At 65.9% G+C, this 130,902-nt stretch overlaps 7 protein-coding genes and 1 long non-coding RNA gene across 26 annotated transcripts; 2 read left to right on the forward strand and 6 right to left on the reverse strand.

The window, feature by feature from the left end:
* Nucleotides 1-5,852: 5,852 nt before the first annotated feature.
* Nucleotides 5,853-21,644, reverse strand: SLC17A9 (solute carrier family 17 member 9). Of its 9 annotated transcripts, none has more exons than XR_011379716.1 (15): nucleotides 21,498-21,644; nucleotides 17,741-17,938; nucleotides 17,314-17,453; nucleotides 16,033-16,132; nucleotides 14,817-14,947; nucleotides 14,512-14,593; nucleotides 14,246-14,342; nucleotides 13,637-13,724; nucleotides 13,323-13,357; nucleotides 12,931-13,046; nucleotides 12,427-12,482; nucleotides 12,280-12,309; nucleotides 7,990-8,073; nucleotides 7,330-7,528; nucleotides 5,853-6,415 (listed from the first exon to the last, which is right to left on the reverse strand). XR_011379716.1 is itself a non-coding variant. In XM_051829436.2 (14 exons), the coding sequence occupies exons 1-14, from the start codon at nucleotides 21,551-21,553 to the stop codon at nucleotides 6,348-6,350; spliced, it is 1,281 nt and encodes a 426-aa protein (XP_051685396.2). In that variant the 5' UTR covers nucleotides 21,554-21,644; the 3' UTR covers nucleotides 5,856-6,347. The 9 variants fall into 9 exon arrangements, 4 of the variants coding, with proteins under 4 accessions (XP_051685396.2, XP_008251662.2, XP_069907452.1 ...); XR_001792898.3 differs by lacking the exon at nucleotides 7,330-7,528 and adding an exon at nucleotides 9,716-10,056 and having other exon boundaries at nucleotides 6,365-6,415; XR_011379717.1 differs by lacking the exon at nucleotides 5,853-6,415 and adding an exon at nucleotides 9,716-10,056 and having other exon boundaries at nucleotides 7,474-7,528.
* Nucleotides 21,645-28,668: 7,024 nt separating this feature from the next.
* GID8 (GID complex subunit 8 homolog) lies at nucleotides 28,669-34,513 on the reverse strand. Of its 2 annotated transcripts, none has more exons than XM_051829433.2 (5): nucleotides 34,380-34,513; nucleotides 32,709-32,836; nucleotides 31,012-31,208; nucleotides 30,159-30,356; nucleotides 28,669-29,342 (listed from the first exon to the last, which is right to left on the reverse strand). In XM_051829433.2, the coding sequence occupies exons 2-5, from the start codon at nucleotides 32,824-32,826 to the stop codon at nucleotides 29,169-29,171; spliced, it is 687 nt and encodes a 228-aa protein (XP_051685393.1). In that variant the 5' UTR covers nucleotides 32,827-32,836; nucleotides 34,380-34,513; the 3' UTR covers nucleotides 28,669-29,168. The 2 variants fall into 2 exon arrangements, with proteins under 2 accessions (XP_051685393.1, XP_069907728.1); XM_070051627.1 differs by lacking the exon at nucleotides 34,380-34,513 and adding an exon at nucleotides 33,563-33,587.
* A 166-nt stretch (nucleotides 34,514-34,679) lies between these two features.
* DIDO1 (death inducer-obliterator 1) lies at nucleotides 34,680-77,085 on the forward strand. 6 transcript variants are annotated; one of them, XM_051829427.2, is made up of 17 exons: nucleotides 34,680-34,818; nucleotides 48,469-48,601; nucleotides 49,203-49,306; nucleotides 49,937-50,783; nucleotides 51,266-51,587; nucleotides 52,785-52,979; nucleotides 53,475-53,685; nucleotides 61,544-62,006; nucleotides 62,090-62,249; nucleotides 62,708-62,824; nucleotides 62,913-63,017; nucleotides 63,346-63,481; nucleotides 63,669-64,200; nucleotides 65,177-65,330; nucleotides 65,811-65,900; nucleotides 66,507-66,702; nucleotides 72,683-77,085. In XM_051829427.2, the coding sequence occupies exons 4-17, from the start codon at nucleotides 49,939-49,941 to the stop codon at nucleotides 75,841-75,843; spliced, it is 6,687 nt and encodes a 2,228-aa protein (XP_051685387.2). In that variant the 5' UTR covers nucleotides 34,680-34,818; nucleotides 48,469-48,601; nucleotides 49,203-49,306; nucleotides 49,937-49,938; the 3' UTR covers nucleotides 75,844-77,085. The 6 variants fall into 6 exon arrangements, with proteins under 6 accessions (XP_051685387.2, XP_051685385.2, XP_069907722.1 ...); XM_051829425.2 differs by having other exon boundaries at nucleotides 34,706-34,844; XM_070051621.1 differs by having other exon boundaries at nucleotides 34,706-34,844; nucleotides 63,669-64,167.
* On the reverse strand, nucleotides 76,734-79,579 carry LOC138844263 (uncharacterized). The gene is made up of 2 exons (XR_011379812.1): nucleotides 79,373-79,579; nucleotides 76,734-76,862 (listed from the first exon to the last, which is right to left on the reverse strand). It is a non-coding gene; the product is annotated as an uncharacterized lncRNA (long non-coding RNA).
* On the forward strand, nucleotides 79,095-91,553 carry TCFL5 (transcription factor like 5). Of its 2 annotated transcripts, none has more exons than XM_008253334.3 (6): nucleotides 79,095-79,878; nucleotides 79,959-80,139; nucleotides 80,228-80,390; nucleotides 81,378-81,621; nucleotides 83,584-83,725; nucleotides 90,572-91,553. In XM_008253334.3, the coding sequence occupies exons 1-6, from the start codon at nucleotides 79,244-79,246 to the stop codon at nucleotides 90,692-90,694; spliced, it is 1,488 nt and encodes a 495-aa protein (XP_008251556.2). In that variant the 5' UTR covers nucleotides 79,095-79,243; the 3' UTR covers nucleotides 90,695-91,553. The 2 variants fall into 2 exon arrangements, with proteins under 2 accessions (XP_008251556.2, XP_051685392.1); XM_051829432.2 differs by having other exon boundaries at nucleotides 79,098-79,878; nucleotides 81,381-81,621.
* Nucleotide 91,554: 1 nt separating this feature from the next.
* COL9A3 (collagen type IX alpha 3 chain) lies at nucleotides 91,555-108,186 on the reverse strand. Its single transcript, XM_051829429.2, has 32 exons — nucleotides 108,035-108,186; nucleotides 107,596-107,664; nucleotides 106,985-107,020; nucleotides 106,614-106,685; nucleotides 106,023-106,076; nucleotides 105,144-105,179; nucleotides 103,316-103,339; nucleotides 103,106-103,159; nucleotides 102,796-102,849; nucleotides 102,528-102,569; nucleotides 101,385-101,441; nucleotides 101,072-101,125; nucleotides 100,711-100,764; nucleotides 100,461-100,514; nucleotides 100,214-100,267; nucleotides 99,963-100,016; nucleotides 99,600-99,653; nucleotides 99,145-99,198; nucleotides 99,000-99,053; nucleotides 98,745-98,789; nucleotides 98,600-98,653; nucleotides 98,432-98,485; nucleotides 97,986-98,039; nucleotides 97,843-97,914; nucleotides 97,035-97,070; nucleotides 96,589-96,633; nucleotides 96,046-96,078; nucleotides 95,693-95,839; nucleotides 95,493-95,547; nucleotides 95,086-95,268; nucleotides 93,110-93,187; nucleotides 91,555-92,197 (listed from the first exon to the last, which is right to left on the reverse strand). The coding sequence occupies exons 1-32, from the start codon at nucleotides 108,098-108,100 to the stop codon at nucleotides 92,007-92,009; spliced, it is 2,043 nt and encodes a 680-aa protein (XP_051685389.1). The 5' UTR covers nucleotides 108,101-108,186; the 3' UTR covers nucleotides 91,555-92,006.
* A 1,529-nt stretch (nucleotides 108,187-109,715) lies between these two features.
* OGFR (opioid growth factor receptor) lies at nucleotides 109,716-114,961 on the reverse strand. Of its 2 annotated transcripts, none has more exons than XM_051829431.2 (7): nucleotides 114,744-114,961; nucleotides 113,611-113,679; nucleotides 113,218-113,296; nucleotides 112,152-112,230; nucleotides 111,792-111,858; nucleotides 111,303-111,451; nucleotides 109,716-110,951 (listed from the first exon to the last, which is right to left on the reverse strand). In XM_051829431.2, exons 1-7 carry the CDS (start codon nucleotides 114,882-114,884, stop codon nucleotides 109,958-109,960), a joined length of 1,578 nt encoding a protein of 525 aa, XP_051685391.1. In that variant the 5' UTR covers nucleotides 114,885-114,961; the 3' UTR covers nucleotides 109,716-109,957. The 2 variants fall into 2 exon arrangements, with proteins under 2 accessions (XP_051685391.1, XP_069907727.1); XM_070051626.1 differs by lacking the exon at nucleotides 114,744-114,961 and adding an exon at nucleotides 113,949-114,667.
* A 2,548-nt stretch (nucleotides 114,962-117,509) lies between these two features.
* MRGBP (MRG domain binding protein) lies at nucleotides 117,510-120,403 on the reverse strand. 3 transcript variants are annotated; one of them, XM_070051623.1, is made up of 5 exons: nucleotides 120,171-120,403; nucleotides 119,773-119,894; nucleotides 118,767-118,924; nucleotides 118,612-118,686; nucleotides 117,510-118,239 (listed from the first exon to the last, which is right to left on the reverse strand). In XM_070051623.1, the coding sequence occupies exons 1-5, from the start codon at nucleotides 120,316-120,318 to the stop codon at nucleotides 117,774-117,776; spliced, it is 969 nt and encodes a 322-aa protein (XP_069907724.1). In that variant the 5' UTR covers nucleotides 120,319-120,403; the 3' UTR covers nucleotides 117,510-117,773. The 3 variants fall into 3 exon arrangements, with proteins under 3 accessions (XP_069907724.1, XP_069907725.1, XP_051685390.1); XM_070051624.1 differs by having other exon boundaries at nucleotides 118,767-118,903; nucleotides 120,171-120,402; XM_051829430.2 differs by having other exon boundaries at nucleotides 118,767-118,848; nucleotides 120,171-120,394.
* Between the last annotated feature and the right edge of the window lie 10,499 nt (nucleotides 120,404-130,902).

Raw genomic sequence — 130,902 nt, forward strand, 5'->3', positions numbered from 1 at the left:
GTGGCTGCACGCGCTGTGGATGTGCCCTGGCTGCCGAGTACGTGCGGTGTCGTTGTCCTGCAGATGCCTGGACCCCGACTCAGCGGCTCACCGTGCGCTGGGCTCGCTGGCCCCAGCGCCCCGCAGCCCGCTGCCTTGCCGTGGGCACCACAGGAACCAGTTGACTCAGCCTGGGAAGAGAGCTCCCTGGAGGAGGCGGCTTGCTGGGTGGAGATCAGAGGAGGTGGACGGCCCCGCCTGGCAGGCGCAGAGGTCAGATGTCGAGAACTGGCAGCCGGGCGGGGCTCTGGGCTTTGGCCCAGCCTCTCCAGGCTTGGAAAGCCACTCTGTGAGCAGGTGCCAGGCCCCAGGCACCCCCACTGGGAGGGCCCACACGGGTGCCGTGGCAGGAGTCACCTCGGGGTCACCTCAGAGCCCCCGGCCCTGTTCAGGAAAACCCAGGGATGCAGCCTGCATGTGCCATTAAGTTGGGGTCGCTCAGAGCGGCTCGGGCACCAGCCTCCTGCTGGGCCCCCTCTGACCCTTGGAGCCTCTGGAAGCCAATTCCAGAATGCAGGGGCCACATACGCGTGAGTTATCCGAAGCTGGGAGCCAGGTGCTTCTTCCGGGTCTCCCACGTGGGTGCAGGGGCCCAAGCACGTGGGCCATCCTCCACTGCCTTCCCGGGCCACAGCAGAGAGCTGGACTGGAAGAGGAGCAGCCAGGACTAGAACCCGGGGCCATATGGGATGCCAGGCTGCAGGTGGAGGGTTAACCAAGTGAGCCACAGCGCCGGCCCCGTGATGACTGCTGCCCTGCAGCCTGGGAGGACCGGAGATAGCGCAGGAGGCGGAGCTTGGGGGGGGCTGGGGCCGGAGCTGGGGGCAGGGCCGTGGGGGGGGGTGGAGGTACTTCGGGAGGCGGTGCTGGGGGCAGGGTGGGCAAGGGAGGGCTTCATTTCTGTTCGGCCTGAACACTCTGTGTCCCCCAGACTCCAGGTCCACAGGGAGGACTTGGCCCTCGACAGAGGACACGGGAGGACACGGGACACCGCTCACCTGAACTCTGGGTCTGCAGGCTCCGGCCTCTGCCTCCAACAGCTCACAAGCCCCTGAGCCCTCGGGAAGCTGCCCTCCGCATCCACCTGCCCAGGCTGGCGGCATGGAGAGCTCCCCTCTCTCCGGGCCAGGCTACCAGGAAGGCCTCAGGGACACGGCCATGGTGCATTAGCTGGGCCTGGAGGGACAGGCTCTGACCTGGGGAGACATGAGTCCTCTGGCCTAGGGCTGGCAGCCATGGCCACACGCAGGACACTGCTGGGCGGAAGTAGAGAGGGGGGCCGAGGACTTGGGCCACAGCCTGTGTTCGTGTCCCACCCCAGAGAGGATGGCCTGTGTCCCTGTCCCACCCCAGAGGACGGCCTGTGTCCGTGTCCCACCCCAGAGGACGGCCTGTGTCCGTGTCCCACCCCAGAGAGGACGGCCTGTGTCCTTGTCCCACCCCAGAGGACAGCCTGTGTCCTTGTCCCACCCCAGAGGACGGCCTGTGTCCGTGTCCCACCCCAGAGAGGACGGCCTGTGTCCGTGTCCCACCCCAGAGGACAGCCTGTGTCCCTGTCCCACCCCAGAGGACGGCCTGTGTCCGTGTCCCACCCCAGAGAGGACAGCCTGTGTCCCTGTCCCACCCCAGAGGATGGCCTGTGTCCTTGTCCCACCCCAGAGGACGGCCTGTGTCCCTGTCCCACCCCAGAGGATGGCCTGTGTCCCTGTCCCACCCCAGAGGACGGCCTGTGTCCCTGTCCCACCCCAGAGGACGGCCTGTGTCCGTGTCCCACCCCAGAGAGGACGGCCTGACACAAGAACCATCATGCTGTTGCTGGGGGCCACGAGCAGTGTCCCCGCACTCAGCCCCTCCAAGCCTCCCATAGGCCCAGCCCCCTGGCCCCCAGGGCCTGCTCCGTGTCCCAGTGGAGTTCGGGCCCAGGCCCTGCCCGCTCTAGGCCTGCCCACCCACCTCCTGGTGGCTGCCTGCACCCACTTTCCGCAGGTTCTGGGAGACAGCTCCACGCCACCCCGCGGACCCTCTCAGCCCTCGTGCCACGACGTGAGAAGGCTCCAGAGGCTTCCGGGAGCTGCCTCGTCTGGCCTCACGCCAGGAGCTGGCTGGTGCCCGGACACTGGGCCTTGGCACAGGAGCCTGGGTGCCCTCCCCCTCCCCGCCCTGACCGCCCCAGAACCCCGGCCTCAGCCCGCACGGCTGGTTCCTGCAGCTTCCCGAGCTGGGCGGACGCCTGGACCTCCAGCACCTCGGCCTGGAGCCACCGGGAGCCCAGACGGGGCTTCCACACTCCCTGTCCTGGCCCACAGAGGGGATGGGTGCCCGTGGGTGTGCACGGGGTAGAGGTGGCGGGCAGGGCCGCTCCAGGAGGGCCTCACCCCAGGGGAGGGGCCAGGCGGAGGGCGGGCCCCCTCGACCCGGACACCGTCTCCTCCCACGAGAGTCTTCAAAGCGGGGTCTCGTCTCTTCTCAAGGAGACAGCAGCTGCTCCCCCCGCTCCTCCTCAGCCGGCACGCGCAGAGGCGTCGGGATATGAAACGCCGCCGCCCGGAGCTGCCCCCGCCTCGGCAGCCGCCGGTCCCCAGGGCCCCCAGCAGGCCCGGCCCGTGGTCCCCGGCCCCTCGCTGGCCGCTTGGATTCTGTTGTTGCCTCCCTTCAGAAGCTCAGCAGCATGAATATTCCGATTTTTTATTTAAACTAATTTGGAGCTCTCGCTCTCCAAGGGGCTTCTAATCAGCAGAAGTGCCCACGGCAAGAGCTGATTGACAGGCCAACGTGGCCACTTCTGAGGGACGAGCCGGCCGGCGGCGGCGCCACGCACAAAGAGGACGCTGGGCGCTTGTTATTTATGAGCTGTTGGGGAAATGCTGTTAGCATCTGCTTCCCACATGGGCACAAACACCTGCCAGATATCAGGAAGGAAAACAGGCTCCCACACTTGCTACTTTGTTTAAAAAGTCGGCAAAATGGAATGTCAGCAAAAGCTTAGGAGACCACTGATTCTTCAAACCCCTTTGAGTCCTGCGGAGAGAGCCAGAACACCCCGGACGGCCGCACCCACACGGCGGGGGGGCTGTGGGCGGGATCGCAGCCTTCCCTCCTCTCTCCCTTTTATCTGCCGGTCACCTGAGCTCTCCAGCCTGCTCCGGAGGGTGGCCCGTCCTGTCTGGCCCCACGGCCCCGCACCATGTCCTGGGCCCTTGCTGGTGCAGGTAGAGCCTCCCCCTGCCAATTAGGGCCAGTTCAGGAGAGAGCCCGTGACGGGGGCCCACAGACCTGGGCTGGGGTCACTGGCAGCCGGGGGTGGCAATCAGAGCCAGAACAGAGCGAGTGGTCGGAGGGGGTCTCCACTGCCCCCCGCCCGTACCCCTGCTGTCCCAACGCCAGGCCGCTGCTGCCCACGGTCTACTCAGTGTGGACCGGGCGTGGAGGAGGAGGGGGTGGACAGAGCCACGTCCCTGGCTGTCGCCGGACGGAGGCAACAGTCACACCGAGGATCAAACTCGGGCACCTTGAGCTCCCCCAGGGGCCTGTGGACCAGCTGTCCCGCGCCCGAAAACGTTGTCACGACCGGACGTTCCTGGGGGACCCGGCCTCCCTGGCGGAGTGTGGGACAACACTGTGCGACCAGCACCTCCACCTCGCCGGCAACGTTCCCATGGTCCCCACAGCAGCCCCACAGCAGCCCAGTGTGCGCTCAGCATCCGCCTGCCCCGCCGCTGCCATGGGCTTTGCCTGGGTGCTGAACTTGCTGCCACAGGGTTCCCGCAGCAGGTGGGGCCCGTCTGGCGTGTTGCACGGGGCTCCGTGTTTCCAGGGCTCTTCCATGTAGTGCATCACAGGGTGGCTCTGTTTAACCTCCGTGGAAGCCGACAGTTCCTGCGGTGGCCACAGCACCTTGCTTTCCCGCCAGCCACGCACGAGGACCCCAGAGTCTCCCGTTTGTAACTGCACCGTCCTAGCAGGAGGTCAGCAGCCCCTCAGAAGGCTCTGAACTTCCTCCCCCTGCTGGCGCCGTGTGAGCGTCTCTGTGGCCGGCTGTGCCTGAGGGGCTCTGCGTCCCAGAGCCAGGCGCTGCCTGAGCACACCCCCAGAGTGGCGGCGAGCAGTCCGTCTTCCCTGCGGCTCCCGACCCCCGTCTGGCAGCCACAGAAGAGCCCCTCCAGGCCCAGCTTTTAGGCTGCGCTCTAGCAGGGAGTCCCTGGTACCACCTGGAGGGGTGGGGCAGGGCAGGGGCAGGCTGGGGTGCAGTGCACCATGGCCTTCAGGGTTGGGACTGAGGCCAAGTCCCTAGGGGTCAGGGACGGGAAGCCGCGCTGTGCCGGGCTGATGCATGTCCCCCATGTGTGTCCACCGTGACCCCCTAACCAGGTGTCCTGCCTGACCTATGTCCTCAGACACAGAAGGGGAATTTGGAGACAGACAGGCACACAGACGGAGACCACGTGAGGACGCAGGGAGAGGAGGGCACCCACAGGCCACCAGCCCTGCCCGTGCCTCGGAGCTGGCCGTCCAGCCCCCCGACTGAAGAGCCTCGACGTCCGTCGCTGAGGCCCCCGCGTGCAGCGCCCGGTCACAGTCATGGCAGCCTTGGCTGACTCCCCGCGCTCCGCCCGTGCTGCACGTGCTGGGCGCGTGCGCGGGGAGTTCCCGCTTCTGTCTGTAGAAAACACGTACCTGGGCAGATCTGAGAGCAGGTGTGAAATGCCGGCACCCAGGTAAAGATGCCGCCTGCGACGCCACATCCCATATGGTGTCAGTTGGAGTCCCGGCTGCTCCACTTCTGATCCAGCTCCCTGCTAAGGTGCCTGGGAAAGCAGTGGAGGACGGCCCAAGTGCTTGGACCCTGCCACCTGCATGTGAGACCTGGATGAAGCTCCTGACCCCTGGTTTTGGCCTGGCCAGCCCCTGGCTGTTGCAGACATTTGGGGAGTGAACCAGCGGATGGAGAGGAGGAGGGGAGGGGAGAGTTTGTCCTGGACAGGGCCAGTGGTGGCTGAGCTGCTCCTGACCATGCTGTCTGCTGACCATGTCTTTCTGTGCCAACTCAGGTCTGGCCACCATCACCCCCCCCCACACACACACAGGGGATCTGTCCTGGGTGGGGGACAGGAAGTCCACACGGTCAACCTCTCTGCAACCATTGTGAGCAAGTCCAGACATGGGGCTCTTTGAGGGTGGCCGAGGACCAGAGCTGGGTGCCCCAGGCCGTATCCCCTGCCACCGGGGCCCTGAGGCTGCTCCCTCTAGCAGAGCAGCCTCCCCTCCCCCACCCCACCGGGAAACCATTCGGACTCCTTGGCTGGCGCCTGCTCCCACTCAGATCCCGGCGCCTGCTGTCTAGCTCAGCCCCACTCCTGTCTGCTCCTCTGTCATCACTGTGTCTCTCCGACACTCTCTGTGGGGCAGCCTGGACTTGGGGCGGTGAGGGCTGGGCAGGCCCCCAGGTGCTCTGGCAGCTCACTGTTGTCCCCACAGCATGGCAGACAGAGAGCAGGTGGACGCTGCAGAAGTCGCTTTCCAGCCTCCCCAGACAAGGGGGAGGGGGAGGGGCCGGGGCGCAGACTTCTCTCAAGGAAAAGACAGTGGGGCCCGGGTTTCCTTGTCCTGCTCAGTGAGGGGCAGGCAGAAAGAGGGGGCCGAGTGCTCCTAGTGCTACCTGACCCCACCCAGTGGGGAGCCCTCTCCTGCCCTGGCAAAGCCACCCGCCAGGTGCTGAGGTGGGCACACATGTCACAGACCTGCCCTGCCCAGGATGGGAAACACGTGGGCGTGCACGTGACTGTCCACCACACGGTGTGTCCATGGGGTTTTTAAAAGATTTATTTATTTATTTATTTGAAAGGAACAGTTAGAGAGAGAGAGAGAGAGAGAGAGAGAGAGAGAGATATCTTCCATCTGCTGGCTCACTCACCGAATGGCAGCAATGGCCGGAGCTGGGTCGGTCCAAATCCAGGAGCCGGGAGCTTCTTTCACATCTCCTGTGTGGGTGCAGGGGCCCAAGGTCTTGGACCATGTCTTTTTTTTTTTTTTTAAAGATTTACTTTATTTATTTTAGAGATAGAGTTACAGAGAGAGGTGGGGGGGGGGTCTTCCATCTGCTGGTTCACTCCCCAGATGGCCGGAGCAGCGCTGATCCGAAGCCAAGAGCCAGGAGCTTCCTGCAGGTCTCCCACATGGGTGCAGGGGCACAAGCACTTGGGCCATCTTCCACTGCTTTTCCAGGCCACAGCAGAGAGTTGGATCGGAAGAGGAGCAGCCAGGACTGGAACCGGTGCCCATATGGGATGCCAGCACTTCAGGCCAGGGCTTTAACCCGCTACGCCACAGTGCCAGCCCTTGACCATCTTCTGTTGCTTTCCCAGAGCATAGCAGAGAGCTGGATTGGAAGTGGAGCAGCAGTGCCCATAAAGGATGCCGGCGCTGTAGGCGGTGGCTTTATCTGCTACGTCACAGCGCCAGCCCTAATGTTTGCGTGTTACAGGTGTGCAAGTACGTGATTTGTACACAGTGCATGTAAGTTGCTGACATGCACAGTGTGTTACATGTGCTTGTGTATGGGTGCATGTTAGTTTGTTAAATGCATGCATGCATGTATGTTGCATGAGTGCATGTATGAGACTGGGCACCTGTGCAAATGTGTTACGTGTGTATAATCAACTAGGCACTGCACTGCTGGTGTTGCAAGTGTGTGTGTGACTGGACATGTGTGCCCAGTGTGTTGCGTGTGTGTGTATGCTACATGTGTGCCTGCATGTGACTGGACATGTGTGCAGCGTGTTGTGTTGGGGGTGTCTGCTGGGCTTCACTCTCACTTTCGGGCGAAGCCCCCACAGGTGTGAGGAGCCAGCACCTTCCTGCTCAGTGCCAGGTGCTGGTCTGGATGAGCGGGGGGGGGGGGGCAGGCTGTGCTGGCCTGTGACCCACGTGGCTGCCAGGGCTTCCACCAGACCCCGAGGAGGTCGCCCGGCAGCCCCGTCCCCTGCACCAGGCTCCCTCCAGTGTCCTTAAAAGCTAGAAGTGTCTTTTGTATTCCAGAGGCCAAAGGGCCAAGCTTGCCTTTAATTAAAATGCAGGTCTTTTAATCAGAGGCCCGTAACACATGAAGGGCGTCCACTGAAATACAACGAGTGACACAGTCGTTACCCTGCTGTTAATTACTAATTAATGAAGCTATTTCAATTAATAGCATCCCCACCACCGCTCCCCCTCGGACAGCCCCGTGCTGGGGCGCATCCGAGTCACAGCCGCCTGGCTCAGAGCCAGCAGCCGCCGCTGAATATTCATGGGTACCTCAGCGCTTCTCAGTTCAACACAATGAAGCAAGTGCTGGGGCCGGCTCCAGAGAGGCCCCAGCCCAGGTGGGAAGTCCTGGTCCCCAGGTGTGGTCAGCACGCAGCTGCAGGACGGTGGCTTGGAAACACCACTGACCCAGAAGCAGAGGGCACTAACGCGGGAGTCACTGATCTTACACAACCACTGAAGACCCCACCTTGAAGGAATGACGGAGAACTGTCATCGATGGAGACCAGGAGGGGACAGCGTGGGCATAGGCAGGAAATGGGGTGGGGGCTCCAAGGGAGGCCAGCCATGGGCCTATGGGGTCTGGGGACAGGACCTGGGAGCAAAGAGCCTGGACAGGGATGGGAGGGGCAGCAGGACTGGGGGAGTGGGGGACGGGGAGGAAGGGAGGGGACTGGGGGACTGGGGAGGGCGTGCCCAGATGCTGGGGGGCCTTAGGGCCTGCCGGGGGAGGTAGGCAGAGCAGTGGGTTCCGTATTCGCCCTTTAACCTCCTCCACGGATGTTGATGTCGTAACAGCAACGGCTTTAAATGAAATCCTCACAAAAACAAGGCCAGCACCGAGCCGCCCAGCTTCCCCCAGGAACCTCAGCACCCTGTCTACACCGCAGCCCCAGCCCCGCCCCTGATGCTGAGCCCCTGGGGTCTCACCTTCAAGGCCCGAGCTGGGATGAGCAGGGTCGCTGTGGCAGCGCAGTGTGGCTGTGGGCTTCTTCACGTTCTCCTCGGGGGGACCTGTGTGGTGACCCCAGACGGGGGACACATTGGAGGAAGAACAGCTCCTGTCGTTTGCTCATCAGCCCCTGAGAGACCCCCACACCCGGGGGGCCCTGGGCACCCTAAGTGCACACACCAGCCTCCCACGTCCTGCCCCTCGGCCTCACCAACCCCACTCCCACTGTGAAGCAGACACGAGCTCCCCAGCCGCAGTCCACACTGCTCCCTCCCCCGACACCCTTCCTACAGTGCTACCTGACCGGCCCCAGCAGGAAGGAGACCCGCTGGGGCCATCATGGAGCAGGGAGGACAGACACCGCCCTGTCAGATGGCGCCCTCTGTCGTCAAGAAGGGGAATGACAACAGCCATGTTCTGAGGTTGTGGGCCGGGAAAGTGCAAATGTGAGCACACACATGTGAACACACAGCCACACACACACAGAGGCCCACAGCCCACACACTCAGACACAGGCACACACGGTGCACACACACATGTGCACACACAGCCACACACACACAGAGGCCCACAGCCCACACAAGTGGTGAAGTCTCTCCCGGACACGGAGCTCTGCCCGCCTGTATGGTCCCAGGGCCCCGAGAGGAGAAGGGGCTCGTGGCCAAGGCCAACCCACGCTGGCCCAGGAGGGAGCCGGGCTGCTTCTCCCCAAGGCCCTGCCCCTCTTCCGGCCCCTCCCCAAACGCACCCTGACTGCGGAGCCCCCAGGGCCTGGATGCTCCTCGCAGACCTGGCACAGCCCCCCTGCAGCCAGCCTGTCCCATTCCAGGGGGCCTGGACTGACCTGGGTAGCAGAGCCCGGGGGAGGGAGGGAGCTGGCCTCTGCGCAGTGCGGGCTCCACCCCTCCCCACAGACGGATCCAGACCCAGGCGCTGGGGCGGGGACGGTGTCTGGGCCTGTCCGCCCCAGATAGCAGCCAGGCAGAGGGCCGCCTTGCTCCACCCTGCTGGGACCTCCTCCCCCAGACCTGCTCCTGCACCCACAAACAGGCAGGGCTTGGCACTTCCGTGTGTGCCCCCAAATCGTGCTCAACAGCCTCCTGTAGCCGCCACCGCGGGGGTCCAGGGCCTGCCCACACTGCGGCCCACAGCTCAGGCTGACGGGCAAGCATGGCCCCTCCAAGAGGGCCGGCCCCTGGCGCCTCCCGCACCTGGCACCGCTTCGGGGCCCCAGATGAGTTGGGGTTCCTGTGGGAAGGGCTCCTTCTCTCTCACGCTCTCCGAGATTTCACTCTGGCTGTGGACTCCAAACAAGGTACTCAGTGCGCCCCGTGTCCATAGCGGCTGAGGGGGCGGCAGCAAGAGCCGGGGCAGGTAAGCAGACGCACGCACACGCGGGAATATTACTCCGCCTTGAACAGGAAGGAGACCCAAAACCCGAAACCCGAAACCCGGGGCAGCCTGGGCGAGGCGGAGTAAGAGGGATGAGTCCATCATGGAGGGCCGGGCCCTCGGGGGTCCCACTGCCACGAGGCCCCAGGGGCCACACTCACAGAGACGAGAGCGGGCAGGGCCGGGGCCAGGGGTGACCCTGGGTGTGAGAGGCTCCGTCTTGCTAGAGGCGCTGTGGAGGTGGGCGGCGGCGAGGGCTGCACAGCAGTGTGAACACCTTAAAGCCCCTGCACCACACGCAGCAAAGCGTACCTTCCGTGTCCGTGAGTACGCGGGGAGGCCGGCGGACGGTGCCCCGACTCCTGCAGCGGGCAGTTTCCTGGGCCGGGAGTCCCAGCCTCAGGACAGCAAACCACAGAGGCTCCCAGAAGTACAGCCCCAGGCTCCCTGGGAGCCAATGTCACAGTCCCAGGGACACTGTTTAAATAAGGCCTTGGTGCGGTCACCGCCCCTGGCTGCCCTGCGGAAGCAGCCAGGCCGCTTCCACCAAGCAATCCAGACTGCGGGGCAGCGGGGGACACCTGCGTCCAAGTCGGAGTTCCTGGTTCACGTCCCGGCTCCTCCGCTTCCAATCCAGCTTCCTGAGAATGCACCTGGGTGGCACAGGTGACGGCTCAGGGAGCTGAACCCCCACCGTGTGGGAGACCCAAATGGGCTCCTGGCTCCTGGCTTCCACGGGGCCCAGCCCTGGCCGTTGTGAGTGTTTGCAGAGCGAACCAGAGACGGTAGCGCTCTCTCTCACACTCTGTTGCTCTGCCTTTCAAGTAAAATAAAATAAACAGTGAACTTTTCTCCTTCTAAGAATCTTTCTTTGAGCTTCTTTTTGATCTAAGCCGACTGCGGAGACATTTGTGTTTCAGTGGGAGATTGAAGGTTGTCTTTTCCTAGCACACCGGGGCTGTCTGGCGCTGCAGGAACCGCCCAGCTCCCCCGCTCTGCAAAGTTCTGTAGACAGCAGATAGCAGCCTGGGGGCGCTAGAGAAAGCCCCAGGGGCAGGCGGCTCTGCGGCCCCACCTCCTCGCCCTGACCCTGGCCAGCCCCTGTTCTGGGGGCTCTCAGGCGGCCAGGTCCTGACATTTCAACCGTTTCCTCCTGAATACGTTACATAAAATCTTTAACACACTTTCATGTTTAAAAACATTGTTTATTTTTTCATTTTATTTGCAAGGTGGGGAGACAGAGAGAGATCTCTCCTCCAGTTCACTCCCCAAATGCACACATAACAGCAGGGCCTGGGCCAGGCAGAAGCCAGAAGCTTGGAACTCCCACATGGGTGGCAGGGACCCCAGCACTTGGCCATCAGTGCCTCCTAGGGTGTGCATGAACAAGGAAGATGGATCGCAAGTGGAGGAGCCGGGACTCGAACCCAGGCAGTGCCTCGAGGGGTCCAAGGGTCCCAAGCAGAATCTTAACCCCCCAGCAAACCAAACACCTGCCCTATGTGCATTCTTTGAAAACAAAAGTGTTACAAAAATATCAATCTTCTGTTTAAATAGCACAATAGTTACATTTAAATAACACTTTGTTACAACTCTCCATTTTTCTCTACATCTTGCAATTTCTACTATTCATTCATGAACCACCAGCTCCTCGGGCACAAAAAGAGGTAGAAAGACTGTCTGAACAAGGGACTTGCCTTGTTCTGGGGTGCACAGCCAAGTCGCCCCCCCAGAGGTGCTGGAAGCTGCCTCAGACCAGAGGGGTGCCCAGGCAGCTGTCTGCTTAGGGTGCACCTGCTGGGGGATCCACAGGATAGGGGCCAAATCAGGGGTCCCCAGAGACCAGCGAGGGCCTGGCTGCTAGGAGAGTCGGGAACTCCGAGATGGCAGCCCGGCGGCCCAGCAGTGACAGTGCCCACAGGGTGACCACAGAGGGATGCCAGCGTCCCCACGGAACAGACCGCGTGAGTGACGAAGCCGTTGCTGTCAAGGGTGCCACTCACAGCTGACGGTCATGCCAGCCTTGTAAGGGGGTCGGGATCATCGCCCTGGGGACGGGGAGGCGGAGGCGCAGAGAGAGGCCACGCCTGGCCCTGACCCAGGCTGCTCTGGGCCCCGGCACCTGCCCCATCCCCGCCTGCCAGCGCCCTGTATTCTGCATCCTCCTCGGCTCTCACGTCTGAGACCGGAGCCACCCTGGCGCTTTTCCTGGGGACCTCAGCTCCCGAGGCTGCGGCGCCAGCTCCGGGAGGGAGGGAGGCTCTGGTGAGTCACGGACTAAAGGGCCTCGTGGGTGGGGCTCAGGTCCACCCTCTGGGCCTGTCCGAACACCAGGAAGCTGCACAGCCCCAGGTTGCTGATGGCAGCCACCAGGTGGAACAGGCTGGTCCAGGAGCCTGTGGTCTCTATCAGGTAGCCGCTCAGGTACACGCCTACGACACCTGGACCCAAAAGAGGCCTGGACTGAGTGCCCTGGACAGTCCAGGCCCCATTCCCAGTGGACAGAAGCCTCTGTGCTCTCTGAGGCCGAGTCCAGGTGTCGGGGCAACAGGGCCAAGGTCGGGGCCAGGATCCCACCGGGGGGTCTTGGAGGACAGAGACCTCACGGCCATCCATGACATGGCCCCCGCGGACCCCACCCCAGCTCATGTCCCTCCCAGGGGCCTGGGCCAGAGAATGAGCCCGGGGGGTCTTGCGAGTCTGGACTCCTGGATTCGACTCACACTGCCCACTGCAAGCTTCAGTGGGCACCCTAGAAGGCTGCTCTGTTCTCCCCGGGCCAGTTCTGGGCCCTTCTGAGGGGCCCCCACCCAACCCTGCAGGACCAGCCCCAGTCCCCGCTTGTCACCCGGAGGACACAGGGACCCGTTCCTCACCTGCCAAGGCGCCGGCTGTGTTGGCCACACCTGTGAACAGGCCAGATGGAGAACAGGAGGGTCAGAGAGCAGAGCTGAGCTCCTGGGGTCTGGGTGGGGTGGGGTGGGGGGAGGGGAGGACGAGGCTGGGGGGAGCAGCGACCTCACCAAAGAGGAAGCCGGCACAGGATGGGGCCAGGTCCTGGATGTTCACGGAGATGCCGCTGTGGGAAACCGGAAAGGAGGCTGAGTGGCCGGGGGGCCCGGTTGCCACCTCTGGAGCCACGGGGCAGGAAGCGAGGAGGCAGTAGGGCCCCACGTGCCCCTGAGCTGTGTCCCGACCCCCATCCTCACGGCAGGCATGGTGCAGGGAGCTGCTCCTGAGCCGAACTCAGGATGGAAAAGTGCAGGGCAGCCGGCATGGATGCCATGACCGCCCAGGGTGACACTGACGCTGACCGCCAGGACAGCTGTCCACGACGCCCACTGGGAGGGACGCAAAGCTAGGGGGAGGAGGCGCTCACTCCCGGCTCTTCAGGTAGCAGAGCCACTATCCGGTGATAAGTGCCACCCGCATCGTGCATGACCCGGTTCCACGGCAGCCGGCTGCCCAGAGCCGTCTCCACCCTCAAGCCAGGACGAGCCTGGGGCACCCGGGCAGCCGGCCCTCACCTGTGGTTGAAGGTCTGGAGGCCGATGGAGGCTGAGGCAAAGACCACAGACTTGAGAAAGCTGGAGCTGTGCCCCACACACAGGGCGAAAATGCTCGACAGGCCGAGGCCCATCACCTGGGGAGGGGACCGGGACAGGCCAGCACTCAGAGCCGGGTGTGCCACCCAAAACCCCTCCTGAGCCGGGACGCCCAGCAGTCAGCGAGGCCCCACGGGAGGCGCCTGGGCCCAGGAAGGGTCTCTGGTCAGCCCAAGCAGCGTCCAGCACAGCCTGGGCATCCCCGGCCGCACCTCAGCCAGGCGGCTTCCAGTCCAGGGCTGGGTGCTGGGCCCAGCGTTCCCAGGAGTCAGGACGGGGACAAAACCTCTGGTTATGTCCAGAGAGAACCCTACCTGCATGAACTTGCGCACAGTGATGGTTCTGTAACCTGGGAGAGGAGGGAGACGGAGAATTGGGTGCTCCCAGCCTAGAGCCAGGAGCCACCAGCACAGCTGCAGAGGGGACACGGGGACCAGGGACAGGGTGGCCCAGGCACAGGAGACTGCGGCCTCTCACTGCTCCCAGCCCCCACCCTCTAGTGGGAAGCAGGCCTGGCTCGGGGCAGCCCCAGCGTGGCCCACCCTGCGCTGGTCCTGAAGGGTGGGGGCAGGGCAGTCCTGGGGCTCTGGCTGCACCCAGAAGAGGAGGTGCCCAGCCCGGGGCTCACCTTGGCTGATGAGGTGATCAGCCAGAAAACCGCTGAACAGACTGGTGGGAGCCGCCACCAGCCAGGGCACCACATTGAAGACCCAGCCCTGCGAGGGGGAGCGAGAGCTCAGAGGGGGCAGCGGAAGCACAGACTGGGTGGATGCCCCCACCCGGGAGGGCTCTTCCCACCCACAGGGTGGACCCTGAGGTCAAGGAGCCCTGGGAGGCGGTGTAGCCGCTAGCCTAGTGCCACCCTGGCCAAATGCTGGGCCCATGCGCAGTCACCCACACCGCCCCACGTGGGGCTTGCTCTGCCTGGGGTCACACAGCTCAGGGACCTGGTCACTGGGCAGAGGTGGACACAGGCCAAGGCAGGGGACCCCCTGGCTCCTGCTCACGGTAGCCAGCCAGGCCCTGCAGGTGAACCACGGCTGTGCAGGGAAACCTTCAGCCACAGCGAGGAGCAGGCGTTGGGCCTCAGAACCTGACATCTGCCTCCAACCGTGGACACTGACACCTCAGGGCCAGCAGCCTGAACTGGGACCCCGTCCACTGCACGCAGGACCCTCGGTGTCCAAGGGGATGGGTCTGGCTCAGCCCACGCGAGCCCTCGGCCAGGGTGACTCACCTTGGAGTGGGGGAAGGTCTCCTGGAAGAAGGTGGGCAGCCAGGAGAGGAGGATGAAGAAGGAGCAGGCCGAGGAGAGCTGGGAGAGGACCGCTGCCCTGCGGGTGCCGGGCGGGTGACAGTCGGCTGAGGCCCCACCTCCTCTCCCCAAGGGCCAAAGCCCCCGCCTGCTCGGGCCAGCCAGGGGCCAGCCAGGGGCCAGCCAGGTCTGTGTCCCGCGGTGGCCGTCCCTGCCCGTGCTCCGCCCGCCCAGCCCGCGAGGCTCACCACACTGAAGGCTTTCGGAAGAGCTGTCTCCAGGGCACTTGGGACGGCCTGGCTGCGGGAGGGGCGCCCAGGGCCCCGCAGTCTGAGGGACAAGTGGGTATCAGTGAATACAAAGCAGCGGGGCCCTGCTCCTGCCCCACCTCTGTGGCCGCCTTGGCTCCCGCGGGACTTGTGTCCTGCTCAGGCTCTGGTCTGAAGGGCTCCTCTGGGGCCTCTGGGACCCTGCAGGGCCTTGCCGCCCCCTGGACACTCGGCAGCTGCCGGGAGGGGGGAGGCCCCGGGCCCGCCCACCAGCCCGCGGTTACCTTTTCCACTCAGCAGGTACCTGTACACGTAACCCACCCAGAGCAAGGTGAGGCCTCCGGAGAAGTAGAAGACACTCTGCCAGCCGTACCAGTCCAGCAGCAGGGAGCCCACGGCCCCAGTTACCAGCGTCCTGGAGGGCAGGGAAGAGTGTGGCCGTGGCCGCGGCTGCACCCCACCGCTCAGGAGGTGGCCGAGAACGCCCACCCGGCGGCAGCATGGGCTCTGTCGAGGATGGCGAGGGCGGGGAGGTCGGCACGGGGCAGGTGGGTTTGCGAGGAGCCACGCACGGGGCGTGGCTCAGGGACCGACGCTGGGGCGCCCATGCGGCTCCTAACTTCCTGCTTCCAGGCCTTCAAGTTGGGGGGCAACCTGCCATCTCCTTTTTCTTCACTGATCCGAGAGGATAAACTTCCAGATAGAGCGCTAAGCGTTGCAACAGTGGTGCCAGAGCCAAAGCCCCAACCCCACGGTGTCCCATGACCCATCCCAGCATCCACGACCGCCCTCAGGGCCACCCCGCCCACATGCCCCGCCCGCTGCCCTGGCCCCAGCTCCCCCTGAGGGAGCCTCACTGCCGTGGTGCTGGGGCTCGCTGCTGCCTGGGGGCGGAGCCAGCACCTGGGCCGCGGGTGGTTCTCTCTGCTGCCCCCGGGCCTGTCCGTCAACAGATTCACTCATCTAAATCGGTGGGTCACCGGGCGCCTGTATTTTGCTTGCTGAACCAGGGTCACTGTGGCCCTGCGGGGGCTGCTCCCACACACCCCACTCCTGTCTGTTCCCCTGAGTTGGGCTCTCCCTGAACCTCAGCAACGCAACATAGCCATCCTGTGGCAGCCGGGGAGCCCTTCTCCCCCAGGTCCTGCGACACAGACCGTGGAAGGGCCCAGAGCTCCCTGGGGTGGGGGGGTGCAGAGGGTGAGGCTGCGGGGCACGGGGCTTTGGCATCCAGGGTGGGACGGAGAGAAGGCGCCCTCCAGGCTCAAGCTCAGGCTGCAGCCGCCTGGCCCCTGCCGCTGCCCCGACTCTCATGTGGAACAGCTGCAGAGGGAGGGGACAGCACCTGACTCCAGCAGTGAGGAGGGACGAGGCTGAAGCCCCAGTGCCCCAGGAGGGCAGAGGGAAACGCTTCACACAGGCCCAGGAAGCGGGGTGCAGCCAGTGCCCAGGCTGGCACAGCCCCAGGTGCCCCGAGGGCCCTCGGAGTCTGGGACTCACCCGAGCTGGGAGCCGGAGCCCACGGTGCTGTAGGTGAAGGCCCGCTCGCTCTCCCGCACCTTCTGGGCCAACAGGCTGGTCAGGGCGGGGAAGTAGACCCCTGGAACAGCAGAGGGCAGCACGGGGCTTGCGTCACCGCCCACCTGGAGGGCAGGCCCACGTGCACGCAGCCGTGCTGTGTCCCCCGGGGTGCTTGGTCATTCATTCATTCACTCAGTCACCCTGCCTCTCCTGGCGAGACAGACGTCCGTGTCCCAGTCCGTGCCCCAGCTGCCTCTCTGAGGACTGCCCGCAGGGCAGCCCCCCGGACAGACGGCTTCCTTCCTCTGGGCTGGGAGGAAGGGGCTAAGAGACACAGGCCTGAACCTGGTGAGTGAGGGTGAGCAGGAGAGGGAAGAAGCCTGGGCAGGCTCAGGACGTGGAGAAGTCCCCCTCCCCCGCCAACAGGCTGGCTCAGGAAGGAGGGCACGGCCGGCCGATGGGGGCGTGAGGATAGCTCAGGACCTGGGGGAGGTAGGCAGGACCCAGTGAGTGCCAGACAAGAGCTGCTTCCCCACGGGACCCCAGCCCAGCAGGGTCTGCCCCTTTCCTCCCTGTCACTCAGCAGCTTCAAGGTGCGGGTGTCAGAGGCACCACCCGCGTCAGCTCCTCAGGCAAGACCAGGTGGCCCTGTCAGCCAGGACGCGCACTGAGCTATGAAGCCAGGTCAGTCACCACAGGGGGCCCATCTGGTCATCTGTACAGGCAGCACATACCTACAGGAGCACACGCACCCGCACGCACACGCATGCATGCCCACAGCTCACCTACACACATGTGCACCAGCACAATACATGTGAGCGCATGTATGGGCACATGCATGTGCACAACCTGTGCACGTGTACCTGTGTGCACAGCCCACCTGCAGGCACGCCCAAGTGCACAGCTCAGCTGCAGGCACACACGTGGGCACACACACTCATACATGTGAGCACATATATGGGCACATGCATGTACACAACCTGTGCACGTGTACCTGTGTGCACACGTGGGCACATGCGTGCACACAGCCCACCTGCAGGCATGCCCAAGTGCACAGTGCAGCTGCAGGCACACACGTGGGCACACGCACTCATACACGTGAACGCATGTGTGGGCACATGCAGGTACACAACCTGTGCACGTGTGTGTATACCTTGCACACACGTGGGCACCTGCACACAGGCACAGGCACACGTCCTCTGCCGAGCAGACAGAATTAAACGCCGGTGCGTGCAGGAGCTGGCCCAAGGCTTCCCTTACCTTGCAGCAGGCCTGTGAGGACGCGCGAGGAGGTTATGAAGACCAGGTGGGCGCTGCCGAGACGGCTGAGCAGCGGGGTGGCGGCCGTGAGGCAGCCCCAGGCGGAGGCCGACAGCAAGATGACCTTCTCCCCGCCGATGCTGGAGGCGACACAAGGAGGAGCACCTGGGAGTGGCCGTGCAGGCTGGGCACCGCGTGACCCACGCTGCGGGCGTGCCAGGGCTGGCTGCCCGTCTACCCTGCAGGTCCTGGCCGGCGCTCACAGCTGCCTCTGGGGTGCCGAGGCCTCGTGCTGACTCAGGTCTGCCCGGGCTATGCCTCGCTTTCCCCGGCCAGGGGTTATTTCTCCCCAGGCTTGTTCCGCAGGCTCCGGCCCCTGCCTCCCGCGTGTGTGGGCTGAGAAGCCGGCATGGGGCGGGCGGCTTACCGGTCCCCGAGGTGGCCGCCTGCGACCTGCGTGAAGCAGTAGCCCCAGAAGAAGCTGCTGAGGACGATGCCGGCCTCCTTCTTGTTCCAGCCGAAGTCCTGGCTCATGGTGGCGGCGCAGATGGACAGGCTGGCGCGGGCGCAGTACAGCAGGCAGGTGCCCAGCAGCAGGGCCCCCGTCCAGGCCTGGCACTCGGGCCTGCAGGAGAGCACAGTGGAGTCAGCCCTGCAGGGGCCCTGGGGGCTGGGCGCTGGGGACGCACACACGTTGGAAGGACTGGGAATCGCAAGGCTTTTTGCAGGACAACTTGGCGAGTTGCAAACGTCTAAACAAACCTACCTACCCACTGACTCCTGGGAGGACATAGGCAGGTAGTAGGCACGTAAAATACACCAAGGAGCGCCCACGTGTGGCCAGTGTGAGGCCAGCAGTGTGGACCCTGGCAGAATGTGGTCTCCCTGCCAGAGGGAAACCCCCAGACAAGCCCCAGCAGTGGACACACCCGGGACACCTGCTCTGTCTTCCGAGAGGCTGCCACGGCCCAGGGAACCCCTGGACGTATGACCACAAGTGCTGCGTGGGGTCCCGGGGCAGAACGAGGACATTTGGGGAAGCTGAGGGACTCAGAAGAGCATGTGGGCCCAGCTCATGGCGACCCGTGAGCATCAGTCCATGGGCTGGGACAACCAGCGCAGTCCACGAATCCGCCGTGTGAGCGGGAGTGCACTGGGGACCACTCGGGGGCGCCCTTGCTGCCCTCACAAGATGCCGTAAACCCAGCACCGCTCTAAAACACAGGACTTGGCACTTTTTATGGGGCCAGTGTTGTGGCATAGTGGGTAGAGCTGTCACCTGCCGTGCCAGCATCCCCTATGGGTGCCAGTTCCAGTCCCAGCTGCTCCACTTCTGATCCAGCTCCCTGCTAATGTCCTGGGAAAGCAGTGGAAAATAGCCCACACACTTGTGTCCCTGCACCCATGTGGGAGACCTGGAAGAAGCTCCAGGCTCCTGGCTTCTGTCTGGCCCAGCCCCAGCCATTGTGGCCATCTGAAGGTGTGAACCACTGAATAGAAGTGCGCGCTCTCTCTCTCGCTCTCACTTTGCCTTTCAAATAAATAATTTTTTAAGAAGTTAATGGAGGGGCAGGTGCTGTGGCATAGCAATAAATTTGCCACCTGCAGCACCGGCACCCCATAAGGGCGCCAGTTTGAGTCCTGGCTGCTCCACTTCCAGTCCAGCTCCCTGCTAATGGCCTGGAAAAGCAGTGGAAGATGGCCCAAATACTTGGGGCCCTGCACCCACAGGAGACCCGGAAGAAGCTCCTGGCTCCTGGGTTTGGATCGGTCCAGCTCCAGCCATTGCGGCCATCTGGGGAGTGAACCAGCAGGTGGAAGATTCTCTCTCTCTCTCTCTGACTCTCTGTCTCTCAAATAAATAAATAAAATTCTTCCAAAAAAAAAAAAAAGAAAGAAAGAAAGAAAGAAAGAAAGAAAGAAAGAAAGAAAGAAAGAAAGAAAGAAGTTAGTGGAGTCACTCGGAAGCTGGGACAGTGACCGCACGGCAGGTGTCAGTGAGGCCACGCGCGCTGCAGGCCCCGTCTCTCGGGCTGAGGTCAGAACTCTGGTTTTCTGCCCAGGATTAGAAAACACTGCGGGCGTGGGGAGGGGAGGGGCTCTGTGAACCCTGGGCGCGGCAGTCACAGGGGAAGTTGCAAACCCGCTGGCCAACAGCGTGCTCGGCGGTTCTGTTCTCCGGGTGCCCCTCACGGCCTGTGGACCCCTGGGGGCCGCACTCTGGGCTGGGGTTGAGCTGTCCAAACTTGGGTACCCGTCTCGGTGGGGGGATCCATCCATGGGGCCCGACAAAGTGTTGGCTGGTGAGGGCCCCCCACGGGGCACCCCTACCACTGTGGAGGCTTGGGGGCACACCGTCCTCTGAGCAAACAGGGCGGCTGGGTTGCCAGAGCACGCCGCCCACCATGCTGCTTTGGCCCCGCCGGCCCGCGGGCGAGCCCCCCCGCCCCCCCATGCACAGGAGTTTGGTTTTCACTGACGAAGCAGGAGGGCTGTGGCAGGTGTGGGAGCGAGGTTCCGGCTCCTACTCAGGTCATGTGGTCCAGAGGTGCCTTTTAAAACTTTTATTCCTTTCTGTGCTCCAAGTGGCAAGGGGCCAGCTGTGCCCAGAGGGGATCTGGACCCACCCAGCATGCTGCCTGTCCCTCCCTCCCCTGGGGCAGACACAGTGGCTGGGCCTCTGCCCCCTGGGGAGAGGCGGGGTTGGTGGGGGCCGATGCCTGCGGGGACTGAGCGCAGGGACCCATCCACGGCCAGGAGACCTGTGTGCCCTCAGCGGAAGGCGCTGGCACAGGGCCGGGAGCTGTGTGCTTCCTCCTTGTCCTCACAGTTGGGGCGGCCTGAGCGTCCCTGAGCCGGGCAGGACAAGGAAGTCTGGGAAGGTGGCCCAAGGTGACCGCCTGCAGGCTAATTAGGATCCTCCACCCTGCTGGGAGGCACCAGGGAGCTGAGGGCAGGGTCCCTCGGGATATGCCGCCACGTGGCCCTCGGCTCCCCCCACCCCTGCCCAGCAGGATGCTTCCCGTGAACAGTCTAGAGGCCCCTTCTCTGCAGAGGGCCCTGTGCAGACCCATCCACGCCTGAGCAAGCGGGGTCACGTGGAGCCTGGGCTCAGAAGAGGGAAGTGTGCCCCAGGGGCCAGGGGCACGGGGCACTGGCCCCCGGATTCCGCCCACCGCCCACCGCCCGCCGCCGAGACCAGTGGAGCCGCGGCCGTGCAGGCAGAGGCACCTGCCCCTCTCTGCTCACATGAAGGCCCCCTTGCCCAGGGCCGCGAAGTGGCCGGGCTGCAGGTGGCGGGGACAGAAGCTCTCAATGTTGTCCAGGTCCTGGGACCCCCGCCCTCGGAGCCGCGGGGAGCAAGGCCGCCGGGCAGGCAGCCCGGACCCACGTGGTGGGGGGCAGTGGGGGCGGGCGGCAGCCTCCCCTCTAATTGGCGCCTGGTTGGAGCCAGGGCAGTGATTTGGGCTCTCACTGTGCTCTCTACCTCCCTCCCCTGCTTCCTCTAACCGCCAGCCCCTCCCCCTGCCCAGCCACACCAGCCTTTGGGGGGGCAGCTCGTCCCCTCAGTCAGGGCCGGCACTGGGGACCAGCCGTGGGGGGGGGGCTCACTCTGGGCGCCGCACACAGGCCCAAGGGGGCTGGGAGCTCACGGTGGTTGGGGACGCGCACTCGGACCCTGCGTAGCAACCGCCACCTCACCCTGGGTTCTGGGCCAGCCCCTCCCTGGGCAGTGGTGTGGAAAGAGCATGGACAGGTAGGTGACAGGCCCGGCATGACCCCTCCCCTCCCCCCGCTGGAGGGGGCGGCCCTCGTTACGCGGTCACTTGGGCCCTGTAACCGGCTCCGCACTGCCAGTCTGCCTGTGGTGACCCAGAGCTGCTACCATTGCCCCCAGCTGACCTCCTCCGGCACCCCCGCTCCCCCAGCCAGGCCTCAAGGACGCGGCCCTGTCCGCCAGACCCTCAGGACAGCGGCTGGGAGGAGGGTTCAGGGTTCTCTCAGAGCCACGTCCTGGGACGAAGGGTCCCACGGCTCCTGCTTCCTCCCAGGGCTGGGCCGCCCAGACAGGGGGGGTGGCTGCTGTGGAGGTGCCGAGCCCCCGTCAGCAGAGCCCTCGGGGGCCAGCGCTGCCCACCCAGCCAGCCCCAGCCGCTCCCTCCCCAAGTGCCCAGCCCTTCCACCTGGACCACCGGGCCTCCTCAGCCATGTCCCTGCGGGCCTCGTCCTGCGGCAGCATCGAGCTCACGGCAGGCACTGGGACAGCGTGGCCGGCCGTGTCCCAGTGCCCTCGGGCCCTCCTGCCTCCCGCCCACCCGGGCAGCACCGCCCAAGTCCACGTGTCAGTCCCAGCTGCGCTTCCGTCTTGCACTCCCAGGAGCGTGCCCCCAGACGGCCAGGAGGCGTGGTGCACTGCATGGGCCCCGCCCCCACCCCGCCCACGTCTGGAGCGCCGGCCAGAGCTTTCCCCGCTGCCCCACAGGGAGGACACCCATGGGCCCTGAGGGTCCAGTGCTCCCCCGGCAGCCGCAGCCCGGGCAGGTGGGCTGGGGGCTGGTGGGGCTGCCACCCCCCCACGGCAAACTGAGCGCAGCGATGCCCCCCAGGGCTAGGGCTGCTCAGATGCGAGAGGAGAAGGCTCACCCCAGGGTCGCTCGTTTTTATGGAGCTGGAGGGACAGAGCTCCACTCCCGGGAACCTGCCTGGCCTGGGAGAGGACGGCCCACGCAGCCGCTCCCTGCAGGTCTTCTGGACACTGACTGCCAAGCCCTGGGCTGGGGGCGGGGCTCCGTGTGCAGCTGGGCCGTCTCTCCACTGTGCTTGGCAGGTGCACAAGAAGGAGCAGGGACGGCCGGCGCCGCGGCTCACTAGGCTAATCCTCCGCCTGCGGTGCCAGCACCCCGGGTTCTAGTCCTGGTTGGGGCACCGGATTCTGTCCCGGTTGCCCCTCTTCAGGCCAGCTCTCTGCTGTGGCCCTGGAGTGCAGTGGAGGATGGCCCAAGTGCTTGGGCCCTGCACCCCATGGGAGACCAGGAGAAGCACCTGCCTCTTGGCTTCGGATCAGCACGGTGCACCCCTTTCTCTCTGTCTCTCTCACTGTCCACTCTGCCTGTCAAAAAAAAAAAAAAAAAAGGAGCAGGGAAAGGCTGGGGCTGCTTCTCCCAGCCACGCAGAACCTCCTGCCCCCGACCCTCACCCCAGCTGCCCTGCAGCCGCACAGCCGTCGGGGGTCGGGGGTTGGGGGTTGGGGGCCTGGTGGTCAGCTGACAACCTACAGGGGGCGTCTCGCTGCACTCACGCCACGGCCTCCTGTGTCCTCAGCTGCCCAGCCCTGCCAGGGCCTCTGCACCATGGCCCCCGTGGCTCCCCAGCGTCCACTGCCTGGCTGCACACGCGCTTGGCCAACAGAGTGACAGCAGTGCCCACAGCAGGGCTGCTCTTCCTCCCGCACCTGATGTGGCCAGCTGGGGCCAGCTGGTGGGTTGTCCCTACACTTCCCGCCACGACACAGGCTGCTGGCTTCTGTGGTTACAGCTTTGAGGGAAAGACCAGAGCTACACACTTGCAGCAAATTCATAATTTGACAAGGTCCCTTCCCTCCTGGGCAGGTGGACAAGAAACCAAAGGAGAATGAAGGTGGCGCTCCAGTCAGGCCCCAAGGCCTTTTTTTTTTTTTTTAAGATTTATTTATTTATTTAGGCTGAGTTACAGTCAGAGAGAGGAGAGAGGGATACTCTTCCCTCCGTTTGAAAGAGGCCACACCCACTGGGGCTGAGCCAGGCCAAAGCCAGGAGCTTCCTCTGAGTTTCCCGTGTGGGTGTAGGGGCCCGAGCACTTGGCCCATCTTCCGCTGCTTTCCTAGGCATGTTGGCAGGGAGCTGAATCAGAAGTGGAGCAGCTGGGACTTGAACCGGCGCCCACATGGGATGCAGGTCCTACACCACAGCGCCGGCCCCTCTCAAGGCCACTTTTTTTCTTTTTTTTGACAGGCAGAGTGGACAGTGAGAGAGAGAGAGACAGAGAGAAAGGTCTTCCTTTGCCGTTGGTTCACCCTCCAATGGCCATCGCAGCTGGCGCGCTGTGGCCGGTGCACTGGGCAGATCCGAAGCCAGGAGCCAGGTGCTTCTCCTGGTCTCCCATGGGGTGCAGGGCCCAAGCACTTGGGCCATCCTCCACTGCACTCCCTGGCCACAGCGGGGAGCTGGCCTGGAAGAGGGGCAACCGGGACAGAATCCAGCGCCCCTACTGGGACTAGAACCCGGTGTGCCGGCGCCGCAAGGCGGAGGAGTAGCCTATAGGTGCCGGCCTCAAGACCACTTTTGAGTGAGGCCTTGATGAAGAAGGCATAGTCAGGCCTCGCTGCGGAGGCCATCGAGCCAGCTCACTGCTCTCACCCAGCCCTGGGTGAGGGGGACCTGCCGGCAGGTGCTGAGCTGCGAGGCGTGTGACAGCCAAGCCAGGAGGCTGCAGGGTGCGCTGTGCACCTCCCCAGACCTCGCCCTCCCAAGGGGAAGCTGTGGCGTCACGGGCACTGGCCCTGGCCAGGGTGGGCACAGACCCCCAGCTTCTAGCTGATTCTGTGAGCTGCCCCCGGCCCCCGCGAACCACTTTTGCAGTTTAAGAGAACCAGGAAGGGAGGGGACGGCAGGAGACTTCAACACCCAGGCTCTCAAGGACAGAGCGACCCTGTGGCCTGCCCTGGGCTGCCCGGCTGCTGAGGCTCCGGCAGGGCGACCACGCTACCCGTGGGGCCTGCCTGACGGGCAGCCACTCTGTCCTGCACAGAATTTGCAGCTGGCTACAGCGGCAGCAGCATCCCTAGCTCATGCTGAAGGAACGGGGTCCGTGGTAGAGAGAAAGTGGCGAAGAGCTGTGTGAAATACCCGGGGCTGCACGCTGACCACGGGCTGTGCTCTGACCACGGCTCTGACCACGGGCTGTGCTCTGACCACGGGCTGTGCACTCACCATGGGCTGTGCTCTGACCACGGCCTGCGCTCTGACCACGGGCTGCGCACTGACCACGGGCTGTGCACTGACCACGGGCTGTGCACTGACCACGGGCTGTGCTCTGACCACGGGCTGTGCTCTGACCACGGCCTGCGCTCTGACCACGGGCTGTGCACTCACCATGGGCTGCGCTCTGACCATGGGCTGCGCTCTGACCACGGGCTGTGCACTCACCATGGGCTGCGCTCTGACCACGGGCTGTGCACTCACCATGGGCTGCGCTCTGACCACAGGCTGTGCACTGACCACGGGCTGCGCTCTGACCACGGGCTGCGCTCTGACCACGGGCTGTGCACTGACCACGGGCTGCGCTCTGACCACGGGCTGTGCACTGACCACGGGCTGTGCACTGACCACGGGCTGCGCTCTGACCACGGGCTGCGCTCTGACCACGGGCTGTGCTCTGACCATGGGCTGCACACTGCGCTCTGTGAGGACGATGCCGGCAGGTTCTGGAACGGGTGTCGGAGGGTTCAGTTTCTACCGCCGCAGTGCCCAGACTGGGGACTGGGCAGTCCCTCCGTGGCCACACAGAGACCCTGGGGCAGTGCGGCCTGGTCAACACCACCACCCCTGCCCTGGCTCCCTGTGGCCCTCGGTGCCTGAGAGGCCTGGGTGACAGGTCCACCTGACCCACGGGTGAGCACCTTGCAGGCGGGGACAACGCCTGGCGTGCCTGGGCCAGCCCGTCCCTGGGCCAGGGCTCAAGGCTCACAGGCACCACCCCGCGGTGGAGCAGCAGCTGTTCCTCCCTCCCAGGAGCCCAAGCGTCCGTCCCCACCACGCTCGCGTGCGCGCAGCAGAGCCGGGAGTGACCCGCAGGTCAAACGCACTGAACCAAGACAGGCGGAGGCCAGGCGCTCGCTCCAGGAGGTACTTCTGCCGGTCACGGCGGGGAGACCACGGGCAGGCTGGCCCCAGGCCGCTGTCTCCCTCAGCACAGTCCCCCCTCCGCCCCCGATTTCCAACTGGAGACACTGGTGGTGCCGAGCACGGAAGACAGTTCCCACGCCTGTCACCCACTGCACACGCACGCCTACCCCACACACGCTCATCACATGTTACACGTACACGCCCCACCCCACAGACGCCCGTCACCCACTGCACACGCACGCCTACCACACACACATCACATGTTACACGTACACGCCCCACCCCACAGACGCCACACCCTACACCCGCTCAGCACACATTACATGTACACGCCCCACCCCACAGATGCCTGTCACCCACTGCACACACAGCCACACCCCCACACCCCACACATGTCCATCTCACACACGCCCATCACACACAGGCCCCGCCTCACACACGCCCATCACACACAGGCCCCGCCTCACACACACAGGCCCCGCCTCACAGACTCACCTCCCCACACCAGCAGCACCATATCCAGTGCGTTCAAACCCTGTTCTGTTTTTAAAAAGATTTATTATTTATTTGGAAGGCAGGGCAACAAAGCAGAGAGGTCGTCCCTCCACCCACTGGTTCATTTCCCAAATGGCCTCAACAGCCAGGGCTGGGCCAGACTGCAGCCAGGAGCCAGGAGCTCCACCCGGGTTTCCCACGCGGGTGCAGGGCCCAGCACTTGGGCCGTCTTCCACTGCCTTCCCAGGTGCATTAGCAGGGAGCTGGACCGGAAGTGGAGCAGCTGGGACTGGAACTGGTGCTGACGGGCGATGCCGGCCCCCAAACCCCCATTTCACCATGCTGAGACTCTCAAGCAAGGATGGCATTCCAAAATCACGCAGCCACACGCACAGGGAACCGTGGTCCCCAACAGGCCTCTGACCCTGGAAACATGGGAGCGCCGAGGCTGGACCCCTGCATCGACCTCCAGCCCAGGCTCAGCAAGCGTGGCCGCTCACCTGAGCGCCAGCTCTGCTAGTGCACCTGGGAGAGCGGCCGAGGACGGCCCAGGCGGCTTGGGCTCCTCCCCCCGACCCGGGAGACCTGGCTAAAGCTCCTGGCCGCGGTGGCCATTTGGGGAGTGAGGCAGCAGATGGAAGATCTCTGTTTCTCCCTCTAGCTCTGCTTTCAGATAAATAAATCATTTTTAAAAGATTTATTTTTATTTGAAAGAGAGCTACAGGGAGAGGTAGGAAGACAGAGAGGTCTTCCATCCACTGGTTCATTTCCCAGATGGCCACAACGGCCGGAGCTGCGCTGATCCGAAGCCAGGAGCCAGGAGCTTCTTCCAGGTCTCCCACACAGGTGCAGGGACCCAAGCACCTGGGCCATCTTCCACTGCTCTCCCAGGCCACAGCAGAGAGCTGGATTGGAAGAGGAGCAGCCGGGACTCGAACCAGCGCCCATACGGGATGCCAGCGCTTCAGGCCAGGGTGTTTACCTGCTGCACCACAGCGCCAGCCTCATAAATCAATCTTAAAAAAAAGGGTGTTGGGTAGCTCAGGAAATAGACTAGCTTGTGAAGCTGCAGCGCACTGGCTGATCCCGTCGGAGGGACGGACAGAGCCGCAGCGTGGTCACACAGCTCCTGCTCCCATCTCCAGCAAAGGCCTGGCCAGGACGCTTCCATCAGCTCCGGACAGGCGGCAGCACCAACCGGTTCTGGGTCTCTAGACCCTGTGCGGGCACGCAGGGCCTGCAGAGCTCGTCCCGTCCGGAAGTACTACGGCTGTGTCTGCTTTCGCACACGACTCCAAATTATTAATGCTGAGGGCCCAACTTGCTGTGGACTTGAGAAAGCAACGCACGTTCCTGGGACGGACACACGTCGGCATAGAGCCGGCCCCGCAGCCAGGCCGCCTGCCGTCGGCACGGAGCGGGCCCCGCAGCCAGGCCGCCTGCCGTCGGCACAGAGCGGGCCCCGCAGCCAGGCCGCCTGCCGTCGGCACGGAGCCGGCCCCGCAGCCAGGCCGCCTGCCGTTGGCACGGAGCCGGCCCCGCAGCCAGGCCGCCTGCTGTTGGCACGGAGCCGGCCCCGCAGCCAGGCCGCCTGCCCGTCCGCCTGAGGCTCTGAACGTGGCCCTTCCAGGTCCTCGCTCGACTGCTGCTCCGTTACCCTGGAGATGTCGCCGTCTCAGACCGTCTGAACCCCGTCCGCTGCTCCCCACAAACACGGAGACCAGAGAGCCGGCTCCCGCCTGCTCCGTGACCGTCCCCGGGCCCGGGGTCCCAGCAGCAGCCCCGGCTGACACCTGCTTTTCCCGTAAATCAAGTGCAGAATCCATCAGTTCTCATTTACTCCGCGTCAGCCCCTCGGCTTTGGCGAGCTGCGCGCCCGGGCATCCCTGCCAGGCCCGCACGCTACCAGGAACGGAGCGCCGGCATCCTCACCGTGCTGGAGACATCTTCTCCGCAGGCGTCACTGCCTTCAGTGAACAGCGCGACCCAGATGGGACGAAACGGCCGGATGATTGCAAAGGCCCGAAGTGGCTTCTGGGCGGTGAGCCGGGCGCTCTGGGCAGAGCCACGGCCCGGCCGCCGATTGCAGGAGCCACGAAGCTGGCCCACGTCAGCTCGGAGGACCCTGCATAGGCTCAGACAGCACGACGCTGCACTGGTGACACGCCACTCCCAGCCCTGGCACCAGGGCCTCAGCCCCCACACGTCCCGGGGGCCTGCGGCCAGAGCACAGCCCCCACACGTCCTGGGGGTCCCCGGCCAGAGCACAGCCCCCTCATGTCCCAGGGGTCCTCAGCTGGCCAGGGCCCAACCCCCTTGCCACTCACGTCTTGTCCCGAGAACGTTAATTATGCAACGAACACTCGCGATGCCTACCTCCCACCTCTCTGTCCTGTTCCTGCGCACCCGGCGGGCCACTCACCCCCACTGGCGCCTTCAGACCCCAGGGGGATCCCCTCACCTGGTGCCGTGCGAAGATGGCAGCAGACACCTCACCACCAGTGCCCGAGGGATGCTGGCCCTCGCCAGTCAGGAGCGGCTTGGCTGCCGGCAGCACTTCTCTCCAGCACGCCAGGGCACGCAGGGGCAGCCAGCAGCAAGCACCCGAGGACGGTCCCGGTATGGCGCTGCCACCTCCGCCAGACACACGGTGCCTCGGCGGTTCTGGGCCCACCCACAACCGGCTTCCAGCACTGCTCCAGCGAGGTCCACTCCAGGGGTCCACAGGGCTGTGCTCTGGGCTGCACGAGCCCCACCTCGCGCCTGTGAGCAGGCACCAGTGGGTGCCCGGAGGGGGACACTTGCCCAGCTGGGGACAGCGAGGCGGGAGCTGAGAGGCCGGCACCGGTGCTGCAGTAGGGGGCACTTGGGCTGCTCCCGTCAGGGCCGGGGCCCCCCGCAGGTCCTGGGTGACACCACCGTCACCACCACAGTGTTCTGCACTCCCGTGAGGCCCCAAAGACAAAAGGCTGCGTGAGATGATTCAAACTTTTATTTCCAACAGAACTGCCTGGCAGAGACGGCTCGCCGGTCCACTAGGAACGCCTCTCACCACACACAGCACCAAAATATATATATTTAAAAAACTGAAACCACAGCCCAGCCCTCACACACACCCGGGCCGAACTCAAGACCCTCACGCGGAGTCACCTTAGAATTAGGATTTACAAATTTATATATTCTTTCCTATGAAAAAACAGAGAAACAAACAAAGGAAGGAAAACTTGCAGACGCGGGCCGGGTGAGGCAGGAGCCCCGAGGGCCGGGTGGCCTCCAGGCCCGCACACGGCCGCGCAGGGCCCAGCGCCGTCGGCTGAGGGTCCCCGGGAAGCGGCACAGGGCAGGCCGAGCCCGGCGCCTCTCCGCAGCCCTGCAGGTGGCGTCCTCCCGCCCCGAGGGCCGCGCTTCCCTTTAGAAAGACGCTGGGTCGGAGAACAGCACGGGGCCGAGGGGTGGCTCCCGCGGCGTGGCCGGGCCCTACTTGGGCTCCTCGATCACGCCCTTGCTGAGGTCTGTCATTTTGGGGTACTTCACTTTCTTCTGGTCCAACTCATTCTGAGCCCAGAGTAGCAGCTTCAGCAGCTTCGCCAGCTTGGGCGTCGACTCCCGATTCTCGTAGTCGAGCACCGCCTGGTTGACTTCACTCCACACCTGGAAGAGGAACACAGCCGTGTGGCCCGCACATGCGCGCAGGGGCTGTGCGCCGCCCACGACAAGCGTTTGCTCCCTGACCGTGAGCCACTTGTGGGACCGTGAGGGCACCAGCTGGGCGTCACGTCGCCCCTGCCATGACAGGTCCGTGCCAGGAGCTTCGGGAGGGGCAGCCGGGGCCGGCGCTGTGGTGCAGCAGGCTAAGCCTTTGCCTGCAGGGCCGGCCGGCATCCCACGTGGGTGCTGCTTCGAGGTCCGGCTGCTGCACTCCCAGTCCCGCCCCCTGCTGTGGCCTGGGAAAGCAGGAGACGGCCCGAGCGCTCGGGCCCTGCACCCACGTGGGAGACCAGGATGGCATTCTAGACTGCTGGCCTCAGCCGGGCCCAGCCCGGGCCGTTGTGGCCACTGTGGAGTGACCCGGTGCTCGGAAGACCTCCATCTTTCTCTGTCACTCTGCCTCTCAAATATTACAGAAGTCAGCCTCAGCGAAACACGTCAGGTGGACCGTCGGGGATGGGCGGTCATTCCAGGCCAGGACAGGGAGGACAGAGCCCAGGAAAGGAGCCGGGGCACCAGCGGGGACACGGAGTGGCCGGGAGGGACGTTCCAGAGACACCGACCTCTTTCTGGGAGGCCCCGACACGTGAAGAAGGCGTAGACGGACAAGCAGCAGCACAGGAGCCTGAACGGCGCCGGCCCGGCTGCAGCGGGAGGGCAGGTGCAGACACAGGCGGGCTCACCGCCGCAACGCGTCCCGGCCAGCGGCCCTGCCCGGCTCCTAGGGCGGCCCCTCCCCTCCGCGCCCCCCCGCCCTACCTTCTGCCTCTGCATCGTGTGCAGCAGGTCCCCGAAGGGCGACTCCTCGGGGCTGTCGAAGGCCAGCAGGGCCAGCGTGCGCTCCATCTCCGTGAGGCACTCCCTGCTCTCCTCGCCCTGCTCCGCCAGCTGCGTCTGCGCGAACTCCAGGGCGGCCTCCGTCTCGCGCTGGCGGATCAGCTCGATCAGGTGCTGTTGCTGCGTGATGGCAAGAGAGCCGGGCTCAGCAGCACCCCGCAGGGCTCGGCCCGGCTGTGGAACAGCGGGCGAAGACCAGGGCCCGCAGGGCTCGGTGCCCGTCAGGCGCCCGTCTCGGCCTGGCTGTGGAACAGCGGGTGAAGACCAGGGCTCAGCAGCACCCCGCGGGGCTCGGCGCCCGTCAGGCGCCCGTCTCGGCCCGGCTGCGGAACAGTGAACAGCGGGCGAAGCCGCCGCCAGCAGTGCCGAAGTCCCTTATGGGTGCTGACTTGGGTCCCGGCCACTCCACTTCCGATCCAGCTCCCTGCTCTGGCCTGGGGAGCAGTGGCAGATGCCCGACTGCTGGCCCTGCCCCGCGTGGGAGACTGCACAAGCCCCTGGCTCCCGGCTTCGGATCAGCCCAGCTCCGGCTGTTGTGGCCATTTGGGGAGTGAACCAGCGGATGGAAGACCTCTCTCTCTCTCTCTGCCTCTTTGTACTCAGCCTTTCAAATAAGCACGTGTATATAAAAAAAAAGATCCCATTTAAAAAAAACCCGTCTCAAAGGAAAGGCCTGTCCCCCACGCGAGTTTTCACATCAGCATTTCAACAGGAGACACAGCTTCCGGGGGGGACGGGGAGCAGGCACCCCCCGCCCGCCCGCGCGCCCGCTCACCTGCAGGTGGAAGTACAGGTACCGGTTGGTGTCCAGGAGCTCGGGGTGCAGGCTGTTGATGAGCGCGATGGCCTCCTGAATCTGCCCTTTCAGGATCATCTCCCGGATCTTGATCCGCTCGTCCAGGGTTTCCAGATCCACGCTCGGCTCGATTCCAGATTCCACGCGGAATTTCTCCGCTGCTTCCTTAAAGCCCTCTGGAAAGGAAAACCGTCCTCACTGCTGGCAAAGCCCACAGGGCGCCGGCGGGGGCTCTGCACGTGGGGCTCTGTGCACATGGGGCTCTGTGCACGTGGGGGCTGCACGTGGGGCTCTGTGCACGTGGGGCTGTGCACATGGGGGCTCTATGCACATGGGGGCTGTGCACGGGGGGCTCTGTGCACATGGGGGCTGTGCACATGGGGGCTCTGTGCACGTGGGGGTTCTGTGCACGTGGGCTCTGTGCACGTGGGGGCTCTGTGCACATGGGGGCTGTGCACGGGGGGCTCTGTGCACATGGGGGCTGTGCACATGGGGGCTCTGTGCATGTGGGGGCTGTGCACGTGGGGGCTCTGCACGTGGGGGCTCTGTGCACGTGGGGCTCTGCACGTGGGGGCTCTGTGCACGTGGGGCTCTGTGCACGTGGGGGCTGCACGTGGGGGCTCTGTGCATGTGGGGCTCTGTGCACGGGGGGCTCTGTGCACGTGGGGGCTCTGTGCACGTGGGGCTCTGTGCACGTGGGGCTCTGTGCACGTGGGGGCTGCACGTGGGGGCTCTGTGCATGTGGGGCTCTGTGCACGGGGGGCTCTGTGCACGGGGGGCTCTGTGCACGGGGGCTCTGTGCACGTGGGGGCTCTGTGCACGTGGGACTCTGTGCACGTGGGCTCTGTGCACGTGGGGGCTCTGTGCACGTGGGGGCTCTGTGCACGGGGGGCTCTGTGCACGGGGGCTCTGTGCACGGGGGTATATGCAGGGGCTGTACAGGGCTCTGTGCACGGGGGCTCTGTGCACGGGGGTATATGCAGGGGCTGTACAGGGCTCTGTACGCGGGGGCTGCACATGGGGAAGCCCGGTGGCCTCAGACGGCCGCTGCTGCGGTCCCCACTCTGCAAGGCACGTGGGACGGCCATGTCTGAGATGGACACGCTATGCCCTGTGCCTCAGTCCTCTCCACCCCGTGCAAACGCTCTGACCCACCACAGCGGTCAGAAGGGCTGGCAGCACAGTGCCCCTTCCTGGGGTCCGAGCGCAGCACAGAGCTGGCTCCTGGTGAGGGCGACGTGCTGGCCAGGTCCCCAGGCCGAGGGGCCCCAGGACCGGCTCCGCTCAGCGCCCTGCGCCCCTCCCTGCAGCCTGCACGTCCTTAGCGCCTGCGACGGGGAGTCCGTCCCGCCACGCGCAGCACGGCCCTGAGGACGGCCCCAGCCTGTGGACTGGCCGCTGTCGTTCAGCGCAGCACCAGGCGCAGTCGGTCGCGCGGGCTTTCGGGGCCTCAGGAGACGAGTCCCTGGTCACCGCCGTGACGCTGTCACGGACCGAGAGCCGGGCTCTGGTTCAGGCCTGAGCGGGGACAGTGGTGTCGCCTCCCCAGAAGGCGGCTCACGCCGAGGCACAAGCCTGCTTTCACAGGGGCTCGGCACAACAGCTTCCGCACCGCGCCCCCGGCCTCCCGCCCCAGCGCTCCGGAGCGCGCCCGGGAGGCCCCGCCGCCAGGTTACCCGTGACCAGGTAGTTCATGATGAGCCGGTTCATGTCCGCGCGCTGCACGTGCAGGTTGCTCAGCTTCTCCATCCACTCGTCCTTCGTGATCTCATCGGGTTTTTCCGCATAGCTCATTCTGATGTTTCTGCGGGAAAACAGAGCCAGAGACGCTCGGGCAGCCTGCGGCCGGCAGGCCAGGAGGGAGAGCCTGCACGCCGCTGTCACTGTGGGACACCCAGACACGGGCTCGGGGACGGCCACAGGTGTCACAGCCACAGCCGCACGGCCAGACGCAGGTGCAGAGGAGGCTGCAGTCCCACACCTCCAGCCTGACACGGCCGGGCCGGGGATGCAGACACGCGCGCCCCCCTGCTAATCCCCGGGACGGCGGCCCTGCACCCACGCGGGGGTACAGACAGGCACCCCCCTCCTAACCCCCGGGACGGCGGCCCTGCACCCACGCGGGGGTGCAGACACGCGCGCCCCCCTCCTAACCCCCGGGACGGCGGCCCTGCACCCACGCGGGGATGCAGACAGGCGCTCCCCTGCTAACCCCCGGGACGGCGGCCCTGCACCCACGCGGGGGTGCAGACACGCGCGCCCCCCTCCTAACCCCCGGGACGGCGGCCCTGCACCCACGCGGGGATGCAGACAGGCGCTCCCCTGCTAACCCCCGGGACGGCGGCCCTGCACCCACGCGGGGGTGCAGACACGCGCGCCCCCCTGCTAACCCCCGGGACGGCGGCCCTGCACCCACGCGGGGGTGCAGACAGGCGCCCCCCTCCTAACCCCTGGGACGGCGGCCCTGCACCCACGCGGGGGTGCAGACACGCGCGCCCCCCTGCTAACCCCCGGGACAGCGGCCCCTCACCATCCACACCCGCTCCGCAGGGGCTGAAGCCGAGCCGTTTCGGCCTCCAGGTAGCGTAGGCAAAGCGCTCGGTCCCGGAGCCGCGCACCTCGGCACTGCCGGGAGCTGCGGGCGCCCATCCCACGGCGGCACTCAGTGAGCGGTTCGCGCCGCTCCCGCCGCCGCGGGGCCCCCGCACACAGGCGCAGCTCGGCGGCGGACGCGGGCTCCCGGGCCGCCTGGGCGCCACGCGCGGCGCGGACGTCACGGTGCACGCAGCAAAGCCCGCGCCGAGCCGCGCCAACCCACGGAGACGCTGGCCCGCACGCACGGGGCCGAGCAGCAGGGCGAGTCTGGGTCAGGAGCCGGGGCTCACCCCGCAGACGCTACTGAGGGGCGGGGAGGCCCGCCTTCGACGCGCAGGCGGCCGGCGCCCGAGGCCCGGCCGGGCCGGCCAAGCCGGACAGTCCGCCCCCGCCGGCCCGCGGGCGCCCCCGCACGCTCCCACGCGGAGGCCGGGCTGCGTCCGGGGCCCTGCACCGTCCCCGCTCGCGGGACGACCACCAGCGCCCGGCGACCCCCATCCCGCACAAGCCCCCGCTCCTCCGCCACACGGGCGCGCGTTCCAGGCTCGGGCGGGGGCGTCCGTCCGGGCAGGCTCGACTCCAACCCAGGGGGCGCTGCCCCTACCCCGACTCCCGGCCCCGAGGCCCAGGCACCTGCGCCGACCTTTGACCCCGGGACCACCCCTCTCCCTCCCCCCGGCGCGGGGTCAACCCGGCCCAGCCCGGCCTCTGCCCCGGCCCCGGCCCGCCCGGGCCCGCCGCAGCCATCTTACCCTGCGGATCCCGCCTCCCGCGCGATCGGTCTGGCGAAGGCGGAGACTCCGCGGCCGCTCCCGGGCCGGGGCGGGGCGGCGGCGGCGGCGGGGGCGCCCGAGCGGGGCGGAGGCGGAGGCCGCGGCGCGGGCGGGGGCGGGGCGGGGAGCGGGGCAGCAGACGCACCGGCGGCCGCCCCTCAGCCACTTCTCGCGAGACCGCGCGCGCCGGCAGCCAATGGGGAGCGCTCCCGCGAGGGGCCGAGGCGGGCGGCCGCCGGAAGCGCAGGCCCCGGCTTCCGCTCCTGCGCAGAGCGTCCCCGCCGGTGCCCTCGCTCTACGGGTTGGCGCGAGAGTCAAAAGGCGTCGGCCGGCGGCGGGCAAGATGGCGGCTGCGGAGGCGTCCGAGCGCGGAGTCCTTGCGCCCTGACGGGACGTCTCGACCGAGTCGGCGGCGAAGGTCCCAGCTCCTCTCGCGTCGTTTGTGTGAGGCCCGTGGGGACGGGGCGGGCGGGCGGTCAGAGACCCTGAGGGAGCCCCCGGCTGGCGGCCTGCCAGGGCTGCGCCCCGGAGTTCCGGAGAGCGGCCGCCGCGCCGGGCTGTCGGCCGGGCGCCCTGGTTCGCGGTGGGGGCCGGTTCCTTGGGGGCTGCTGGACGGCGCCGGGGAGCGCGACGTCCGCTGCAGCCGGTGGGCCCGGGGCCGTCGGGGGCGCCCGGTTCTCCCCGGCTGGAACGCAGGCGCGGGGCTTCAGGGCCTCCCGTCGGTGGCGGGAGAGCGCGCCGGGCGGAGCAGGCGCTTGCGGGGCGTGCGCGGAGCTGGACTTGGCCCAGCAGGAGCGGGTCCCGCGCTGCGCGAGCCGGGTCTGCGGCCCGCAGCCTGGCGCCCGCGCGGCTGGGAAGCGTTAGGTCCCGGCGAGTGCGTGCGTGGTCCTGCGGCGAACCGTTCGGAGGCCGGCGTTCGAGGGTGCGGGGTGGGGCTGCACCCGCCAGGCCGCTCGGAGCGGCGCGGACGCGGCCTCTGCCCGGCCCCGGGCTGGCGTTTTGGCGCCTTGCACGCGGGGCTGGGGCGGGAGGTCGGCGAGGGCCCCTTGCGGGCGCAGTGAGGCCGCCTGCGGAGGGGTGTGACGGGAGCCCCGCCGGGACGCGGGCGCGCGGGGCGGCCCCGGCCTGCGCCCGGCCCGGAGGAGCTCGGGGCCGTGGGCCTTGGGGCCCGGGTGCCAGGGGAGCCGGCGGGAGCGGGCCGCGGGCCGCGGGGCGCCGGCTTCCCTCCCTGGCCTGCTCGGAGCCCGGGAGGCGGCCTGGACCCCGAGGAGCTGCCGGGCCGAGAGGGGGCCGCTCTGTGGTCACGCGGGCCGGCAGGACCGCGGTGTTGTGGGTGTTTCCTACCAAAATCCAAGCCCTGCCTGTGGCTCGGACCCCGGGCCCGCCCCGCGCTGGATTTTACGTCCGCGTCCACACGGCGCCGTGGGACAGCACTGCTCCCGTCGCAGCTTCTTTGGTTGGAGAAGGGCAAGGATAACAAATGTGTTTCAGAAAACTTGTTTATTTGAGAGGCAGAGTTAGAGAGAGAGAGAGGGCTTCCATCCGCTGGTTCACTCCCAACTGGCCGCAACCGGAACTGGACTGATGCACAGCCAGGAGCCGCCTCCGGGTCTCCCACGCGGGTGCAGGGCCCGAGGACCTGGCCCATCCTGCACTGCTGTCCCAGGCCACAGCAGAGAGCTGGATCGGAAGTGGAGCAGCCGGGACTCGAACCAGTGGCCATGTGGATGGGGGTCCAAGGCTGATATTTGTTTGTAAACATTGAACTCCAGACCCGCGGGAGCCCCCGGGGCGGTGTGGAGAGACCTCGCTGGCCTGGGCTCCACCTTTCCCTGTTGCAGCGCGGAGTTCGGCTGCGTGGAGCTGGGGCACCGCGGGCCTTCTGGCTGCCGGCGATGCTGACTCCGGGTTAGGGATCACGAGCGCCTTCGGGGGTGGAAACCAATGGCCAGGGCTCCCCGATAAACGAGCGAACCCCGCCTCGTCGCCCTCACCGCTCCGTTAGTTTTTCTGTTTGTTTATTCTTCGCTTATTTGCTGTTGGAAAGAAACTTGTGTGTGTCTGATTTTTTCATTTTTCTGCACAGCCCTAAAATGCAGCAAAATTCTTGGCTCCCCACTTGTGGGCAGATACACAGGTCTTATTTTTCCTTTGGACAGGTCAGCTTTTACACTTTATTTTATTATTATTGTTTTTTTTATTTGACAGGTAGAGTTAGAGAGAGACAGAAAGGTCTTCCTTCCGTTGGTTCACCCCCCAATGGCTGCTGCGGCCGGTGCACTGCACTGATCGGAAGCCAGGAGCCAGGTACTCATCCTGGTCTCCATGGGGTGCAGGGCCCACGCACCTGGGCCATCCTCCACTGCACTCCCGGCCACAGCAGAGAGCTGGCCTGGAAGAGGGGCAGCCGGGACTAGAACCTGGCGCCTGTATGGGATGCCGGCGCCGCAGGCAGAGGATTAACCAGGTGAGCCACGGCGCCGGGCCCAGCTTTTAAATCTTAGAAGCAGGTGGTTCGATTCTAGCACGGGACGGTGGTTTATGGATGTTGGTTTGCTGAAATTCGGAACAGAACCGAGTTCCCTTTTGCGCGTCCTTGGACACGCCTGGGGGCGCCAGTCGTTCTGGCCGTGTCTCCCGACCGCCTTCCTGATGTCCCCGTTCTGTTCTTGAGCTGGGCAGGAACGGGGATTCCTTTACACCGAATTCCTGTTCTGAACAAGCCCTAGTTCTGGAAGGGCAGATAATCTCTCTGACTTGAGTATTTTAATGTGTGGGGGGAAATCTTCAGGGGCAGGCGTGGTGTAGCTGGCTAAGCCTCTGCCTGTGGCGCCGGCACCCGTATGGGCGCCAGTTTGTGTCCTGGCCGCTCCACTTCCCTCCAAGTTGCTGTCCTGGGAAAAGCAGAAGATGGCCCAGGGGTTGTGTCTCTGCCACCCACGTGGGAGACCCAGACGAGGCTCCCAGCTCCTGGCTTCAGCCTGGGGAGTGAGCCAGCGGGTGGAAGGTCTCTCTGTCTCTGTGCATCTGGCTTTCAAATAAAATCTTTGTTTTAAATCTTCGGCTGTAGCCTTGCGTTGTCTCTGGCGGCCCCGGGCAGTGTGGTCACGGCGGGCACGGGGCGGCGTCCTGCCCACCCCCACTGTGTTGAGAACTTGCATTTTATTTCTAAGATTTATTTTGAAAGGCAGAGTTGGAGACACGGGGAGAACTTCCATTGGTTGATTCACTTCCCAAACGGCCTCAATGGCCAGGGCTGGGCCAGGCCACCCGGGTCTCCCACGCGGGCGCAGGGGCCCAAGCACTCGGGCCGCTCCTGCTGCTTTCCCAGGCCAGGGCAGGGAGCTGGATGGGAAGTCCACAGCCAGCACTGGAGCCGGCACTCACGGTGCCCCGACTCACCTCCTGGAAATGCTGCGTGCTGGTGCAGGCCAGACCTGTGAGCCGGGACCGCTCCCCGTGGGCGTCTGAGGGAGCGCTGTCTCCTCGGCTGCGTCTGGTGTCTTGCTCTGAAGACAGTCGGTGAATAGGATTCTTACGCCCGGTACTGACTCAGTTTCCCTGCCGTTGGTTTTATTGCGTCTCCCTGGACTTGAAGGGAAAGCTTGCAGGCCCTCACAGGTGCGGGGCCAGGAGCCTGCTCCGTGGGAGCGCGTCCAGATAACGAGTGGGGCTTACTGCTGCAGAGGATGTAAGAATCCCGGGAGATGGGGGAGACCTGCCCCTCACCGTGTCCTGTGAGAGCGCTCTCCGCCTCGGTGGCGCGGCTGGCGCAGTGTGGTGGATGCATTGTGTGCCTTTGCCCCCTCTCCTCCCCGTTCCTCCACGTTGATTCTTTGGCCTAAAAGGAAACGGCGGTGACGCTGCCTGGCTGCTGTGAGCCTGTGGCCGCCCCGGGCCGCAGTGTTTCTCTCTCTGTCTCCTGGCCTTACCCGTCCGCCAGTTCCCCTCAGCCTACCACGCGGCCTCCGCACCGCTCCACGGGGGAACGGCCTTCAGCCGCGCTTGGGGAGTGGGCAGTTTCCAGGGAGCCTCCTGCCCTGGGGGTGCCCACGTGGCGCTGACCCTGCCGGTGGACACAGCAGGTCTGAGAAGGGGCAGCCAGCTCGTGCCGGGCCTCAGCCCTGGTGAGCTGACGGCTGGCCCCTGCCTGGCCCCGTGTCTCAGAGCGAAGGCTGCGCCCCTCCCCCGGGATGGGTGATTTTGCCATTGCTTGTCCGTTCCTTGTCTCTTTGTATTTACTTGAAAAGCAGAGTTGGGAGAGGCAGGGCTCTCAGTCCTCGGGCTCACTCCAGATGGCCACACGGCCAGGGCTGGGCCAGGCTGAAGACGAGCCAGGAGCGCCGTCGGGATCTCCCAGGCTGCTTTTCCAGGTGCATTAGCAGGGAGCTGGATGGGAAGTGGAGCAGCCGGGACTTGAACCGGTGGCTTACCCTGCTCGGCCACAGTGCCGGGAGCACAACCCGAGTGCCGGGAGCACAACCCGAGTGCCGGCACCGGGCCCTGGCACACCATGCGAGCAGCCCCGAGGATGGACAGCTTGGCCGTGAGACAGGTCCAGTAGTTCCTGTCCTTGGCCAAACAGCGAAAGGCCGTCCACCACCCTGGGCTGGGGCAGCCTGAGGTCAGATGATGCCGCCTCCGTTCCAGGCTCCTGCAGGCTCTGCTGCTGGCTGAAGACAGGCTGGGCCCCATCGCACCCCTCCCTGCGCCCCTTCCTGCTTGGTGGGGCTGGGTCCCCCAGGTGGGGGCAGGGCCCCCAGGCCTGGGCGATGGCTGGGCGGCGCCTTCCCCTCGCAGGGTTGGGGTGAAGTCACAATAAAGCGACCTTCCTGCTGGAGCGGCCCCAGTGTTTTCCTTTGGGGTCCGGGTCCGAGTCCCGGGGAGGGGGGCCGCGGGAGGCCGGGGTCTGACCCCGCCCCCGTCTCCCCAGCCACAGCCTGCTGTCAATCAGCCGTCCTTTGCAGATCAGGGGCATTTAGGGGAGGAGTTTCTTCCCTAGATTTATTGTATTTGACAGGTAGAGGGAGTGGGACAGAGCTGTCTCCATCCGCTGGTTCCCTCCTCAAAAGGCCACACCGCCAGGGCTGGGCCAGGCTGGACCAGGCGCTCCATCCGGGTCTCCAGCATGGGCCCAGGCCCTTTGGGGGGACCTGGACCAGAAGTGGAGCAGCGACCACGTGGTCTTGGGGGCGTTCCCAGAGCCCGTGTTGTGCTGCAGGGGGCAGGCTGCTGACCCGTGCTGGTTCAGATCCCGGCTGCTCCACTTCCAATCCCGCTTCCTGCTGATTCGCCCGCAGTGACCGAGGGTGGAAGCTCGCTCGCTCTCTCCCTCTTTCTATTTAACTTAAATACATGAAGCGAATCTTAAAAGTGACTGGTTGGGGCCGGCGCCGCGGCTCACTAGGCTAATCCTCCGCCTTGCGGTGCCGGCACACCGGGTTCTAGTCCCGGTCGGGGCGCCGGGTTCTGTCCCGGTTGCCCTCTTCCAGGCCAGCTCTCTGCTGTGGCCAGGGAGGGCAGTGGAGGATGGCCCAAGTGCTTGGGCCCTGCACCCCATGGGAGACCAGGAGAAGCACCTGGCTCCTGGCTTCGGATCAGCGCGGTGCGCCGGCCGCAGTGCGCCGGCCGCGGCGGCCATTGGAGGGTGAACCAACGGCAAAGGAAGACCTTTCTCCCTGTCTCTCTCTCTCACTGTCCACTCTGCCTGTCCAAAAAAAAAAAAAAAAAAAAAAAGTGGTTGGGAGGATGTACTCAGCTGTGGGTTCCGCCAGTGCCCGCTGAGGGCTGACAGCGAGCGCAGGGCAGGGTGGCGAGCGGTGGCCGTGGCAGGCGGGGTCCCGCCCCGGGCCTCGGCCCCTCTGCCGGTCCTTCGCAGCCGCGTGCCCGGCGATGCCCAGCCTGCAGTCACGGCTCCGCTTAGAGCCCTTAGCCCGGCGGCCACGGGGAGGCTGGGGACTTCTGCACTGCCTGCTGCCCCGTATCTGAGGGCAGGACAGAAGCGTCCACTCCAGTGGGGCCCCCGCAGCCAGAACACGCAGGCTCTCCGCACGCCCCACCCCCGGCTTTGGCCGCGGTGCAGTCCGGACAGGGGGAGCGCGGCTAGTCTTCCTTGACGCCCCTGACGCCCACGCGGCGCGGGACGACGCGGCCCGCCTGCAGCTTTAACCCCAGGGCCCGGGGAGACAGCCCCGGAGGAAGCGAGTCCTCGCTAGGGCTGGTACCCTGCGGGGCCCGCACCGCGGGCGGGGCGGGGCCTGATTTCCGCCCGCCGCGCGGGGGCGCCGCTCTGGCCGCCGCGTCTCGGTGGCTGGCCTCCGCCCGCCGCGCGGGGGCGCCGCTCTGGCCGCCGCGTCTCGGTGGCCGGCTGCCTTCTCCGAGACGCTCGGAGGGCTTGGCCGGACCCTGGAGGCTTGCGGCTGCGGTGAGTGGCGACCCGGGCGCCGGGCTGAGGGAGGCAGCCGCCATGCGGGCTGCCGGGGACAGCAGGACGGGCCGCGTCGGGCCTGGAGCCGCGGGCCGCGCTGAGCCGCCCGCGGAGAAGATGGCGGCGCGGGGGCGGCGGGCCGGCCGGGGGCCGCGGGCCTCACGAACTGAGCCGTGTGAGCTGGGGGGCGGGCGGACAGAGGCCGGCCCGGTGCCCCTCCCTCCGGTGGGTCTCGCGGCCTCCGCGCAAGGCCGCGGCCTCCCTCGTGGTCCGACTCCGCCTGCCGACGGCGGGAGCGGCCCGGAGAGCCGCGCCTGGACCCCGCCCTGGCCCCTCCGCTCGGCGGAGGCTGGCGGGTCGACCCGGCCGGGGCCGCACGTTTGGCTGCCGAGACCCTGGGCGGAGAAGGCCGCGCCTGGACCCCGCCCTGGATCCGGGCGTTGCTCCTCCGGCCGGGGCCGGGGGTCCCCGGCGCAGACGCGGGCCGCGGGCGCAGTGTTGGCGCCAGGGCTGGCAGGGGCCGCGGGTCATTGTGTGCACGGCGGCCCCCGCCTTCCCGTGAGCACAGGGGCCCCTCGGAACTCGGGCTCCTGCCCCGCGCCGTGCTCGGTGCCTGTGGCTGCTTTGCTGTCTGAGGGTAGTGTGCCCTCGCTTCTCCTGGTCCCTCGGCTGACCCTGTTGGTTTTGCAGGTTGGGCCGCGTCGAGCGCGGCGGTTTGAGTCCTGGTGACGGCCAGTCCCGGCCCGGCCCCGGGCGGTGGGGAGGGGCGTCGGGTGGGCCTTTGATCTCGTTTTCTTGGCTTCGAGGTTTGTGGGTCCCGAGTCTCTGGGCTTGGGTCCGCGCTTAAGCGGTGCCAGGTGCTGTGCCTGCACCGGGGCAGCTGTGGCCCTGGAAGTCCGCTAAGGATGTGCTCCCTGTGTCGTCTCCTTTTCGCGTGTCGTAGTTTAGAATTTAGGAAGTTGGGTCCCTTCCGGTGTAGCTGGCGGCGCTCTCCCCACGGCCGGCGAGAGGGGCTGGCTCCATCGGCGGGTCTGAGTGCCGGGCGCTGGGCTGCGGCTGAGTCTGCTGCGCGCCGGGGGCTCTGGCTGGAACTAGGCGGGCCGCCGGGGCGGGGGCTCCCCTCGTGCGGACTTGGAGCGGTTGGCCGCCGGCGGGGCTCCCCTCGTGTGGACTCGGGGAGCGAATGCTCGTTCTGGTGTCGGGTTTAGAGCCCCGGGTTTGCTCTCCGTGCTGCTGGACGTCCGAGTGGTGTAGACACCTCGATAGAGCAGCGTTTTCCCCAGAGTGAGGTTGTTGAAGAAAGCGCTTGCTGGGGGGGAGGGGGTGGAACCGGGGGTGGGGGAAGCGCCTCTGAGGAGCCCAGAGCTGAGCTGGGTGAGCAGGGCTGGTGTGTCGCCTGTCACTCTGCTGCAGGCTCCTCCCACAGCAGTGACCGCAGGGACGCACTGCCGTCTGTGCTGATGGAAAAGGACTCCGCCTGCCGCTGGTGGCCCTCTCGCCCGAGTTAGCCCTCCCCCCTGGTGGGGCCGCGGGGTCGGAGTGAGCCTCTCCCCACGCCCACCCAGCTCCCCAGGCCCGCTGTCCTGCTGGTGGGGACTGGGCTGTGATGACCGGACTGTGGAGGTCGTCAAGGGAGCCGAGGTCCAGATGACAGGGAAGTGCAGCACAGGGTGGCCTTGGGCTGAGTCTGGCCGGGTAGACCCTGGCCAGGGACCCTGCGTTTTCCCTCCTTCCCACCTGTGCTGAGTGACGGGCGTTGCTGCTTTTGGCTGGACTCTGTCACACTCTTGCTTCCTGAGCAAACTGGACAAGGGCGGTTCCAGCTGGAATGCAGATATGAAAATTCTTCCCTTTGGATTTTCTGTGTCCTGAGGCTCGGGGGGAGGGGGGAGGAGCTGTGCCCTTCTCATCCCCCCAGCAGCCCTCTGGAGGCGGTGCCCTTACGGCTCCCCTGCAGCCTGGCGGGTGACCCCTGCCCTCTGCGGCCGCTCTGCTCCCCACCCGGGAGGCGTAGACATTACTCCTTAAACACCTTGTAGTAGTAAACCCGTGACACCGACGTGAACTCTGGCCTGCCTGAGCGGTCTGGTGGGAAAGGGGCCTGTTTCCTGCCTGGCGGCAGGTGCATTCACGTGGAGGCGCTGCTGTTGTAGAGAGCTCCGATGTCTGCCGGGGGGGGGGGGGGGGGGCAGGGAGAGCGCTGGGGAGCTAGTGTGCTGGCGGCACCTGGGGCCACGCCGAGCCAGCACCCTGGGAAGGGGGTTCCTTCTGGGAGGTTGGAGGTGTCTGAACTGTGACTCAGCGAAGTCTTTGCTGAGTCAGAGCTGGTGTCCCAGGCACACCGGCCCCTGAGATGCGAGGGCTGGGGGTGAGGAGCGCTCCCAGGTGCTGAAGGGGACAGCGCTTTAGCGCGTGACCAGCAGGTAGGGTGGCCGTGCAGAGCGGGCAACGCTCAGGATCAGGGTGGAGCCCCAGGACCCAGGGACCCCGGGCCTTTGTTCTTGAGCACCCCACCTCTGATGGGCCACGGGTTCCTTGTTTTTTCCTTCCTTCCTTCTTTCTTTCTTTCTTTTTTTTTTTTTTTAAGATTTATGTATGTATTTAAGAGTGGGGGGGGGCGGATTGTCCATCCCCTGGTTCACTCCCCAGATGGCTGCAGTGGTCTGGAGCCGGAGCCTCCTCCAGGTCTCCCACGCGGGTGCAAGGCCCAAGGACTTGGACCATCTTGTACTGCTTCCCCAGGCCACAGCAGGGAGCTGGATGGGTAGAGGAGTGGCGGGACTCCCATGGTGTCTTAAGGAGGGTGCGGCTGTCACTGGAGGGTGACTCCCGCTCTCGTAGGAAGCTGTTGCCAACTCCTCACGCTGTTGGTGGGAAGGTGATGATGGTACGGCCGTTACGGGGAGCACAGGTGTTCCTTAAGAGCTAAAAATGGAGCTGCCCTGTGATCCGGGAGCCCCACTCCTGGGTGCAGCACCGTTCACACAGCCAGGTCCACCGGGATGTGCGGGTGCAAGGGCCACAGCTGTCACGTGGGTGAGGCTGGAGCTGTCGGCTCAGCGGATTGAGCAGACACGGAGACAGTGGCTGTGTGCCCTCAGGTGGGAAAGCTCACCGCAGGAGGCCGTGTGTCCCGGTTTGCCTTCATCCAGTCCACATGGCCACACCTGTGCCCTGACACAGGGGACTTTTAGGTGTCGGTTACAAAAACTCTTCAGGTGGGAGAGCATCCATCACCCTGGGATGTAGGATTTGGGCCAGCATGTCTGTAAACTGTGTTTTCCTACTTGCCGAGAGGCGAGATTAGGGGTGGTGTCTAATCATTCAAGAACAGAGGGCGCCTCTCCTTTTTCCTCCTTCTCTTCATCTGTTCAGTGAAGTCCTTGCGAGCTTTGGGGAGGTGGCTTCCGGCCCGCGTCGCCCTCAGAGGTCACTGGTCCTGCCCCGGGCGAGGAGGGTTGCTGTTTGTGCACTTACCTTAGGTGGTTCAAGCACAGACGTTTCTCGGGAGAAACTTGGTGGGCTTGCTCCCAGGTGTCCATGGTGATGCTGCTGCCTCCTGAGGACGGAAGTGTGGTCCCGCAGTGCGGGCAGGGGTCGAGCACTGGGCACCTCGGCCCCCTGTGCGCCCAGCCCAGCATTTGCTGCTGCAGACCTGCGCGGTTCTGTTGGAAGGAGGCGGAGTCGGCTCTGGAAATGGTCCCGCCTTGGGGTGTCACGTGGAACTTCCAAGCATATTCCCAGGAGCGACTGTCAGTGAAGACTGCGTTACAAGCGTCTTGTATTGGCTCACTCTTTTTCTTTAATTTCTTGCAGTCTAAGACAGCTTTTTTAAACACTATGCTTTCACGCTTGTCTTTCCCCGCACGAGTGGTGTTAGCACGTCTGGAGTAACAAGGCCGCGGCGGCTAGACTGCGTCTGTGGCCTCTGCCCTCGCTCTGGTGAGGGAAGTCGAGAAAGCGGTCCAGGTGTGCTGGGTTCTGATGGCTTGTGGGGTGGGGACGTGGGGCCAGGTCGGCGGTAGCCTGCTCTGATGCGGCAGCACCACCGCACGTGTCCGGTGTGCTTCTCCACGGCGTTCTTGGGTGCAGACAGCTGCAGGAAACTGCCTCTTGTTGAGACTCGGGGGACACCGTGCATGGCGCAGTGGTCAGGCCAGCGCTTGCAACACCACCGTCCGGTATCAGTGCTGGCTGCAGGCTCAGCCCCGCTTCCAGTCCAGCTCCACTGAGAGTCCCTGGGCCCCTGCGCCACGTGGGAGACCTGGGCGGAGCTCATACTGGCCCAGACCTGGTTGTTGTGGCCATTTAGAGAGCGAACCAGTGCCTTGTTTCTCTCTCTTGCTCTTTCAAATAGAAAAAATGGAGTACTTGTCTTTCAGACAGTGGAGGGGGTAGGTTCACTGCAGATGCAGAGGGGAAATCCGGCCGTCTTGTGTTAAGCCAGAGATCTGCAGAATTATAAGGCAGTCTCCGGTTTTTGTAGATTAATTTATTTGAAAGGCAGAGAGAGACAGGTTTTCCTTCACTAGTTCACTCCCCAAATGGCCACAATGGCCGGAGCTGTGCCGATCTGAAGCCAGGAGCTTCTTTCGGGTCTCCCATTGGGTGCAGGGGCCCAAGCACTTGGGCCATCTTCTGCTGCTCTCCCAGGCCATAGCGGAGAGCTGGGACTCAAACTGGTGCCCATACGGGGTGCCGGCACTGCAGGTGGCAGCTTTATCTGCTACGCCACAGCACTGGCCCAGTCAGCCCCACTCTTAACACAATGTTTGTTACTGGTTTTAGAACTGACATTACTTTTATTTAAAAAAAGTATTAGTGTGTAATGGGTTTTTGTATTTTAAATTTAAATTTTTGGAAATATCAGTATATGTTCCTCATAAACTAAAGCTCTTTGGAGTCCTCAACTTTTATTTTTAATTCCTTCATTTGAGAGACAAGAGTGAGGAGGGGAAGGAGGGTCCCGTCTACTGGTCTGCTCCCCAAAGGCCACAAAGGCCAGGGCAGTGGAGAGCCGGGGACCCAGTCCAGGTCCATACGTGGGTGACAGGAACACGTCTGCCTGCAGCCCCCAACTTGAGACAGGACACAGGCGTTCAGTGAAGGGGCGCCCCCGGTGGCCCCAGGGTCTGCATCCTGTGACCTCACAGGCCCCAGGGTCAGAGCTGTCCAGGATGGGGGTGGTAATCACAAGTTGTCCGTACTTGAGTCAGCAGGAGCGGTTTTCAGCTGAGCAGAAACTGTGTGCTCAGAGGCAGAGCGAAGTCAAGTCAGGTCCCTACAGTGCTGCTGGCCTGGTTCCCGGTCCCTACACGCCCGCTGGCGTGGTTCCCAGTCCCTACACGGCTGCTGGTGTGGTTCCCAGTCCCTACACGGCTGCTGGTGTGGTTGCCGGTCCCTACACGGCTGCTGGTGTGGTTGCTGGTCCCTCCACGGCTGCTGGTGTGGTTGCCGGTCCCTACACGCCCACTGGCCTGGTTCCCGGTCCCTCCACGGCTGCTGGTGTGGTTGCCGGTCCCTCCACGGCTGCTGGTGTGGTTGCCGGTCCCTACACGCCCGCTGGCCTGGTTCCCGGTCCCTACACGCCCGCTGGCCTGGTTCCCGGTCCCTATACCACTGCTGGCCTGGTTCCCGGTCCCTATACCGCTGCCGGTGTGGTTCTCTAGACGCTGTCTCTCTCCATTTGCGTGATTGCAGTTTTGGTGACATTTCTGTGACATATGGAATTAATGTGTAAAATTAGAAATTTTACGTAATTTGTTTTACTTTTGCCTTATGTGTACTTTATTTTTCTTTTACTTTTGTCTTGATATCTGTGGTTATTTACAAGCTAACTAGAATTTTATAGTTTTGTGTTGAGAAAATTATAAAGACAATTTTGCAGATATGTAGCTATCCTGAAAATCCTTTTTCTCATCATAACAGAAATGATTACATTTGACAGTTTCAGTTGTTCCAGAACTCAGATGCAGAGTCCCTTAGTTTTCAGATTCACATATGAATCGCAGTTTTAAAAGGGGCACCTTTATTTCCGAGAACGCCTTCATCTGGTTGCTTTCATCTGCAAGCGCTCAGTGTGGTGTCGAGAGCACAGGTTTAGCTGTGTGAGAGAGAGGCCTGCATCCCATTTCCCAGCGCCGGCTGCTCTGTCCTTCTGATCCGGCCTCCTGTTGCCCCGCAGGCGCAGCAGGCGACGGCCCAGGTACTTAGGCTCCTGCCATTCGCGTGGGAGCCCAGACACAGCGCCTGGCTCCTGGCCCTGGCACAGCCCAGCCCAGGCTGTTGCTGGGGGAGTGAACCAGCGGGTGGGATGCAAGAGAGAGAGCTTTAAAACTTTATTTGAAAAGTAGAGTTAGAAGGGGAGCGAGCGAGAGAGAGAGAGAGAGAGAGAGAGAGGGGTCCTCCATGCACTGGTTTGACCATCACTTCCTCCCCACATGACTGCAGCCCTGACCAGAGCCAGGAGCTGCGTCGGGACGCCCGCCTGGGAGCTGGGGCCAAGCGCTTGGGCCGTGCCGTGTTAGCAGGGAGCTGGATTGGAGTGGAGCAGTCAGGACTCAGACCTGCGGCCCCGTGGGATGCTGGCGTTGCAGGTGGCGGTTAAGCCCACCGCACCACAATACCAGTCCCTGAAACCGTCTTTGAAAAACACTCGGGCCGGTGCTGTGGCGTAGTAGGTCAGACCTCCTGGCGGCTCCACTTCTCATCCAGCTCCCTGATAAGGATCCTCGCTAGGGAAGGCACCAGAGGATGCCCCCAAGTGCTTGGGCCCCTGCACCCGCCTGGGAGACCTGGGAGAAGCTCCTGGCTTTGGATCAGCCCAGCTCCGGCCGTTTGTGGCCATTTAGGGAGCAGGCCAGCAGATGGAAGACCTCTCTGTTTCTAATGCTGCCTCTCAAATAAATAAAGTCTTTTAAAAAATGTTCAGTGTTGTGAAATACAAAGTTTATATTCAGCCTCTTCTGAATAATTTGAGCCCTTGAAGCAGTCATTCAGACATCGGCGTCGTTTGGCTGATCAGTGAACTCTGAAGTCTAAATGGTTGCTGTCCCTTTAAAGTGAGCCGCGTCAGAATGTGGGATTGTCCTGCCGTCACCTGGGAGACCACAGTTAGAGGGGAGGCAGTTGGAGAAGAGCAGGCAGGGTCCGAGGCAGGCTCTGGCCTGCAGAGGGTCACAGCTATCAGGCCTGCGGACCTGGCGGGCGCACAGGCCCGGCGTGTGCGGGTGGCTGTGTGGAGCACGCTCACAGACCCCACGCCACGCTCGCGTGAGGTAATGATGGGGGTCGCTCCTCCTTGTTTTTTTCTTGGTTTTTAATTAAAGTGATGACATAGTTGCAGTATAGAGAATTTTTAAGAATTACGTTCGTGTATAACTTTATTGAGCTTTTTCGTTTTCTGACTGATTTCCCTGCTCAGTGTTGGGTTTTACATCTCAAAAGTAGGCCTGGCCCCTGCTGTCCTGGGGCGCCGTCCCTCGTCCCTCGTGGGGACTGGAGGCCGGCTGCACTCTTGTGACCCTGGCATTTTCACCGTCACCCCGCCGTGCAGAGGAGGAGGTGGGGCTCGTCCATCAGCCCTGTCGTGGGCTCTTGTGGTCACTGAAGAGCTATGAAACGTTTTTCATTTTCTTGTAGGAGCAGTTGTTGGAAATACGAATCCTGTTCCTTGTGCACAGGCTGGAGGCCTGGCCCTCTCTAAGAGACTCGCCGAGATTTTGCTGCATTCGGGACTTCTGGGAAAAGTGTCCAGGCGCTCAGCGTTGGGCAGGTAAAGTATTGCTGGTCTTACATGGTGGGATAAAGTTGTGTTTTCTGTGTCTGAAGTGACATCATTTGCACTGGGCACATGTGGCATTCGTGTTTATCTGAAGCGTTCTCAAGGTCAGTCGGAGGTGTTCAGGTGAGTGCAGGCGTCTGAGAGCCAGTGCCCGCGACTGCGCTGCCCCGGGGAGAACTGAGAACCCCCCCTCCCCCCATGCACGCTCCACTTGGCCGAGACTGAGACATCTTCAGTAGAAATTTAAAGTTGCTTGAAAATCAGGACTTGATCCTCTTCGAGACAGCTATAGCTGTCAAATTGCCACAGAAAGCTTCCTGGAAGTGAAATTTGTATTGGGAACGAGCAGTTGTGATCAAGGTGATGAATGAGCCCTCTGCCGTGTGTCTGGGTCTCACATGCAGACCCACAGCCCTCTCCCCCACAACCCCATCTGCTCCCACCCTGGCGGTGCTGCTCAGGGGCCTCTGGGTGCTCTGGGCAGCTGCGGGTGGCCTGAGAGTGGGGGTCAGACGCACAGCGTGGCCAAGGCGTGGTCAGGAAGAAGCGGAAGCTGCAGGTCGTTCTAAGTTCGTGTGTTTTCTGCTTTTAGGGTTCATTGTGTGCCTTGTCCTAGCATGGAACGCGGCGTGAAGCCGGGGTCACCCTCAGCAGTTACATGGGATTAAAGCCTGCACAGCTGGGAAAACTCTGAAGGTATATACTGCCTTTCTCAGCTCTTGTGGTTTTAAGCAAGAGTGCATGTTTTTGCAAACTCCTCTAGCAGTCTGAGGAAGAATGGGGGAAAGCTGTGCACGTGGAGACTGTGGGCTCGGGGGGTCGCCCCTGCCTGGCTCAGCCTGCAGCAGGGCTGTGCGGAGGGTCCCGGCTGGCTCCAGGGCACAGTGGGCCTGCCTCTCCACGCAGGCTCCAGCAGGCTGGGCAGCAGTGCTCCAGGGGCCAGGGTGGATGTGGCTAGGTCGGTTACAGGCAGGGCCAGCCTGACCCGGTGCTGGGGACCTGCGTGGCCTCAGGACTACCACATCGAGTGCCTTGCGTGATTGGTGCTGCCGCTCGCTGCCTGTCGGCCTATGTCCTCTCATACAGTTTTGCTGGCTTTGCTTTTTCTGCTAATGCTGGCGACAGAGCCAGGACAGAGCCGGAACGGCCGTCCTTGTGAGTTGCCTACAGTCACCTCCCCGCCACACTTCCTTGTCAGAGCTCTCAGGCTCGGCTGATGTGTGGAGCGGGGCTTCCTGTTAGCTGTGCACTTGATGGTAGGCGGTGCTGGCCGTGTGACCTTTGAACTTGTGTGCTGGTCGTGACCCGATTACATTTCATCATTAGGTATGGATGATTCGGGAGACCCGAGCAGTGAGGAGGCCCCCAAGGCCATCAAGCCCACAAGTAAGGAGTTCAGGAAGACGTGGGGCTTCCGGAGAACCACGATTGCCAAGCGTGAGGGCGCAGGCGACGCCGAGGTGGACGCTGCAGAGCCGGCCCCGCAGCCGCAGCCGCAGCCGCAGCATGGCCTGTCCTTGCGGCGCAGTGGCCGGCAGCCGAAGCGCACGGAGCGGGTGGAAGAATTCCTCACCACGGTGCGGCGCCGGGGCAGGCGGAGCGCCCCGGCCTCCCTGGAGGACGGCACGGAGCCAGCGTCCTGCCCCGTCACCGACGCCGAGACCGCCTCGGAAGGGAGCGTGGAGAGCGCCTCCGAGAGCAAGGGTGGCTCTGCGCCTGGGGCCGGGCCGGCGAAGGAGCGACTCGCGTCTCCTGAGAAAGCCAAAGCAGGTGACGAGGAGGACGACACCTCCGACAGCGACAGTGACGGCCTCACCCTGAAGGAGCTTCAGAACCGCCTGCGGAGGAAGCGGGAGCGGGAGCCGGCCGAGAGGCCCGCGCAAGGGGCCCCCAGTCGCCTGAGGAAGAAGCGGCGGGAGGAGGACCCCGCAGAGCCCCTGCACGCGCAGGCCGGCGCTGCTGCTGAGCAGGTGCTGCCCAGTGCCCAGGAGCCCGAGGCTGGCCGAGGGGCCGTGTCCCAGGTGGCGGACGAGGGCGCCGAGAGTGAGGCCGAGGGATGCGCGGCACAGGGAGTCGAGGAAGAGCCCAGGAACACGGGGAGACCTAAGCCTGAGTGCGAAATCTACGACCCCAGCACCCTGTACTGCATCTGCCGCCAGCCCCACAACAGCAGGTGGGTTGGGGAGTGGTCAGCTGCCCCGGCCTGCAGAGAAAAATGGCGCTAGAGGACGTTGCCTGTGTTTGGGTTTTACAGGAAGAGTCCTTGTCAGGACTGCGTGGAGGCACGCTGTCCACTCTGGGCCTGGACCTGGACAGCCCTTGGGGTGTACAGATTGCCTGGAGCCTCTGCAGGGTCCGGGGCTGGGTGGTGGTGGGGCGTGGCCCGGCTCCAGGGTAGGACGGGTGTGGGTGCTGTCGGGAGATGCACATGGAGACGTGGGGTCAGGACAAGAAGCAGATTTTAGTGGGGTGTTGGGATCCAGAGGAGGTCAGGTGGGATGATGGTGGTCCTGCTCCCTCCTGTGGATGTGACGGTGGGCCTGCTCTCTCTCCTGTTCTGTGCATTTCTGATTTTGCCCTGTTAGAATGCTAAGCCGAGTCTTGACTGTGCACTACAGTGGCTGTCCCCCTCACCTCCCGGTGTCGTGGTTTCAGGTTCATGATCTGCTGTGACCGATGTGAGGAATGGTTTCACGGTGACTGTGTGGGCATTTCTGAAAATCGGGGGAGGCTTTTGGAGCGGAATGGGGAAGACTACATCTGCCCAAACTGCACAATCCTGCAAGTGCAGGCCGAGCCCGACGCGGAAGCCGCCGACCAGCAGGACGCGGGAGTGACCCCCGGCAGCGCGGATGGCACAGCCCTGATGAGCATGGGAACCGTGGAGCAGCGGGCCAGCGAGGACCAGGGCATCAAGGGGCGGATCGAGAAGGCCGCGCACCCGAGTGGCAAGAAGAAGCTGAAGATATTCCAGCCGGTGAGTGGGGGGCTGCCCTGGTGAGCCGCGAGGGACTGCCTCGTGGTTCAGACTTGCTGCTGACAGCACAGCAGTGCAGACCTGGAAGCGGCTGTCACACCGTCCAGCCGTGCCGGTGCGCGAGCCTCACCTGAGTATCGTTGGTGTTGCCGGGCACTTTGTGTCGCGTTGCCGCGGTAAACGTGCACCCCGTGTCCCCTTCCAGCACCTGGAGCGGCTGCCACTCACACCAGGAGCCCAGGGCCGGCGGCACTGGCGTCAGCGTGGCCCTCCTGGTGCTGGTGATGGCGTTTCTTTGCTGGCCGCTGTTTACCCAAGTCTCCCGCTGGGGTGGACACCTGCTTTGGGCCGTGGGCCTTTGTCACGTGTCCCACGTGTGCTGCAGTCCAGTTCCATGGTGGGGGGATGGGACGGTTGTGGCTCCGCAGGTCTGCGCCGTGGCCGGCCTGCCATGTGGCCTGTGCAGTGTGCAGGTGGGCACGCTGCAGAGGTGGGCGTGTGGCCTTGCTGCCGTGGCCACGGCTGTCGTTGAGAATCAGCAAAAACAAGAAGTATCAGCAGGGACGTGAGCTGCGGGGAAGGCCCTTAGTTCCAGTCTTCACTCTCCATGTTGTTGACAGAAGCCCAACTTTTACTCTAAGTACAACCTTTGAGTGTTTGGAGGAAGAATAAGTATCTTGACTATTTAATTCGAGAAATGGCAGTTGGAGAACACGTTACTGTGTATCTGTTCTTTTCCATCAAAGCGTTCTCTCCGGGCCGTGAGCGGAGGCAGCCGGGCGGGCTGTCACGGTGCTTCCCAGCCTGCAGGCCAGGACGTGTGCTCTCAGGAGGTAGAAGTGTCCGGAAGCGTTGTCCAGCATTTAGTCTGTGGCATACACATACTAAAAGTTGTTGGTTGTCTGAACGTCAGGTTTAATTGGGTGTCCCCCCCTTCACAGGGCAGCTTAACTGCAAGGCCGGCGTGGGGTCCCCTCTGGAGAAGAGGCCCAGTGCCTCTGGCCAGCGATTTCTGCTGGCAGAGTCGGGGCCTGGATGGCACCTGTAGAATCCCACGAGTCTCCCTAGAGCAGAGCCCAAGGCTCGATCTTGGGGTGGGGTAGAATTGGAAGCAGCGTCCTCGGCACCTGGTGACTCACAGACGCTGACGGCCAGGGTGGCCGTGTGCGTCGCTCCAAGTGCCCGCTTCCTTCCCAGGTGGCGGAGGCTCCTGGGGCCGCCAGGTGCATCGGCCCTGGGTGCTGCAGCACGGCGCAGCCGGACTCCGTCTACTGCAGCAGCGGCTGCATCCTGAGGCACGCCGCCGCCACCATGGAGCTGCTGCGCTCAGGCCCCAAGGAGAAGGCGAAGCTGAAGGCAGCAAAGCTCCGTCCGCCCACCTGGAGCGTGCAGGTGAGTCGGCCCGGGGGCGGGGCAGCCGCGCAGACGGCGCTGGTCTTTCCAGGAGCTGCCCTGGGTGGGGGCGGGGCCCTGGGCTGCTGTGCGTCTCTGGGGCACCACTGGGAAGCAGCCAGGGGGGTTAGAAATCAGACTGTGCCAGCCCTGCCGCGATCACGTGTGTGACACACGTGACTCGTGCTGCTTGGAGAAGGTGGCTGGCTTCCTTTCAGGCTGTTGTTTAGCCTTTAGACGGCTGGATTTCAAGGCTGATATTTTTAGTGCCGGGATTGCAGAAGCCGTGGGTGCGGCACACTCAGGACGGTGGTGCTGGGGCGCCCGAGCTCCAGACTGAGCTGAGGAGACGGCACCCTCACGTGCACCCTGCTGCTGGGGGCTGGGGGCTGAGGGCTGTGCCGGTGCACGGGCTCAGGGTGCGTGAGGGGCCTTCAGCTGACCCCAAGAAGCAGTAGTGACACCTTAATGACCGGGGTTTTACTGGTTATCCAGGCAGGCATAAAAATCTCTTCTGTACACAAGAGACCTGCTCCAGAAAAGAAGGAAAACCCAACAAAGAAGGTGGTGCTGGCCCCTCCTAGGGGCGAAGCTGTGGGGAAGGAGGCGCCGAGCGAAAGCACGCCGTCCTGGGCGAGCGACCACAATTACAACGCAGTAAAGCCGGAGAAGAGTGCTGCGCTCTCGTCGGCACTGTTGTGTAAATGTATGTATGACCTGGGGCTGGCCTCCCGGGCCCTCCCGCTCACTCCGGAAGGCGCTTCCTGGCCTCTCCGGGACTGGGAGCTGCGCTGGTGTCCTGACGCTGGCCCTGAACACGGGCAGCGCTGTCAGAGCTGGAAGCACGTGCCGGTGTGCAGGATGCCCTTTGACCCCGTGTGTGTCCCTGGTGTGCGGGACGTCTGTCAGTCTTTCCTCAGCTGGCAGCCTCGTGCTGAGTGTCCCTGTTAGCGTCTCTAGTCCGTCCGCATTGCCAGGCTCTGGTAAGTATCCCTGTGCCGCACAGCGAAGTCGGAACAGACGCACCCTGGCCAGCGCTCGAAGCTCATCGTGTGAAGTGTGGTTCTTCCACGTTGCCCACCGTCATCACTGCTGTGGGGCCCTGCACTTTAGTGTTCTGACGCTCAGTGAGGCGGTGGCCCTCAAGAGTGACACTGGTTTTTAACTGGATACAGATTTTCTCTCCCCCCATTCACGTACCACACACCCACCTAACACACGCACGCGCAAAGGCTGCTGCAGAGCCGTGGTGAGTGACAGCAGAGCGCCCGTCCCGAGGGCCAGAGGGTCGTGGCTGGGGAGGGGTAACTTCGTGGCTCCTTGGGAATGTTTGGACTTGAAGTGCCCTGCCCCACTGCCGGATCAGTGAGGTGGACGTCAGCAGAGCTTTGGATGCCACGCCCACCGTGGCTCTGGTCTTCCCAGATCGTCAGATGCATAGGCACCGCTTGCAGCAGCAGGACTGTTGCCCGCTCAGTTCCTGGGTGTGCTCTCGTTCCTTGTGCCTTTTACAGGAGCACCAGAGGTGGAGTAGCCCTGAGCCCCGCGATCAGACAGGGCTGTGTCGTCTGACGAGCCCTGTGGGTGGTGCACTGTGCTCAGGCCCCTGAGCCCGAGAGCTAAGTGCACGGCCTCCACGAATTGCATTACAGTGATTTTGTTTTTCTTTTTTCTTTCTTTTTTTTTTTTAATTATTTATTTGAAAGGCAGAGTTGCAGAGAGAGGAGACACAGGTCTCCCATCCACTGGTTCACGCCCCAGATGGCCGCAATGGCCGGAGCGGAGCAGATCTGAAGCCAGGAGCTTCCTCCAGGTCTCCCATGTGGGTGCAGGGCCCAAGCACTGGGCCGTCTGCTGCTCTCCCAGGCACAGCAGGGGGCTGGACTGGAAGAGGGGCAGCCGGCACGAGAGCCGGTGCCCATGTGGGGTGCTGGGCCCGCAGGCGGAGGCTCAGGCCATCGTGCCAGGGCACCGGCCCCTGCAGTGACTCCTGAACACCTTCAGTTGTTGCAGCTGAGAATTCCAGGCAGCACGTGGCTATCTGCAGTGACACCCGTGTCCACGGCGTGACCTTTGTCACAGCTCTCAAGGGTGTGTCAGTAGGCCTGGCCTCTGTTGCTTACAGACACAGCAGTGAAGGGAGAGCACCCAGGCCCGCAACCCAGTGCAGCAAAGGGCCATCTAGTGCAGTGCAGTTGATTCCTGGCTGCCAGCCAGAACGGGGGAGTTTCAGGAGGCTCTGCCCACTGGGGGGAGGGGATGGGGTGGGGGTGGGGCACTAGGTCTGAACCGTGGTTTCCTGTCTCCTCCTGGGGGCTGGGTCCTGTGCATTCCTGCTCTGATGTCTCCCAGCCCCTCCCTTTCCTACTGTGAGCTCTCAGTGGAGCTGCTGTGCTGCGTGGCAGGAGGTCGGGACTGACGGGTGCCTGCGGGACCTTCCCAGTGCACCCACCTCTCGGCTGAACTGACGGCGCAGCACGCACGTGGAAACAGTCGCTTCTGATCTGTTACCCCAGAAACGCCATCTCCCCATGAGCTGATGGCAGGAGAGCAGGGTCTTTAGTGACTGAGCCCGACTTCAGCCGTGGGGAGCAGAGCGGGGCTGCACCCCTCCCTCTTCCATCTCTTCTCCCTGGGGCAGGACACACTATGGGCACTCACACACAGTCCACTGGGGCGCTGCGTCTGGGAGGACCTGTGTCCTGCCTCCCTGGCAGGCGCTGCTTGGGGTGAGAGCCCGCCTGAGGCCAGCGGGGGCTATGCTGCTGGCCCCTTGTGAGTTGGCTGACGCTCGGCTCACCGTGCACGAGGAGCCCACGTGGCACAGCTGAGCGCCACCGCTGCTGCAGAGGCGCACTGGGCAGCCCTGTCCTCCCCGTGGGCAGCTGGGACAGAGGTGTGGACACAGGCCCAGCTGCTGGATGTGCGGGCCAGGGACCGGTGCTGCCCGCGGGAGCCGCAGACCTTCACGCAGGTGATGCCGTGGGCGTGCAGCCAGCCCTCTGGTTTGTTGTTCAAATTGCTTCTTAGGACTTTGTGTAGTCTCTCTAGCTTACGGAACGATTGTCATCTTATTATTTCTCCACAAAATCACATTCCTTTTGTTTCTGTGTCCTTATTCCATTTTTCCCTCTTTATATTCCCACTGTTCATCTCCGTTATTGTCAGGATGTGGTGTGGCTGTAATCCTCCGAAATGTTCCTGATGCGCTAGGATTCGGAAATGGAGCCCTGGTCCTCGTAGCATAATTTCTAGTATTTGGGACTCCTTAAGCTACAGTAGAGGATCCAAACAGGCTTTGATAAACGGATTTCTAAACCTCATTTCCTTTTGCGGTGGGAGAGAGAGTGAAAATCTTTCTTAACAACTTTGTAGACCCAAACCCAGATGCCTCGCTGTGCACAGCCCGGGCGGCTTGCAGGGCAGCCTGCCCAGGGAACACGCAGAAGGACATTGCACCGAAGCCCTGAGAGGAACAGAGCCCCTGTCAAGTATCTGGGGTGTCGGTGGTTGTGCAGGCATGGGGGGGGGGGGCATCTTGCTGGTTTCATGAGCAGCTTTTGTCTCCCTCATCCAGAGTTGGTGATAATAAAACGAGGAACCTGACTTTGTCTCCCAATTAGAGGAAAAAGTCAAAGCTTACGCTAAAAGAGTTTAGCTGAACAGCTATCTTTGAATGTTTACACAGCTAGAATTCTGATTTGTCAATAATGCTATGTTAGAAGTTTAGCCTTAGAGTAGCCTACTAAGAAGTTCAGGTTAGGGAGAGGTTGCACATCTCCTTGGCCATGACCCTGCAAGGGGAAGCCCCCTCGCCCGTCTTCAGGTGCCTGTGCCAAGGCCACCCTGGGGGAGGTGGAAGCTTCTGGCGGGAGTGGGTGTTGGGCCCACGGGGTCCCCCCAGCCCACATGACCGTCCTGCGGCCTGGGCGCTGCGGGTCTGCTCACTCCGAAGTCTGTGCTCCAGGAAGGTCCCTGTCTAAGGGCACAGGTCTTCTCGGGACGCCTGCGGTGATGACCACGCCACGTGGGCTCCGGGTGTATGTGAAGTTCCGTAGTACGCTTCTCTTGCACATCAACACCTGCCTGCTCATATTCTTGGCTTTTAAAAGAAAATTTGCTGAAAGATTGATGTATTTGAAAGGCAGAGAGAGGAGGGAGGTCCTCCATCTGCTGGTTCACTGCCCAGACGGCTGCAACAACCAGAGCTGTGCCGATCTGGAGCCAGGAGCTTCTTCAGGGTCTCCCACGTGGGTGCAGTTGCCCGAGCACTTGGGCCATCTTCTGCTTCTTCCCAGGCCACAGCAGAGAGCTGGAGTGGAAGTGGAGCAGCCGGGACTTGAACCAGCACTGCAGGCAGTGGCTTTAGCCGCTATGCTACAATGCTGGTCCCTACTATGTTTAATTTTTTTGATTATATATTTGAAAGGCAGAGTTACAGAGAGGTGGAGAGGGGTCTTCCATCCACTGGTTCCCTCCCCAAGTGGCCACAGCAGCTGGAGCTGGGCCGATCCAAAGCCAGGAGCTTCTTCCAGGTCTATACTGGTGCAGGGCTCAAGGATTGGGCCATCTTCTGCTTTCCCATGCCAAAGAGAGCTGGGTTGGAAGTGGAGCAGTGGGACTCAAAACAGGTGCCCATATGGGATGCCGGCACTGCAGGCGGTGGCTTTACCTGGTTCACCACAGTGCCTGTCCCATTTTTTAATTTATTTGAAAGGCAGACAGTCTTCCATCGGCTGGCTGGCTCCCCAGATGGCTGCAATGGCCAGGGCTGGACCAGGCTGAAGCCAGGAGCATCTCCCAGGTCTCCCACACTCTGGCTGCTTTCCCATGTTCATTAGCAAAGAGCACCAGGACTGGAACTGGCACCAGGTGGTGGCTTTGTCTACACCACAGTGACGCCCCAGCTGTCATTTAAACGAAGGTTGGACACGCTGCAAACCTGAAGTTTCCAGCAGGAAGACTGTGAGCGGTAGCCAGCTGTGATCTGGGTGCCATCAGCCTTGAAGCTTACACTGAGTGTGACCCTGTGGGCCTTCAAGGGGAGGGTTGTGGCCTTGTCACGGGCTTCAAGTAGGGCACAGTGCAGGCGCGGACAAACCTCCACTAAGACATGCGCTTGCGGAAGCAGCCGGGTGGCTCAGGACAGCAGCGACTCCCCTCCCAGTGAGTGTTGGTCTGGAAGCTGGGCACAGCCGTGCGCAGCCAGCAGACAACTAAGTGACAGCGAGTGCTCCCCTGCCTGTGGCCCCTCCACGTCACATCCTGGTGGTCCACCCTGAAGTGTCATTTGATGAATTCTTTGTGTGTGACCAACCCAGCGCGAGTCGTAGCTGAGAGTGCTGTATGTGGAGCTCGTGCCACGAGGTCGTCTGCCCCGGGAGACCAGGGACTGCACAGCTGCGAGGGAGCGCGACCTGGCCGTGGGTGCTGCTCACACGGCTGCCGGCAGCTGCAGAAGCATCGCTCCGTGCAGTGTTGCTTCCTCCTCAAGGAGTCAGTCCGACAAGGCAGTAGCTCTCTACCTCTGAGACAGACAGAGAAGCTGTTTTCTCTGGGTGCTGTCACCTTGATCTTTCACACGGAGCAGCTAGCGCAGGGGGCAGAGTCCTGGGTTTTGGCCTGAGGCACTGTTTCCGATGGGAGAGCCCTGGCTGGAGGCTGCAGCTCCTTTGTCCCTGGGAAGCTGTCCAGCGAGGAGGGGAGGGGCGTCTGAAACCCTCTCGGTGCTGCAGTCCCCCTGGGCTGGTGCACGGGGTCTTGGTGGAGGCCCACTAGTGCCACCCAGTGACTGGTGCTGCTGCAGCGCCAGCCTTCCCAGGCCCGACTCCTGGTTTCCTGTTTCAGGAAAGCCGGCCAATTGGAGCCTGCTGGCTTATCCCGGCACACCAAGGCCAGGCGCAAACAGTTTCCCTCACAGACACGGCCACAGCAAGCTTGCTCCAAGTTCCATGGTGTTGCCTGCCTGGATACACTTCCTCCTGTGGCTGCTGAGGGCTGAGCTGCCTCGCCAGGCAGGCCTGGGAGGGAGGGAGGGCAGCAGCAGGGCTGGCCTGCACAACACACTGAAGAGCGAACTAGAGTCAAGAAGTTGCAGATTTGGGTTAACAGCATTTGAAAATCGTTGTCCTTTGAGCAGAGGCCAAGCCAGGCCCAGCCCTGGCCGTGCTGCCCCTGCTGTAGGAGGAAGAGCACTCAGCCCTGGCCCGAGCAGCTGGGCAGGACTTCCAGCGTGTCACACGCTCTTCAGACGTGTTTGCTGCGTGGCAGATACCAGCAGACCAGCTAGCTGGAGTCCACCAATCTGGGAGGCTGTTGCCAAGTTCATTTACCTAATCAGCTCAGTGGTGTATCGGGAGTGGCAGTAGGGGGCGACAGAGAGACGGTATAGGAGCGGCTGGTTTCACGGAGGGCGGTTGGGCTCCAGGACGGGTGACTCAGCCTTGTGTTGGGGAAGTCCTAAAGGTAACGTCTAGACTTGGATTTCCCCCAAGAGGGAGGACATACATCAGTGGAAGCTCTGGTCTCCGTGGATGGCTCATCTAGACCTGGGGTTGGGAGAAGCAGTGTTGACGTGTGGAATTAAGTTTCTGATACGAGAGTGTAATGCCCTGGAGGTTGGCCTTGGGTCGCGTGGCGCAGCATCCTGTGTGTGACGCTCGGGGTGTCCTGTTGAGGCCCTGGCTCTGCGCTCAGAGCAGCAGGGACTGGATGCGCTCTGGCCTCAGCTTTGAGCTGGCCAGTTCATTCCCGGGGCACAGCCCTGTCCTTGCTGCAGACATGCGCCCCTGCCCTCCGAGAGCAAGGCCTTCGGGGGTCCCTATAGCTGGAACTCGGGCATCCTCTCTGCTAGGTGCTGCTGCCTTGGAGCGAAATCTGCACGTCAGAAGTGAGTGGGCATACTGAGGTCCAGAGTCCCCCCGCCACCCTGAGAAATAGCTTGGGCACCCAGCTTTGAGGGGCCTGTGACCTGCTGAGCCCTGTGTGTGGGGGATGGGTGTCCCATTATTCTGCTTTGCCAGGCATTGTCATGGCTTTATAGTGCCCACCGTGTAAAAACCCAGCTCCAAAAAGGGGTGCTGCACTTGGAGAGACAGCAGTTGGGGGTGTGGGTTCACCCCCAGGCAATGGAAGTGGGAGAGGGCAAGGCAGCCCATGCACTGGCCCCTCACTGGTGTTGGGGGTGTGAGATGGGACTGTACCTGCTGGCAGCGGTGGGCTTGCCTTGGTGCATTGCCAGTGGGATGGTATTTAGGAAAAAGCACAAGACCTGGTGATGCCTGCCCCCACCTCCCGAGTAGTGCTAGTGCAGGTTTTGTTAAGGAACCTTGTGAAGTGCGGGAAATGTGTGGCTCGCAGGCCTGGTGCTGTGTGGTGACGGTGCTCAGGCTGCCAGGGAGGGGCTGACAGCCAGCCCCCTGCCCGCACAACCAGGCCGGTGGCAAGGCTGTGGCCTGCGGGGACCCCGGGAGCAGCTCTTCAGGAGGGCAGGTTTTCCACTCAGGCCCTCACAGACGGGGTCTCAGCTCTTTCCCAGGTTTCTGGGACTCTTTGGGGATGGTGAACACAAGCAATGGGAGAGGAGTGAGGGTTCATTTGTTCTTAACTCCTGGGTGAGAGGGCATCTCCGGGGCACGTGGGGTGCCAGAGGGAAGGCTGGTGCTGGTCCCTGAAGCCCAGGGACTCCCACCGCCCAGAGCTCGTGGCGCTGCTGCGTGGACTCCGGTGGTCTGGTCAGGTGGGGATGGCCTCTGTCAGGTGCGGACATGCAGAGACTGGCCTTTCTGCTGAGCTTTGGGCCACAGCCCTGTTGGCGCTGAGGACGAACGACACACGCCGCGTTGAGTCACAGTGCAGCGTTGTGACTGGGAGGGGATGCAGCGGCATCGTTGCGTTCTTGGCCCGGCACTTGGTGTGGCTTCCCCGTGTCGCACATTCCTGTCCCCTTTCCATGCCGGCGGCGGCCTCGTCTCCTGCTGGCTGAGCCAGTGCGAGGCCTCCTGGGTCCCTCAGAGGACGTGCGTTTGCCCTTCCTGGGAAGGCTTCCAAGTGCAAGTTTGCCGAGGATCTCACCTGCGCACTTAATGGTCAAAGTGCCATTCTCCGTGCAGCCTCTTGTGGCACTGGACTTTGTCCTTGAGCTTGATCGCTCAGCTCATGGTTAGGTGCAGCCTCTGCTGCTTGGCTGGTCAGCCGAGGTGAGAGCGTCAGTGCAGTGAAGGAAAGCATTTACGTTCGCGGTCCCAGATGCTCACAGCCTACAGGAGCCAGGGACTGAATCCAGGTCCCCAGGTGGGAGACAGAAACCTGCGGCTCGAGCCACCCCTGCTGCCTTCCAGGGTGCACACGAGCAGGGGGCTGCAGTGCAGGTGCCCCGGTCAGCGTCTGGGCCACTGCGCTAGACCGCCGCCCTGCGTGCTCTGCAGCAGTGTGGTCGCGTGACCACTCCTGGCAGCCCTGAACCATGCTCTCCTGTATTTTAAGTTTGTCCCATCGAGCGTGCCTCGTGTGCACTTGCTGGCCACGCCAGCGCCCTTTCTCACGTGCCTCCTGCTCTGTTCTAGCTGTGAAAGAAGACAGAAGAGTGGAGGAGAAAGTGACGACGGCAGCAGCCTCCAAGAAGACGGCCCTCCCAGGTTCCTCGGCGAGCAGACAGACAGCGCCCAGGAGTCTCCTCCCAAAGAAGTCTCCTCTTGGTGGCATGGTGGCCGCCAGGCCAGTCATTAAAAAGGCACCCTCTGGCTGCAAGGGCGCCATCCCCAAGAGACCGTGGCTCTCGGCCACTCCCTCGGGCGGCGCCTCAGCTGCCAAGCAGGCGGGACCCACAGCCGTCCCTGCGACGGCCGCCTCCAAGAAGGCACCGGGTGCTGCTCTGGCGGGAGCCGTCAGGAAGCCTGCGGCGACTTCCGCATCGGCAGCCTCTCCGGCCGCCGGACGCCTCGGAGCCGCGAGCCCTGCACCGTCCCAGCCAAATTCACAAATACGGCAGAACATAAGGCGCTCCTTGAAGGAGATTCTGTGGAAGAGGTGGGCTGCCGTCCTGTGCGGTGTGCTGGGTTCCAGGCGGCCCCGCGGCGCGAGAAGGTAACGCCTGTGCTCTCTCTGCTCAGGGTGAATGACAGCGACGACTTGATCATGACGGAGAGTGAGGTGGGCAAGGTCGCGCTGCACATCGAGAAGGAGATGTTTGGCTTGTTCCAGGTCACAGACAACCGCTACAAGAGCAAGTACCGCAGTATCATGTTCAATCTGAAGGACCCCAAGAACCAGGTGTGTGCTCGCCCGGCACGGACGCCGCAGGGCCTTCTGGGCCCGTCGGTGGCCTCACTGGCTCCCTCGGTCACTCGCTGCACCACGCTCAGACCCCAGGGCGCCGCGTCACTGCCTGCAAAGCAAAGCTGTGGCTGCGTCGCGGTCCTGAGCGGGCACTGCCTCCTGCAGCCGCGGGGCGAGCCTGGCTCAGGGCCTTTGTGGGGGAAGGACAAGCTGCCTGCCGGGCGGGGTCCAGTGCTGGGGTCTTGGGGTGAGCCCGGACGCCAGCTGTGGGTCCCCAGCATGGGTGGCATCCCCTGGGTGCTGGCTGCTGCCTGGCACGGTGCCGCCTTCTCTGGCTGCTTCGGGTCTTGGTCCTGTGACTGCTGTGCCCCGTTTTCCCGTGCCCTCTCCAAGCTCACAGACACAAACACAAACAGTTTGTGAACAAGCGAATGAAACACGTTCGTTTGTAGGGGCTCTTCCATCGTGTTCTGCGTGAAGAAATCTCCTTGGCAAAACTTGTGAGGATGAAGCCAGAAGAACTGGTATCCAAAGAGCTTTCCACGTGGAAGGAGAGACCGAGGAGACCCGTGAGTCCCCTGGGACAGCGGCGTGGGCGGGGCGGGGCGGGGCGGGCTGAGCGTCTGCCCGGGCCTCACCCTGTCCTTCGTGTCCTAGGCGGTGGAGCCCAGAGCCAGGCTGCATAATGGGGGCAAGCGGGTAGTTGCTGTCCAGGAGGCCGCCCCCGACATGGAGGATTCTCCCCCCGTGTCGGACTCGGAGGTGAGTGTCCGGGTCTGCTGGAGCTGCCGTTAAGTCGCTGGGCCAGGTGCTGAGCTTGTGGCAGGTATTTGAGGGTAAAAATCTGTGAAAAATGCGTGTTAAGAAGAAAGGAGTGGAGATTGCCCTTTTTTTGGCAGCAAACGAGATGTATCTTAATTCCACTTTTCCATGAACTTCAAGCAGCCACGTGTGCTTGGATTTGATGTTTTTTGCACCAAAACTTTTAATTCTGTTTTCTCCGACTTTGTGACTCGCCCTCGTGGAACTGTCTGTTCTGTGGGTTCTTCCTGGCCGTGAGCTTGGGAGAAACATGGCTGCTACTTCGCAGGAACAGCAAGAGGCCGTCCGAGCTGCCCCTGAGCGGAGCACAGCCCCCGCCCTGGACGTCTTCAGCAGCATGCTGAAGGACACGACGAGCCAGCACCGTGCGCACCTCTTTGACCTGAACTGTAAGATCTGCACAGGTGAGCGTAATCGGCGGAGAGGGCAGTCGGACACAGAGCGGTGCTGCGCCTCCTGCAGCCAGTTGTATTCAACCCCTGGCTTTGTCCCGTCGCCTCTGGATTCTTCCACAAAGCCCTGGCCCGCTGGGGCGCGCTCCCTGCCTTTGATCTGCCGGGTTTTCACGACGTCCCTTCTCCTGTTCCTCAGGTCAGGTCGCGTCATCGGAAGAACCCGCTCCAAAAAAGCAAAAATTGTCAGCCTCCGCTAAGAAGGACGACCTGAAGTCCAGGGACGGCAGCGCTCCCCCGGACCCCGCTGCCAGCCCGGCTGACGACGAGATCCCAGAAGCCCCGCCCGGAGAAGCTGCCGAGCCCGACCTGGAGGGCACCTCGCAGCCACACCTGGAGAGGAAGCCGCTCCCTGGGCCCCCGGGAGACGGCTGTCCCGAGCCGTCCCCACTCGAGGGCCTCTCCGCCTGCCCAGCCCCCGCTGGGGGTGGGGTGGTTACCACTGTCACAGTATCGGGCCGGGACCCCAGGACGGCTCCAAGTGGGTCAGGCACAGGCATGGCCTCTGCGGCAGCCCACCTGGACAGTCCGCACGCGATGGAGAGCAAATCAGATGTGCCGAAGCCTGCTGTGACTTCTGTGACGGTGCCCAAGTCCATACTGGCTAAGCCTTCCTCTTCCTTGTCTCCGGACCCACGGTACTTGTCGGTTCCACCGTCGCCAGGTGTCAGGTGTGTGGTTCTCACGGACAAGCTGAGAGCAGTTTGTTTTGATTAACAAAGCAAAGGGGAGGGGCCGGCACCGTGGCTCACTTGGTTAATCCTCTGCCTGCGGCGCCGGCATCCCATACAGGTGCCGGGTTCTAGTTCCGGTCGCTCCTCTTCCAGTCCAGCTCTCTGCTGTGGCCCGGGAGTGCAGTAGAGGATGGTCCAGGTGCTTGGGCCCTGCACCCGCATGGGAGACCAGGAGAAGCACCTGGCTCCTGGCTTCGGATCAGCGCAGCTCCGGCCGTGGTGGCCATTTTAGTGGGTGAACCAACAGAAGCAAGACCTTTCTCTCTGTCTCTCTCACTGTCTAACTCTGTCTGTCAAATAATAAAAAGGGGGGGGAGGGTACTCAGTAGCTGCGACTCCAAGATTTATCCAGAAACAGAAACACCACTGTATGCTTTCCAAGAGGCGGTTTTTAGGATGTGTAATTGTCTTTACAGGTGGGATTTTGTTGTTGGTTTCTAAAAGATTTATTTATTTATTTGAAAGGCAGAGCTAGATCTTCCACCCCTGGGTTCACTCCCCAAATGGTTGCAGTCGCCATGGCTAGGCCAGGCCAAAGCCAGGAGCCTCTTCCCAGCCTCCCACACGGGTGCAGGGACCCAAGCTCTTGGGCCACCTTCTGTGGCTTTCCCAGTGGAGCAGCCACGTGGGTTGCTGGTGCTACAGTGGCGTAGCCCGCTGTGCCACGGTGCTGGGTCTTGGAGGTGTGGGTTTTGAAAACTGAAATTTGAATCTGGTTGAGCACATTTGTAGTGTAATCAGCTTGTTTTTCTCTGACCAAAACGTCCACTTGTGTAGTTTCATTTGCATAGTTAATTAGCAAAAGTGAACTTGTCAGACCTGGCAGGAGCTCACTTCTGCTTTTCTGGACACGTGCGTGTCCGTGCCGGGAAGCTTCCTGTACAGAGGGGCTCACGCTCTGTTTTGTTTCCAGTGTCTCCGGCTCTCGGTCCCCCCCGGAAGGAGACACGAGCCTGTTCTTGTCTCGCCTCAGCGCCATCTGGAAGGGATTCATCAACATGCAGGGTGTGGCCAAGTTCGTCACTAAGGCGTACCCTGTGTCTGGGAGTTTGGATTATCTCAGTGAGGTTAGCACCGAGAGTGCGTGTGGGTGTGTGCGCGCCTGTGTCGCTCGTGGGAGTCCCGCACAAGATCTCACCGGAGAGCAGCGTGTGCCACTCCCACCGCTCTGGAAACGAACGGGCTGCTGGGAGGAGCCAGCGGCTGGGACGGAGCAGAAGCTGGACAAGAAGCTGGGGGCCCTGGTTCTCCGTTCAGGGGGGCGGTGACCGGCTGTGAGCACGGCCAGGCCCGTGGAGCCTGCTGAACGTGGGGTCTCCTGCTGCCAAGTGGGCAGAACGGGAGGAGCGAGGGTGCCGCGGCACCTGGACTGGGGCGGATGCGCGTGAGAGCGCGCGGTGCTGGGCGGGGTCTCCACGCACGGCCCCGTGTGGCAGGTCGCCTCATGCCACCTTGCCTTTGGTGGCGTGGGCCTGTCATTGGTTCGGTGGCTTCGTGCCTGGAAATGGCTGTACTTCCTTTGCTTACCCAGAGTGCTTTCTGTTTAGGACTTGCCCGACACCATCCACATTGGCGGGAGGATTGCGCCAAGGACAGTTTGGGATTATGTTGGCAAACTCAAGTCTTCCGTGTCCAAGGTACCTGCTCACAGCCGCGGCACTGCTTGCCCCGGCGCTCCCGTTGGGCTTCCGAGCCCACAGCCTGACCCAGCGATGCTGTGAGAGCGGCTGAGCCCTCGGCAGCGGGACTTCTGACGGCTCCAGCGTGTGCCGCACACGGCACTAGCAAGTGTGTGCGCTTCACTTTTCTCTAACGGCTGAAGGAGCAGACGGTGGGGTCGCGGCAGTGCTGCGGCTCAGGCGCTCGGTCGGGGCTGAGTTAGCACCGCGCGCACCTGCGCCGTGGCACGTGGAAAGGGCTGTGGTGGCTGTCCCGTTCCTGAGAGGAGTCTGGAACTGTCCTGGTCTCAGCGTGTGGTGAAAACTTCGTACCACGCGCTGCCGGGCTGCCCCCAGCTGGCACGCAAATCTGAGGTCGGGGTGTGGACAGAGCAGTTCCAAGTTTCCTGCAGAAAAACAGGTGTGAGCCCGGCACCGGAGCTTGAGTGTCCTCCGCCACGGGGCCGTGCCGCTCGGTGTGCTCGGCTCAGCCGCTGGAGGCGTGCGGGCTCGGTGCAGGCTGGACAGCGCGTGCTCTCCCGGGCAGCCAAGGTGAACGCTCGCCGTCCTCTGTTTGCGTTGCAGGAGCTCTGCCTGATCCGCTTCCACCCCGCCACGGAGGAGGAGGAGGTCGCCTATATTTCTCTCTACTCCTATTTTAGCAGCCGTGGCCGCTTCGGTGTGGTCGCCAACAACAACAGGCACGTCAAGGACCTCTACTTGATTCCGCTGAGTGCCAAGGACCCGGTTCCGTCCAAACTCCTGCCCTTTGAGGGACCAGGTAAGCGCCCACTTCCTTGGTGCTGAGGCGCGTGGGACCCACGCCTTCTTCTCACTGGTGGGCTCCTGAGCGGCTGCCGCAGGCGCAGAGGGCGGCGCTGCACGCTCCTGGGCAGTAGCAGACGTGGTCTCAAAGATGTTAGTGGAGAGGGATGAGCCGCAGGCTGAAGCCAGGACCAGGGAGAAGAGGGGAGGCCTGGCTCTCGGTCCTCCACCCTGGATGGGTGAGCCTGGGTCCCTCGGGCGGCAGCACCTCAGCCGGTACTTCTCACCGGGACACAGGACGCTTCTAGAGGGGTCGCTTCTAGGCCGCTGCTCGGCTGTTACCGGATCCTGCCAGCTTCGGCCCGCTACCTTGTGTTTGCTCATTTCTCAGGAAGTAGGATGTTGTCAGGACCACTTGTAACGTAATCTAGAAATACTTCAGGTTTGTACAGGACTGAGGGTGATTCCGAGGGAGCGTGCGTGGTCTCTGTGACCCCTCAGAGGCTGAAGTGGCGTTGGGCAGCCACTGCGCTCCTGAGACTGATGGGTGCAGCAGGACCTGCCCGCAGCACACTGCGGCCCCACCCCGGGCTCAGCAGGTGCTCAGAGCCCGCGCTGCCTCGCACACGCAGGCCAGTCGGGCGCGTGGAGAGGCCAGAGACCCGTCTCCCAGGCCCCGCCCTCGCCCAACTGAGCCGGGGCCCAGGCTGCGCTCCCTTTGGAGCTCGGTGTGCGTGAAGCCATCACTTGGTGTCAGTGATCCCAGGGTTAAGTAATCCCTGGCTGGGTAGCATTATATTATTTTAAAAAGAGATTTATATATTTATTTGAAAGTCAGAATTAGAGAAGGGGACAGAGAGAGATCTTCAATCCACTGGTTCACTCCCCACATGGCCACAACAGCTGGGGCTGGACGCGCCAAAGCAAGGAGCCAGGAGCTTCATCCGGGTCTCCCACGTGGGTGCAGGGCCCAAGCGTTTGGGCCATCCTCCACTGCCTTCCCAGGCCATTAGCAGGGAACTGGATTGGAACTGGAGCAGCCAGACACGAACCAGCCAGCGCCCATATGGGATGCCGGCACTGCAGGTGGCGGCTTTACCTGCTATGCCACAACAGCGGCCTTGTGTTATTTTATTTTAAAGCCAAATACTTGTTAGAAGCAAAATGCTTTAATCTGGGCTGTCAGACCGCTCGGGGTGAAGCTGAGCTGCCCGGCAGGCGGTTGTGTGGAGAGAGGACGTGCCTGGCTCTGCTGGGGCGAAGAACCTGGAGCTGACCTGTCGGACGCCTGGGAGGAGTGGCTGGCCGGCCCCGGGCACGAGCGCCCCTCGCCGTGATGAGATGCTGGCTGCTGTGCAGAGCCTCTTCTGTAGCGGGGGGAGCAGTGCACCTGGAGCCCCTCGTGACAACCTAGAGCAGGGTCTCCCTCCCTGCCGCAGGGTCGGGGCAGGGGCGTGGGGAAGTCGCCTGCGAGAGGACAGAGGTGCAGCACCTCCCCGTGAGGAGCGCTGGGGGAGAGGAGGCTTGCCTTACGCTAGCTGTGTGGGGCACTGACCACCCAGAGGCACACTGGGTGCCCGGCCGCGTGGCTGCACACTCACCCTCACAGCGCTCGCTTGAGGCCTTGATGCTGGCCGGAGGGGCAGGCAGAGCCCCGGGTTCCTGTCCACGGTGAAGAGCAAATATGTTTCAAAACAGGAAGGAGGATTTTAGGAAAGTAGCAGTCAGTGCGATTGTGCCCCCAAACACCCTCTGCAGCCCAGCAGCCTTGCCCTGGCCTGGCTCAGCCTGGCCCGCCCTGCCTGGGACACTACTTTGGCATTTTCAGGATACAGGTGTGTACATGTGTATCCTGGTTTCAAGGTGTGCAAGCGTGGCTGTGTGTGTGTGTGTGTGTGTGTGCGTGCGCGCACGCGTGTGGCTGGCTGGGGGAAGCTGGGGCCCATCCCCCTGGTTCCTGTCCTCACAGAGCCTAAATCTTTGCACGGAAGCCTTTGGCCAGCACAGGCTGTGCCGAGCGTGGCAGCCTGCTGTCCCACACGAACACATACCGCACAGCCGGCCCTGGCCCCAGCGGCCCACGGTGTCCCTTACCCGGGATCCCTTTGCTGCCCACGCCACCTGCGGCCTAAGTCACAGAGGTGGCAGGACTGTGGGGTCTGTGTGGGCCCCGCGTCCTGCGCTCAGGGTCACAGTGAGGCTGCTGCCCTTCAGTTCTCAGGTGGCGAACACAGAATAGCCCCGGGGTGGGCTGCCACGTCGGTCCTCAGCCAGCACCGGGCCCAGGTGCCCCTGCCAGCACGCATCCTCCGCGGGCCTGCTGCTCACACTTGCGGAGCAGTGAACACAGCCAGGGGGTGGTGCCCTGGCTCCTGGCCACTGCTGGGCTCCTGTCCAGCTGTGCTCGGCCACAGTGACTGGAGGGTGCTGTCCCCGGGTCCTCGACAGCCGTGCGCCTCAGAGCAGCGTCCGGAGCATCCCTGCGCCTGCCCGAGCTTTCCGGGAACGCCCGTGTCCTGGGCATCTGTAAGACTTGTCCATGCAAGTCCTGGTTTGTCTTGTGTCACACGGTGACGGTTTGGGTCACGTAGCACTGTTTCCAGGGCAGCCCAGTGCAGGTGGCCACCTTCTCCCAGCTTAGCCAACTCCAGCTCCACGGTGTGCTTAGCCAGAGACCTGGGACCTCAGAGTCCCAGTCCCAGCCTTGTTCCTGGACGACTGGTCAGCCAGGGGCCTCGTGCTGGGCTCCAACCGCGACCCCGACGGGACCAGGACTGCAGCCAGGACAGCCACACTGCTGCTGGCACCCCCAGCCCATGTCTGAGTCAGGAGGGCTTGGCTGGCTGCCTGATCCAGCCCCGCAGCTCCCCCGGATGAGGGGCGAGGGCACTGGCCCCTTGAGGGTCCTGTTCCCGGAGTGTTGCCACTTCTCGGAGAGACGTGCGCATCCAGAGTGCCTTTTGTTTGTTTGTTTCTTACTTGAAAGGCAGAGTTAGAGACCTCCCATCCACTGGTTCCCGCCCCAAATGGCCACAAGGGCCCGGGACTTCTCCGGGTCCCCCTGGTGGGTGCAGGGGCCCAAGCACTCGTGCTGTCCTCCCTGCTTTCCCAGGCCATCAGCAGGCCCCTGTGCCCAGCACAGACCACCATGGTGCCTTGTGTCTGCTCACTTTGAGCTGCTGCCTGAGTAGGTGGGGACCCTCGTCTGCCAGGTAAGCAGGGTGTCGTGTGTCTGTACCCACAGCTGTGCACTGAAACTGTGATGAGCGAGGTGCATGCACGTGCTGCTGTCTCCTTCTGAATCAATAAAGTATTTCCTGGAAACTGGTCACTGTTGTTTGGATCAGAACCGTTCGGTAGCTCCTGGCTGCCCTGCTTTTCCTAAGCCGGCACAGTGCACGGTGGCAGCACAGCCCCCCACCAGGGCTTTGTGCAGGCCTGGGCGGGTGGGTCTGAGCGTGTGCGTGTGGGGGTGGGGTGCAGGAAGTATTCTCTTTCCCCCCATATTTGCCAAGTCTCTATCAGTTATACTTAAGAACTATCGTTTATTGACTTCCACACAGCTTTGTGTTCCAGCAGGTTTGGAAATTTGACAGAAGAGGGTTCCCGATTCACTCAGCAGTGAGGGGGTCAGTTGATGGCTTTGGGTTTGGAGGGCCCCTGCTTGTGCCCACACTGCTGGGCGCACAGCCCGTCTCTGACCGGCACGCACCCTCCCAGATACACGTGTCCCTGGCTCCTTGATTGCTCATCCTGTGTCCTGGTCTCATCGCTGCGTCTGAAGCCAGCCCTTCCACCAGGAAGACTGGGGACACAGCCCCGCGGGGCTCACCAGGGCTGTTTGCACAGCGTGGGGAACGTTGGCCCTCTGGGGGCTTGGAGGGGAGTGGGCCTGGCCACCACTCTCTTCTGTGGTGGTGGAGGGTGGTCTGGTACCCACCCTCCCGCCTGGTGGCTCGTCTGCACCGCCCTGCGGCTGCAGCCGGGTCTGCCACGCCTGGCACTCTTGGGGTTCGTGCTCAGAGCAGACGCCTGGCCCTATGCCCGTCCCCCAGACCCGGGACGTGGTCGGGACGTGTGGCCTTTGATGCCAGGCTGCAGGCCCAGTGTAGAGCGCGCTCTGGGGCAGTGAAGTGGCCTCTGAGGCGCAGGACAGGTGGAGTCCCAGTGCCCATGCGGCCCTGCGCCAGGCCAGGGCTGCGTTATGCTAAGGACTGGCAGCACTTGCATCCTGCTCCAGCCCACCCTAGGGAGCTGTGTGGAGATGCCGAGTGATCAGAGCCACCTTGGCTTTGCCGAGTGGGGCAGCAAAGGCCGAGCCCAGAGCAGCTGTCAGGTCCAGCTAGGTAGGCCTAGCGCTGGCTCGCCTGGGACCTGTGGTTTATCCACCTACCTGACTTTGGTTTGTGCCAGAAGCCTGACAGCAGCCCTTGTCATGGGACCTGTTCCTGTGCGAGGTGGCTCAGCCCCTTGGGGCCCCATCGGCTTCCCCCCGCCGAGCCCTTGCTGCTGCTGTGCGAAGCTGTCTAGCGGCGACTGAAAATCGATCCCCCTCAGGCTGTGCTGTGAATAAGTCAGGTGTTCCGGAGTAGCAGCTGCTGCGCACACCCAGCGGGAGAAGTTCTGTTAGAACACCCGTAGTTCACGCTCACAGAGAAGGAAACTGCTTGATCGGTTGCCAAGCAGGGGCCTGTGGGTGTGACGTCCCTTGTGGCCTGTCTGGCTCCCCGGCTGCCCGCCCTGTGCAGCCCCTCCCCCCACCGGCCCACTGTTAACCAAGGAGGGCTGGCAGAGGGCGTTTTGGGAGGCATGTCCGTGAGGGAGGGACGTGGCAGGGTGCTGGCCCGCGTCGGAGCCTGGGCACCGTGCCTGCAAAGTGCACGTGGAGACCTCCCACCGTGGCGGTGGGGGAGGGGAGCGGCAAGCTTCTCCCCCCGTGGGGCGGGGCCCGCCTCCCCCACCTGCCCAGCCTCTCCACAGCCATGACAGCTGTGGTTAGAACTGCGTGATGGTGCCCCAAAGAGCTCTGAAGACTTGTGATCATCTTTGGAAGTCACAGAGAGAACAGGAAGGTCTTAGTCCCCGTCTTGGTTGCAGGAAGGAAGCCTCTGTGTGCAGTGATCCCAAGGCAGTCCAGCGTGCAGTTGGCTGACTGCATCGATGACTCGTGTGTGTGTGTGTCCCAAGTTGGATTTTTGTGACTTGGAGGTTTGGGTTCCCCTCTTGGCATTCTTGGTTTATCACGTGTAGGGCTGGGGTCCATACTGGGACCGCAACATGGCTGATCCACGTTAGCACAATTCTAAAGAAATAAGGGCTTTTGAGCACAGATCCCCAGGCCACATGGCGGTAAGCAGAGACTTGAGCGTTAAGTAGTTCTTGATCCAGGAACGCTTGAACGTAAAAGGCATTTATTTTAGCCATTTCAGTCCACGTCTTTTTTTTCTTTTTTTCCACACTGCAATTCTGATGCCAGAGACTAATGGGTTTGCCTAATGACTTATGCCTTATGGATGGTTATGCACTGTTGTTGGTCACGCATTGCTCGTTCACTGTTAGAATGTTTTAGTGGGGTAGAGACAGGAAGGGCAGCTGAAAGGACAAGTAGCCAGATTCCGTGTACAACACGCGGCTGCTCCGTGGCCTGAGCCCTCCAGGCCTAGCGGTGGACGTTTGCATGGAGCCCCGCCTCCCCGAGGCTCTTGGAGCAGAAGCCCCTCCCACAGGATCTGACCCTGGGGGAGTCTGTTCACGGCTTGCGTGGGCTTTGGTCTGTGGCTGCCGCTCAGAAGGCCACGGTCAGGACTGGGGAGGTGGCCTCGTGCCGTCACGGATCGGAATCCCCCGGGCTCTTGGAGTAAGCTGCTCAGGTGTTTGGGTTTGTCCCAGTCTCCCTCTGCCTTTTCAACATTCCCTTGGAGAGAGCCCTGAATAAAACTGACCTCGCCGAGGGCTGGGACCAGATTTAGAATCTTAATACCAGTTTTGTTTTTCAGGTCTTGAGTGTCCGCGTCCCAATATCATCCTCGGGCTTGTGATCTGTCAAAAAATAAAACGCCCTTCAAACACTGCCGAGCTGGACAAGGGGGAGGAGAGGCGGAGCCGACTCCAGGACGAAGCTGACATCTCAGCAGGCCCCAAGGTCCCCGCGGCTCCCCTGAGCGACAAGAGGCCCTCCAGGTACCCGCTCTGCTCTGCAGACCCAATGGTCAGCACCACGCCCCCTGCATCCCCTCCGCCTCCGCCCCCTCTTCCAGAGCCGCCCGTGTCCAAAGTGCTGCCACCCCTCAAGCCTGGCTGCGCTGGCACCGTCTCGGTTCCTGCTGCGCCACCCGCGGCCCCGGCGGCCGCACCCCCGGCCGCTGCGCCGGCGTCCAAGACGGCCTCGCCGCTGGAACACATCCTGCAGGCTCTCTTCGGGAAGAAGAAGTCCTTCGACGCCCAGGCCAAGGAGTCTGGGGGGGCGGCCCCGGCTCCCCACCAGGACCCCAAGGCCCCCCCGCTGGACAGTGGGGCCCCAGCAGCCCCTCTGTTGGACCCCATCGTGCAGCAGTTCGGCCAGTTCTCCAAAGAGAAGGCTCCGGTGGAGGAGGAGGACGACAGGCCCTATGACCCCGAGGAGGAGTACGGCCCCGAGAGAGCCTTCGGCGCGCAGCCCGCCGCCCGGCCGGGGGCTCGCCGCGACACGGAGTCGGCTCCCGATGCGACGGAGCGGGAGGAGGTGGCCTACGACCCCGAGGATGAGACGATTCTAGAGGAAGCCAAAGTGACGGTTGACGACCTGCCCAACAGGATGTGTGCAGGCGCTGGGGCAGAGCCCGCAGAGAGGGCGGCGGGCTGCGCCCCTGACGCCCCCACCCCCTCCTTGGTGGAGCAGCAGAAGATGCTGGAGGAGCTGAACAAGCAGATCGAGGAGCAGAAGCGGCAGCTGGAGGAGCAGGAGGAGGCCCTCCGGCAGCAGAGGGCGGCCGTGGGCGCGTCCATGGCCCACTTCTCCGTGTCGGACGCGCTCATGTCGCCGCCCCCGAAGGCGGCTCTGACTAAGGGCGAGCTGCTGGAGCCCGAGCAGCAGCAGGCTCCAGACAGGTCCGCCGCGCCCGCCGCCCCAAATCCCGCGGCCCCCGTGGCGCAGCAGAGTGCGGACGCGCGGCAGCGGCGGGACCCGCGGCAGGCCAGGCGGTTGGCCGCGGAGAGTGGCGAGGCTGGGCCCGTCAAACCCCCAGCAGGCAGCAGCCAGCCAGGCCCTGCAGCCAGGGGACCTCCCGCAGGGGCTCCCGGGGTCCAGGGGCCCGTGCAGGCCCTGGAGGAGGAAGAGGCGACACCTCCTCCGTGGGTTCCAGGTGAAAAACCTCCACTGATGCCCACCCAGGACAGCCAGAGGGGCGAGTACTCCGGAAACCCCGGCCAGCTGCCCATGGAGGGCGTCCATCCCGTGGCAGCCGGGGACGGCCTGGCCAGACCTGCCCGCAGGGTGCTGCTGCCCACGCCCCCGAGTACCGCCCTGCAGCCTGGCTTCGCTCTGCAGAGCGACGGGCAGAACTTCTGCTCCCCCGCAGGGCGGGACCCCTTCCCCGGCCCCGCGTTCACGGCTCAGGAACGGCCTCTCGGTGGGGCCCCCTACGAGAGCCCCAGACACAGCCAGTGTGCCGGCAAGGGCAACGGCCCCGCCGCCGGCGCTGAGATGGGCAGAGAGCCCCTGGCCCGGGCTGGGGAGGGCCCCGCCCAGTTCCCCCTGCCTGGGCAGAAAGGGGGGGCGCCCCCGCCCCCGTTTCAGGGCCAGCGTGAGCCGGCCCGCCCTTTTGGGGTGTCGGCGCTTCACGGCTCCAACTTCCCAGGCCCACGGGGGCCGGGCCCTTCATTTCCCGAGGAGAACGTCGTTCCGAGCGACGGGCCCAGGGGGCCTCCACCTGCCAGGTTCGGGGCCCAGAAGGGGCCCATCCCTTCCTTGTTTGCGGGTCAGCACGGGCCCCCTCCTTACGGGGACGCCAGAGGCCCTTCGCCCCCCTTCCTCGGCGGGCCACGAGGAGCAGCGCCGACCCAGTTTGAAGAACGCAAGGACCTCCACGGGGAGCAGCGGGACTTCCAGGACCCCCCGTACAGCGAGGCGCCCGGCCCGCCCGCCCAGTTTGAAGGACCAGAGCGAGCCCCTTGCGTGGGCAGCAGGGGCCCCGTGCCCTTCCAGTGTGGAGGCCAGAGACGGCCTCTGCTGTCTCAGCTCAAAGGACCCCGGGGAGGCCCCCCTCCATCCCAGTTTGGAGGCCAGAGAGGACCACCCCCTGGCCATTTTGTGGGTCCACGTGGGCCCCACCCTGGCCAGTTTGAAGGCCCCAGAGGCCAAGCGCCAGCCTTCATGCCGGGCCCCAGGGGGGTTCAGCCACAGCAGTTTGAAGAACAAAGAGTGAACTCGCCACCCAGGTTTGCAGGTCAGAGGGCACCCGCACCCCTGCCGTTTGCTGGGCCCAGGGGCTCTGCACCCTTTCCTGAGAAGAATGAGCAGACGCCGGCCCGCTTCCACTTCCAGGGCCAGTCCCCGCAGGTGCTGAAGCCGGGGCCCCGGCCGCTGCTCGAGCTCCCCAGCCACCCCCCGCAGCACAGGAAGGACCGCTGGGACGAGGCTGGCCCCGGCTCATCCGGACAGGGCCCCGAGGCCGAGGCGCAGTGGGTGTCTCCCGATTTCCGGGAGGCCAAAGGCCACGAGTACAGAGGCCAGGCTTTTGAGGGGAGGCCGAGAGAGCGCTTTGAAGCCGGACCCAAAGACAAACCAGTGGACGAGCCCGAAGCCCCAGTGCCCGAGAGTCGGCAGGGCCGGGGCTTCGAGGACAGGAGGCGGGAGCGAGAGCGCGGCAGGAACTGGAGCCGCGAGCGGGACTGGGAGAGGAGCCGCGAGTGGGACCGGCACAGGGACAAGGACTCCGGCCGGGACTGGGACCGGGGCCGGGAGCGGAGCGCCAACAGGGACAGGGAGCGGGGCCGCAGCCGCGACCGGAGCCGGAGCAGGAACCGCGACCGGGAGAGGGACAGAGACAGGAGACGGGACCGGGACCGCGAGAAGGCCAGGGACAGGGAGCGGGGCCGCGACCGGGACCGCAGGGACCAGGGCAAGAGCAAGGAGAGCGCGCGGGACCCCAAGGCCGAGGCCGCCTCTGCCCAGGCCTAGGGGCCCGGCCCACCCGGACCAGGGGGTCCTCCTGTGCGGACAGGCCCAGCCCCCACAGGTCCTTTCAAAAGCCAAGGTCATAAAATGCGTTGAACAAATAGTTTGAAATAGCTGTGAACGTAGACGCAGATAGCAGATTCTGGACTTCAGAAATGACTGTAATTTTGTGTATAATGGTTTCTTACAAAATTTCACCTCTTAAAATTCTGATACTTTTTTAAAAGTAAGAACTCTTTAATATTTCCATTTAAAATTACAGAAATGGGAACGTGTCCACAAAAGCATATTGCTTTTTGAGATTATAAAGTTATCTTTTCCAGTAACTTGACTGTTGTGAATTTTAAGGGAATCTCGGTGGGCCCTGGACCACACCACTGCTGGCTTCCCGCCTGTGGGGGCGTCGGTCAGCACAGGCCCTGGCCGCGCGCATGCCTGCGTGTGCCGAGCCGTGGCCGGGGTGGCCGGTGCCCGAGACGCGCGTCCGGAACGGTTAGGAACCCGAAACTTACAAATATATCTTTCTTTCGCTATAAAGAAATCTGAGTTACAAATTTCAATCCAGAAACCAAAAGATGAAGTTCGCAGTTTGGCTCAGTTTTTATTTGCCCCCTCAAAGGCGTTCTTTCAAAAACGTGACTTAAAGCCAGCATCCGTCCTAGTAGAGAAAGTCTTGCATTTGAAATAACAATTTGTTGAAAGATGTGAGAGCAAATCAACCCACAGGTGTACCTCGAGGGCGGGTGCACTGGGGTTTCACCGCCAGCAGCGCTTCCTGGGCCCCGGCTCCCAGCTCTGTTTCCCAGGTGACCAAATGGCACGGGCTCGCACAGTCAGCGCGGGGGCGGCCCCTGCGGCCCGGCTGATCCACCTGACTGCAGACAAGACTTCGGTAATTTTTTATGTTTTCATAAAACAGATGTAAGATGAGAGAGTTCGTGTCTTCCCTGCAGCCCCTTGCTCCATCGCGGTCGCCTCGCAGCGGGGGGCGGCGGTCAAGCCACGCGCCCGTCAACCGGCGTCTGGTAGGATGTGAAGGGTTCGGTTTTTGTTGTTTTTTTTTACATATAAAGCAAATTTTTCTAATTTAAATACACAAATGTAAAAATCAAGTGTGTTCCTTTAGGTTTACTTGATAGAAATTTCTGTAAATTGTATTTTATATTGCAGAGTATTATATCACTGTACATTAAACACGGGACTTGATAGGTTTTGTTACTTGAGCAGAATAAACATCCACAGAAAGTTCTCGTTTCCCGCCTCACTGAGCCTTCTAAGAGATGACAACTTGAAGTGCAGAGATGGGCCACCTGCTGGTTCACTCCCCAGACGGCCCAGTGGCCCAGGCCAAGCCGGGCCTCCCACAGCCCTCACCTGCTGCCCACAGGGCCTCCAGGACAGGGTGCCGTGGCCCCTGCAGGCGTCCACCCTGAGCCCGGGGAAGCTGCAGGCTGGGTGTGGGCGCCTTCTTGGGGCTCTGTCCTGACCTTGGACCAAGCCCCATCCATGACAGACGGGGCATGCAGGGAGGAGGGTTCCCCGCCTGGGCTCTGACCCGGGGTCCTTGGGTTTTCAGAGCAAGAACCACAAAGCCACAAGCCTCACGGGGAGCCACTGGCTACAGAGGTCAGGCACAGTGTGGCTATGGCCATGCCCCTTGGCCAGGGTCCCCCGCCCTGCCTGGCCCGTCCAGCTGCGCACCGCCCCCGCTGGGAGGGAGTGGGCAGGTGCCGACCTCGCCCTGGGACGTCGCCTGTCCCAAAGGCGGGCATCGCGAGTGTCGGTGTGGTGCTTTGGCCACGACTCAGCTTGTCAGCAAGTCCCTGTGTCCATGCCAGCTGTGAGCAGGTGCGCCCAGGGGACATCCTCATGAGCACACTGGCCAGCACAGGAGGTAGACAGGCGCCCGGGTCCGGAGGCCACAGTGTCCGGCAGGTGGAGCTCCCAGTCGACCACCTGCAGAGACGGGGACCGGGCACCCTGGGAGGACAGCTGCCCAGGATGGGAGAGAGGGGGACACACGGGCTCGAGGACGCACACCGCGGCCACTGCCCAGGCCCGGGACAGCCACGACGGGGCCGCAGTGGCTTCGGCTCCTCGACTTCTTCCTTCCTCTCCTCGCTTCAGTTGGGATTTCCACCTGCCACACGTGGGCAGCCCGAGGCATCCGGCGGACACACAGGTGTCACGGAATGCGCGCTCCCTGAAGATGGGTGGGGCGGGCCCCAGCGTCCACGGAGGAGCACGTGGGCAGTGACGGAGCTGCCCACGGGAAGGCAAGCCCGCACCCTGCCCAAAGGCCGAGGCAGGAGGCACAGGCCGCGGGAACGAGGGGCAGGGGCCCGGCGATGCCGCCCAGCGCCGGGCCCGCGGTCACCTGCGGCCCCCGGGCCCACCTCGTGCACACCCTGACCGCAGGCCGAGGCCGGCGTCCGGTTCCTCTGGGGAAAGCGGCTCCCTCAGTGCCCCGGAGACGGGCACCCGGCCCGGCCAGGGGCATCCGCGGGCACAGCGGGTGGGCGGCGCGGGAGCGGAGACGCCCCTTCTCCAGGAAGAGCAGCAGCGGGGGTTCTGGACACGCAGCCGGCAGAGCCTGGGCAGCTCCGGCCGCACCGGGGCCCAGGAAGGCGGGCGCCGCGGCGGTGGCGCCCCGGGACGAGCGCGGATCCCCCGCCGCCGTCTGCAGGCCGCGACCCCGCGAGTCCGCCCAGCCTCGGCGCCCTGCACCGCTCCCGCAAGCCCGCGGAGGTGCGCGCGCAGCCGCCGCTGAGGGCGTGGCCGGGCAGTGGGCGCTGCGCGCGCAGCCGCCGCTGAGGGCGTGGCCGGGCGCGGGCGTCGAGGGCCCGCGCGCGAGGCACGTGGCTCCCACCCGCGGAGGCGCGCGCAGCCGTCGCTGGGGGCGTGGCCCCGCCTAGGGGCGTCGAGGGCCCGCGCGCGTGAGGCACATGGCACCACCCCCCCGGAGGTGCTCGCGCAGCCGTCGCTGGGGGCGTGGCCAGGCACGGGCGTCGAGGGCCCGCGTGTGAGGCACGTGGTGCCCGCCCGCCCGTCGGCGCACGAGGCGCGTCCTGTCGGGCCGCAGAGGTGCGTGCGCAGCCGCCGCGGGGCGGCGGGGGCGGGGCGGCCAGGCGGTTGGGCCGGGGGCGGGGCGGCGGGTAACGGAGGGGCGTGGCCGGCGCAGGGGGTGGGGTTACCGTTGCGGGGCGGGGCGGCGCAGGCGCACTGCGCGGCGCTCACCGGTTTCCCGCCCCCCAACGGCGCGCCCGCGGTGGCCGGCGCTGCGTCCGGCGTCCTCTCGGGCCGGGTGGCCGGCTGCCCCGCCCGCGTCCCGCGTCCGCCGCCCCGTCCCGCGTCGCCGCCCGCGTCCCCGCGCCCCGCCGCCGTTGGGCCGCGCCGCGCCGCCATGTCGGGCCCCGGGCCGCGGGAGCCGCCGCCTGAGGCGGGCGCGGCGGGCGGCGACGCGGGCCCCGAGGGCGCGGGCGGCGGGGACGCGGCGCTCGGCGAGCCGGGGCTGAGCTTCACGACCACCGACCTGAGCCTGGTGGAGATGACGGAGATCGAGTACACGCAGCTGCAGCACATCCTCTACTCGCACATGGAGGCGGCCGACGGCGAGCTCGAGGCGCGCCTCAGCTCGGCGCTGCTGGCGGGCCCGGGCGCGGGCGCGGGCGCGGGCGTGGGCGCCGCGCCGCCCGTCTACCCGGTGCTGTGCCCGCCCGCGCTGGCGGCCGACGCGCCCTGCCTGGGCCACATCGACTTCCAGGAGCTGCGCATGATGCTGCTGAGCGAGGCGGGCGCGCCGGGCGCGGGCGCGGCCGAGAAGACCCCGGGCGGCGCGGACGCGGCCGGGGCGCGGGCCCGGCCCGACGGCGCCAAGGAGGGCGCCGCGGCCGCGGGCCCCGACGGCGCCCCCGAGGCCCGGGCCAAGTCGGCCGTGCGCGTCCGCCTGGAGGACCGCTTCAACAGCATGCCCGCCGAGCCGCCGCCCGCGCCGCGCGGCCCCGAGCCCCCGGAGCCGCCGGGCGTGGCGCTCAACAAGTGCGTGCGGCGCGGGGCGCGGGGCGGGGCCGCCGGGGTGCACCTGCCGCTCACGTGCCGGGTTGTCCTTTGCCTGGCAGTTTGGTGACTCTGATCCGACACCCGTCCGAGCTGATGAACGTGCCCCTGCAGCAGCAGAGCAAGTGCACGGCGCTGGTGAAGAACAAGAGCGCGGCCGCCACGGCGCTGCAGTTCAGCTACCCGCTCTTCACCACCGGCGCCTGCTCGGCGGGCGGGCCCTCGGGCCTGGCGCCCACGCAGGTGCGGCCGCACGGGCCGCTGGCGCGTCAGGGCCCCCGGCGGGCCGCGGCGCAGGCGGTGAGGCCGCTGTCGCTTCCTTTCCCCGCAGAGTTCGGGCGGCGCCTGCTCCATGCTGGAGGCCGCCAAGCACCAGGACGTGGGCCTGCCCCGCGCCTTCTCGTTCTGCTACCAGCAGGAGATCGAGTCCACCAAGCAGACGCTGGGGAGCAGAAACAAAGCGCTGCCCGAGCAGGTCTGGATCAAAGTGGGAGGTAAGATGGGGCCGCGCGGCCGGTGCTGGGCGCCCTCTGGGCCTCGGGCAGCGGGGGCGACAGCGGCTGCTCGTGGGAGCCCCGCCGGTGTGTGCGGCTCAGGGGCCCCCGTCGCGTCGGCATGTCCTGGATCCCAGCGTTGGAGCCGAGGACTGGGAGGGGCTCCACCCGCCGTGCCTTGGTGGACGCACGGGGTTCCCGGTTCATCAAGGTCCAGGAGCACCCGCGAGGCAGGGGTCTGGTGTCCACCAGCGCCGGGGGAGGGGGCCAAGGAGACACGGCCCTCAGTGGGCAGGGGGCCCTGGGGGCTTCAGAAAGTTCCGGAGTTCAAGAAACCGCCGAGGAAGGGGTGCCTCCCGCCTTGCGAGTTGACCCGGGCCCTTGGAGCTTAGTCCTGAGTCCTCCCAGCAAAACGACGGCTTAGGCCGTCCGAGCCTGGAGACGCTGGGCTGGGGGTGCGGCCCCGGCCGTCCTGTGGTTTCTCCCTGTCATGTGTCTGGGGCAGAAGTGAGCGTCGAGCAGCCCCTGGGCGGTGCCTGTGGGCAGGGGTCAAACACGGCCGAGCCCGCGCCGGCCAAACCAGCACTGGGGCCCAGGGCCTCAGGGTGCGGCAGGTGGCTGGTGAGCAGGGAGCCCGCGGCGGGGGCACTGTGTGCTGTGGGCCGACGCGGCTGAGGGAGCACCCCGCCCCCTCCTGGGTGTCAGAACGCGGCTGAGGGGGCACCCCCGCCCCCTCCTGGGGTCAGAACAGCGTTGTCCCATTAGGGTGACTGTATGTACAGAGGGTCTGGTCTGCTGGCGAGAGGGGGGCTTGTGACAGGTGAGCTGCCCCACAGCACGGGGAGGGGCTGGCGTGGGTGTGGCAGCTGGACCAGGGTCAGAGTCACTTCTGCGCGGCCCGCCCCGGGGTGTTGGAACGCGTGCGGCGTGGGCGGGCACAAGGCAGGGGTGAGAAACTGAAACAGCGCTCTCGTCTTCTTCCGCAAGAAGAAGCGCTATGTAAACAGGCCATCAACAAGCGGAATCGGAGTCGGATCCGGCAGCTGGACGCGAGCACGGAGCGCAGAGCCCTCGGGGAGATCCAGAACGTGGGCGAGGGCCCCGCGGCCGCGCAGGCCTGGCAGTCCTCGGAGTCCTCGCAGTGCCCCCTGGGGGAGCAGGCCCAGAGCGGGCCCCAGGGCGGGAGGTCCCAGCGCCGGGAGAGGCACAACCGGATGGAACGAGACAGAAGGTACCGCGTGTGATCATCGGGTCGGCGTGTGGCTGTCGGGTCGGCATGTGCCTATCGGGTCGGCGTGTGGCTGTTGGGCCGGCATGTGGCTGTCGGGTGGGCATGTGACCATCAGGCCGGGGTGTGGCTGTCGGGTCAGCGTGTGTGGCTGTTGGGCCCGTGTGTGATCATCGGGTCGGTGTGTGGCTGTTGGGCCGGCACATGGTTGTCAGGTCGGTGTATGGCTGTTGGGCCGGCGTGTGGCTGTCGGGTCAGCGTGTGACCATCGGGTTGGCGTGTGACTATTGGGTCGGCACATGGTTGTCGGGTCAGTGTGTGGCTGTCGGGCCGGCGTGTGACCATCGGGTCGGCATGTGGCTGTCAGGTCGGTGCATGGCTGTCGGGTCGGCGTGTGTGCCGCCGCCCTGGAGCTGGTGCTTGGCAGAGAGCGCCGTTAGCCACATGCTCGGGGGCGAGCAGCATCACCAGGGCGTGGCCTGGCGGGTCAGCGCCCCCAGGACCGCCCTGGCCTCAGTGAGGGCCCACAGAGGCGCATGGGGAGTGGGTGTGGGGGAGACCGGGCCCGCGCCCCCAGGCGGCCTCTCCCAGAGCCAGCAGCAGCAGGCTCGAGGGAGACCCAGGGCCCGGGGCTTGCTGGGGGCCATCGCGTAGGCGGCGTCTCCCTGGCACGCGGCTCGCAGCTCCCCAGCGGAAGGCAGGTGCTGAGCACCGACCCTGGGTGCCGGGGGCCACCCTGACTGACCCCGGAGCGCTGTGGTCCAGGAGCCGGTCCAGGGCCCGCCGGGCACACACGGACCACTTGGTTCTGCATTTTGATTTGCTCTTTGGAGAACGCTGGGGAAGGAGGAGTTCGGGGCACTGAGTTGGCTCGCGCGTGGGTTTACTTGTGCTGCTCTCTGTGAGCTGGGCTTTCCCGCGGCGTTCCCAGCGTTCCCTCCATGTGCAGGTAAAGGGCCGGACTGGTCGCTGTCTCCCGCTCGGGCAGTGACGCGGAGCCAAGTCCTCAGCTTTCTGCTGCGTGTGTGCGTGCGGCGTCCGTGCGACGTGCAGATTGGAGGACGCGGCGGGGCTGTGCGCACGCACTGCGGCTGAGGCCCTCCTGGGCTCACTGTGGGCTGCGCCGGGCGCTGTGTCTGCCGTGGACAGGGACCGAGCGCCTGCGGGAGAGAGGCCTTTGCCGCGTGTTCGCTGTGGGTTGTGACCACACTTGATTCCACGCCGTCTGCAAGTTCATTGCCTCTGCCCTGGGGTCTGCTGTCTGCACAAGGAGCAGAGCCGGCGTGCGGCTGCAGGGAGAGCGGCCGTCCCTCGTGCAGCGGCAGCTGCGCCCCCGCCGCAGTCCTCGGTCCGGCCTCCCACGTGTGAGGTCTGGAGGGGGTTCCGCCTGGCCCAGCCTGGCTGTCGTGGACATTTGGGGATGGGCCAGCAGATGGGAGGTCCCTGTGTGTCTCCCTTTCAAATAAAATGGAAATAAGTAAATTTCAAAAAAGGTTGTTTTAAAAAACGCTCTAGTCACACAGGAGTGAGGAGGACCCGTGCGGCCGCTGAGGGCGGTTTATTGGGGACTTTGTGACTTGCTGAGCGCAACACGGAATCGTGTAAACCGCAAACTAAGTCGCGAGCTGGGCTTTAAATGGCCTCCGAGAGCTGCGTCTCAGGACGGGGGGGGGGGGGGGGTCTGCCCGGGCCCTGGCGCCTGCAGAGCGGCGGCTCCTCCGAGTGGCAGGATGCCGTGCCGGGTGCACACGCGCGCTCAGCGCCGGGAGCCTCTGAGCCTGGCCCTCGGGAGGTCGGCAGGGGAGGCTGCAGGCCGTGTGCAGGGCCGGGGCCGCTCTGGGCAGCCTGGGCCAGCAGCAGCGGGACCCGAGAGCAGGCCTCAGGCACGTGCAGCCGCTGGCTGGGACGCTGGCTGCGTTTCTCCCGCCTCAGCCTCCGTGTGACGCCTTTGGATTTTGACTGCAGGCGCAGAATCCGCATTTGTTGCGACGAGTTGAATCTCTTGGTTCCGTTCTGCAACGCGGAGACGGACAAGGCGACGACGCTGCAGTGGACCACGGCGTTCCTGAAGTACATTCAGGAGCGGCACGGAGACGCCCTCAAGAAGGTCAGTGCTCAGCGGGCCGCGGGCCCTCGGTGGGGCACGACTGCCCGCGAAGCGGCCTTCCCACGCCTGTCGCTCCCGAAGACGGACGCCCGGTCCCGGCGGCAGCGCGAGCAGAGCCTCCCGGGGAGGCCGCCCGTCGCTCCCGAAGCAGTGACCCTGTCCGGCGACACTGAGCACCTGCTCTGTGCTGGGCCCCAGGGGCCTGGTGACCTGGGACGAGCCACCGCTCCCTGGGTCTCGTCTGCGTGGTTGTCAGCTGTGGGCCAGCCTGCTCTGCTCTCTGAACGCACAGGTGGTTCTGAGGGGCGAGGGGCGGCAGTCGTGGGCGCCTGCCTTGGGGGGACTTCAGGTCCAGGTTCCGGCGTCAGAAGTCCAGTCGCCGAGGCTGGTGGCTTTGTCGCTCCAGGAGTGACTGTCAGGCCTTAGGGATGTGACCTGTGGGGTCCTGTGTGCCTTGCCCAGTCCGTCGGCGGGCACTGCTGCTGGCCCAGCAGGAATCGGACTGGAGAAGGAGCTGGGGTGGCCGCCGGAAGCGTTCCTGGGAGTGCCCCAGTGGGCCGTGCGTGCGCAGGTTCTCACCCCCCCACCCCGCCGTGTCCGCGTGGCAGCCGCGTCCGGGTCTCCTTGTTTCCCGTTCTTTATTTTCCTTAGACCTCGAGTTGCGTTTTCCAGCCGCGCTGTGCTGTGCGGCGTCGTTCTTGGGTATTTCAGTGCAGTTACCCCCGCGTTACTCGTTAGAGGTCTGTCACTCGGAAGTAGAACCCCTGTCGTCACTGTATGCTTACGCTCAAAGATTAGATAAACTCGGTTACGTGGACACGGTGGCTTGTTCTGAGTCAGGTCGTTGGGCCCGTCAGGGGTCAGCTGACGAGAAGCCAGTCAGCGTTGTCAGGCCTGTCAGAGTGCACGCAGCCCGAGCACGTGTAGGCCGGCGCCCAGCGCGTGTACACGGCCCAAGCACGTGTAGGCCGGCGCCCAGCGCGTGTACACGGCCCGAGCACGTGCACGCACGCATTTCCATGGCAACTTGCCCCCCTTCGTGGGCACTGTTGTCTTTACAGATGTGATGCTGAGGTTTTGAGGCGATTTTTCTGGGTGGTTTCAGCGTGCATTTCACGCGACAAGTCTCTCTCCGTCCGAGGCGTCTGTTCAGGCATGGAGGGTCCTCTGTGGGCGGCTCTGTGGGACTGCACAGGGACTGGGTGTCTGGCTGAGGCTGGGGGTGAGTAGGAGCTGGGGTTCCACAGATGTTCAGACAGTGCCACGGCTGTGTTTGGGGGCCACCACAAGCAGCCACGTGGCCAGGGTCTGGGGCAGAGGCGGACTGGCCAGGCATGCTGGGCTGGAGGCTTCCTGAGGGTCAAGGCGCCCCGAGATCTGACAGCCTTTAGAGCCATCCCTGGCCGCCGTGGGGGGGGGGGAGACACGCCTTGGCCACAGGACGTGGCAGGAATGAGGCTTCCCTGCGTGTCGATGGTTAAGCGTAGCTGGGAGGGCGTGAGCTGACCGGCACAGCTGGGGGCTGGGGGTGCGGCCGGTGGGGAGTGGGGAGCGTGTTGCCGACCAGCCGGGGGCAGGCGTCCCCAGCAGACAGCCACTCGTGTGTGTTCGGATGCACATGATGTGCAGATACTGTGGACGCCCGTGTCCGTGCCCCGACCTCAGCAGCTGACGCTGACCGTGTGCACCTTGTGTGCGCACAGCTTCACGCTCAGAGCCCGGGTCTTCCTCTCGACTGTCTCACGCGTCTCAGGATGGCTCCTCCTGGTGCCGCGCCCGCGCCCGCACTGCCCGAGGATGATGGCATCCACCTCATGCCTGTCCCTGCACGTGGCGTTGGTGCGCTTCTGCCCTCACCCAGAGCACGCCGTGGCTGGCGCTGTGTGTGTCGTGGCCCGCGCCGACGGCCCGGGCGGAGACGGGGGCCGAGGCCGCTTGTCTGCAGGACGCACTTCCTGGGGCTCCGGCTGCTTACTGTGATTTCGGTTTCGGCATCATTTCAAGCCCAGACACATTCAGAGTTGCGCAGAGAGCTCCGTCCCTACCGCCGCCCACGCGTGGCTCTCGCGTGCCTGGACCTGGGTTTGGCCATCGCAGGAGGGGTTAGGTGCCCTGTTGATCCATTCAGGTGCTGCCTCTGTCCCGGTAACGTCTGCGTGCTTTTCCCTGGAGGAACTGGGCCAGCCACTGACCGGGCCCACTTGTGACGAGCCTCAGCACGGCCCCGCACGCTCCCTGTCCCTGTCGGCAGTGGCAGCCCACCTGCCCGGCTGCCCCCTCGTCACAGGGCTGGATCCTCCGGCCACACTGGAGTCAGGCCCTCACTGCTGCTCTGAGCCTGGCACCGACGACGTAGGGCCTGCCCCGCCCCTGCTCACTTTGCCTGTCGCTGTCCTGGGGGAGCGCTGGACAGGGATCCCTGCCAGCAGTAAGCCCTTGGCCCTCGTTAGCTGCCGAGTCAGGTGCCCCCTCCCCACCCTCTCCTAGACCCACATCCCCGTCAGCCTCTGGGTGCGGCCCCCCTCTGCCTCCTGTGTAGCCAGCCGCGGGATGAGAGGGGACCTCGTGGCTTTCTGAGTAGCACGGACACACGCCACAGCCTCCGGGATGAGCCCTCCCTGCCGGCAGCTGGTCTGTGCCCGGGTTCTCCACGTTGCGGAGCCCAGGCTGTGCGTGCCGTCCTGGAGCTGGGCAGCTGAGGGACCTGGAGAGCCCCCCCACATCTGTGTCCAGTGTCCTTGGCTCTCGTGGTCAGTAGGGTGCCTCCCCTGCCTGCACGCTTGGCCCCCCAAGTCTGCAACCAGCCTCGCCCTCCAAACAGGAACTCCCTCCCCCGTCTTTTGCCTCCAGGATAGGGAGGACAGTCCTCGCACAGGGCGAAGGCTGGTTCTGTTGAGCGCCCCGGTATCCGTATTCCCGGAGCCCGGAGCCGGACGGTCTTTGGGTGCCCGGCGGCTCTGCCTCCGCCAGCCCGCGTCGCCCCTCCCAGGCTCGTGTTTGTGAACCAGCCCTGCCCTGCGTGTCGTGTGAGTGGGGTGTGGACGGTCACCTGACCTTTGTGACGTGCCCGTGGCAGGCCATTCTGCACAGAGACCCAGCCCACAAGAGAAGTAGTCACCAGCAGGTGGGGCCCGCACAGGATATCCCGGCCTCTAGCAGGCTGTGAGCACCGCGACCTGCCCGGGGCGCGCTCTGAGGGCGTGGGCACTGACGCGGTGGGTGCTGCCCTGGACCTCCGAGGCCGTCTGTCGCGTTCAGTGCTGCGTGACTTCTCTGAGGAGGAGCAGGACGCCAGGGGCTCTGCCTGTCTCCGTGTGTGTGTGGGGGGGGGTGGTGTGACAGGTGCCTCAGCTGGCGTCAGCGGGAATTAAGGGGCCCCAGGGACGGCTGAACCCCATGTTCGCAGGGCTGGCCCCGGCGCAGCCTCGGGGCAGGCTGAGAGTCCCCGTGGAAGCTTTGAGGGCTGTTGGACGGGGACTTTTGTCTGCTTTGGGGACACGCTGTTGAATGAATGTAGCTTGCGTGTGGCTGCTGCAAAAGCTGTGTTGGGATCTGTTTTGAAAATCAAGTCTGCTGTCTGTGCCGATGAATCTACCCCGTGTTACCCTTGGGCCGTCCTGAGCTGCCGGGGCCCCCGTCACCCCTGCTGGGGGTGCATGTCTTTTCTGTTGAAATTTGCTTTTATCTTGATCATTCTTTAAAACCTTGGATCTGTGTTTTCCTTTCTCAAGTTTTAGTTTTTCCCAGTGTGCTGAGTTGAGTTTGCTTTGTTTGCTTAGTGCCCGGTGCATTGGGGTGCATTGGAAGCGGGTTTCTGTGTTGCCCTGGGGAAGCGCGCCCCAGGCTGGGCTGCGATCTCTGGTCGTCGCGCCGTCCTTCGTATCTTGCAGTTTTCATTTGTTTGCCTCTTCGAGCTGTGAGTTCTCTCGAAGTCCATTTTTAATTTTCCATCTGCGCAGGTTTTTTTTTTTTTTTTTGACAGAGTTAGAGAGAAAGGTCTTCCTTCCGTTGGTTCACCCCCCAAATGGCTGCTACGGCTGGAGCTGAGCCGATCTGAGGAGCCAGGAGCTTCTGGGTCTCCCACGTGGGTGCAGGGGCCCAGGCACCTGGACCATCTTCCACTGCCTTCCCAGGCCTTGGCAGAGAGCTGGACCGGAAGTGGAGCAGCCATACTGGATGCTGCACTGCAGGCGGCGGCCTCACCGGGACACCACAGCGCCGGCCCGCGGAGAGGATCCTGGGTCGTCATTCCAGTTGAGGAGGCCCAGTGAGGTCCGTCTGTCCACTGCGTCTTGGTCACCACACTCTGTCCCTGGAGGGACAGCTTCAGCCTGACGCATTCCCGCCGGCCTGCAGCAGAGGCCTTGCGCGGCCTCGTGGTTGTATGGAAATGGTTTGGAGAGTCTCAGGTGCCCTCTGACGTCTGAGAAGTGGTCATTTTCTCCCTTTCATGGAGTGATTCTAAAAGGCAAATTCTGCTCTGCCAGATTCAGGGAGCTACTTTGTGTCTGCTTTAGGTGTCAGGTGTAGGCAGTTAGCGAGATGTGCTTCATCTTAACTGCATCCTAAAGCCTCTGGAGGCCTGGGAGAGCCGGAGTCTGTTCACGTGCGGACACAGCTCCCGCGCGCACTGTGGTGTCGGCCGGCCTTGGTGTCGGTGTCGGTGTCGCCCGCAAGCCCCTTCCGCTTCTCATCTGGAATCAGATGTGAACTGAACGGAAGTCAGCAGCAAGGAAGGACGTGCAGGTGGACGTCTCTCCGAGGGAGACACGCCGGTAGGCAGGAAGCGCACAGGGAGGCGCCGCTCCACAGCCACCAGTGTGGCCGTCGGCGAGGACTGGAGCAGCCCGGACCCTGTGCGCTGCTGTGGGGATGGCAACGACGCAGCCCTGGACAGCTACGGCAGTTGCTCAAAAAACTGAGGCTAGAACCAGCGCCCGGTCGGCCAGTCCTGTCCCAGAGCCGGAATGATGCTGTCCGGGAATGCTCTTGGCGGCAGCAGCCCAGGCCGCCACCGGCAGTGAGCGCACGAGCCGGCGAGCCCCGCGCCTGCCTCGGCGTGACGACGCGAGCGTTCTGCCGAGTGAACTGAGCCAGCTCCAGGAGAAGCAGTGCCGTGTGATTGTAGTGCGTGGGGCCCCGAAGTCGTCGGAAATCGCAGGCAGAGGGAACACGCGCGCTCCGCCCAGAGGCTGCCGGGAAGTGAGCGGGGGGGGGGGGGGGGGGGGGTTAGGGTGTGGCCAACGCAGGCAGCCGAGGTTGATTTTATCAGTAGCAGGAGAGCCATCCCGTGCCCTAGAGCTGCCAAACCCGGGAATCGCAGAGGGAATTGAAGAGGACACGCACAGAAAGGGAAGGTGTCCCGTGTCCGTGAGCTGGAAGAATCGTTACTGATGCGGCCACACTGCCCAAGCGATTTACACACTGAGTGCAGCCCGTCAGAACTCCACGGCGTTGTTCGGAGAAGTGGAGAAACACTGCTAGGATTTGTGGAGCCACACAAGCCCCTGAGCGGCCGCGGTGAGCTGAGCAGAGACCCGCGGTGGACGCGTCTCGATCCCTGACCGCGGAGCAGCGGACGGGACGCACAGCCCGGCAGAGGACCGGGAATCCGTGGGCTCCGCCGACTGACTGACACGGTGGAAGGGGCAAGTCTGGAGCAGCTGGTGCCGGGGAAGTGGGGTGTCCACGTGCACAGGAAACACAGCACCTGACCCCGTCCCTCACCAAATTAAAAGACAAATTGGGGCCGGCGCTGCGGCTCACTGGGCTGATCCTCCCCCTGCGGCGCCAGATTCTAGACCCCGGGTTCTGTCCCGGTTGCTCCTCTTCCAGTCCGGCTCTCTGCTGTGGCCCGGGAGGGCAGTGGAGGATGGCCCAGGTGTTTGGGCCCTGCACCCCATGGGAGACCAGGGGGAGGCGCCTGGCTCCTGCCTTCAGATCGGCAGTAGCTCCAGCCGTTGCGGCCATTTGGGGGGTGAACCAACGGAAGGAAGACCTTTCTGTCTCTCACTAACGCTAGCTGTGGAAAAAAAAAAAAAAAAAGGCATATGGAAACCTGCAGGCACGAGCCCCCTGGCTTCCCTGTCCTTCATCCTCCCTGCTGTAAAGCTTCCATTCAGAACAGGGCTGTGTGAGGACGCGGCCAGGACGTCCTCGCCGCTCTGGTGGCCTCCCTGACCTGGTGGCCAGCGCTGTCCGCGCCCCCGTGGCCTCCCTGACCTGGTGGCCAGCCCTGTCCGCGCCCCCGTGGTCTTCCTGACCTGGTGGCCAGCCCTGTCCGCGCCCCCCGTGGCCTCTCTGAGTCGGGATCCAGACCTCGTGCTGGGTCGACGGCTGAGATGCGTCTCAGCCTGCGTCAGTTCCCGTCCTCAGGAGTGGGCGGTTTTCCCGCCCTGCACGTCGGCCGTGCTGTCTTTCCTCCCGTGGAGGGGTGGGTGCCCTGAAGTCTTGATGGGACCCGGCTCTGCGTGTGGTGTTCCTCAGGAGGCCCGGTTTGAGGCTGACGCAGCCATTGCAGTGCCGGCTTCTTAGAGCTGGCGCGCCAGGAGCTCGCCCCACGGGAGAGCCACAGCGCCGCTGCCCGCTGTCCGCGGTTGGCAGGGGTGACTGCCGAGCCGGCACTGGCGCCACTGGTGCTTTAAGTGGTGCGTTTTGTGTTGGTTTTGCCACAGTCTAAAAGTGGCTGCGTGGAGCTGCTGGAGAGAAGCCCGAGTCCCTGTCTGTCGCGGGCGCCCTCCCGAGGGGACAGGAATCGGGGTGACACGGCTCCGTCTCGCGACGCAGCCCCATCTTAGCAGCCGTGCTTGCGAAGAAAGTGCACTAACGATCCCGTCTTGGCCCTAGGAATTTGAGAGTGTGTTTTGCGGTAAGACCGGCAGAAGGCTGAAGCTGACCAGGCCGGACTCACTGATCACCTGTCCCGCACAGGGCAGCCTGCAGGGCAGCCCCTCGATGGAGATCAAGTGACGGACTGAACAGGAGTCCTCAGGCAGCGAGCGGCCGTCCCTCCGCGATCCAGAGGGTTCCCTGGTCCTGGAGCTGACCGTCTGGCTCGAGGGGGACCCGACTCAGGTTGATGGGCTCCAGCAGGGCCCCTGAGAGCACACTCTGTAGAACAGGCTCTCCTGGCACGCAACACGGCCCACGCACGGCCCACAGGCTCCCCGGGCTCCAACATGGCCCACGCACGGCCCACAGGCTCCCCGGGCTCCAACATGGCCCACACATGTTATGACAGCACACTCTGCCGTCTCCACACACACCAGCCCACACACGGGGCCGCTGTCTCCCCTGGCACACAACACCGGCCCACTCGTGGCCCGTGAGAGCGCGCTCTGCCTGTCTCACACAACACCGGGCCCCGTGGAAGCACACTCTGCCACAGTCCGCACGCAACACCAGCCCACTCGTGGCTGTGAGACCATTCGGGGTGATGACATCTTGACAATTAGTAATTTTCAGTGATCTGATTGCATCATGTTTCCTCAACATGATACCTGGAAGGGTTACATCCTGTGTAATTTCTTTCGTCCTAGAAGGTGCCTTGCTTTTTACTTATTTCATTTACATTTTAAACCTGCCCCTCCAGCAGCTGGAACAAGTTACATTGTTCTTAGGTAGTAGTTCGGAAATTTTATTTGCTTTGTTGTCGCTCCCCTTGGTGACGGCGCCGTGCTGCAAGGGGCGGTCCTAAATAAACTCCCCAGAGACCCCTGCAAAGCCACTCCGTCCGTAAGAGCGATATTGTCAGTAGAACGCTCAGTGTGCGCATTCCACACTGAGAGTCATTATTTTATGTGCAATAAACTGCAGTGTTTGGACCCGAGTTTTCCAATGAGTGGCTTTATTACAACAGACCAAGCCTTTAGTGCAGTCTGCACGCGGCTGTGGGTGGGGTCCGGTTCTCTGGCCGGGACGCCGTCCGGATTTCCTGTCAGACTGCGGCCAGCGCCCTGAGCGTTCGTACCGTTTTATTGGGGTCGCACCGTAGCCTGCACACGTGTCGTGTAAACACTGCCGAGTGACCCCATCGCACGGGAGTGTGCACAACTCGGCCCGACACCTCCCAGCCCTCGAGTGTCGGGTGGCAGTCACCACCCAGGCCTGCGTCTGAGGTAAGACGTCACGGGTGAACGGGGGGGGCCCGGCGTCCACTCGGCCAGCACTGAGGCCAGGCCAGCCCCCAGCGCTCCCGGCGACGGCGCGCTGCTCCCGGGGAGCCCTCTCCACGCTCTGCTGAAGCTGTGGTCGCCGCCGCCTCACTTGGTTCAGTTCTACTTCAGGAGCTTCTGGGACCTGATTTTTCCCCGCCCCCTCCTAACACGGCTCCTTGGCAGGCCGAGGTGTCGCAGATCCCTGGAGTCCCCTGCGCACCGACGGCCCCGGGCAGGCCGGGATCCCCGGGCAGGCCAGGCTCGCCGTGAGCGCCGTCTTGGCCGTCTTTGCTTGCGCCAGGCATGCCTTGGGGTCCTGCGACAGAGTGGGGAGGTGAGCAGCGCCAGGCACCCAGCCCCGGCTCCGACTCGAACTCTGGAGGCTGGGGAGGTGGCCGAGTCCAGGGCTGGAATCGCCTACAGCTGGGGCTGCCGTCCACCTGGAGGCCACACGGAGGCGACAGAAAGCCTCGCAGGTGGGGACATGGGGCCCTGGGTGGAGGCAGAGCTGGAGTGGACAGGCCTGTGGGTGCAGGTGAGGGTCCCGAGCCGGGCACTGGGGGAGGGGCTGGGCATTACAAAAACGGACCCTCCAGGGACTGGGGTGTGGCTGTTGAAGCCGCTGGTTGGGGGCCAGGCACGGTGGCGCAGCCGGTTACGCCGCTGCCTGGGATTCCACGTCCCACGCTCGAGGGCCGTTTTGAATGTCGGCTGCTCCGCTTCCTGGCCAGCTTCCGCTAACGTGCCCTGGGAGGTGGCGGGTGACGCGGAAGTGCCTGGACTCCTGCCACCCACGTGGGAGAGCGGGATGGAGCTCCTGGCTCCAGATGGTCCCGCCTTAGCTGCTGTGGACATTCAGGAAGTGAAGCAGCAGATGGAAGCTCTGTTAGTCTACCTACCTATGTATCCCACCCCCCTTCAAATAAGTCTTTAAAAAAAGACTGGCGAGGAAGCCCATGCCCGGGGGTCCTGACTCCAGCTTCCTGCACACACAGGGATGGCTCAGGTGGCTGGACCTGGCCGGAGCTCTTGGCCCTTTGCTTCATCCCGGGCGCTGGTGGGCGTCCGGGGCGTCAGTTAAGCAGATTTAACGGAACATTCTTGGCTAAGGGGACCCTTGAGGCAGCTCCTGACCTGGCCTCCGGGGAGGCAGGGAGGGCACGTCCTCCCTACGAAGAGGCACGCTCGCACCCCGGGCCGCCTACAGTGCGGCGCCGTGACCTCCTACCTTGCAGTCCCTGGTCTCCGTCAGGCCCGTCCAGCCCGGAGCCCGCCGCGCCTTTGTCTCCACGGTCCCCTGGGCTCCCTGTGGCGAGGACACAGGGTGCTGGGGTGTCTGCGGGGGGCTCGTCCGGCAGAGAAGCCGGCCGTGCAGGCCCGACAGTCCGCAGAGAGGCCCCAGCCTCCAGCCACGGGCAGCCCGGCTCTGCTGGAGGCACCGTGCCACCCAACAGCTGACCCAGGGTGCTGGGGCCCCCCACTACTCGGGTCGCACACCTCCCGGCCTGGGAGCCCCCGTGTGGTGAGAGCGCTGGGGAAACCCCGCCTTGTGACGTCAGAGGGGCCAGCCGACGCTCGCCGGCAGCACGCAGACTGTTCTAGAACCTTGCTCCTGGTAAGCGAACCTCGCGGTCAGCACGTGAGGGCGCTCACCCCAGCAGCCCCCCCCCCCCGGGCTCTGGGTTAACCCTCAGTGCTGCGGCCGTGTGCGCCGTCAGGCGTGGGTCACGCGGCGGCCACCACTCCCCCACCGTTACACCGGGAGGGAGGTCAGAGGTTGGCCTCCCAGGCGGGACAGTGGCCCCGTGCAGCGGGCGGGCGTGGGCGGGCCCAGGCACAGCGGCAGGGTCTCCTGTTGGACCTGCGGCCCGGCTGTGTGAAGTTAGTGGGACGTGTGGTATGGAAAACCTGCGCGTGGACTCGGAATTGTTTTGATATCAAACAATTCCACTCTGCACGACGTCCTCTTGAAGCCCGTGTGTGCGTGCACACGTGTGTCTGCGTCTGGCTCTCCACGGGCCGGCCGTGTGTCTGCCCTTGCTGTGTGATGGGTGTGAACCCAGGGAGGGTCAGTGCTCTGAACTGTTATCCCCAAGAGTCCAGCAGGCGTCCAGGTGCCCGTTGGAGCTGCTGGAGCGGGGCCTGAGCAGGCAGAACCTGGAGAGGCTTCCAGAACCCAGGAAGCCTCCGGATTTGGGCCAGACGGTGCCTGCGGGCAAGATGAACTCCACACGCTTGCCCTCTCAGGGCGTGAAACACCGCCACTGGCACCACTGGCACGGGCTCCCGCGCGTCCCTGCTGAGCTCAGCTGCACCTCGGCGCCGTCCGCCAGCCGCTCGGCACTGGAACCGCGAGCGTCACACCCGAGGCCGGGCCGAGGCTGGAGCCAAGCAGCGCGTCTCGTCTCGCAGCACACTGGGTCGCCAGTCGCTTTGTAACAGGTCAGTACCGACTCCTGCTCCCGCACACTCAGCCCGCTCAGTCCCGGGAGCCAGCACCCGCAGCCGCTCCACGCTGGGGGACCTGGCCACGCTGGGGGACCCTGCCCCGCTGGGGGATAGTCAGCCACACTGGGTGACCTGGCCACACTGGGGGACAGTCAGCCACGCTGGGCGACCTGGCCACGCTGGGGGATAGTCAGCCACACTGGGGGACCCTGCCCCGCTGGGCGACCTGGCCACGCTGGGGGGACCTGGCCACGCTGGGGGACCTGGTCATGCTGGGCGACCTGGCCACGCTGGGGGACCTGGCCACAATGGGGGACCTGGCCACAATGGATGACCTGGCCACGCTGGGGGACAGTCAGCCACATTGGGGGAATCAGCTAAGCTGGGGGACCCACAGGACTCCCGTAACACCTCACTTTTTATCAGCTCTTCCTACCAGATGCCATTCTGATGGTATTTAAGGAAAATACCGCACTTCAACAAAAGCCTAGTCCTGCAGGGTCGTGAGGAGTCACCGTGAGGTCCCAAAGGGGCACAGGGTCCCCGCCTCCCGGGAGTCCCTGGTGACACCTCCGTGCCCACACGCGTGAGCCAGCTGGCGGGGGGGCTCTGAGGCAACACAGCTCACGTGTCAGGCCACAGGCTGGTCACACCCAGGTGTGGGGTCGTCACGGGCCCGAGTTGTCCCTCCCCGTGCGTGGGGGTGTCTGGGGTCTGCCTGTGGCTGCAGCAGCTGTTTCTTGAGTCGACACTCACCTCTGGGTCCGGGGTCTCCCAGCTCTCCGGGGGGCCCACGATATCCGGGGGGCCCTCGGGCCCCTGGGTGACCGATGGAGCCTGGGGGGCCCGGTGGCCCGGGGGGACCCGCTGGGCCAGGCCGGCCGATGGAGCCCGGGGCTAACGGCTTCCTTAGGTGCGCAGCCAGCTGTGCGACTTGCTCTTGGGAGACAAGGGGCGGCAGGTCAGAGTGCCCGAGGCAGAGCCTTCCCGAAGGCCAGCTGCTGTGGGCGTGCGGGAAGCGGTAAAGAGGCGGCTCCAGGTCGTGAAGGCCGCCCGTGAGGCCACGGGCGGACGGTCACGGGGAGCGAGGGAGGCCCTGGCCGGAGGACAGGCGGGTGGGCAGGGCGGGGGCACAGCCCGCTTGCCGAGGCTGACCTACTCACCGCTCACCATCCCCCCGCACAGCTCTCGGATGCGCTGCTCGCTGGCCGCTTTGCCCTGGAATTTCAGCCCAGGGCCGTGAGCGGGGGGCCGCGCTGGCAGCCCCGGAGGCATTCTTACTGCCCCCACCCCCAGCCCCGTGCTCTGACTGCGGGTGAACCAGGTGCCAACGGCAGGGGCTCGCGGGGCAGAGCTGACGTACCGGGACTCCTGGTTTCCCGGTGATGCCAGGGACACCCTGCTCGCCCTGGGGGCCCAGGGGGCCGGGGGGGCCCGGGACGCCCTGGACGCCGCTGGTGCCGTTGGGGCCCTGGATACCTTTGGGGCCCAGCTCCCCTCGGCTGCCGGACTGCAGGGGACAGGACAAGGGGCTGGAGGTGGGCCCCGCCAGGAGCGGTGCTGCGCCCTGGGCCTGCGCCCCAGCCAGCACAGAGGCCTCCCTGGCGAGCTGCCGTGACCGCATCTGGCCAGTGCCGGGGCCTGGCTGCTGGCCCAGAGGCGGACGGGAGGCCACAGGCTCTGGATTTTGCCAGGGAGGACCTGCCAGGCACTCACCTCTCCTTTCGGTCCGACTGGGCCACTGGGACCCTGCGAGGAGAAAACGCAGAGTGAGCAGAGGGACAGACAGATCTTCATCCGCTGGTTCACTCCCCAGATGGCCGCAACAGCTGGGGCTGGGCCAGGCTGACGCCGGGCGCTCCGGCAGGGTCCCCCACGTGGCTGCAGGGCCCTAACACTTGGGCCATCTTCCGCTGCCTTCCCAGGTGCATTAGCAGGGGGCTGGGCTGGAAGTGGAGCAGCTGGGACTGGAACCAGCGCCCATACGGGAAGCCAGTGCCACAGCGCTGACCGCTGAATTACCCAGATGTCGCTGGCTGGGTGGGAAGTAGCCCCCAGGGAAGCGGTGAGACCACCACATACCCTCGCCCAACACTCCCCGAAGCGCTGACCCTCCAGCTGCCTGGAGGAGGCCCCTCCTCCCTGTGACGCCTGATGGGGAAGGCAGCCGGTGCAGGTACTGCTCCCAGGTGGGCGGGCGAGGGCCCTGTCTGGGCAGCTGCCCACCCGGAGCAAGCGCCCATCTTCCCCAACACTCACCGGCTCGCCTTTGTCCCCAGGAAGACCGTCGGAACCTGCAACTCCCTGAAAGAGACCCAAAGGTCAGAACCACCAGTAAGAGTCGTCACGCACTGTCCAGCCCCAGGGCAGAGCCCGGAGCTGGGCCCTGCCGCCCGCGGGCTGAGGCCCGGGTTAGCACAGGGAGGCTGTTCTGCCCAGAACCCCGCACGGCCTCGCCAGAGATGGCGGAAGCGTTTCTCAGTTTGCCGTGGCCCACGCGCAGCTTGGAGCCTGCACCCGGCTCACCCAAAGCTGTTCCCCGGGGGCCTGGGACTGCAGCCGTCTGCTTCGCCATCCCCGCCACGGCACCTGCCTGCTGTCACTGTGCAGAGCAGGCAGGGGGAAGAGGGAGCCGAGAGCCACACGGGCCGGCAGGACCTGGGAGAGCCGGGACCGGATCTGACCCGAACGCTGCGCCCACTCACCTGGTCTCCCTTGAGGCCTGCGGCGCCTCCTGGGCCCTAGGGCGGAGAGAAGGCCCTGGGTTAGTGCGGCACGGGAACGCTGCCCGCCTGGGCCTCAGAGGCCTGCGGTGGACCCTGCCTGGACGGCTGTGAATCTGTGCCGTCCTTGGCAGCCCCCGCCCCGGCCCGGGATCACTCCCTCCAGAGCTCCTGGCCCAGACTGAGGTGTGGGGCCTGCCCGCCCCCTGCGGGGACAGGGCAGAAAGCCACCGCCACGCCTTCCCTGTCTGGGGCCCCGGGGTTGCTGGCAGCGTCTGGCCCAGCTGGAATGTCCTGCCCGGGGGGCTAATAAAGGGCCCACTGTCTCAGCCGGGGCTTTGTCTGCAGGGGGTCCTGGCGCCTGCCCGGGCCACGTGCGTGTCCAGAGCTCTGTCCCTGCCCTGCAGCCAGGCAGGCACACGGGACCACCAGGGACCTGCCCTCCCCCCTGTGCCCTGATGGCACCGCTGCCACGAGACCAACAGGGACCAAGCTGAGGTGAGCTGGGACTCCCAGGACTTCAGACAGCAGTGGGACCCGTCCCCCAGCCAACCTCAGCTGACACCCAGGGGGTGGAGTCACCCCACACCCCGTCCTGATTATGGGGCAGCTACAGCTGTTTGCCTGGCTGGACCTCCACGGGGGCGGGGGGTAGACAGAGCCCCCAGGCCAGCCCCACGGGACTGCAGGGTCGCACCACCACGCCCCCACAAGGTGTGCAGCCGCAGGTAAGCCTCCTGCTGGCCTGAGTGGTCTCTGACCTCGGGGCCCAGCCCTTGGGGGCACTCACCCGATCACCCACGTCACCTCGGAGGCCCTGGGGGCCTGGAAGGCCAGGCTCTCCTGCGCTGCCCTTCTGGCCCTGTGGACGAGGCCCAGCGTCAGTGCCCACTGGGCCCAGGGGACCTGCCCCCCCCACCCCGACCTTCTTACCTGGAAGCCTCGGGTGCCAGGGGCCCCTTGGGGGCCTTGCGGGCCAAGGGCCCCCTGAAAGAGAAAGGCGTGAGTGAGTGCCCAGGGTGGCAGGGCCCCAGGGCCTCGGCTTTGCCTCCCTAGCTGGGCTAGGTGGACGCTGCAGTGGTGGTCGCGTCTGTTCCAGTGGCCAGGGACAGAGGTGGGGAGCCTCCCGCACAGGCTCAGAGCTCAGACCCTCGGGCCGGCCTCTGCGCCAGGCACTGATGTGCACTGCCTCCCCCAGGGCCCTGGCCGGCGGCGGCTACGGGTGGCCTCTCCACCTCCGCATGGGCCAGGGACCAAAAACACGAGGCCCCTGTCCCATGCGGGCATCCTTGGCGCTTGGCCCATCTGCGTGCCGAGTCCCCTCCCCGCCTACTCAAACTGGGGCACCGGGGGCGCTCGGGGCCGTGCCCCCCACTCACCGCAGAGCCCCTGTGGCCAGCCTCGCCGCGTTCCCCAGGCACGCCAGCGTCTCCCTGCAGGGGGCATGGGGACACTGGAGCAGGGTCCAGACGCGCCCACGGGGGCGGGGCAGGGCAGGGCAGGGCTGAGGCAGGCGCACACGTGGGGGGAGGGCTGTGGATACTCACAGGGACGCCCGGCTCTCCCGAGGGGCCGGCTTCGCCCAGCTCCCCAGCTCGGCCCTGAGGAAAACAGCTTCAGGTGCCGGCCCACCCCAGGGGCCAGGGCTGCGGAGCCGCCTGCCCCCCCCCCCCCCCGGGAGCAGCCACCTACCGGTTCTCCCTTCTCGCCCTTGGACCCCGCTCTTCCGGGGAGGCCCTGGGGGAGAGCGCGGGGTGAGTGGGGCCGTCTGCCCCCAGCCCTGCTGACCCCAGGGGCTTCCTGCACTTCCCCAGCCTTGGAGGCAGAGCCCTCTGTGAACCCCCACTGACGCCCCACACGGGGCTGGCCCTTCCGTGTCGAGGGACAGGTGTGTGCACACGAGGGGGCGGGGCCAGCTGGGCGGGCAGCCCCCTGCAGGGCACTCACCGGCAGCCCGTCGGGGCCTTTCTCTCCCGGGGCACCGCCGCGACCTGCCTCTCCCTGTGAGGACCGAGATGGAGGGGGAGGGGAACAGGTGCTGAGACGGGGCACCGGGTTCCTCTGCGGCCCCTCCCCCCCCCCAGCCACCTACCTTCTCGCCATCGAGGCCTGGCACGCCGTCCCGGCCAGCCTTGCCCGGCATTCCCTGGGGATGAGGACGTCAAGCTCTGGGTGGGGTGCAGCCCCCCCAGCCCCTAGAACTGTGCAGCCTCAGGCCCGGGGGTGGCAGGTTTGGTGGCCGCCCCCTGCGGACCCAGGACACAGGCCAGGCCCCCCCGGGGGCCTCGCTCCAATTTCTGGAGCTGGAGAGTGGCAGGAGGAGGGGTCTCCCCTGTAGGCCGCTCCAGCAGCTCCAGAGGGGAGGGGGGAGGGGCACGGATGGGGGAGGGGCCCCCAGGACATGGCGTGGCAGCTGCAGGCTGGCAACGGCAGAGCGGTCAACTGAGCGCGGCCCCTCCTGAGCAGGGCTGTGAGAACATGGGCCACGAGCCCACCAGGTGCAGGGCCAGGATGCGGGAGGGGTGCGCGGCGGCACTGTGCACTCACCGGCTCTCCGCCAGGCCCGGCCACTCCGGGGAGTCCTTTGGGACCAGGTCTGCCCTGGACGACACGTGGGGAAGGAAGGGCTGCAGTGGGGACCCCGGGGACCCTCCTGCCGGCGGCACCCACCCCCCATCCTGAGCTGCAGGGGCAGCCGCCCTGGTCCCAACAGCACCGGGAGGCTCTGCACCCCGTCCCGCCAGGGCGCCTGGTGGCATGGACGCTGGCGCCGGCGCCTGGAGCCCCGGCCAGGCCCCGCGGTTTGCAGGCACCCTCCAGTCAGGGCCGCAGATCCCGTCTCCCCCACCCAGGAAGCAGATGAGGGTTCTCCCCGGAAGGACCCAGAGAACCAAATTCTGTCTCACTTACGAGGTCGCCCTTGGGGCCGCGGAACCCCTCTGCGCCCCTCTCGCCTCTGTCACCCTGCGAAGGAAGGGGACAGGGACAGTTAAACAGCAGAAGGGCCAGGCCCAGGCCCAGCGTGGCTGAGGCCGCGTCGGACTCCTCGCGCACATCGGGGCCACGGACAGCCCAGCCTGGGACCGGGCCAGCAGCAGCGCAGCTGGGGGAGGTGTCCATGACGAGGGGGAGGCACGGGGACGCCCCCAGCACACACGTACCGCTTTTCCAGGTGCTCCTGGGATCCCAGGGGGACCTCGGAACCCGATAGGACCCTGCAGGAGAGAGGGGGCTCTGGGTCCTCACAGACGCGCGAGCGCCGGGGCCTGGCCCGGCCCGACGGCAGCCACCCCCGGCAGAGCCAGCGGCGCCTCGCTGGGGAGCAGCCCTCCCGGCCCACCTGGAGTCCAGGGGGGTGCAGGCCCCGGATCCTCACCACCCGGCCACCACCCGGCCAGCACGACTTACCCGGTCCCCGGGGGGTCCAAGTGGCCCTGGAAGTCCTTGTGCTCCCCGGGGGCCCTGCAGGGACAGAGAAGGACATGGAGGCAGCACTGCACCCACCCGGGCCCCTGGAAGCCCCTGACTCGGCTCAGGCCCCCAGAGGGAGGGGCCCAGCCTCGGTACCAGCAGCCTTTCCAGGACAGGACCCCCAACCACCCCCAGCCCGAGCCCCCCCCCACACACACACTGCCGGCTCCCCTCTGCCCAGGCTCACCTGCAGCCCCACAGTGCCTGGGAGGCCAGCGGGCCCTGGAGAGCCAGGGTTACCCTGCGTCAAGACAGAGCAGTGGTCAGCGGGTCCAGGCCTAAGCAGCAGGGTCACGCACCCACAGTGCCAGAGGCCGCGCCTGGTGTCTGCCTGAGCCTGCCCCCTCTCAGGCCCCTCTTGTGGCCAGGCACAACCCCAGCCACGCACGCGGTGGTCCCCCCTGGCCTCAGCACAGGCTCAAGGTGGGGGCGTCCCTGGGACACTTCAGGCTGCAACCCGAGTGTCCCCGCGGAGCCCCAGCACACGAGTGCGCGTCCGTGCGTGCAGCCCCGCCCCAGCCACCCAGATGAGCAGACCCCGCCCTCACCTTCTCGCCGTCCTTGCCCGCCTCTCCCTGCTCCCCCTTGTAGCCAGCCGGCCCCTGAAAGCAGACGGAGAGTCACTGCCCCTTGGCAGTGCTGCCGACGGAGCCCGCACGCCAGCCGGCCCAGCGTCCAGCCTGGGCACCCGGGGGGGTGTCTCTCCAGGTGCATGAGTCTCGGTGATGAGACGGGGACAGCCCTGGAGCCAGGGCCAGGCCTCCCATATCCTGATGTCTCACGGCCTGTGTCGGGGGCTGGGCGGGCTGCCCCTGCCAGGGGGGAGGTGGGCTCGGCCTGAGTCACCTTGTGGCCACTCACCTTGAACCCTGGCATTCCCGGTGGCCCAGGGGGGCCTGGTGGGCAGATGGCTGGGCACTGTTGGAAAGCAGAGTGGTCAGACCCCTCCCAGCCTGACGCAGCAGACCCCCAGCAGGGCTGCAGCCCCAGGGACACCTGAGACGCGCCATCCGGTACCATGGCGGCACCTTCACGTGTGCCGATCTGCCTGCTGTGTGGCTTCTGGGAGGGACGTGAGCCCGGGCCCTAGACCTGTGCCACAGCTCCCCTGTGCCGGAACCCATGGAAGGTATGGAGCTTTCTAGATCATTCCCCAGCTGACCCGGGAGACCAGGCAGGGGTGCAGGGCTGGCACCATCAACCTCTGCCTACCCAGGCTCTCCCTCCCAGGACACGACCCGGCTACCACGTGGGGCCCAGGGTGCGGCGAGCAGCTGGCAGGCCACCCTGCGGCTCGGTGAAGCCAGGGGGACACTTTCCCTTGCAGATACAAAGCCTGGGGCTGGTGCTGTGGCGTAGGGGGTGAAGCCGCCATCTGCAGCGCCGGCACCCACACGGGCACTGATTCAAGACCCGGCTGCTCCACTTCTGACCCAGCCCCCTGCTGTGGCCTGGGAACGCAGTGGACATGGCCCGCGTGCTTGGCCCTTGCATCCACGTGGGAGACCTGGAGGAAGCTCCTGGCTCGGCCCGGCCCAGCCCCGTGATGCGGCCGTTTGGGGACTGAACCAGCACACGGAAGATCTCTTTCTGCTCCCTTGCTGTAGCTCTTTCAAATCAATCAATCAATCAATCTTTAAAAACAAAACACAGAAGTCTCTGTGGCCAGGAGCCAGCAGACGGCACTGAGCGCTATGGCCGTGACCCTGGGGAGTGACCAGGCAGACGTCAGGACAGAAGCCAGTCCCAGACTCGCGTCGGGAACCTGGTGTGTGAGGGAGGCGCGCGGAGCTGCCCCGGCCTCCTGGGGCTGAACACGGGCGGGGCTGCGCTGGGGCCACAGGAAGCTCGGTGTGCAACTCAGGCTGCCCGTGTCCTCGGGGCCGGGGTGGGGGATGCTCCAGGCTGTGCCGCAGCCGCCCACACGGACCCCTCCCCCAGGCGGGAGCCCCACCCCCAAGGCAGATGCCCCCAACCCCCTGCACAAAGGCAGCAAGTGCCCACCTGAAGGTCAGTGGCGCCTTCGGGGAGGACCCCTGGCTGTCCCTGGAAAGAGAAAACACTGAGGTCCACCCACCCCCAGGGACCTAGGGGCCTTTCATTCCAGCCCCATGTGACCAGCGCCAGGTGCTGCTGGCCCGTCTGCACGACCAGAGTGACACAAGCCACCATCCTCAGACAGGGTGGCCGTGGGTGCCCAGGCCTTGACCAAGCCCTGGCTGCAGCCCTGGGCTCTGTCCCGACTTCCCGTGCGTGCCTGCCCAGTACTTACGGGAGGGCCAGGAGGGCCAGGAGGGCCGGGGAGGCCTGGGAGTCCAGAGGGTCCCTGTGGGGAGGCGGGGGTTAGAGCAGCGCCAGCCCCCACCCCCACCCGAGGTGACCCACCACTCCCAGAAGAGACGCACCCAGTTCCTGCTGCGTGCTGTGCCCACAGTCTGGAGGGGACAGGGCGGGAGGGGACGGGAGGGGAGGGGAGGGGAGGGGAGGGGAGGGGAGGGGAGGGAGCCCTCCCAGCCCTCCCAGCCCTCCCCCACCCCAGTGGAATCCGGGTGAGGGGCGAGGATGTGGGGGTCTCCACTCACCGGGGGGCCACGGAGGCCGATCCCTCCAGGCAGGCCGCTCGCTCCTGCCTCTCCCTGGGGAGAGCAAACCAGTGAGGCCCCGGGAGCTCCACGGCGAGAGGGCGCCCCCCTGGGCCAGCGCCCGTCTCTGCAGGGCCAGAGCAGCCCAAAAGCACCACCCCCCCCGCCCGCCCAGGCCGGCACTGGCGCGTGACGCTGGCCTGTACTCACCGGGGGTCCGGGGAGGCCTTTGCCCTGCAAAGCCAAGCGTGGGGGTCAGAGCACGGGACAGCCCCCCCTACAGTGCAGGGGGCCCTGGGGAAGGGGGCCCGGACATGGGGGTCAGAGCACAGGACAGCCCCCCCTACAGTGCAGGGGGCCCTGGGGAAGGGGGCCCGGACGTGGGGGGTCAGAGCATGGGACAGCCCCCCCCAACAGTGCAGGGGGCCCTGGGGAAGGGGGCCTGGACATGGGGGTCAGAGCACGGGACAGCCCCCCCTACAGTGCAGGGGGCCCTGGGGAAGGGGGCCCGGACATGGGGGTCAGAGCACAGGACAACCCCCCCTACAGTGCAGGGGGCCCTGGGGAAGGGGGCCCAGACATGGGGGTCAGAGCACGGGACAGCCCCCCCTACAGTGCAGGAGGCCCGGACATGGGGGTCAGAGCACGGGACAGCCCCCCTACAGTGCAGGGGGCCCTGGGGAAGGGGGCCCGGCCATGGGGGTCAGAGCACGGGACAGCCCCCCCCCCACAGTGCAGGGAGCCCTGGGGAAGGGGGCCCGGACATGGGGGTCAGAGCACGGGACAGCCCCCCCTACAGTGCAGGGGGCCCTGGGGAAGGGGGCCCGGCCATGGGGGTCAGAGCACGGGACAGCCCCCCCCCCACAGTGCAGGGAGCCCTGGGGAAGGGGGCCCGGACATGGGGGTCAGAGCACGGGACAACCCCCCCTACAGTGCAGGGGGCCCTGGGGAAGGGGGCCCGGCCATGGGGGTCAGAGCACGGGACAGCCCCCCCCCCACAGTGCAGGGAGCCCTGGGGAAGGGGGCCCGGACATGGGGGTCAGAGCACGGGACAGCCCCCCCTACAGTGCAGGGGGCCCTGGGGAAGGGGGCCCGGCCATGGGGGTCAGAGCACGGGACAGCCCCCCCCCACACAGTGCAGGGAGCCCTGGGGAAGGGGGCCCGGACATGGGGGTCAGAGCACGGGACAGCCCCCCCTACAGTGCAGGGGGCCCTGGGGAAGGGGGCCCGGACATGGGGGTCAGAGCACAGGACAGCCCCCCCCCACACAGTGCAGGGGGCCCTGGGGAAGGGGGCCCAGACATGGGGGTCAGAGCACAGGACAGCCCCCCCCACAGTGCAGGGGGCCCGGACATGGGGGTCAGAGCACAGGACAGCCCCCCCCACACAGTGCAGGGGGCCCTGGGGAAGGGGGCCCGGACATGGGGGTCAGAGCACGGGACAGACCCCCCTCACAGTGCAGGGGGCCCTGGGGAAGGGGGCCCGGACATGGGGGTCAGAGCACGGGACAGCCCCCCCCACAGTGCAGGGGGCCCGGACATGGGGGTCAGAGCACAGGACAGCCCGCCCCCCAACACACACACGGTGCAGGGGGCCTGGACATGGGGGTCAGAGCACAGGACAGCCCCCACACACAGTGCAGGGGGCCCTGGGGAAGGGGGCCCGGACATGGGGGTCAGAGCATGGGACAGCCCCCCCCAACAGTGCAGGGGGCCCTGGGGAAGGGGGCCTGGACATGGGGGTCAGAGCACGGGACAGACCCCCCACACAGTGCAGGGGGCCCTGGGGAAGGGGGCCCGGACATGGGGGTCAGAGCACGGGACAGCCCCCCCCACAGTGCAGGGGGCCCTGGGGAAGGGGGCCCGGCCATGGGGGTCAGAGCACAGGACAGCCCACCCCCCTACACACACACGGTGCAGGGGGCCTGGACACAGGCACCTGGTCTAGGAGACCCCAGGAGGGGCTGCAAAGAGGACAGCAGGGGGCGCCTGGTGGTCACCCCGCCCAGCCAGACCCCTGGACAGGCGACAGCACTTACCCCCAGCCCGGGCGGCCCTGGGGGTCCCAGACTGCCCTGTGGAAAGAAAGGGGCATCAGGGGACACGGAACCTGCCCCTCGTGCAACACTGTTGAGAAATCAACTGCGGGGGGGGGGGCAGGGAGGGAGCCTCGCTCTGCCGGGAGCTGAGGCCCAAGGGGCTCCTGACGCCCCAGCACTGCGCAGGCGCTCCCCCAACAGCCCCGCTGAGCAGCGCAGCAGCAAGGACCCCCGAGGGGAGGCAGCCAGACAGGCCGCCCCAGCAGGGACAAGGCCCAGCAGCCTGAGCCACCAGGAGCCGGCTCCTGGCCCGAGGAGGGGACACATGGCCATCCCTGCACCAGAGGCCGGCGCAGAGCGTGGCGCTCAGCTGCTGAGCTCCCAGGGGCCCGGGGGCGTCCCGTGCCCCCCGCCCAGCCTTCCCACTGGGTGCTGCCTGGCACCAGGCCCAGAAGCCCCACAGGGACGGTCACTTCTCCGAGGGCTGGGCACAGCCGTGAGCTCAGCGGCCACACAGAAGAAAGCCGGGCGGGGCTTCCGCGGTGACGGTGACAGTGACGGTGACTGTGCCGGTCAGACTCCGGGCGAGGGAGGCCGCGTGGCGGTGGCCCTCCTCGGGGCCCCAGGGACACCCAAGGGAGGAGGTGCATGGGGCTGCCCACCCACCTACACCCCCTGCATGGACCTACCCTGCCTGCTGCGGTCTGGGTGCCAGATGTGGACGGGGCACAGAGGGCTGCCACGCGGGACCACTAGGCAATACCACGTGGGCCCCCCTGCCCGCGCATCCTGCCAGTCCCAGGTGGACACAGACTGCTACTCACCCCAGCCAGGCCTCACCTCTGAACGGCAGCCCCTGGACACGGGGCCGGCACTTACCCGCTCTCCAGGAGCGCCCTTGGGTCCAGGGGGTCCATCCTGCCCAGTCAGACCCTGGGGAGGGAGGGAGGGAGAGGACTCCAGGAGCTACACGGGACACGCACAGCACACAGGCGCAAACACATGGACCTCACAGATGCCCCCGGGGTCAGGCGGTCTCGGCCTTAGGCCCGGCCCCGTCCACCCAGTGCACACCTAGGGTCTGGGGGAGGCGGGGGCAGTGAGTGGGGGGCCAGCAGTGGGGGCACCTGCTGGAGCCAGGCCCGGGGGACCAGGCAGCAGTCACTCCTCATGTCATCTAGCAAAACTACAGGGACCCTAGCGCCAGGCTCCAAGCCCACGGATGCCCGCCCAGGTGGGCCTGGGGCTCGGAGGGGCACGGGCAGTGGCAGGCAGAGCAGCCCGCCAATGGGAATTGGCTCCCAGACAAGCCAGCGCTGGGGGCTGGCGTGGCGACCACGAGACCCTCGCTGTGGGATTCTGGAGGTGGCCGTCAGTGCCGGGGGTCCTGCTGGGGTGGGCACAGCTGGAGGGGGTCCCGGGCCCCAGGGGACGTCCAGGGCCGGGGCGGGGGCGGGGCCAGGCACTCACATCCACTCCAGGCAGCCCCGGCAGTCCGGCCTCGCCCGGCGTCCCCGGCTTCCCTGGCAGCCCTTTGGGTCCCTGCGTGGGGACAAAGGGGACCGGTGTGAGGGAGCAGCCGGCCCCACGGCCCCAGCCCCGGGACAGTCGCCCCAGCTGAGGGCTGCCGGGGCCCTGTCTGGGGGACTGCGGGGCTGCTCCGCTCCCTTTGCCTGGCTGCCTGGGCACCGGCCCAAAGCAAGCTTCAAGCCAGACCCTGCCCAGAGACACGTCCCCTCCCCCTCCTGGCTCCAGCCCCTGCTCCCAGACCCAGGGCCGCTGTGCTCAATGACCCTCTGTTGTCTGGGCCCGCCCTCCCCGCCACGGCGGGGGACACTCACCGAGGGCCCAGGCAGACCGGGGGGACCAGCTTCTCCCTGCACAGGGAGAGATGCCCACTGTGACCCCAGAAAATCCCACCCCACGGGAACCCAGCCCAGGGGACAGGATGGGCAGACCTGCCCCGGCCCCTTAGCTGCACCCCTGTGTCCAGTCAGAGGAGGTGGGGCCTTGGCTCCTGCCAGGACCCACCGGTCACTGCACTGATGGGCCGGCAGCGTGGGGGCCAGCTCCTGGGACAGGACCCCAGGAGCTTCAGAGGCTGCCTGAGGGCAGCCTCCTCCAGGAAGACCCCCAGCCCCCGCCCCCGTGGCCAGCATCAGGCCTGAAATCCTTGCACCAACTTCACAGTCAGGGGGAGGCTGAGGCCCGGGGTCCTACACGGGGCCCTGGACACAGCCCAGTGGAGATGGGGGAGGCTGAGGCAGGGTCGGGCACTGCTCAGGTAAGGAGGCGGCGGCAGGGAACAGGTGCTCAGCTGCGCCCCACAGAGACCCTGAGAGCCGTCTACCCACAGCAGGGAGCCCTCGGGGCCCACAACCCAGCCACAGAGCGCTCCGGGAGGCGGGGGAGCAGCCGGCACCCAGGACCCCCGACCCAATCCCAAACTCACGTCGACGCCATCCTTTCCCGGCTTCCCAGGTGGCCCTTGGGGGCCGGGGGGCCCTCGCGGTCCGGTTTTCTGAAACGGAGAAGCGTCGCTGGAGAGCTCCCGCATTCGAGCAGCTCCGGGACCCGCGACCCCCGCCCGCCCCAGAGACCCCCGAGCCTTGGGTCGCGGCCGTCGCCACGCCCGGGCGGGGAGCAGCTGCGCCGGGCCCGCGGGGAGCCTCCGGAAACAAAGAGGACATTGTCCGCCGGCGGCTCCGGAGCGGCCGACCCTGGCCCGGACTCTTCCCCGCAGCATCCCGGCGTCCGGGGGCTCACGGGCCGCGCCGTCGGCGAGGCGGGCCGCGGGCAGCCAGGCTGCGCGGGCGTCCCGGGGTCAGGGGCGGCGGGCCCGGGCCCGGCCGCAGATCCGAGACCCTGGCCGGCCCGCAGCCCGCGCTCACCTGCGCCGCGGCGGCCGCCAGGAGCTGCCCGAGAAGCAGCAGGAGCAGGGCGGGCGCGCGGGCCATGGCTGCGCTCGCTCTGAGCGCCCGTGGCGCGGCCGCACGGGGTCGGCGGCGCGGGGGGCGGGGCCGGGGGTGGGGCCGCGGGCGGGGGCGGGGGCGGGCCGGGGCCGAGCGCACAAGCCCCCCATTCAGCCGGCCGCCCCTGGGCGGGCGGGGGGAGCGGGTGGCGGCGTCTTCGCGGCCAGCCGGGGAGTTAAAATTACGCACCTCGCGGCGGGGCAGACAGACACCTTTTCTCCGGACGTCGGCCGCACACAAGGCTCCTGTGAGCCGTGCGCCCCACCCCCAGCCCAGGGAGACCCCCAGGCCGCGCCCTGGCAAAGGCTCTGTGGCTGCTAGGCTGGGACCCCTTGGATCCCCTGCCCACGAAGCCCGGGCTGTACCACATGGCGTGGCCACGTCGGCGCCAGTGGCGAGGGCCACAGCCTTATGGAGGTCCTGGCCCCTGGAGGAGGAAGCCACGCCTTGCTCCGGCCCCAGGGATTTGTCAGGACCCCCACCCCCTTCTCACAAGCTCGGCCCCTTCCTGAGGGGGTACCAGGTCCCCAAGGCGAGGGACACCTCCTGGGCAGGCGGGGGGCACCCTGTAGGTCCCCTACAGCTCCCCAATGCACAGAATCCCAGGCCCCTCCCCCAAAGCTGAGTGTGATACAGTGGGGCGGGACAGGAGTGAGGACAGTGGCACTGACCTCCTGAGGTCGCCAACCAGGGAGTGGGCAGGAGCCTCGGTGGGCATCGCATCAGGAGGGGCGGGGACGAAGCTCCCAGCCCAGTCTCAGAAGACTGGTGGCGGGTGGGGAGGCAGCCAGCCCACCCCCACACCAGGCCTGGGACCAGACGAGGTGAGGCCAGTGCCCCTCAGCCCATCCGGCCTGGCCCTGTGCAGCCACGGCCAGCACAGGCCAGCGAGGGCTCCTGCTGGACTAACCGTGTGGCCAGCGCTCGGCGGGTGGACAGGCGCTTGAGACCTCACTCACCCTCCCCCGCCATCAGCCCCCACAAAACCCACCCATCAGGGTCCAGCCCCACTGGCACCAGCCTCTTAGCTGGAGGGCAGGGCAGGCGCTGAGGGGCTCTGTCCCCCCGGAGGCCCCTGATGGTCAGCCAGACAGCCCAACGGACCCTGCTGGAGGGACCAGTGCCCGGCTCACCTCAGCGCCCAGTCCCTGCCCGGGGGCAGAACCCCGGCACCGAGCCAGAGTGGAGGCACCGGGGTCTGGTGCACCCACAGGCTGAGGAGCCAGCGTTACGAGACCCCTGTCCCCAGCCAGCGCTGGGCCCCCCAGCCCAGGTGCGCCCCTGCCATGGCTCAGGAATGAGCGTCCCGGCCTCCCCCAGCCGTCTCTGTCTGTGTCCCGGCCTCCTCTGCTGCTCTGCCCGCAGGCCCACACAGGCCCCCGCCCAGTGATGCAGACACCCTGGTGGAGAATCTGGCATCCTGGCGGGGCATGGCCCCAGGGGCACCTGCCAGGGCGGATGGAGCCCAGCGCGGGGTGCACACTGAGGGGTGGGTGGCGTCTGGGCAAAGCAAGGCTGCACCTACCAGGGAGGGAGGAGTCCAGAGAGGGGCTCCCCGCTCCGAAGCCCCCCAAGCCGGGCCGCAGGCGACAGCAGAGGCTCCAAGTAAACTGTTTATTTGGAAAAGGCCTCCCTCGGCACCAGAGTAGGAAAACAGGAGCCACCCCACCCCGACCCCCGAGGGTCCACGCAAAAGATGGGGGTCGCAGAGAAGGGGGAAGCTGAGGTAAGAGGCGTCCCCAAGGCCGTGGCCTTCCCTGAGCGGCTCCGTCCTGGCCACCACCGGGCGCTTCCACTCCCGTGGCTGGGCCCAGCTTCCTCCTGTCCGGCCGGGTCCACTCCTCATGGCTCCGAGGGCTCCTCCGCCCCAGCCCTGTCCTGCTCGGCGTCTCTCGCCGTGCCCTGGCCAGAGCTCTCCGACAGGCAGCCCTGGGCTCCCTCCTCCGGCTCCTCCGGCTCCTCCGGCCCCTCCAGCTCCTCTGGCCCCTCCGGCTCCTCCGGCCCCTCTAGCTCCTCCGGCTCCTCCGGCCCCTCCGGCTCCTCCGGCCCCTCTAGCTCCTCCGGCTCCTCCGGCCCCTCCGCCTTGGCTCCGGCGCCAGGGCGCCCCTGCGGGGCGGAGGGTGCAGCCGGGGCAGGCGCCTGGGCGCCCCCGTCCACCTTCCTGCGCTTCCTGGTCTCGGCAGGCCTCGCGCCTGGGGGCCCGGGGCAGGGCTGCTCGGTGTCCCCCGGCTCCTGGCCGCCCTGGCTCAGCGCGCAGCCCTCCAGGTTCTGGGCGACCTTCTCCACGTCGGAGGCGCCCTGCGGGCCCGGCTCCTCCGGGGTCCGCTCCTGCCGGTTGGCTTCCAACTTCCTCTTCTTGGTCTCTTTGGGGCTGGGGGGCTCGGGCTGGTCCTCCCCGCGGTCCCCGGCCTCGGCTTCAGGTTCCCCCTCCAGGGTGCTGGCGCCCGGGGGACTCTCGGCCTCCCCGTCCCCCACCCCTGTCCGGTCCGGCCCGCAGGTCTGGCCCTGCTCGGGGCTCTGGCCGCCCTCTGCCTGCCCCGGGGCCGGCCGCGGCGCGAGAGGCCTGAACCTGCGCAGCTTGCCGTGCGGGCCCCAGACGAACTGGCAGCGCGGCCGGAAGTGCTCCCAGGCGAAGTGCAGGAGCTCGCGGCGCTGACGCCGGCAGCGCACGGCGAACACGAAGTAGTCCAGCGCGCTCTGGCGCACGGCCGGCAGCTCGCGGCGCACCAGCGTCTCCTCCAGGAAGAAGCGCGCCAGCGGCGCCTGGTACTGCTCCAGGCCCAGCTCGCCCAGCGACTTGAGCATGCGCGTGATGCGCAGGTTGTTGTGGCTGTGCCTGCGAGGGGGAGGGGGAGGGGTGGTGGGCGGGGCCTGCCAGGCCCCTTCCCTGGGGGGCGGGGGGGACCCTCACCCCACACCCCAGAGAGTGGGCGAGGGCCCTGGGCACAGGAGTGGGGCGTCACCCAGAAGGGGGCCAGCCCCGGCCCCCCACGGTGACTCCCGACTCCACCCCCCGCCCCTCACCGCCCCACCCCCGCGACTCCCGACTCCCCGCCCCCCCCGCCCCCTCCCCCCGCTGGGAGAGGCCAGAGGAGCTGTGGCCCCTCCGATGCCCCATGCCCCGGCTCTGGCTTCGCCCTGGGACAGGCCTCAAGTTGCCACCCCCAGGGGCGGGACCTCCCCTCACCAGTTCAGGTTCTGGAAGCGCTTCTGGTAGTTGTGCGCCCGGCACACGGCGCCCGTGTCCCGGTCCTGCAGCTGGATCCCGTAGAAGTCCAGCATGAGTTCGTAGGCGCGCACGAGCCGCTCCCTGACCTCTTTGGAGCTTTTAAATGCCTGGAAAACACCCGCCCAGGCTCAGGCCACTGGGGTGCCACGGGAGCCCCTTCCCCGGCGACCCTCGCGGCCCTGTGCAGCCACACCACAGAGACCGCCGCCCTCCCTCCTGCTGGGGAGCGGGCGGTCTCAGAAAGTCGGATTTCTCCATGCCTCGGGGGCGGCAGGGGGGACCACCTTGTACAGAAGACCGTTACCCCAGAGGCCTTCGCCAGGGGCCCCCAAACACCGGGCTAGGTGTGAGCCCGGCCCTGGGCAGGGGCAGCTACCCCAGGCCTCCCCAGCTGCCCCAGCCCTGTCCCCAGCCCAGGCCTCCCCAGCTGCCCCGGCCCGAGCTCACCTCCACCTCCCTGAGCGTGAGGGGCTTCGCGTGCCAGTTCACTCCTGCTTCCCGCAGAGGAAACAGCCTGCGGGCAGGGCGGCCCCGTAAATGACAGAAAGTGGCCCCCCCAGGCCTCCTGCAGCCAACACGGCCACGGCCCGTCAGGGAGGGGCCCGGCCTCCGCTTCCGGTTCTCTCCCCGTCTTCACGGCTGCAGTTATCCCCGATGCAGCCTGCGGGGAGGCTCCGAGGGGGCCTGGCAGGCCGCGCTCAGGGCAGGGCCAGCGTCTCCCAGGCGGCGAGCCCAGGGCGGACGCTGTGGAGCCCCGCCCTCCCCCACTGGCGGAGCACCGAGGCCGGGCAGAGCCCCCGCGCTCACCACTGGATGTAGGAGTGGTTGTCCTCCAGCAGGCTGTAGCGGCTCCTCCACTGCTGAAGAAACTCCTCGATCAGGCAGCCTAGAGCCCAGGCACGAGTCAGCCGGCGGCCCCGCCCCGCCCCGCCCCTCCCCTCCCCACTGGGGCGACGCAGAGGGGGCCTGGGGGCGTCCGGAGGACCTGGCCTCGCCACCTCCCCCTGCACAGCCTCTCGGCCACAGAGCTCAGCCTCACACAGACCCCAGCCCAGACCGCCACGCCTGGGAGGGGCAGCCGCCCGCGCCCAGGACTGAGCCGTGTGCAGGCCGCGGTCTCCGGCAGCCGCCCAGAGCTCACTAGTAACCCAGGCATTTTCATGGCACAGAGCATTCCACTCCGTAAAGTTCTCTCCAGCATCAGGGGCCGGCGCTGTGGCGCAGCAGGTAAAGCAGCCGCCTGCAGTGCCGGCATCCCCTATGGGCGCCGGTTTGAGTCCCGGCTGCTCCACTTCCAATGCAGCTCCCTGCTGTGGCCTGGAAAGCAGCGGAGGATGGCCCAGGTGCCTATGCCCCTGCACCCGCGTGGGTGGGAGACCTGGAGGAAGCTCCTGGCTCCGGATCAGCGCAGCTCCGGCCGTTTGGGGAGTGAACCAGCAGATGGAAGACCACCCCCTCGCCCGTAACTCTGCTTTTCAAATAAACAAAATCTTTTTAAAAATATTTATTTGAAAGGCAGAGTTAGAGAGAGAGGAGCAGCCAGGACTCAAACCGGCAACCATATGGGAGGCTTTACCTCCCACACCACTGCGCCGGCCACTCAAATAAATCTTAAAAAGAGAAAGAGAGAGCGCGCGCGTGCCTGGTTCCCAGCCAGGCTACACGCCCTGGGTCTCGGGGCAGCGCACAGCACCCAGCACCGCAGAGATCCCCCGGGGCCGGGGCCCGGCCTCTGACTTCACTAAGCCCCGACCCGGCCTTCCCTGGAGTCCCCCAGCCGCCTGCAGGGGGCACTGTGGAGCTACCTAAGAAGCCAGGGTCTGGGGGACAGCCCGGGAGGGGCAAGGGAGCCCCGCAGGAGGCGGGTGTGTACCGTTGGGCAGGAAGCAGATCTTGTTCTTGTAGAAGCTCAGGTTGGGCATGTCACCATTGCCGTCTCGCTCCACCAGACCCTAGAAAGCGGGAGGAGGAGAGGGTCAGGGACGGGCAGCAGCAGGTGTGCACTGGGGGCGGGGCTCCCGGCTGACCCCTGGCAGCCACCCTCACGGCCCCACCAGGCGGCGCAGGGAGGGAGACCCCCGTCTTACAGCCCCAAGGCAGCCTGGGGTTGAAAAGGGGGCCGCGGGGAGAGGCTGGGGTGCGGGCTGCTGGCACAGTGGGGCGTCCTCGTGGGACCCACGTCCCCCCATCTCCCTGGGACCTGACCGCTGACACGGGGCCCCGAGGCACTCTGAGGAGAGGTGCGGGGGGCCGGGGCGGTACCTACCGGGTAGTGGCGCCGGTACCTGCACATGTCCTGCATGGCTCGCCAGTTGCGGGGCCGGGGTGTCCTGGACTGAGGGGAGGAGAGAAGGGTGAGGCCCCCTGCAGAGGGCACAGAGGCTGTGGCTGCTGTGCCCCCACATGGATACTTTTTCGGGGAGGACGGCCCAGTGGGCAGAGCTGGGTCGAGAGGGTGCGTGGGATCCCTGCACAGAGGAGCTGCCAGAGCCAGGGCGAGGCTGCGCCCCCACCTCGGGACTCCTGGCCCAGGCTGACCACGCCCCTCAGCCTCCCGCTAGGAGAGCCAAACACCCGGGACAGGGGGGGCCAGTCCTGACCCACCTCCTTGGCCGGGGGCGGGGTGGGGGTGAGCCCCGCGGTGATCGCAGGGCAGCAAGGGGCCCAGGCAGGGCCGGGGCGGCCCTCCGCGGAAACGCTGGGGCCCCAGGCCCCGGAGGAACGTCTGGACGCCGGAACTCGTTCCTGGTTCCGCCGACACCAGGGCCAGCTGCTGAGAAACCGAAACTCGGCGGCCGGCCCCGCCCGCCGGCGGTCCCTACTCCCCTCTGTGTGCAGAGGGCGACAAGTGCCCCTGGCCAGGGTCCAGATCGGGGCAGACGAGGTCGGAGGTCCTCCGGCCGCTCTGCCTGACCACCGCGGGCCAGAGTGGAGCTGGAGGACCCATCCCGAGACCACGGGCGGGGAGCGGACGCTCTGGGCAACCGCGCGGGACCCGCCGCAGAGCCGAGCACCACCGGCGCGCGCTGACCGCCGCCGGGGACGCCACCCCCAGCCCAACCCCGGGAGCTCGCGGCGCTGCACCCGCAGAGGGGCGGCTGTGCCCAGCAGAGCGCACAGAGGCCACGGCGGCCGTGGTGACCACAGGCGGTCGGGCTGCGGGACCCGCTCACGGACCGCGGCCCCGCCTGGGGCTCTGAGGACAGCCACGTTCCGACCCCGACCCCTGACGTCACGCGCGCACGGCTCCGACGTCACGCACACACAGACCCGGTCCGGCCGCGGTCCCAGGGCTAGCCCCGCTTTCCGCAGCCTGTCCTAGGCCGGAGTCTCGGGGGCCCCCGGCGCGGCCGAGGGGGGCCTCTGCCCCCGGGGGCCCGGAGCCTCCCCGGGCCGCACCTGGTGCGCGCCGGGCCGGGCCGCCCGGAGCTCCCCCGCGTCCTCGTCCTCCGCGTCGTCGCGCCCCGCGTCCTCGTCCTCCTCGTCCCCCGCGTCCTCCTCGTCGTCTTCCCAGGTGGAGTCGCAGTCGGGGTCGTCCATGCTCGGCGGCGGCGGGGCCCGCTCGGGCGGAAGCGAAAGTGAAAGCGGAGGAAGCGCGGGGGCGGGGCGGGGGGCGGCCCCGGGCCCGGCCCCGCCCTCGGGGACGCCCCTCGGAGGCGCGGGAATCCTCCGCCCGCCGCGACCCCGCGTGCCAGGGTAGCCCCGAAGGCGCTGTGCGGGGGCTGGGGGGAGGCCGGACCTTGTGGGCTGCGCGCCGCGGGTGTCGGAGCCGCCGCACCGCGCCGCACGCCCCCGCCCGGCCGCGGGTGTCGGAGTCCCCGCACCGCATCGCGTGCCCCCGCCGGACAGTTCCCGAGTGCGCACTCCAGGGAGCGGGTCTCAGAGGCGGGAGCGCCGGGAAAGGTCCGCCCACGCCGTCTCAGGGCCTCCGCGTGGTCGCGGTTCTCGTCACACCTGCGGACAGGTCACTCAAGTCCCCAGCCACTGCGGCCCCGGGCTTAACCTCTGACCTTGACTTCTGCTGGGCAGGTGAAATGGGAGCCGGGCGCGCGGGGCGGGCGGCTGGCCAGGCAAGGTGCAACTCTGGGATCCCGCCTCCTGGGTTTTCCAAGTTCAGGCAAAACCCAGGCTGGGCCGTGAGGACTGCTGCGTCACTGGCTGGGACCCCTGGCCGCCTGGGGCTGTGGCTACTGCAGCCGAGGGCCCCTGCCCATGGCACCTGTCACCGCAGCTGACCTCCTGTGGGAGCCGCCGCTCCTCCAGGACTCCCCGTGTGGCCAGGGCAGCGGGCTGGCCCCGAGCCTCAGCGGCCTGTTGGACGCTTCCCAGCTGAGGCCCAGCTGCCAAGTCAGTGCACAGGGGCCTCTGGTGGGGCACAGGTGGGTGCTGGGGCAGTCCCATGGGTCGGAGCGCATGTGGCCGTCTCGCCGGGCTCGTGGTGCTGCGTTCCCACAGCGTTGCTGGTGAGACGCTCCCTGGCCGGTGTGGGCACAGCACCTGCCACCTGTGAGGTGGGGCCGGGGCTGGGGGAGGCAGCAAGCAGGTGGCACACCTGGAAACACCGGCCCAGCACCAAGGACTGGAGCTCCGGCGGCTCCGGTTCGAATCCCCTTGTTGTCCTTGGCAGCAGGCTACAGGCGTGTGGCCAGGGCCTCACCCAAGCGGCCAATGCCGGTCAGCAGTCACCACTACTTGGGCAGCACCGGGGCCCAGTCTCCCTCCCGGCTGCGGCCACGCCCACCCCTCTGGCCCCTCCTGAACCCCCATCTGTATCCACCAGGAGACGGCCAGGGCCGGGAGATGCCGCAGTCCACGAGCGCTGGTTCAAGTCCGGGCGGCTCCACTCCCAACCCAGCTCCCTGATGCACCTGGGAAAGCAACGGAGACCCGGACAAAGCTCCTGGCTCCAGCCTTGGCCCTTGTGGCCATTTGGGGAGTGAACCAGTGGACAGATCTGCCTCTAACTCTGGCTTTCAAATAACTTTTAGGGAAGCCTGCGTGGTACACGGGGTGCTCGCCAGGGGCCCCCACACAAAGCACACGGCAGCGCTGGCTCAGCTGAGGGTCAGCTGCCCCTGGGCCGCGTCTCCTGCCTCTACCTTCCAGTCCCGGCTGGCACCACCTGCACTGAGCCCAGGTATTCCTAAGCCCATCGCAGGCCGCACCCCGGCCAGGAGAGCGCGAGCACCTGTCCCAGGTGCATGTGAACCTGCCACAAGTCCCTGCACACAGCAGTGCCACGGGACCTGCCCGCAGGGGCCCAGGAGGGCTGCCCACCCGTCCAGCCAGGCCGGCCTCTTGGGGTGTGTGGGCAACCTCTGCTTGCAGAAACTGGATGCTGGGACCAGTGCTGTGGTCACCTGCAGGGCTGGCACCCACACGGGCACAGGTTCAAGTCCTGGCTGCTCCACTTGCAACCCAGCTCCCTGCTGTGACCTGGGACAGCAGTGGAAGACGGCCCGCGTGCCTCAGCCCCTGCAGGCAGCTCCAGGCTTCGGCCCAGCCAGCTGCACTGCCCTCTGGGGGGCGAAGCGGCGTGCGCCCGGCACCAGTCCATCCTTAGAAAACCCGCGCGAAGGGACCAGGGTTGAAACGTGATGGGGTGGGCACATTCGGAGAGCAGAGCAGGTGCTGGGTGGCGAGCACGCGCCCGGGCCGACTCCTGCAAGGCCCAGCTCGCTTAGATCACAGAGCTGGCCGCAGAGCTAGCCCAAGGCAGGTGGGGGAAGGGGGGGCTGGCTTTGTGCAGGGGACCCCTCCCCTCCCTCTGCAGTCCAGGGCCGGGTGGGCGTGGCCAGGGTAGGGCAGCCATGCATCTTGGGCCCTGGCTCTGGCTTGGGGGGGGTCAGGGGGCACAGGGTGCTGCGTGCGCGTTAGGGAAGCAGCTGCCAGCCCGACATCGCCCGGAAAGTGACCCGGAGCCGCCAGTCCCTCCCCACAGCAGGCCCGGCTCGGCCGCCTCGGTGGGTGCTGTGGGGTCAGTGCAGGAGAGGAACCCAGCGCCGCAGACCCGAGGCAGAGGTGGGGGGCGGTGCCGGAGCGGAACCCGGGAGGCCGCCCAGCCCCACGCTCCTCCCCTCTCCCTGCTGCAGACACAGTAACAGTGTAGCGAGCGCCCGCAGGAGGTCACCCACGCGAGTTCCTGCTGGAGGAAAGGCCACTGGCTGTGAACACGCCCCTCTCTGCTTTAATGTGCAGCAATCAAAGGAAAAGAAATTTCATCCCAGGGCGGGGGCGCCGGCCTGCCCTGCCCCGCCCCGCCCCGCCCCGCCCCCCGCTCCCCGCCGGGCGCTGTGCGAGGCTGCTGGCTCCCGCCGCCGTGTGCTTTCACGGAAAACCCTAGTAAAACAGGCTTATGAAATTTAAATAGTGAGACGCCCACCCGACCGCGCGCCACTGCGGGGCGGGGCGGGGGCAGAAGGCCTCGTCCTAGGCCCCAGGTGGCCAGGGCGGCCATCCGCGCAGGCCCCGGGGCGGGCTCGGGGCCTCAGACGGCAGCGGGGCGCGGAGCTGTCCTCCTGGCTCGCCAAGTCCAGGTCTGCCCCGGGCCCAGGCCGCTGCCACGGCCCACCCGTGCTGGACGCTGGACCGAGCTGCGTGTGTCCAGCCTGTGGACATGGCGGGCCCACCTGGGCTTCCCACTGCTGGCCGCCGGCACTCGGCCCTCGACGGCCGCGGCTCCTCACCGGCTCCGGCTGCCCCCGGGCTGGGGCCTATGTGCGGCGGCGCTTGGCGGCGCTGGGGCTGGAGGGGTTGCTGTTGGCGGTCAGGACCTTGTCGGTGACCCGGCTGCGCTTCCGCTTGTCCGCCCCCTCCTTGCAGCCCAGCTCCGAGTTCTTCTCTCTGTCTTTGCCGGGCTTTTCTGTGGCTTTGCCCAAGCTCCCTGATGAGAAAACTGAGAACAAAACCACTCAGCTGAGCACCCAGCCGGGAGCTCGGCCGGCCGCCCGTCAGCTGCAAAAGTCGGGTTCTGCGCACCTGACCCTCGGTGCCCTCTTGGGCTGGGAGCCCGGGCCGTGGGCTCCAGGGGTGTGTCCAGCCTGAAGGCCAGCGCAGCCAGCACCCTGCGCTCAGGGACGGCCAGGACCCATCCTGCGGCGCGGGGGACCAGCAGGGCCCTGTGCGCCGCAGCACCCCGCATCTCGCCGCCGGCCCCGCCCCCGCGCGCAGTCCCCCCCCTCCGCCGGCCCCGCCCCGGCCCCGCCCCCGCGCGCAGTCCCCCCCCTCCGCCGGCCCCCCCCCTCCGCCGGCCCCGCCCCGCGCTCACCATCGTCGGCCCCGCCGTGGGGGTCCAGGTCCTCCTTCATCTCCTCCTTGGTTTCCTCTTCCATGATCACTTTGCCTGCGGAGGAGGCGGCACCGTGGGACACCCGCTGTGCCGGCCACGCGGGCCTCGGCTGCCCAGCCCTGCCCGACTCTCACCTTCCCGGACCTCCTGAATGATCTCCTCCGGGAGCACGAAGTTCCTCTCGGGATTCGGGAACGGAAGGATCTCCGACTCGTGCTGACGTCAGGCACGGCAAAGGAACACGGGGTTTCAGCAAGTCCTGGAAGGCGAACTGGAGCCGCGGGCGCTGCTCCTGGGCCAGCACCTGGGCCGTGAGCGCGCCCTGGCCCCGGCCTCCCAGGCTCCTCTGGCCGCTGCAGCCACGAGGGGAACCCCCAGGCACGACGCAGGTGCCGCAGGGCGGCTGCGCGCTCCCTCGGGCGCCGGGCGGCAGGCGCCTTCCTCACCCACAGCCGCGGGAGCCCCGAGTCCGGCTGGGAGGCACAGGTGCTGCCCCCCCCCCCGCCCCGCACAGCCGCGGGAGCCCCAAGTCCGGCTGGGAGGCACAGGTGCGGCCCCCCCCACCCCGCACAGCCGCGGGAGCCCCAAGTCCGGCTGGGAGGCACAGGTGCGGCCCCCCCCCGCTCCGCACAGCCGCGGGAGCCCCGAGTCCGGCTGGGAGGCACAGGTGCGGCCCCCCCCCCGCCCCGCACAGCCGCGGGAGCCCCGAGTCCGGCTGGGAGGTACAGGTGCTGCCCCCCCCACCCCGCACAGCCGCGGGAGCCCCAAGTCCGGCTGGGAGGCACAGGTGCGGCCCCCCCCGCTCCGCACAGCCGCGGGAGCCCCAAGTCCGCCTGGGAGGCACAGGTGCTGCCCCCCCCGCCCCGCACAGCCGCGGGAGCCCCGAGTCCGCCTGGGAGGCACAGGTGCGGCCCCTTCTCCCCCCCAGCCACCTGCTTCCCGGTGCAGTCAGCGCCTCTGAACTCCCAGACCCGACGCCCGCAGCCCTGCCCGGGGGGAGCCTGCCCCCCGCAGCAACACAGGTGAGGCCCGGGACCCCCAGGAGGTGGCCAGCAAGGCAGGCGTCCGCACGCCCCCTCCACCTCCTGGGGTCCCACGGGCCTGCCCCATCTGCGTGGCCCCGCGCAGCGGTCAGCTCACCAGGGCCTGCATGTCGTACATGGTGCTCAGGTGGTCCCAGATGACCTTGGAGGGCACCTGCCGTCCGATGTTCTGGCTGAACTTGTCCCGGATGCAGATCATGTGGAAGTGCCGGTTCACACCTGCGGGGGCGGCGGGCCGGGTGAGGGGGCTGGGGCTGGGCGGGGGCCCGGGGGGTGGGGGTGAAGAAGTCGCGGCCCCCCTCGGCGCTGAGGGCGTGGGAGAGCGCGGGGAGGGCGCAGAGGAGTGGGGGGCGGGGTGGGGAGCTGCGGGGTGCCGGCGTGGGAGCTGCGGGTCTCCGGGGACGGGGTGAGGGGTGCGGGGTCGCGGGGGTCCCAGGCCCCGCCCCCGCCCTGACGGTTGCCCGCCCCGCCCCCACGCGCCAGGCCCGCGCTCACCGACGGGCTTGTGGCCCAGCATGGCGTGGAAGAGGCACACTTCCACCTCGGGGCTCCACACCACCGTCTCCTCCGCCGGGCTCGTGGCCGCCTCGCCGGGGCCCTTGTCACCCGGGGCGCCCCCGCCGCCCACCTCGGCCTCCCCCATGGCCGCCCGGCGACAAGCCCCCCGGAGGGCGCGGGCACGGCCCGGGCTCCGCGCAGGCGCAGTCACGGGCCGCTCGGGCGCGCGCGCCGGCGACGGCGCAGGCGCAGCTGCGGTCGGGGGGGGGCGCGCTGTGGCGGCCCCTGGCGGCGGCCCCTGGCGGCGCGGGCCCGAACGGAACCTGCCCGCAGAGGCAGCCCGCGGCTCGGACCCGGGGCCGAGGCCCGGGGGTGGGTGGGGCCCGAGTCCGCGCAAAGGCGGGAGGCGGGCGCGGCTGCTATGGGTGGGGGTCTCCCAGGTCTCTGTCCGACTCCGTGGCCCCAGCAGCGCCGCCCGGACACATCCCCCCGACTCGCGTCGGACCCAAGTTAGCAGCTCGGCGGCGCCGCTCGACCCCCGCCGGCGCCCCCGGGCCCAGGGCGGGGCCTGCAGCGGGACCACCAGGGTGGTGTCAGCCCCGGCTCTGCCGCCGCGGGTCCCGCGGGGCTGCCTGGGGGTCTCAGCCCACTCCCCGGCGGGCCGGGGCGGAGTGGGTCGTGGGAGGGGCCCGGGGGCGGAGTCAACGGGGGCGGGGCGGACCCATAGTGGGCGGAGTCTGCGCGAGGCGGGAATCCCGCGTGCCCTCCGGCGCAGTCGGTCGTGGGCGGAGCCAGGGAGGGGCGGAGTTGGCGGGGCCTGGGCGGAGCGAGGCCGCCGACTGGACCGCGTCCGGGGACCGGCTCCCAGAGGCGCCCGAAGGAGTCCGCACGGATCGTGGCTCCGCCCCCACCCCGCCTTCTCCCCGCGCGCCACGCCCACGCGGCGCACACGTGCGTCTGTGCACGGCGCTGCAGGCCGGGGAGCGTTTCGGGCTCTGCGGCGTCTCGGCTGAGACCCCCGGCGAGGCCCCGCGCGCGTCCGGTCTCGGCGTCGTCCCCGTGCGGTGGGGCGAAGGGCAGCCCGCCCTAGGGGGTTAGGAGGGGCTCGCGCCCTCGGGACGGCGGCTCTGGGCTCGGGCTCAGCGCCCATCCCAGCTGCCCGGACCACCAGTCGTCACAGGAGCCCGAGGCGGGTGCTCCTCGGCCGGGTCCCCGTGGGGGTCTGAGCGCCCGCGGGCGGCGGCCTCACCGTCTTGGCCCCCCATCCCTGCCCGCTCCCCCGGGCTGCCCCTGGCCCTGAGGTCATCTCCACGCTGGTGCGCCTGCCCGGTGAGCCCTGCCCCGACCCGCGCTCCACCGCAGACGCCGGCAGGGTGCTTCGGGCCGAGGGCAGCGCCTCGCTCTCTCCCGGGCATCTTGTGGGCAAACTGCCGGTGCCGGCTCCCGGCCCGGTCTCCACGGGGCACAACCTGGGCGGCTGCGGGACGCAGCTCTTTGAGAGGCAGAGTTAGAGAGAGAGAGGGAGAGAGGTCTTCCACCGCTGGTTCACTCCCCAGACGGCAGCTGGGCTGATCCAAAGCCAGGAGCCAGGAAACTTCCGGGTCTCCCACGTGGGTGCAGGGGCCAAGCACATGGGCCATCTTCTGCCTTCCCAGGCCACAGCAGGGAGCTGGATCAGAAGAGCAGCAGCCAGGACTCGAACCAGTGCCCATGTGGGTGCCGGCACCGCAGGCACAGGCTTAGCCTATTATGCCACAGAGCCAGGCCCAGGAAGCCTTCACATCTTTGTTTAAAAACTGAAACGCCCTCAGTAGACGGACTGCGTGTCCAGGCTGAGGCCGGGAGTGGGGTGCTGGGCAGTGGCGTCCTCCATGGTGGGGAAGGGGAGGGCGCCACGCAGCTGCTGTCCCTCCCCCGCCTGCCGTGTGCCTGGCCTGGGTCCCTTCCCGAGGGGGCGCACAGCCTGGGGACCGGGAAGGCCTGGAGGTGGGCGGAGCCAGCCGAGACCCAGGCTTTTCCCTGGAGTTCCCTAGACTGGGAAGAGGGGATGGGCAGGGGCCGCCCCAGTCAACAGGCCCAGGTGTCCCCCCCCCATCTTGACGGCGGGGGCGGGCGAGGCGGCTTCAGCAGCTCCTAGAGGGAGGGCGGGCGGGCGGGCGGGGCGGTGAGCCTGACCAAGCAGACACTTGCGGGAGGCAGAAGGGAGGCCCGGGTCAGGCCGGCCTTGGGGGTTGGGGTGCACACCTGCGTGGGGCGGGGCAGGAATAACAGGATGCCCAGAGCGGGAGCTGAAGCAGATGGCAGGGCCGAGGGCAGCAGCAGCCTCTCGGGCCAGGAGGCTGAGACAGGAAGTAGGCTGCCGTGGCGCACTCCCCTGCTCCTCACGCTGGACTGGTGACAGCCGTCCAATGTGCGCCTTCCCTGCAGGGCCAGGGCGGGCTTCCTGGCTGGGTCTGCCCAGCCTCCCAGGAAGGACCCAGCACGTAAGGGGGCAGTGGCCATCTGTTGATGGACTAACTGACCAACTAAGGGGTAAATGACCTCTCCGCTCCTGGACCCCAGGAGTGGGGGCTCTGGGTTTGGCTCTGGGTTCTGACCAAGTGGTGGCCCCCAGTCTGACAGCACCGAGTAGTAAACCCTTGGGAAGAATTTTCACAATTTACGCTGAGAAAGCCCTTTTTCCTGGAGGGGGAGGGGGAGAGAGAAAAGCCTGGGAGAACCAGACCGATTCCCTTAAAAACCCCGGTCTGAACGAAGCCCGTGCCCAGCACTCGGCTCTGCTGAGCCGCCCGCCCGGGCTCAGGTGCAGCCGCTCCACTTAACCACGTGACCTTGCTGTCCCCGGTCTGAGGGACTGGGCGCTCTCTGTCCCGTCCACTCTGATGGCCGCCCTGCTCCAATAAGCCTTGCTACCTTGCAACCTTGCTGACCACGGCCCTCACGCCCGAATTCTGTCTCCGCTGGCGTGGCCACGGCTGCGCGGACCTCGGAGCTGGCCCTGGGGAGTCGCTGGGCCTGCAGGGGGCGTCTCCCACCCACTGAATGGACCCAGGAGCCGTTCCTGGTCTCCAGGAGGGTGGCCCGCACAGTGGGAGGGGCCGTCCTTGCCATCTAGCGGACAAAACAGTTCTGAGGACGGGGGTGGGGGGCGTCCATCCCCGCCCAGTGGCACGGCTCGCGGGCAGCTCTGTTGACGGGGGTGGGGGGGGAGCATCCATCCCCGCCCAGTGGCACGGCTCGCGGGCAGCTCTGTTGACGGGGGTGGGGGGGGAGCATCCATCCCCGCCCAGTGGCACGGCTCGCGGGCAGCTCTGTTGACGGCAGTGCCCTCTGTTGTTGTCGCCTCCATGTCACCCACAGGGCCAGGTCACCGAGATGGGGGCAGGTGCAGGATGCTGGGGCCAGCGTCGCCCCTGACTGGCCGTGGGGGCTTCGGCTGTGTTTAGGAGTTGCCAGATTTAACATAAACTTCCGGCTGCCAAGTTGAATCGGAATTTCAGGTGACCCTGGAGAATTCCGGGTGTGAGCGCCCCGCGCTGGCGCTCTGCCCTTGGCCCGGGCTCTCGCTTCTTTCTCCCCAGCTGGCGCCTGGCCAGCAGCTTGATTGGCCGCTAAGCCGCGGTCCCACGGCTGCAGGAAGCAGGCCAGGGCAGCCCCTCCCACGCTGCTCCTCAGGGAGGAGTCAGGCGTGGGGCCCTGGGGAGACACAGGCCCCCTCTGCTCGCTGCTTGTGTGGGTGCAGGGCCACCCCAGACTGCCTTGGGGGTCTGTGCTGCCCGCGGCCTGGAACCGGCTCAGGCCTGTGGGCCGGGCGGGAAGAGGAGGAGCCTCAAGCCCAGGGCACTGGTGAGAAACAGGTGCATGCGTGTGTGCACACAACATGAACACGTGTGCTCGCAGCATGAACACCTGTGTGCACGATTAATACACACGTGCAGCATGAACACACGTGTCCACAGCATGAACATGCTGAGGTGCGGACGCGTGCAGAGCCCAGCGCCTCTCAACGCGGATCTGTCCCGGCTGGCCCAGGCCCTCTCCTTCCTCGTGGGGCAGTGGTCGAGCTGGGGGTGGAGCAGGCGCCCGTGGCTGTCCACTCTGCAACATCGGTCCTTCTGCGTGCTGGGGGGGGGCTGCGGCAAACCGCGAGGGTGAGGGGCACCTGCCCACGCAGAAGCCCCAGTGGGTCCTGGCCTGGCCCTGGTGAGGCAGAGCTGCAACCCAGAGCCCGGGTCGCCATGGCGATCAGCCCTGACATGGCCTCGCCTGGACCGTGCGGCATGACCACGCGGGCTCACCAGGAAGGGCGGGGAAGGGGCCGACACCGCCTCTGTCTGCCTGCCCGGGTCAGCGCGGGAATCCCGGGGATTCCTGTGTCCTGAAGCCTCCGGGAACTGAGCCTGTTGCGGGGGGTGGGGGCCACGAGGCCGGCAGGAACAGCCCTCGAGCTGCGTCCTGGAGACTCGCTGGCCTGGCCCGCTCCACCCCCCTCCCCGCTCCAGCTGCGGCTACGACTGTGCCCGGACCCCACTGGGCCTCTTTTGCCCCGGAGTCCACTGGGGCTGTCAGTGGCGTCAAGAGCGGGGTCACCAGCGGGGCTGTCAGGTTTCAGTCCAGGCTCGCAGGCCGAGGGTCCTCCCTGGCTGCCCTCCCGGGGTCTGTCCCCTTGCTGCCCAGTCTCAGTGAGGGCATTAGGACCCAGCCGCCTGCCTCCCCCGTGCTGGGCCACGCAGGGGAAGCCTCTCTGCGCTGTGGTTTCCACAGAAGACGAAAATTATGAGCGCTTGTCACGTTTTCCCCAAAGCCCGACACATCACCTCCCCCATGAAGCTGTCAAAGACGAGTCTGCTGCGGGGAGCAGCAAACAATTGGCGGGGAGCAGGCCCCGCCCACGCGTCAGGCCCCGCCCACTCCGCCTCCGCCTCCCCCCAGGGCCAGGCTAGGGCCACCGCTGCCCCCTCGCCCCCGACCCAGGGCCCCAGCGTGTAGCACAGTCAGAGCGGAACGCGGGTGCCTGCAGCCGGCGCGCTGGTGCCCCCAGCAGCGTCCTCGCGTGTCCAAGTGCAGGAAATAAACTCCGACCCCAGCGCTGGAGGCGTCGTTGTCACAGAAACGCGCACGCGGCAGGGGATGGCACCCCCCACCCCGGCCGCCCACGGGCAGCGCCCGGCTCGGAAGCTGGGCTGCGCGTCATTCTTGATGGACACCCCAACGAGCGGGCAGGCCCACCCTCCTCCTAGCCGGACGGCAGATCCAGCGCCTGCCGAGCCCTGGGGGGCGGCGGCTCTGCTCCGTCTGGCGGGGGGGGGGGGGGTACCGCCCCTGCCGTGGGCGTCCTGGGTCCAGCTTTCGGGCGCTGGTGTCCGGGAGTGGCCTTCCCTGATGCTTGGTGGTGTTGCTGGGTGAGCCCCGGGTCCCTGCCCGGGGTGGGACCTCCCTGGAGTGGCCGAGCAGCCTGACGTGGACACTGGGCCTCGGTTTCCCCACTTCCCGTCGCCACCTGCTCTCTGGGGCTCTTCCCAGAGACCCCTGCACCTGGACCTTGTCCTGGGCTGTGTGAGGGGAGGCTGGGGCAGGAGCGCCTGTGTGGACAGCGTGGACTGGACCCTGGGGCACTAGCAGGTGCTGAGCAGACGCCCACCTGGGGCAGCGTGGGGGCTGGGGGCCCAGCCTGCAGCTGACCGTCCGCCCTCAGCTCTGCCGTCCCGGTCCCCTCAGAGCCTGACAGAGGCATCGCCGGGACGTGCCCTCCCTGTCACATCTGCCACGCCCGCAGGGACGCTCATTTCCTAACGGAAGTCCCCTGGCAAAGTCCGACGGGCGCTGACCTCCCTCCCTACCAGCTGCCTTGGGACCCACGGCAAGGAAGGGGAGGGGCCAACCCGTCACCGAGCACACAGGCAGCTGCCCTCCTGAGCAGCACATTTGTCTCCCGCCAACGTCCATGCTCCACCCACCACTCCCCACCCCTGTTCACACCACACCGTGCACCCCATTCACACGCACCCCCGTTCACACCCACACCTGTGCACCCCATTCACACCCACACCCACGCACCCCATTCACACCCACACCTCTGCACCCTCCATTCACACCCACACCCGTGCACCCCATTCACACGCACCCCCGTTCACACCCACACCTGTGCACCCCATTCACACCCACGCACCCCATTCACACCCACACCCACGCACCCCCATTCACACCCACACCTGTGCACCCCATTCACACCCACGCACCCCCATTCACACCCACACCTGTGCACCCTCCATTCACACCCACACCCGTGCACCCCTCATTCACACCCACACCTGTGCACCCCCCGTTCACACCCACACCCACGCACCCCCGTTCACACCCACGCACCCCTGTTCACACCCACACCCGTGCACCCCCCATTCACACCCACACCTGTGCACCCCCGTTCACACACCCATCCACCCCCTGTTCACACCCACACCTGTGCACCCCCATTCACACCCACACCTGTGCACCCCCCGTTCACACCCACACCCGTGCACCCCCGTTCACACTCACACCCACGCACCCCTGTTCACACCCGTGCACCCCCCGTTCACACCCACACCCATGCACCCCCGTTCACACCAACACCCATGCACCCCTCATTCACACCCACACCTGTGCATCCCCGTTCACACTCACACCCACGCACCCCTGTTCACACCCATGCACCCCCCATTCACACCCACACACCCCCCGCCACTCTTGGGTCCCATTGCTTCTCTGCCAGGCACCACACAGTGAGCACAGCAAGATTCCTTGTTTGACAGCAGAGACACAGTGATGAGAGGATGCTGGTACATGGCTAATGGAGAAAGATCAGAGAAAAGGAGGTGGCCTGTGTCCCCCGTGGTGGTCTGTGTCCCCCGTGGTGGCCTGTGTCTCCCGTGGTGACCTGTGTCTCCTGTGGTGGCCTGTGTCCCCCGTGGTGGCCTGTGTCTCCCGTGGTGACCTGTGTCTACTGTGGTGGTCTGTGTCTCCCGTGGTGGCCTGTGTCTCCCGTGGTGGCCTGTGTCCCCCGTGGTGGCCTGTGTCTCCTGTGGTGGCCTGTGTCCCCCGTGGTGACCTGTGTCCCCCGTGGTGACCTGTGTCTCCTGTGGTGACCTGTGTCTCTCTGTGTCTCTCCTCTCTAACTCCGGCTTTCAAATCAATACATCTTTAAAAACAGAAACGACAGCACATGCTCGTCCCCTCGTCCTCCCCGCGGCGGCCCTCCTCCCACCTGCCGTGGGGCGTGGCCTCTGCAGTCTCGCTGGGGGCTCGGCAGTGAGTCTGGGAGATGGACAGCAGGTGCGAGGGGCCCTGACCTCGCAGCTCGGAGTGCCCGGGGCCGGGCCTAGACGTCAGCCCAAACCAGTTCCTGTGCGAGATTGACAGGATCCGCCCATTCCAGCACTCAGGGGCCTGGCCTGTCCCCCCTCCCGGCAGCTTCCTGTCCTCAGAGACGGCCAGGCAAGCTCCCCCCGGCCGCAGGAAGAGGTGGTCCTCACATCAGCCCTCCCAGGGCAGCCCCGTGGTGGCTGTGCCAGGGTCCACCACGTCCCTTCGGGAGAGTCAGGGACTGAGCGGGGCGGAGACCACCCGCGGCCTGCAGCACTGCCCAGAGCGGCAGAGGTGGCGGCCAGCAGGGACGGGCGCACCCGCCATGGGCCCGGCCCCGCCGAGGGCTCCCCGGCTGCCCGTCAGCTGTGCGGCCCTGGGGTCGTGTGTCTCAGCGCAGCTCAGATGCTCCGAGCCGTCCGCTCCTCCGGAACAGGGAGCCAAGCGCTCGGGCGGGCCACTGCTCAGGTGTCGGCCGAGGTGGGGGGGTGCCCGGGAGCCAGCTGCCCCTCCTGCGCGCGTCCGTCCTGTGTGGACGCAGCCTGGGCACGGGGCGCCCGATGGGTGCCCTGGCTTTGTGGTGTCTTGGGGGGCTTAACTCGGGGCTCAGGAGCAAGTTCGCTCCCCTGCAGGTGCACAGGAACACGCAGACAATTGTGCAGGGTGGCTGCGGGGTGGGGGGGCGAGCTTCCCCCAGACGCGTGGTACCGCCTTGGCCCTGCTGCTGGAAGTCACCTCGGGCCTCGGGGGCCGCCTCTGCTCGCCCGACGCCCAGGCAGCGGCCCTCGGGGGCCCTGGGCCCAGCCAGTTTCCTTGCTCAGGGTCTCTGGGCCGAGAGCCAGGTTTTGCAGCCGGGGTCCTGGTGGCCCTGGGAGACGTCTGCCTGCTGCCCGTTGGGGACGTCGTGAGATCCAGCCCCATGGGTGGTGGGAGTGGGTGCCCAGCCCTCGCTGGCTGTGGCTGTCCCGGCTTCTGGGGGCCCCTTCCTCCTGCTCGCCCAGACCCTCCCGCTCCCTGCGGCCCCCCGAGTCCACCCGCAGGGATGGCTGGGGCAAGTTCCCTCTTCACAGGTTCACGCGATGACCCCAGCATTGTGGCCTTCATCACACCCCTGCGCCTGGCACAGGTGCTGGGGGCGGGGCCCCGGGTCTGAGCCTAAGACGCAGGAACCTTGGCAGCAGCCGAGAGCAGGGCCCCACATGTACCTGACCCCTGAGAACGCGACCTGCTCTGGGAGGCGGGGCCAGTCCCCAGAGGCCAGGGGTCAACGCAGGAAGGGGTCACTCTCCCCTCGGGGGAGCTGCACATCACCTCCTCACCTGTCACCTCCTGGCTGAAGCCCCCAGAGGTTGGGGATAAGCCCCTGCCCCCCCTCCTGTTGCCTCACCTGGGCTGCACCGGGGGGCACGTGAAGTCCTGCCCCCACCCCATCACCCCAGAGGGGCATCCTGGGGGCGGTGGGGCGACTCTCTGCCCACCCTGCTCCTGCTCCTGCCCCTCCCCCGCAGTGTGGCTGAAGGGACTTTGGCCTCTGCGTCCAACTGCCCCCTGCCTCCCTGTCCCCCCCAGTGACCCCCAGTGCACGGTCTGTGCACTGCCCGACCGCAGGGCACCGTGCAGCCCAGACAAGGAGCTGAGCAGCGCTGGCGCCGCACCTGCTTCCAGCTCATGTCCACTCCAAAGCCCACACGCCTGGCCTGGTGCCCCCCGAGGGGCGGGCAGTGCCGTCCATGCTGTGCTTGGCGCCAGGAAAGGGAGGCCGCAGCACGAGGTCAGGACAGGAGGAGGGGCGGGGGCTCCCGGGCAGAGGGCGGGGCTTCAGGCCGGAGGCCCACAGATCGCCACCTGCCCCGCGGCTCTATGGACACCTCCCGGTTCCCCGCGCGGGGCAGACGGCAGAGCCATACAGCTTGGAGCTGCGGTGCTACCCAGGGCTCGCAGGACCAGGCTGAGCCCGGACTCCCTGTGGTCACAGCCGAGCCGCAGCCTCCTCCCTCTGCTGCCGCGCCCCCCACGTGCCAAGCTGGACAAGCCTGGCCCACGCCTTTGGCCCAGCCGGCACTGTGGGCCCCGCGCGCGGCTCCCTGCTTCCCAGAGGCCCCGGCTCGGGCCAGGCAGGCAGGTGGGTGCCTGGGGGCCTCGCGGGGGGCTTCTCCTTAGGGTGGGAGCCCACGTTTCTCCCTGGTGCACGAGGGCAGTGCCTGCGCCATGGGCCTGGGAGCTGCCCCCACCCTGCTGACCCCAGACCCCAGAGGGGGGGGCCTCGGCTGGCCTGGGCTGGGAGGGGCAGCGCCCTCGGGCCCCTGTGGAAGGAACGCTTCCCCAGCACCGGGCCGGACTCTGCTGCACCTCTGAGCGCCCGAGTTCACCTACAGGGGCCGTGCAGGCCGGCACCCTGGGGGTCGGGAGACTCTGGCAGGAGAGAGGGGCTGGCCCTGTGCCCCCGGGCCGGGCTCGGCTCCCAGAGCTTCCACATCAGGACCCCTGGGCGGAATGCGGCTTTTGTGACTGAAGAGCTGAACTTCAAATTTGTATTTTCAATGAGTTAAACTTAAAAAAAAAAAAAAAAAGCCCAGGCACGCCATCCAGTTTTTGGAAAACTCCAGCCACCGATGTTCCTTGGAACACTGCATGAATTCGCTCTGAATCGTGCAGCTCACAGATTCTGAGCGCAGAGCCAGTTCCGCCAGATTTCGCGTCTAAATTCAGAGGCGCTGGACACATACAGGGCAGCCCGGTCCAAAGACTTAGCAGGACAAGGAGCGATGTCTTTTTTCCCCCCAAAGATTGATTTATTTATTTGAAAAGCAGAGGGAGAGGGAGAGAGAGAGAAAGAGAGGTTTTCCATCCACTGGTCACTCCCCAAACGGCCGCAATGGCTGGAGCTGCGCCCATCTGAAGCCAGGAGCCAGGAGCTTCTTCCGGGTCTCCCACGCGGGTGCAGGGGCCCAAGGACCTGGGCCATCCTCCACTGCTTTCCCAGGCCACAGCAGAGAGTTGGATCGGAAGTGGAGCAGCTGGGACTTGAACCGGCGGCCATGTGGGATGCCGGCCCTGGTAAAGGTGGCGGCTTTACCCGCTACGCCACAGCGCCGGCCCCAGGAGCGATTTGCTGCAGCATCTCTGTGGGTGTGATGACATCGTGGGCGTTAGGTGATGCTATTTCACTAAAGTCAGCTCCACCTGTTTCAGCTTCCTTGTTTACGTCTGCGGCCCACATCCCACGTCCAGGGCCCACATCCCACGTCCTGGGGCCCACGTCCCACGTCCCGTGTCCCTTGTCCTGCGTCCCACGGCCCGCGTCCCACGGCCCACGGCCTGGGGCCTGCGTCCCGCGTCCCATGTCCCACATCCCTTGTGCCGTGTCCTGCGTCCCACGTCCCACATC

This window comes from Oryctolagus cuniculus, chromosome 11 (assembly GCF_964237555.1).
Source record: "Oryctolagus cuniculus chromosome 11, mOryCun1.1, whole genome shotgun sequence".
Lineage (NCBI taxonomy): Eukaryota > Metazoa > Chordata > Mammalia > Lagomorpha > Leporidae > Oryctolagus > Oryctolagus cuniculus.

What these genes read in the sequence shown, in the direction of transcription:
- COL9A3 (XM_051829429.2), bottom strand. Translation starts at nt 108,100, where the DNA reads ATGGCCCGCGCGCCCGCCCTGCTCCTGCTGCTTCTCGGGCAGCTCCTG. An exon ending in AAGGCCTCCCCGGACCCCCG is followed by an intron (nt 103,160 to 103,315) that starts GTGAGTACAGGC and finishes TGCTCTCCCCAG; the next exon opens with GGAGAGGCAGGAGCGAGCGG. An exon ending in TCGGCCTCCGTGGCCCCCCG is followed by an intron (nt 102,850 to 103,105) that starts GTGAGTGGAGAC and finishes GCCTCCCCACAG; the next exon opens with GGACCCTCTGGACTCCCAGG.
- TCFL5 (XM_008253334.3), top strand. Translation starts at nt 79,244, where the DNA reads ATGTCGGGCCCCGGGCCGCGGGAGCCGCCGCCTGAGGCGGGCGCGGCG. An exon ending in CCGGGCGTGGCGCTCAACAA is followed by an intron (nt 79,879 to 79,958) that starts GTGCGTGCGGCG and finishes TTTGCCTGGCAG; the next exon opens with TTTGGTGACTCTGATCCGAC. An exon ending in CGGATGGAACGAGACAGAAG is followed by an intron (nt 81,622 to 83,583) that starts GTACCGCGTGTG and finishes TTTTGACTGCAG; the next exon opens with GCGCAGAATCCGCATTTGTT.
- DIDO1 (XM_051829427.2), top strand. Translation starts at nt 49,939, where the DNA reads ATGGATGATTCGGGAGACCCGAGCAGTGAGGAGGCCCCCAAGGCCATC. An exon ending in AGGAGAGACCGAGGAGACCC is followed by an intron (nt 62,825 to 62,912) that starts GTGAGTCCCCTG and finishes TTCGTGTCCTAG; the next exon opens with GCGGTGGAGCCCAGAGCCAG. An exon ending in CCTGCCCTTTGAGGGACCAG is followed by an intron (nt 66,703 to 72,682) that starts GTAAGCGCCCAC and finishes TTTGTTTTTCAG; the next exon opens with GTCTTGAGTGTCCGCGTCCC.
- GID8 (XM_051829433.2), bottom strand. Translation starts at nt 32,826, where the DNA reads ATGAGCTATGCGGAAAAACCCGATGAGATCACGAAGGACGAGTGGATG. An exon ending in ACCTGTACTTCCACCTGCAG is followed by an intron (nt 30,357 to 31,011) that starts GTGAGCGGGCGC and finishes GCCATCACGCAG; the next exon opens with CAACAGCACCTGATCGAGCT. An exon ending in ACACGATGCAGAGGCAGAAG is followed by an intron (nt 29,343 to 30,158) that starts GTAGGGCGGGGG and finishes TTCCTCTTCCAG; the next exon opens with GTGTGGAGTGAAGTCAACCA.
- MRGBP (XM_070051623.1), bottom strand. Translation starts at nt 120,318, where the DNA reads ATGGGGGAGGCCGAGGTGGGCGGCGGGGGCGCCCCGGGTGACAAGGGC. An exon ending in GCTGGGCCACAAGCCCGTCG is followed by an intron (nt 119,895 to 120,170) that starts GTGAGCGCGGGC and finishes CCGCCCCCGCAG; the next exon opens with GTGTGAACCGGCACTTCCAC. An exon ending in CATTCAGGAGGTCCGGGAAG is followed by an intron (nt 118,687 to 118,766) that starts GTGAGAGTCGGG and finishes CCTCCTCCGCAG; the next exon opens with GCAAAGTGATCATGGAAGAG.
- SLC17A9 (XM_008253440.3), bottom strand. Translation starts at nt 21,553, where the DNA reads ATGCTGCCGCAGGACGAGGCCCGCAGGGACATGGCTGAGGAGGCCCGG. An exon ending in AGACCTTCCCCCACTCCAAG is followed by an intron (nt 13,725 to 14,245) that starts GTGAGTCACCCT and finishes TCCCCCTCGCAG; the next exon opens with GGCTGGGTCTTCAATGTGGT. An exon ending in CACAGCCGGCGCCTTGGCAG is followed by an intron (nt 8,074 to 12,279) that starts GTGAGGAACGGG and finishes GTCACCACACAG; the next exon opens with GTCCCCCCGAGGAGAACGTG.
- OGFR (XM_051829431.2), bottom strand. Translation starts at nt 114,884, where the DNA reads ATGGACGACCCCGACTGCGACTCCACCTGGGAAGACGACGAGGAGGAC. An exon ending in CCCGGCCCGGCGCGCACCAG is followed by an intron (nt 113,680 to 114,743) that starts GTGCGGCCCGGG and finishes TCCTCCCCTCAG; the next exon opens with TCCAGGACACCCCGGCCCCG. An exon ending in CGCTTCCAGAACCTGAACTG is followed by an intron (nt 110,952 to 111,302) that starts GTGAGGGGAGGT and finishes TCCCCCTCGCAG; the next exon opens with GCACAGCCACAACAACCTGC.